This window comes from Lontra canadensis, unplaced genomic scaffold, assembly GCF_010015895.1.
Source record: "Lontra canadensis isolate GAN:19392208 unplaced genomic scaffold, GSC_riverotter_1.0 scaffold168, whole genome shotgun sequence".
In the NCBI taxonomy this organism is placed as follows: domain Eukaryota; kingdom Metazoa; phylum Chordata; class Mammalia; order Carnivora; family Mustelidae; genus Lontra; species Lontra canadensis.
Genome location: NW_022631162.1, coordinates 1,843,128 through 1,979,249, shown reverse-complemented (window position 1 = coordinate 1,979,249; position 136,122 = coordinate 1,843,128). Strand labels below are relative to the sequence as shown.

The following is a 136,122-nucleotide window of genomic DNA, read 5'->3' as shown; positions in this document are numbered from 1 at the left end:
CCTCTACACTGTTCTGCAATAAAGAAGTCTCTTTCTCAGGTGCTTTGGCTAAACGTCCGCTATATACAACAGGTTTGGGTTAACAGTGCTTAGGTGCATGAAGGAATAGTGTCATGTCCAGGGTAGCACTAAGTGATGGTGAAAGAATAAAATTGTCGTGAGAGGTGAGTTCAGGGCAAAAACTATGGATCAGTGAAATGCAGGAGTCACAGCAAGAGACAGGTCCCTGGGAGAAGTATAAAGTCCTCGGAGAATCTCATTTACCTGGATGCTGTTCTGTTTGAATTAAAGAGAAAGGTAATTCAGGAAGCCTGAATGACTCAGACGTCCTGGTGGCAGAAATCTGGGCTACAGCTGTACTTCATTACCTTATTGTGTTATTGGTTTTCATTTCTTTTTTGGCCAATATTAAAAGATTAAATATGCAAATGAACAACAGTCACATCATAAGTGACCCACATCCTTGGCAGCGACCAACCAAGGAAGTCAAACCAGGACCTCTGGAGGGATCAGCTCAGGAATTGAGGACTCGCTCGGTGACAGCCAGCTGCCCCAGTTTCTACCCCTGATTCCAACTCAACACCAACCAGAGAAAACCAAAGATGCTCCCAAACCAAACCCATAGGATGCACCTCATGAGCCTTCCCCCAGCCTCCTCACGCCAGCAGCCTCCAATTTGAGCATATGGACGCTTTCCCATTTCCGCTTTAAAGCCTCCCCATCCCTGACCTGCCTTTGAGTTTCCACAAAGCGAGGGAAGATGGTTAACTCCCCTGAGATAGCCAGCTCTGATCAAATAGCCTCTGTTTTCATTTGGGTGGGCTTCTTTACTTCCACAACATTCTTGGGTTTTTAACAGACAGGCAATCGTATGAAAGGCGATGAAGACTTCCTCCTTTCTGACAGCTGTACATTTGCGTCTTTTCCTGTCTTATTGCGTGGGGTTGAAACCACCACCACAGTGTCACCTGATGAGGGCATTAGCAATCATGATTTCTTACTCTTTTTATTGTATTGGGAATGTCTCTAAAGTTTTGCCTATTTTTTAAAAAATTTTATTTATTTATTTGAGAGACAGAGTGCATGTGCATGCAGCAGGGAGGGGCAGAGGGAGAAGGGGAGAGAATCTCAAGCGGACTTTCTGATGAGCACAGAGTCCAACAAGGGGACTGATCCCACCACCCATGAGATCGTGACCTGAGCAGAGATCATGACATTCAACTGACTGAGCCATCCAGGCGCCCCTAAAGTTTTGCCTTAAGTCCGACATTGCCCATTGGTTTAAAATGAATATTCCTTTTCCTATTAATAAGTGTATTTTCAGCTCGAGTTTACTTTCTTTTTTAATATCAGAAAGCAATGATTATAGTGTCTGTTGAGTTAATCTTTTAATTTTTCTCTTTATGGGCAATAACATATTAATAGATGTTCTAATTTTGGTCCTTACTATATTCCTATAAAAATAAACCTACACTATCACAGTGTGTTATTCTCTTAACACAGTGCTGCATTTAATTGGCTAATATTTTATTCAGAATTTTTGTGTCTATATTCATGAGTCAGGTTGGCCTGTAATTTTCTCTTTTTGGTGCTATTTTAGTCAGACTTGGACTGGAAATCTATCTCTTTCACCATTAATATTGTAGAGTCTCCTTACTCTTTCTGCTAGCATTAACAACCGGCTGTTGGTTTGAACTATCTATTTCTCATCATGTTAAGGGACTATATCTAGACCTGCCATATGGGGAAGATGCAGTTCTTCAGCAATGATTTACAATTTATCCCATGCTTCGTAGTTTTTTCAGACCTACATTCTTTTGAGTCAATTTTGATCCTTGTATTTTCCCATAAATTTGCCATTTTGTTAAGATTTTCAAATAATCTGGCTTAAAGTTTTATATAGAATTTTAAAAAATTTGCTCCCTATATGTGTGATTATAACCTTTAGTGTTTTTTTTTAAAGATTTTATTTATTTATTTGACACAGAGAGATCACAAGTAGGCAGAAAGACAGGCAGAGAGAGAGGAAGGGAAGCAGGCTCCCTGCTGAGCAGAGAGCCCAATGTGGGACTTGATCCCAGGACCCTGAGATCATGATCTGAGCCGACGGCAGCGGCTTAACTCACTGAGCCACCCAGGTGCCCCTATAACCTTTAGTTTTAATCTGTGGCTATTACCTCTAATTTGGTTCATTTTGGTTTTCTTTTTCTTTTCTTCCCCTATAGGTGCAGAGTTTTGTTTGTTTGTTTTAGATATTTATTTGGTGTATAGTTAGGGTTTTCCCAAGACAAGTGTTTGAGTTCAAGTGGGTTCTGTTCTTTTCTTTGCTTTCCTTTCTTTCTTGCTCTCTTTCTCTTTCTTTTTTTTAATTTAACTAAACTCTATGCCCAGGATGGGGCTTGAACTCCCGACCCTGAGAATGATGCTCTTTGAGTCACATGCTTTATGGACTGAGCAGCTACCAGGCGCCCCTGAGTTCAAGTAGTTTGTTTGGTTGGTGTAGGGAAACACTGGGCGAGGGGGGGGCAGCAGGGAGGTGACCCTGGGGAAGGAAAGCAGCCAAAAAAAGGATGAATTGTTCAGCCATCCACCACCGTAGGGAGGGACTGGAATGTGATCCTGGGGACTCTGGGGGGTAGAAGCATGTCTCAGAGGCTTCCCACTGGAGGGATGGTGGAGTACAGTGATTTACACACAGCTCCAACAGTTGTTGGTTGAGGGCTCCTGTGCGTGGAGGTGGGATGTGTTGGGGGGGCTTAGGCATCTGCAGAAAGGCCTCCCACAATCTCAGAAAAAGCTGTCGTGTCTTGCAAAGGGATGCAGGTCCTGGCACTGAGATTTCTCCCGAAGACCCCGAGGGATCGAGCCCTCAATGTACCAGGAGCCGCTTCTCCCCATGCCCTGGGGCTGATTTACCACTTCCGCTCTTTCACGGGTTTCCAATTAATTCCATCTCTTAGCTTTTTAATTTATTTCTTCTCCTTTTTTTTTTTGTTGTTAAGCTTTAATGTTCCTCTTTTTAACCTCTTCAATTGCATGCTTGTTTCATATTTTTTACTCTCAGTTTGAGAGAAGCCTGGAAACTTCAGCCCCTCCTGCCCCCTTTCCAACCTACAGGGAGTTGGGGTGGGGGCTGGAGATTGAGTCAATCACCAGTGGCCAATGACTGAGCAATCATGCCTTCATAGAAAACCCCATAAAGACCCTAAATGATGGGATTCGGGCAGCTTCTGGGTTGGCAAACACACCGCGTGCTGGGCAGGTGGCTCCAGGCCACCCCACGGGGACACAGGCTCACAGATGCGGGACTTCTCAGGACCTTGCCCTCTGGCCGTTTCATTGGCTTGTTCACTTGTGAGCTTTATGATAAACGAGAATCTGAAGCATATTAAAACTCCGAAGAGCTTATTTGAGCAAACATGGTTTGGAAGCGGCGAGACGCGCTCTGCTGAAGACACGGCAGGGACAGAAGCAAGCAAGGAAGCATCGGCCGGCTGCAGCTTCAAGCTCGTGGGCGGTTTGTGTCGGTGTTTGTCCTTGGGCTTTGGCTTCCTAACCTGGAGGCATTTATGAGCTTAGATCTGGGTTCGCTCTCTAGGCGGTCAGGGAGTTGGAACTACCTCAGTCTAACGGCCTCCTTGTCTAATTAATAGAACCGTAATAAATCACAATTGCAAATATAGAATTTTCCGGATTCTGGGAGTTTTCCAGCAAATTATGGGACCTGGTTGGGGGTGGATTGGTGGGAATCCCTGATTTTGTAGCAATGTTGGGCAGAAGTGCGAGTGAGCCGGGACCTGATTCTGAAGGGAGGGCAGCGGAATGGGACAGAGCCCGGCCATCTGTGGGTCCGGTGCTAGCTCACGCCCCCATCTATGCACCTAGTGTTGGAATCGAAGTGAAGGGCGGACACCCTACTGGTGCCAGACGAGCAGAGAACAAGACAAAACCCTCATGCTTGGCAATGATGGAATTTGCTTGTAATGCATGTGTGAGCTTGCAATTAAGAAACACTCGTCATTTAGGCTGTAGACCCGTCCCTGCCCGGCCTCATGGCTGGTGGGGCCTGTGTTCCTCCTTTGCTGCTGCTGCTGGGCCTCCTGCTTGGCTCCTCGGGAAGCCCGCCATCTCACCGGACCCCATCTGCACCCTTCCTGGCTCCTCCCGGGGGCCTCCCCTTGCATTGGCCCCTGTCTGTGCAAGAGCAGGGGAAGATGCAGAGCGTGGGGTGGCAGGGAGGGACGGTTGTGCTTCCTTGCTTCCTCGAGGAAGAGGAAGAGAGGTGAAAACCACCCTGTAGTCTTTCTCCAGGCTTGTCCCACCTGAGCTTGTCTCAGGGAGATGCACCGATGTTTCTGGCACGTGTTTGCTGTCTTCTTTGGACGTTGGTTAAAGCATAGTTTTCAAACAGATGAAAGCCCTATTCTCATGCAACTATAAAATAAACCATGTCAAAAATTGTATTCGGGGGGCGCCTGGGTGGCTCAGTGGGTTAAGCCGCTGCCTTCGGCTCAGGTCATGATCTCAGAATCCTGGGATCGAGCCCCGCATCGGGCTCTCTGCTCAGCAGGGAGCCTGCTTCCTCCTCTCTCTCTGCCTGCCTCTCTGCCTGCTTGTGATCGCTCTGTCAAATAAATAAATAAAATCTTAAAAAAAAATGTTTAAAAAAAATTGTATTCGGCCAACTCACGAATTAATATGGGAACCAGTAAGGTGTTCAAACGGGCTCAGACCGTGTGCAAGAACTAGATATACATACATAGATAGAGTTAGGCAATTTACTTTTTTAAAAGATTTTATTTATTTATTTGACAGAGAAAGAGAGAGAGAGAGAGAACACAAGCAGGGGGAGAGGGAGAAGCAGGCTTTCGTCTGAGCAGGGAGCCCGAGGCGGGACTTAATCCCAGGACCCTGGGATCTTGACCTGAGCCGAAGGCAGACGCTTAGCCGACTGAGCCACCCAAGAGCCCCAACAGATATGCAATTTAATAAAGAAGTGTTAAGTTGAGATTGCTTGATTAGATTCAGAACCCCTTTACGGTTCTGTGCCCCACCTGGCGATAGATTATCTACTGGATGGCGAGCTTCACGTGAGCTTCCTCAGTCTTGCGAAGTGACCCCGATGATAGGCATCGAGCCCAGCGCTGCTCTGGGAGACACTTAGAAATCTCTTTAGCCTGAGTTACAGATCGTTTTTGTGACAGACATGCCATTTTCCACTTTTCACTAATTATTTCCGGCCTGGGTGGAGGTAGGGGACTTGCCCTCGACCTTAAATATTCGTGCTGTGCTGGGGCGACCTCCTGGGAGACTTTCTCATTTCTCTTACTGATGGATTATCGGCAGCTCCGTATGGTCTTGGCTAAACGAGGTGTCTTCGATTATGAAAGCAGCTTCTCCGACATTTATTACAAATGTCTTATTCATTTAAAAAATGCAAACACCCGAGCTCAAATACAGGAGAATTGCAGGATATACTTGTTTAAGGAGTAAATCCGGGAACATACTAAGCCAGAGAGCACGTTGCATAAGAAAGGAGGCCGCGCTTGTCCCGGTCGGTGCCTTTGCCGACCGGGAAGGGGATGAGAGGAGACCCAGCTCTGCTCGCGCCGTTAATCTCAGCTTTCTTGTGTGAGTATCTCAGCATGCTGAGTGTGAGCGTGGTGTTGAAAACACATACATTTTTGAGCCACATGGTCTCTAAATGAAAGCCACCTACTTCAACTCATAGCATAAGCTCCAGTCTAGAAGGGAGAAACCTAGCTCTCACGTCGGCTTTCTTCAGGGATTTTCTCGGGTAATTTTAACGCTGAATTTCCTCTGCCTCGCGCAACGTCGGCAGATGCTGTATGACTTGTTTTCTTGCTGCGTAACTAACTGCCACAGGTTTAGCTGCTTGAAAAACACACACACTCATCAGCTCACAGTGTCGGAGGGTCAGGAGCCCGGGCGTGGCTTGGCAGAGTCCTCTGCCAGGGTCTCCCCAGACGGCAGTCGGGGTTTTAGCGGGGTTGTGCTTTCATCTGGCAGCTCGACTGCAGGCACGTCTGCTTCTGAGCCCATTGTGGTCACTGGCAGCATCAGTTCCCTTGAGGTCACAGGCTCTGCTCGGTTCTCTGCTGTGTGGACTTCCGAATGGCTCTTACTTCATCAGGTCACCAAGGAGAGCCCTCTGACCTCGGGCAGGACCTAGTCCTTCACTTAAGGACTTCCACCTGATTAAGTCAGGCCCACCCCAGACCACCTCTCTTTTTACTAACACAAAGTCAAATGCTCTGGGGCCTTAATTACGGCTGCAGAATTCCTTCCCCTCTGCTGTGCTCGGTGGTTGGAAGCAGGTCACAGGTCCTGCGCATGCTCAACGGGACAGCCTAACCGAGCCTGCACGCCAGGGGCCAGGAATCCTGGGGTCACTCTAAGGGTCTATATGCCACAGACCTTAACCCCCACTGCAGTCAGGGTCTGGCCAGAAAAAACAACCAGCACACTAGGCAGGTTAGCAGAAAATAGTTAATGGAAGCAATTGGTTAAATAGTTATTGGAGGACTAAAAACACAAACAAACGTGAGGTAGGGAGGTAACAAGGGAAACAGGTGCAGGAAGCAGCTGCCCTCCGGGGCTGGGGCACAAGGGCTGAGGTCAGGGTTCTGGGCTGTGAGCTTGGAGAGCTGCTGCTGCCACTGTCGGGCCTCTCTGCGAGGAGGAGCAAGCCTGGAGAGGAACCTCGCTCCGTCCTCCTGCCTCTGGCCTCTGCCTGGCATCCTTGCCGGCGGAGCCCAGCAGTCTCAAGCCGGCAGAGGGGAGACATAATTTGCAGAGCCAAGCAGGGAAGGGCACACTTGGAACCTCCAGACGATAGCTTCCTAAGCAGTGTACACCGTCCTAAGGTAAGCTTGCCCAAACCTAGGCGTGGGAAAACTGCACTTGGCCTTCTGGTCTAATACGGGCAGTGCTGGGATTTGAGGTGGTCATGGGCTAATGCCTCTCTGTCCTGGGCTTGACTTCGAGCCAGCCCCGGGAGCATCCGTGGTTAGAAGAAGGAGATACCGATCTCGGCTTTATCGCCACCAGGCTCGGGTGTCAGGTGTGAGGCCCGCAGTGCTCGCCAGCGTCCCAGGGGCGGGACTTAGAGCCGCGGCCTGCGGGCTCCCTTGGTTGGTCCTGTGGCGCATGCGCTCTGGAGGCCCAAGGACAGGCGGGGAAGCGTGGGAGCGAAGCCCACCAGGCCCGGGGGTGAGAGAGGCCTGGAGGGTCTCCGGTGGGGGCTCCTCCACGCCGGAAAGGGAGGGGCACGCGAGGAGTGTTTCAGACTTGGGGATCTGTTTGGTCACAACCTGGCTCTGGTTAGAGTTCTAGAAACTCAGATTTTTTCCCCCTAAGTTGGAGGCACTTCTTGTTTTAGATCGTGGTAAAATAGCCGTAACATAAAGTTTACCGTTTTAACCATTTTTAAGTGTACCACGCAGTGGCGTGAGGTACGTTGACACTGATGCACGACCCTCTCCACCACGACCCCCAGGACATCGTCGTCCCAGACCACAGCTCTGCACCGTTAATCAGGGATCCGCCTCCGCCTTCGCCGTCTGCCTGGAACCTGGAATCTGCTTTCCGTCCTAGGCGCGGGGCTCCTCTCCCGACCTCACCTGGTGGGTCCCACAGTAGTTGCCGTTTTGCATCAGGCTTGTTGCACGGCGCACGGAGTCCTTGAGGTTCATCCCTGCGCGCAGCATCTGTCCAAACGCTCTCTTTTTAGGGCGGGATGCTGTTCCACCGCGTGGGTGGACCCCATTTTGTTCCCCCCCCATGGACCCTTGGGTAGCTCCCACATTTGGCGACCGTGAATAACACTGTCTTGCAAACACTGTGAACATGGGCGTCCTAATGTCTGTCTGGAGGGGCTGCCTTCGGTTCTTCGGGGTCTATACCCAGAAGGAGGATGGCTGGATCTGTGCTAATTCTCTTGTTTCGTAGGAACACAGACCTTCATGGGGATGGTGAGGGGTGTCTCGAGGGAGGTAGGAGCAGGGAGTGAAGTGGGCATCACCCAGGCCTACTAGCGGGGAGTGGGCTCCGCAGACACCGGAGCCTGCAGCCCTCACCTTCTGGCGCGTGGTGGTGAGTCCCACCCTGAGCATCTGGGCAGGGTCTGACGCCTGCTTCAGTGCCACACTTGGGACTGGTCACAAGAGCCGAGTGGGACCTGTTTGCCCAGCCCTGTCCTCTGTGGGTTGCCCCCATCTTGAGGGGCAGCAGAGCGGCAGGCACGGGGCTGTGTGCGCGTTTCCAGGGACAAAGTGGACGCGGGGCTGGGAGGTTCTGGTCACAGGCTGCTCTGGAGCCAGAGGAGCAAGGAAAGCGTGTGGAGGCCGATGGTTCTGGAGGCTCACCGGTTGTCAGTCCCATCCTCCACCTCCAGACGGGGTTAAAGGTCCTCTTCATAAGCATCGCCCAAACCCCGAACGGTTGCATGGAGCTGGCTGGCGAGTAAACGTGATGGCAGATGGCAGCGATTAAAAGGACAGTCCAGCACGGGGCGGGGGTCCTGGCACCTGCTGAAGCCCGCGTAAGGATGTGCTCCTGGCTCACCGTGAGTCTCAAAGGCAAAGAGGCAGTTCCCCATCGCCGCGGCCCTGGGGCTGGGATGCACGCTGTGTCTGAGGCCAGCCGGACTTGCAGTCCTGGTCTAGTCGTACTGGGCAGTCACAACGAAGGGTGCTCCCCAGGACATCCTGGGGTCAGCATCATGGATGTGCTGAGAGAAGGAGAAGGTGAGCCCCGGAGCGGGGGCCGCTTCCCCGCATGCGTCCAGCTTTCCTCTGTACCTTGGCCAGCATGTGCCAGAGATGCCAAGGACGCTGCCCAGTGGAAAGACAGTGGGAGCCACAGTCAGAAACCTACATGTTCTAATAGTTACTTTACCATGAGACTAATGGCAAGGGGACAGGAAACAGGTGACGTTAATGTTAATAATTTTGTTATGTATCCAATACATCTAGAATATGATCATTTTGATGTGTACTCCATAGAGGAATGATTGGGCCGTGTTTTCCTCAGCATTGAGTATTTAACATTTGGATGTATTTTGCTTGTGGCATCCCTCAATCCAGACGGGCCACGTTTCCGGTGCTCAGTAGTTCCCCGTGGCTTGTGGCACCCTTGCCGCCTGTAGTGCAAAGTCACTACTGTGACGGGGATTAATCACTTAACCCTCATTGACTCCCGGGTAGCAACGCTTCGAGGTGGCTGCTGTCCCCTAAGGACCACAGGTGCGTTGGTTTGCGGACCCCTTCTTCTATCTTTAAAGAGTCTGTCCCATAGCATCTTCTGTCGCCGCTAGTGCTTCCCTCTGCATCGGTCATCACCTGGCCGCCTTTGATGGTGACCTCTCCAGAGTCCGTTTTCTAAGGACCCCATGGGGACATCAGGTCTTTCCAGATCATCCGGGATCATGTCCCCATTGCAAAATCCTTATTTAAATTATATCTGCAAAGTCTCTTTTTGTCATAGAGTGTAACGGTGATAGGTTCGGGGATTAGGGCTTGGAAACATCTTGAGGGGATGTGATGCAGGCTGCCTGGAGGGAGGGGGCCTCCCTTTTCATAATCACAGCAGGGGGATGCTGAGCCTAGGCCACTTTCCCCTCCCACTTCTCACCCTCCGTGTTGTCAGAGCTCCCTGCTCTGAGCCAGGGGCCACCACCTTTGCTCCAGACCTGAAGAAGCACCGCTGTTGCTGGGGGAAGTATGGCCACTCCCGTCCCTCCCCCGTCCTGGGGGCTTGCAGCTGAGAGTGACCCTGTCTGGATTTACATGCCTCCCTCCTCCTAGGGAGCTGGAGATGTGTGAGGAGTCCTTATTGCTGCTTTTTTGCTTCTCATTTTGGCGGGGAGAAGAGGGAGGAGACTGGCCAGCATAATGGACTAGAAGAGGCACCTCTGTCCTCCTAAAAGGGACCTCAAATGTCATGCAACCTGACCCCCCAGCCCTGCCCTGCCACCACCCTGCTCTGCTGTGTCCTTGCTGACCCTGACTTACAACTGAAGCTTAACCTCTCGAGCAAGTCCTTTCCTTTCTAACAAAGGTCTTTCAAATGAGTTCATTAAAGTCCCTTAGTAGCAAGTAATACAAACGGACATGAATTAACTCATGCCAAAAAAAAAAAAAATGTGGCCAGGAAACGTCTTCTTGGGGAGATCTGATCTCTTGCTTTTCTGGTAACTTGGGGACCCCTTCTCTAGAAAGGAAAGCCTCCCTGTCCACCTCTGAACCCCAGCACACACTCACGCCTGGGATACTTCAGGCTGCGGTTCCTCAAATACTCACCTGTCCTATGCGCCTGGCTGCACTCAAAGGGACAGAGCCTCGCAGACCTGTGGTTGTCCTGAGGCAGGTGCTGAGGGCAGGGTACGTCCTGAGAGAGGAGCCTGGGCTGGGTGCCTGCCGCCCGAGCAGGACGGCAGGACGTAAGCGGCACCTTCAGGGTTGTTCTGTGTGGGTATCTTGGGTGGGAGGGGCACAGGGGAAGGGAGGAGAAATGTCCCAGGAAGAAAGGATTACGTGTCCCTTCCGGCGAGCACGCCTGGCATCACCCTTCTCGAGGGCGGTTTGGGGACGAGTTCTCAGCAGCAGCAGCAGGAGAAACATGGAGAAACAGCAGACGTGTTGCTGACTGGCCCCAACCCCCTTGGCCTTGGTCTTGCTCCCAGGGTCCCAATCTTCAGTCCCACCCTTACTTTCTCTTGAGTCCCTGCTCCTGCCCCATGCCCCATCCAGACCCGACCATGGACGTTTCCTAAAGCATCTTGTGACTTCCCCCCTCTGTGTCTCCTTCCTGTCACCGCCTTCACAGGCAACGCATCCCACTTCGGGCTGCTGGCAAATCCCTTCCAGATGCCGGCAGAGCCCTCCGACTGGGTGGGCTGCCTCCCTCTTCCAGCTCTCCTGCTCCCCCCGCCTCGGCTTTGTGTGTCTGTGTGTTTGGTCTTGCGTGGCCAGGCCGCCTGGGAATGCGGCCGCCGTATGCCATTTTGTCCCCATTTCCAGCCAGCACAGTGCCTTCCTTGTGGCAGCATTAAAGAGATCTTTGTTGAGTTGAACTGGAGTAGAAGAAGATGTTATTTTGTCTGTGTCATTCACGGCAAAGAGACCCACGAGGGGCTCTTCCAGTCAAGAAGGTATCTTTTTGGCGACCGTCCTTTGACTCTTAACTCCTGCCCTTTGAAGCTTAGAGTGATTTAAAGCCCTTTGCTTCAAGTGTTTAAGCACATTTACTGAAATGAGCACACGGCCTCGTCTAAGCCTGCGGCTCAGGGAGATTTACATTCTCCGCGCACATTTACAAACGTACTAGAAGGGTTTCTAAGCAGATATGATGTGGTTTCCTCTTATCGTCCTCGCACTGTTTGCATATGAAAAGAAGAACTTGCGGAACATAGTGACCAGAAAGAAATCAGCGAAATTTCGTGTGTGGGGCGGGGTGGATGCCAGAGACATGGGATTGGAGGGGTTTCTGTGAAACCACTCGGAGGACATCAGCCCGCAGCTTCCACTTCCCCTGCTCTGTAACCCCTGTGACCACTCCCCCTACCCATCCCACTTCTGCAAGCGTTCCTTCTGGCAGCTGTGCCCAGCAAGCCACAAGAGGACAAGGGGAACTGAACGTGGCCAGTCACAAGGTCAAGGGACAGAAAGCTGCAGCCTCACGGGACCCACGTGTTAACATCCGGGGTTCGGGGGTGCCTCGCCGTGAGCAAGCACAGATGAATTCCCTGCACCACAAAACCCAAAGCAGCCTGTCTTTCCACACAGTCTAATGGAGTGCTTTCTGGGAGTGGTTTGGAGAGAAGATGGAGTGAGAGAAACCCCCTTCCCGCAGGAGGAGAGAGCCGGGTGCTGCTTGGTCTATGTGTTTGCAGGGAAACGTTGCCTTCTTAGATAGGACCAGAATTCAGGGCTTAGCCAAGTTGGGCCTGGAACACATTTCTCTGGTTTGGGCGGAGGGGCAGTTGGACCCCAGAGACCCGACATTTTCCCCATCCCTGAGGCTCGCCTTCTCTCAGAGGCTCTCCGTGGTTCACTGCCAATGCCCCCTGTGCTGGGCTTTGGGGGAACCTGTTTCCCCTCTACCACGTGGCTGACCCCTTCAGACAAGTACGTAGTAAAGACTGGGGTAAGCAAAAGAGAAACTTGAGGGGAAAACAAGAGTCCCAAGAATCTGTCTTCCCAGACGTGATTTGGGCATCTTCAGCTGCCTCCTTCCTGAGCTCCGGGCATGTCTGAGTGCCATCCCAGTGTCGGTCACCCAGGTGACTCCAAATTGGAGCCAGGCTCCCGAGGGATTGGGAGTCCTTTCCGCCTGCCGGACGCACCTCATCGGACCGGTGTCCTGCGTGAAGAGCTGCTCTTCCCGCAAATCCGACACTGGAGTCAAGCTCTCCTTTGCAAACTGCCCCACTCCGACCCCAGGGATTGTCCTGCCTGCTGCTGCTTAGAGGATGAGGTGGCTGTCCTTGGCCTCCTTTCCATGTGCCTCCTGAGGCAGGGAGGACAGAGAGTGGGGAGGGCTATGCCCTGGGGCTGCTCCACAGAGGCCCTGAAGCCAGCGTGGCTGGATGCTGTGTGGGAAGGTTCCTGGGGTGCTTATAGGGAGCTACGACCTGGAGGGGCCCTGTCCCGATCTGTGCAGGAGGAGGAAGTCAGGGGCTCGCTTACCCTCCTGTGCCCGCTGTTCCCACGTAGACCCACTCTGTGTGCTGGATGGAACGCTTCACGCGTCCTGAATTTCATGTTCCTGCTGTTCCTGGGTGTTTGCTGGTGTTCACATCCATGCTGACCACCCCGGCTGTTTGGAAATGTCTGTCTGAGGGGACACGTGTCTGGCTGAAGACTGCATTGCCCTTGACTCTCGACTGGGCAGTGGGCAGGCTTTACCTTACAGAGTTCAGGCTTTGGTGCCCGTGCAGCGGCATATCCCAGATCTGGAGGTGGGGAAGGCGGCCTGGGACTGGGAAGGTGGCCTTCATCACACCCCAGGGCACACAAAAGTCAGAGACGACCATGATTCAAGTCCAAGGTGAGTCACCAGCTTCCAGGGATTGGGAGTGCTGCTCAGGGATCTGGTCCCTAGAGGTCAGCAGCTCTGCCTCTGGCTGCCTCAAATGCTGGGCCAACCACAGAGACCTGAGATGTCCACCATGCTGTCCAAATGCCCACCCCCCATGGGACACACCTGTAGCCCGGGGGAGGAGGGGGTTGCTGAAGCTGTGGAAGCACCCTGAACCAGCCCAGCCACTCAGTCCCAGAGACCCTGGGCCAGACCCTGCCCTCTGGGGACGAGGTGACCAACAAGACCCTCTGGACTCTGGTTCAGGCAGTGTGGGTCACAGCTGAGAGATGGGTCCTGGGGGACAAGGACAGGGTCTCCCATGGGGCATGGAGCTGTGGCCTGGGATGTGTTCCACCTTACACCCTGCCCCTGGGGACTCAGGATTCAGGAGTCCCCGCTGAGCCTGGGCCTGCTTCTCCCCAGAGCTGTTCCCACCTCCAGTGCTGCGCGCCATCCCTTGTTCCGAGCTCCTTGAGGAGAGCCCGCCGACCCTGAGATGCCAGACGGAGCTGCACCCTCAGAGGTCGGCCTCAGGACTCCTCCTTTCACAAAGATGGTCGTACCTTGCAGAACCAGGGTCCCCACTCAGAGCTCTGCCTCCCAGAAACCTGGGAGGGAGCCTCTGGGCTTTACAGGTGCCAGGCCACCGCAGAGGGTAGCAGGTCCAGAAACAGAGCCCCCAGCTGGAGGTGAGGATGGGGGTGAGTGGCAAAGGCCACTCTGCAGAGAGGCCCAAGGAGAGGGCACTGCAGACCTGGGGTGGCGATGGGGGGTGGGGGGAATATAGTCGGGCAGCAGGGCTTCCTGGGGTCTCTGGGTCCCCCGAGCCCCCCACCCGCCGCACACAGAGCTCCAGTTCCCGCCTCTCCCTGCTCATGTCTTGTCCAGTATGTGCCTCCGTGGGGCTCCCCCTCCCCGCATTTCTGTGTCACAGACGCTGTCTTCCTCGTCTTCGGCTCAGCTGCCATCCCGCAACACCACAGACCGGGGGGCGGTTGTCCAACAATGAAAATTTGTCCTTTCATGGTTCTAGATGCCAGAAGTCTGCTATCCAGATGTCAGCACCCTCCGTCTCATTCAGGGCACTCTTCTTTTGGCCTGGGGGTGGGAGGGGGAATGGGGTAAAGGGAGGGAACACTCTGGTACCTCTTCTTATCGGGATGCTAAGCCCACTGTGGGGTCCCCACCCTCATGATCTCCTCTAACCCCGATTACCTCCCAGAGGCCACATCTCCAAATACCATCTCAAGGGCGGGGGGTGGGGGCGAGGCTTCAACAGACCAGTTTGGGGACACAAACTTTTAGGACCTAACACGCTCCATGGCCTGTGTGCGGGAGAGAAGGCGCCACTGGACACTGGTGAGAATGAGTCTGAGTGTCTGGACCCTGGGCTCCAGCTGTGACCTTGACTCACCATACCTTCCCACCACTCTGCAAAGCCACCAGGGCTCCCCTCACCCCTCGTACTGCTGTGTGCCCACAGCCCCGACTCCGCCTGGGAACCCCTCAGCTGGTACAGATGGGATGGGACGAGGCCTCATCTGGCTCTGTGTGTGTCAGCATGGCCGTGCCTTCCTTGCTGTCTGAGGACACCCAGAGATGTCCCCCACCCCATCCAGGACTGAACACAGCCAGCTCGAGGAGGGGCTCAGAGGCCGTGGGCACGGTGTCCCTGCTGGAGATCCTGTCTCTGCATTGCTCCCCAGGACGCTTGTCGTCGGGAGTCTAGTCGTGCCCAGATGGAGGCAGTGTGAGTGTTTGGCTCATCTCATCTTTCCTTTACCCCCACCTTGTCTGAAAAATGAACGTGACACTTTGTGGAGGGAAGGATTAACTTTACCTGAAGAGAGGTTGGGCCTTTGCCGGTTGGGTTGATCTTTTGGAATGTCATGTTGGATGGGAGAGTCTCTGCGTGGGGACCTTGGCCACCAGACGGTCTATGACTGATGCAGGTTGAGGGCTCTGGGCCATGTGGTGTCATGTCTGGACACGAGCCCAGTGTTTGGAGGGGCCGGACTCTGATGGAGCTCCAACAGCAGTGGGAACCAAAGCCGGCGTGAGCTCTTCCACGCGTGTTGTCACGTGGACACCAGGTGTGTAACTCGGGGAGAGGGTGCGCTCGGCTCTTTTCCTGGGCCGACGGACTCCCCCACTGGGCTGAGTTCAATCTGTCGCCTTTCCCTGTAATAAACCACAGCAGTGAATGTAAAAGCTTCCAGCATGTTCTAGGAATCCTTCTAGCAGAGCACTGAAGCCCCGGTGGTTCTGGGAACCCCTGGAACTTGCACTTGGTGGGCCGTGTTCTCTAACTGCACCTGCGGCTAGCCTCGTGCGTGTGGTCTGCGAAAGGCACGCAGGACAAGCCACCAGTCCATCGGGGGAAATGAGCCAAAGCAGCAGGATGGGAAGAGGAGCCAGAGCCAGGAACGAATCAGGATCCAAAGGGCACACGTCAGCGCTCTGTCCTGGCAGTGGCCGGGCCGCTGGTGTGGCTGTCCCCTGACGGCAGGACTCTGGGATGGCAGCGAGGTCTATGGCATCACAGGACAGGTCTATGCCCATCTCAGGGCAATGGCAAACAGTGTCTTTAGCTGCGTCTTGTCCATGACCCCCCGACTGTTCCTGCTTCACGCCGCCCCACACAGGCTCTGGACCCTGCGGCCAATTGCTTGGGAAGGGCCAGTGGGCAGGGTGCCTGCGGGATGTGGTTTGGCTTTCCGCCGTAACCGGGCTGGTGATTCTCCAGGGCCGGGGCAAACTCCCCGCACCCCAACTGTGACGACCTTGACGACCTTGGCAGGAGCCGACCATGCTCAGAGCGGGGTAAGGTATTCTCTTGCGATTTGAGAGCTACAAAGTTGGTAAACAACAACAACAACAACAACAAAACAAAACAAAACACCAACACACTATTTTAAAGAATTTCTAGTATAATGGGGGATGGTTTTTTAAAGGCAAGTTCTCCCCTGCCCCCCCAAGAAATCTTTTCATAAGCCCAACATGTGGGTAGGAGGAAGGAGGCCTGGAAGCCCCTTTCCCTGCTGTCCTGTCCGTAAGTCCCCAGCGGGCTCCCCAGGGGACCCTGAGGGCCCCGGTCACTGCCGTGGGGTTTACGATGAGAAGGGCTTCACCCTCCAGCTCCCACCAGAAAAGTCCACTTATGTTTCACAAACTGGGTTTCTCTTAATACTTCCTTTGAGGAAGCGGCTGTGTGGATATTTCTGAACATTGAGAACCCCCCCTTCTGAAGGTAGGACTGGACGGCACAGACTTCGGGTCACACGGCACCAGGCGAGCTTTTGCAAAGCATCAAGTTTGGACTCAGCCCCTTGTCCCTGCTGCGTACCCTCCCAGCGCGCAGTCGGCCTGCCTGGCCGTCCCCAGCTCCAGGAGCTGTCCATCCTGGGACCACTCTCCCCATCTCTTCTGCCCCCTCCCACAGAGCAGCCTGCTGGGAGCCTCTAATTCTCCACTTTTCCTTATGACCTTCCAGTTCCTCTTCTAGTAGATTGGGGTCCCCGAGGCCTTCCCCACTCCTTATGCATTTCCACAGATTGAGGGGAAATGGCTCATTGTTGGTATTCTGTTATCAGGCTGCTGCCCCCTCGGAGAAGAGTAACCTCTCAGTTCCAGGAGATGGCCTAGCCCCCAGGCCACCTTCGGTGCTCTGGCTCAGGGCCCCAGAGAGCCCCTCTCTTGTCTAGGAGGAAAGATTTGACCCAGAGGGCAGACTGAACCCACTGGGTGTCATGAAACCTCTCTAGGGAATCTGCTCTTTGGGGAACTGGACGGGGAAGAAGAAACCGTTTTTCATCTGAGATGAGGACCCACAGCATTTCTCAAGGAAAGTATTTAGTGTGTGTTGGGGGGCGGTGAGGGGGGTGGGGGGAGGACCAGGTAGCCCTGGAGAAGGGGAAATTGAGGTCACCTTCTGAGTCCCAAATCAGTACATTGACCAATTAGTGGATCCGGGATGAGATTTACAAATTATCCCAAAAGAAACAAATGATCCAACGGAAGTATCTGCCTTATTAGAACAACAAGACGGGGTGCTTGTGGATGCATTGCAAGGACAGTCACAGAGGTGACTCTGACGGCGGCTTCTGGCTTCTGTCTGGGACTCTGATAGTCAACCCGTGGCAGCCTGGTGGCCTGGCAGAAGGAGCACCACGGAAATGGACACGGCAGGTTGTCACCAAATTGTTGAACCCCGACCGCCTCTGTGCCCCGAGTCCCATACTCCCGGCAGCCTTCTGTTGATAGTCCCTCAAACTGACGGTTCATGTGGGACACGTAGGGGCAGGAGGGCTACTGCTGGTGTACGGGATCCCAGCGCCCTCAGCCACGTGGATTTCTGGCCCCCGTCCCGGGTCATAACTTTGTCCGGCTCAGTTCTCACTTTATTACCTAATGTCATGTATTTGTTTGCTTCTCGTCTATTGCCGATCTCCCCCAGCCCCACTCCGTGATGGGGCCTCCATGTTTTCCTGCTCACGGCTGCTGTCCCCGTCCTGGGCGGCTTCTGGCACTCACCTGGAGCTCCGTCAATACCTGTAGGACGAGGGGGTACTTGTATACATCGGTTCATGACAGCTCCGATGGCATCAGGCAGCATCCCAGGTTCTGGTCGATTCTGGGACATGGAAGAGCTGGAGTTCTGAGCCTGCGGTGCAAGAGCCGGGGTCTGACCCAGGGCAGGTTCCGTGAGAAAAACAGCATCAGGTACAGACCTGCGTGGGCTGCCCGCCACAGCTTTCTTTCTTTCTTTTTTTTTCTTTTAAAAATTTATTTAAATTCAATTAGCCAACTCGCAGTACATCATTAGTTTCAGAGGTAGCGTTGAATAATTTGTCAGTTTCATATAACTCAGCCCAGGGCTCATCCCATCGAGTGCCCTCCTCCACGCCCCTCCTCCACGCCCCTCCTCCACGCCCCTCCTCCACGCCCCTCCTCCACGCCCCTCCTCCACACCCCTCCTCCACGCCCAGTTACCCCACCCCAACCCAGGCCCCAGCTTTTCTCTGCTCCCTCCTCTTTGAGCCTCGAGTCTTGAATACAACGAGCAAAAGAATACAAACTAATACAAACTAATAATTCCACCAACAGTGACAACATTTACTGAGGATTTTCTGTGCACTGGGACATCACCGGACACAGGTCTGTTACCTGCAGAATTACTCCAGTCCGGTCCGGCCAGCAAGACACCAGGTGACCCGGGACTGGGCTCAGCTTTGCCTTGTGCGACCTCAGACCTCTGATGCCAGGCCCTCTGGTTTTTGTTTTTGCCTTTTGTGGTTTTGATTTGTAAAATAAGGGGCTGGACAAGACCAGTAGATTCTAAACTCTTTTTCTTTTGGCAACAGCGCCCTCGTGTCCAACAAGTTCTGCTTCATCACCCCCATGTCAACGGATAAAGCAGACGGGTCAGGTGCAAGTTCCCAGGCCTCACACCTGTTTCCTACCTCCTGGGAGATGGTGCTCCCAAATTCCCGGGGGGCCCCCCAGGAGGACAGACTGAAAGCCCCAGAGCCCCTCTCATGTTCTAGGAAACCCAGCCCAAGAAGGTGGCAGTCTCACTGCCCTACTCATAGGGAGGGAAAGCTTTTGTGACAGAAGACAAAGAGGCTGGGGAACTTCCTCTCGGTTTCAGTGAAACACAAGAACAGGCAGAGTGTGGTGTTCTCGAACTTTAGCGCAGGCTGGAACCCCCAGGGGGCCTTGAGCAGCAGGTGGATTTGCGGCCCCTCCCCCCACAGCCTCCCCCTGATTCCTTGGGGCTGGAGTGGAGCCAAAGGAACCAGCCCTCTGACCAGCCCTCCCTGGCACTGCTTGTGGCTTTGCCTGCACGTGCTCCAAACTGCGTTCTGAGAACCAGAGCCCCCGAGAGAGAAGTGGAAGGGCGGGGGTGTGGGAACCCAGTGTGGGATCCGGGATGCACGAGAGAAGACAAGGAAGGAGTTCCCTGCCGGAGCATGCAAGGGGCCCCGCCTGGCCCTTGTCTCTGCTGACATGCTGGGCTGACCCAGTGGGGTCTGGGGGTGCACGGCAACCCCCAGCTGGGCTGAGCCTCCCCCAGCAATGCCCACTGCCTCCCAGACCGGGGCTGACTGGTCCTGCCAGTGAACGTTCTTGAATAACCCGTTCATGTCCTATATCGCAGACTTCCTGTGTGTTCTCCATAGTCGCAGACCCTGGCCAACGACACGGGGGCTCCGGGTCCTCCTGGCACCAAAGCCCTTGATCTCTCTGCTTTACCCGCGGTCAGCGATAGGCACAGCTCGCAGGCACGGACCCTCCCGGTGCTCCAGGCTCATTTCATTCATCGTCTCATTTCGTTCCCTGCTGCCCCGAGGAGCAGGTGTGGTGAGCAGCTCGCTCCAGGCCGCGGATCTGTGGGTCATCCTCTTACCCCCGGCCCCCCTGCCACCTGCCAGATCTGCGGGGCACTTCTTTGGCCAGATAAGCTAAGGGTGGCCCTGGACTCAAAGCTTAGCCAGCTCATGGAGTAAGACTTCCCTCCTGTTCTAGAGTAAACACATAATGTATCCTGCAAACAGGACCCTTTCTGAGAGTGAAAAGGGGCATTACAGGTAATTAGGCGGGGACAACAGGCTTAAACTGGGACAGCCCCCAGACACCTGGACCCAGAGTCACCTCATCTGTTTCAAAGCCTGTCCTTTCTCCTAAAACACCAACCTTGGTTTCAGCCAATAATGTGGCCTTCACTTTGCAGGGGAAATGGAAACCGCTAGACAGGGCTCCCCTTGACTTGCCGCAGACGCACCGCCCTTCATCTCCGGCCGGCTTACTCTACTAAAGACCACCTTGCAACCTAAGGTTGGGTATTCCTGCTGGGCTCTGAATCTGAGCTCCCTCCCTTCCTCTGGGGGCCAGTGGGGCCTCACTTCGTCCCCTGGCTCCTTTATGTCCTGCTTCCCCATCCTCACTCCGTGCTTGTTTCTCTTCTCAACATTTAAATATGTTCAGATCTCTCCCATCTTAAAAAAAACCAACAGCGATACAACTTTCCCTCTACCCCACACTCTGCTTTCTCCTCCCTGCTGTATTTCTTCTGCCTCTGAAAGGCGAATGCTGGCGAGAGGGGGGCGTTATAAACCCAAGCTGCCCGTGAGGCTCAGGGAGCTGACTCCTGCCCCTCTCCCGGCAGCCCCCGCCGCCCCCCTTCCCGCTTCTGCTCAGCTCCTCCAACCCAGTCTCTCGGCCCTACCAGGCAGATCCGTGAGCTTCCGTGGGTGTGCGCTGTTCTCTCCCACCTTGGAGACCCCGTGAGGGCCGGTCCCTCCTCCGCAGGGAGAGCTACTCTCACCTCTGTCTCCAGTGGCCCCTCTGGGTACACCTTCCTGGTGAGGCTGAGAAACCCACCTTTTAACCCTGACACTTACAAAAGAAGGCAGACTAGGCAGATGGAATAAAATAGAAGACATGCACGTCTCCACTGGCTTTGCTTTGAGAGGGAGGTGACTTGTTGGGGACTTACCTGTTGATGGCTCCTCCAGGGTCACGGTTTGCTGTGTGGGTCCTCGTCTTTCCAGACCCAAAGAAAAGCCAAGGAGAGAGTCTGATGAAGCGTTTGACCTTTTGTCGCCCCCCAGCCCTCCATCAGAGCAGGACTTGCTTCTCCTGGTTCCTCTTTCCCAGGGTTGTTATGGCAGGAGAACTGGGGTGGGGGCTTATTCCTTCTCAGTGACGTATCTGCCCCTAAAAATCCAGGGCATCTAAATTTTACTGGCTCAACTACCTTATCATGTACTGTTGTGCCATAATCTAGGTCTCTCCCAGAGCAGGGCCTTGGACATGGACTCGGGCAGAGGACGTCTTTGTGGGAGGTGAGCTCGGAAGCCACCCGGAAAGGATGAGGAACACACGCCTGGAACCGGGAACAGGAGGAAAACGAACGAAGGGTGTGTCGATGGCTGGGCGTGCTCTGGGGTATGCACTCTCCCCACACGGCCCAAGGCACCGCGCCTGGGCTGAGTGGCCTTCCGCTCCTTCCCTGAAAGCCCCAAAGCGGAGCAGCAGAGGTGCGCACATAGGGGGCGGAGGGGAGCCCTCACGCAGCTGTCACGCAGCTGTCCGCTGGGCCCCAGGCTGCAGGAAGGGAACCCCCGCAGGATGTTAGCTGGAAGCCTCCCTTCAGGGTCCCACCATGGGGCTATGGGACAGGGGTCAGCAGATCAGCAGGAACGAAGGGGAGCCTGTGTCACTGCTCTGGGTCCCTTCACCCGGGGTAGGGAGCTCAGAGCAGGAGACTGGGAAGAGATTTCTGTGGAAACAGCTGTTACTTCCTTGTGAGTCCTCACCACTTCCAGTGGTGGGGTAGAGGGACGTGGGCCAAGTGAGAGAGTGTGAAGGACAGGACTGGGGAGGTTTGTCATGCGGGCCCCGCAGGGATGGGGGACCACGGGACAGGGGTCGACACCAGGCCCGGGAGAGTGGAAACCATCGTGCACTGAGATCGGGGTCCTCGCAGACAGACAGCGGATCTTGGTGTCAGGGGAGGAATATGGCAGGCCACCGAGCATTGGCAGGGAGACACAGCCTGCTTGGTGTCTGGTGCCACTCAGTGGGGACAGCTGGCCAGTTGTCCAGGGGCTGTGGGGGGACCTTCAAAGGACCACCCAGAATAGAGATGCAGCAACCCAGGGTCAAGGGTAGGAGAGGTGGGACCAGTGGAAACTCTTAGGAACTGACAAAACTCTTCCTCGGAGGAAGAGACCATCGTATCCATCTGCCAGACCCCCAGACAGCAAAGCCACTCGGCCCGGTGAGAACGATTCCATCACTTCCCCTTCGTGCCCGCCCTCCTGGAGAGGTGGGAGACAGCTTGGGGGAAGGGAGTTCAGGGCGGCAGAAGTGCCAGGGTAAGTTGGGAGTGAGGAGAGAGGGTCTTTCCCATCCCCCACTGTCAGCCTCCAACCTGAGACAGAGCCAAGCCAGGGGAAGGGGAGATTGCTTTGAATTTTAGTTTGAAATTTTGTGTATTTCATGAGACAGGAAGTTCTCATCTCTGAATTGAGATAGAAGCCAAGACCAGAGTTCTCATTTGGGGCAGGAGAAGACCACCCCACTGAATAAAAGTGACAGGGTGGGGGGCGCCTGGCTGGCTCAGTTGGTGGAGTATGTGGGACTCTTGATCTCAGGGTTTTGAGTTTGAGGCCCAAGTTGGGTGTAGAGATTAATGTAAGTTAATTAAATAATAAGTTAAATATTTATTATTTAATAATTAATGATTAAATAATTAATATAAATTAAATTAATAAAACATCTGGGGCACCTGGGTGTTGGTGAAGCCTCTGACTTTCCCACAGGTCATGATCTCAGGATCCTGAGATCAAGGGTCCAGGCTATGCACTCAGTGGGGAGCCTGCTTCCCCTTCTCCCTCTGCACCTCTCCCGCTCGTGCTCTTGCTCTTTCTCTCTCAAATAAATAAATAATTAAAAAAAAATAGAATCTTAAAAAAAAAAGTGAAGGGGCAATGAAACACAGAAATGGAGTTGAGTTTGGATCCTAATCTATGAGCCAGAATGAAAATCAGATTTTCAGAACAGTTGAAAATCGTCTTCGGAGAAGTCCTTTCTCCACAGTGAACTGGGAGGCTATGTGTGTGTGTGTGTGTGTGTGTGTGTGTGTGTGAATTACCTCCCCTCTACTCAATAAGCACACGCACTGTTTGTTCTTGTTGGTGGAGACGGTCTAACCCATCTGAACACAGCTCCTGTTGGTGGATCCCCGTGGAGCTGCCGTGGGGCGTCCCTGGGTCTCCTTTCCGGAGAGAGCTTGTCTTCAGCTGCAGGGTTGCAGCTGGATCCCCGCTCCTCCGGGGCAGGTTCAGCCAGAGAGCACAGCAGGGTCGGGGGTCGGATCTTGGCCCCAGAGCCCCCACCAACTTAGCAACTTGCCCTGGCAGAGACTGGGCTGATCTCCTTTGCATGACAGGGACGTGGGCTCCCCCTGCCCCACTCTGCTTCCTTCCCTTTTATCTTTTATAGGGCGGGCGTTCCCCTCCACCCACAGGAAACCTCCTTCACACCCAAAGCCCACTGGCACCGGCCTCGCAGAGACCCCAACGGATAGACTCACCTTTTAAACTCGGTATTACACACGTGAACTTGTTTCCTTAGTTTTTAAATTTTGCTTTAAAATTTTTTAAATAGGAAGACTGCATAAGAACGTTTTCATCTGCATTTTCAAAAAAACCACAGTCTCTCAGGTTTGATGCTTCCAAATTGAACTTCCAGAACTGCCCACCCCCTTCCCTTCTCCACTTAGCAGATCCTAGTACCTTCATGTCATTTCTCCTGGAGGGCTTTCTCTGACCTCCTGAATTCAGATTTGTTAAACCCCTTGTCCTGAGCAACACAGACGAGTCCGAGTCCGTGGGTGAAACTCACCCAACTCGCTTAGTTGTCCTTGGTCAGATCTCAGCCCCTGAGAAGTCGAGATCTGAAGCTCTTGGTCACGGCTAATTGCTCAGAACATAGGACCCGGGCCACGCAGCTGCTCAGAAAGTATCTGACAAGGGCTGAATCTGACGCCGCGAACGCCTGGGGGGCTTCCAGCTGCCTCCGCCGTGGCCTCAGTCTTAGGCCATCATTCCTGCTTCCTGATAACCGCACAGACCTGTAAGACTGGGCACTCGAAAAACGTAAAAGTTCTCCTGTCTGAGTACCCAGCGAGAGAGTCTGTAGTCACCCACCGACCCAAGACTGTCCCCTGTGAGCTTGAACACCAGCGACGGAGACTCCTCCCGAGGCTACCTCGGCGTCCTGAGCAGCTCCGCCTGTCCGACCTCTTCTAGCTTTGGTGCGCGTCACAGCCTCACAGGACACGTTAGTCTTTCCATAATATTAACCTAGATGGGCTCTCAGGCCCAAAGTGTGCTTTTTTTTTTTTTAAAGAGTTTAAATTTTTCTTCCTCTTGATAGTCTCTCAAGTGGGAACCTGGCAAGCTTGAAATATGGAATGCTTCATTTGTTCGTCCGTTCCAGAAATATCAGCTGGGTGCTGCGTGTGTCTAGCATGGGACATAGAGGTGTCCCAGAAGACGGGGTCCATCTGGGGAGACAAAAACGCTTATAAGGTCAATGCATGACAGCAACATAGGAACCGCCAAGCGAGAGCTGACCCAGGGTACGCTCAGGGCCAAGAGCTCCGGACAGGTGGGGGAGGGGGCTGCCTGGGAACACAGGGGCAGGGCGTCTAGGAAGGTTTCTCTTAGGAAGTGGGATCTGAGTGGGGTGTGATAGACAGGAAGCACGGGCCAGTGGGTGAACCAGCCGGGCAATCAGACTCTGAGAGAGAACTTCCCAAGATGGACAGGGAGGGGCTTAGTGGGGATGAAGGAAGTTGGAGGCTGCTGGGGGGGTGGTGGTGAGAAGCATTTCCCCTCCGAGACACTGTCAGTCAGTCACTCCGTCTCCAGCAGCCTCCTGACCTAGCAGCTGGTCTTCTTCATCAGCTCGGGGGCCAGGAGGCCAGTCTGCTGGCGGGCGGGGCTGCTGTCATGGGGGCCCTTCCGCGGCTTCTCCTACTCTTGCTGGTCCAGACAGGTGAGAGAGGAGAGACTGCAGTCCTGGGATGGGAGCATCTCCCTCCCTCTGCTCTCCTGTCCCGCTGGGGTTTGGGCTGGCGAGGCTCGGGGCTGGATACTTCAGCTCTCCAGGAGTAAAGAGGAAGAGGGTGTGGCTGCGGTTTAGGACCAAGAGGTGGGGAAGCCTGCAATGCAGAAGGGGGCCAGCCCACCGCAGCAAATGGCCAAGGTGAAATTTGGAGGAGGAGGGCCCAGACAGAAGCCAAGGCCTGGGAGGTGCTCAGGTCAGGTGCAGCGGGAGCTAGAGCCAGAGAGGGTTGGGACGGAGCCGGGGGCCACGGAAGCCACACGTGGGAGACAGGTACATGCCCATCACTGCCCCGGTCCCAGGCGCAGCAGCCCAGACACACCACCTGGGCTGCTCCCGTCTTTTCTTCCTTTTTCTGCAGCGGAAGGGTATTCTGGAGATGATGGGGATACAGAGGACGTCGTTGCAGTCCTTCAGGAGTCCGTCAGACTCCCCCTGGAAGTTCCAGCCGATGAAGAGGTTGAGAATATCGTCTGGTCCTCTCATGTAAGGCTTGCCACCGTGGTCCCTGGGAAAGAGGGGCAGCCGGCCACCGTTGAGGTGACCAACCCTCGATACAAGGGCCGAGCGAGCTTTCCCGACCCCAGCTACTCCCTGCACATCAGCAATCTCAGCTGGGAGGACTCAGGGCCGTACCAGGCTCAGGTCAACCTGAGGACGTCGCAGATCTCCATCGTGCAGCGTTACCATCTACGTGTGTACCGTGAGTGTCAGCTGCGAGCTCCAGCGCTGCTTGTCCGGGGCTCTCCCCAGCTTTGCATGCGAAGGAGCAGTGGTCTCGGGACTCAGAGTTACGGTTGGAGGGGCGGGGATGGGAGGGTGGGCTGTCTCCTGTGCGCCCAAGCCCGGTGTCTGAGCTGCGGAGTGACCGGAGCGGCGAGGCCCTGGGCACACAGGCTGTTCCCCTGGACCTTCCGCGTGCAGTGACAGGGGTCTGGAGCTTTGTGTGCGGACGTCCGGGGGCCCTTCTCTCCCACTGAGATCCTGCATCCTGGGAATGGATGCGGCCTCTAGGCCTGAGTGCTCAATCCCCCTGTCCCCTGTGAGGGCTGCTAATCAATGTCTCCTCCCCCCTGAACCAAGTTTCTCAGTGCCGGTGACACTGACTGATACTCCACCTCGAATCTTGCAGAGACACTGATTAAACTATCAATGCCCCCAGGAGGTGTGACAATATTTTCTGGGATCAACGAGGTAGAATGGGTTTGGAAGAAGGTGGGGTGTGCAGGGGACGGAGAGAAGGTGAGGCCATGTTGGGGGGCACGTAGAAAATGCCAAAGGCAGCCCTATCTACCTTAGCAGTTGCCTGGGGGACCCTGGAACCAGATTTTATGGCAGCTGTATTAGTTTCTGGACAGGCACCCCTGTCCCCTCAGGATTGAGGACCTTAAGGAACAGCCCCGACCCCTGATTACTTAAGAGGGTCTTTGTGTCCCTCCTTCATCTAGGCCGGCTGTCAGAGCCTCGTGTCACCGTGAACTTTGAGATCTCTCAGGAAGAAGGCTGTAATATATCTCTGACCTGCTCTGTGGAGAAGGCAGGCCTGGACATGACCTATAGCTGGCTATCCAGGGAGGATGGAGTGGACACAGTGCACGAGAGCTCTGCCCTCAGCACATCCTGGCGGCCTGGGGACAATGCCCCCTCTTACACCTGCAGGGCCAGCAACCCCGTCAGCAGCATCACTTCCCGCCCCATCCCTGCCGGGTCCTTCTGTTCAGGTACCAGGCCCCTGGGGACAGCCCCGAGCTACTGCAGGGCTCTCAGCTACCACCGCCCTCCCTCCGTTTTTCCCAGGAGAGTACCTGGTACCCAGAACCGCACTCCTCCCCATGGGACCTGGTCCCCTGGGCTGGGGACGGGGCCGGCGCTCCCAACTCCCAAAGGTTCTCAAGTCTCTCGCTCAGCTTGAGATCATTCCCTGCATCTCAGCTCCTGACTTCTGTGATCAGAACACACATGTCCAGGGACCCGTGCCAAGGAACAGCAATTGGCTGTGAACTTGAGACCCCTCTGTGGGATCTGGGCTGGATGTCCGCCTCTGGATCTGGACCACCACCCCCCACCCTGCCCTGGCGAGCCCCTCTCTCCTTGCCTCCTTCTGCCCCAGATCCCGGCTGTCCTTCGGAGAAGTCCACTCACCCCTGCGTCTTGACCAAGGGGCTGCTGCTCCTTGCGCTCCTTGTGGTTCTGGCTGCGGGGCTGTGGCTCACCGGAGCCCCAACACGGGGCCGGACACCAAGGAAGAGGAAGCTCGAGAGAAACAGACTCAGACTGAAAAAGAAGGAGAAGCCCCACCCCAGCCTGGCCTGAGCGACCCTGGGACCACAGTCCTGAGCGCTGTTTCTCCCCTAGCCCCCGGGGGCCTCTCCTCCCAGGGGGCCAAGGGCTGGGCGCTGTAAGGGCCATACTCCGCAGGGGGTGGGGGAGAGGATGATTATCCCGCAATAAAGTCGAATTAGGTGACCACCGCTCTGGGGGGTGACATTGGGTCCTCGGCCCCGCCACTCCCCAGACCTGCTTCCCGGGCTTTCCTTGCGATCTGGGCGTCCTCCCCAACCCGCTCCACGCGCACCCATCCCTGGCCAAGCCCTTACGCTGATCCCAGCAACCTGAACCCCTCACCCAAGGCTGCTGAGCCCTTTGTCCAGCAGACACCCATTCAGGCTCCATCCCTTTCCTGGGGCTGAGGCGGCACAGGAAGCCTGGCTGGTACCCCTGGGGGGGATCTCTGAAGTAGAGTGAGGGACCAGGGCTGGGCCGTGTGGCAGAAACTGTCTGACGTTCCTCCTGCTTGCCTTCCCCTCTCTCAGTGAGAAGGATGCTGGACTCCAAAATGACTTCCAAGGGGCGTGGGATGCGTAGGGGAATCGTGGGGACCAAGGACACTGCTTTTGGGAAGACAGGGCAGGTGGGCCAGGCACTAGGACACCCAGGAGGAGGGAAATGAAGCCAGGGAAATGATCAGCTGGTAGCATTTCGCCCTTGGCAGAGTTTGCCTGCCCTTTGACACAGATGGAAGCAAACGGGGGCAGGAGCGGCTTGGGGCGGAGGAGGGAGGGCAGTATTTAGGGATCCACTAAGAGTCAGGCACTGGGCTAGCACTGGGGAGGCAGGAAAGACCTGGCCTGCCCTCAAGGAAGTCTTCCTGCAGTCTGTGAAGACCATAATTAACGAGGTGTGACAAGGGCCATGGGTGAAGGTGAGGGCACAGCGGGAGGAGGGGTCCCTGCCCCCAAGGGAAGAGGAGAGCACAGTTTCTGACCCCAGATTAGCCGGGAGTCCAAGGAAGGGACATTCTCACCTCAAAGAAGACGAATGGGAAGACACTGGTTTGTGGCAGAGCACAGTGACTTCTAGGGACTTTGAGACCACACCAGGCAGGGGACAAAGGGAGAGGTAAGAAGCGGGTCTGAAGAGGAAGCCAGGACCCTCTGATAGACTCAGCGTTGTGGGACATTCAAGCAGGAACACCCTCCTGGACCTACGGCCTCACGGGCACAGAAGGTAGGGATGCCCGTGGCGAGGGGACAGTCTGTGAGAGACCACACCAGGTGATAGGGCTAGTGCTCCCAGGGCTCAGTGGCATCCGTGGAACTGACCACGACGACTGATCTTCTTCTCAGCAAGTTGAAAATATGTGGGCCGGCTGATACTTGGGTTACATAAAATCCTGGTGGGTTGAACACCGTTTCCCAGAGAGTAACAATCACAGAACGTGGGGGACCCAGAATAAAATCTTAATTTTGAGACTCAGGGACTATTTTTAATTAACTTTCACTTCTGGCACAGGGAGGGAACAAGTTTCGGAGCTAGGTTCCTGTTCTTGCCCAAAAGCCCACAAGATACTTCAGAATCAGAGCAAAATGACAATAATAATACAATTCACAAAATAAGGATTCGGGGGGGAAATGACCAGACCATCAACTTTTTAAAAATGGAAAGTTATTTTAAATCCCAAGATCACAAAAAGTTATTTTACAACCAAATGAAATTAGCTCTTCCTCAAGAAAACCCTGGAAACAGGGGCGCCTGGGTGGTTCAGTCAGTTGTCTGTCTGTCTTTGGCTCAGGTCGTGATCCCAGGGTCCTGGGATCAAGTCCCGCACTGGGCTCTCTGCTCGGCAGGGAACCTGCTTCTCCTTCTTCCTCTGCTTGTTCCCCCTTTGTGCGCTCTCTATGTCACATAAATAAACAAAATTAAGAAAAATAGAAAGAAAACATTGGAAACAGCAGATACGAACTTTTGGATCAGAGGGGGAGGGAGATCTTCTCTGCTGGCTAGTGAGGGACCACGGGGTAGAGAAGGCTGGGTGCGGACATCTGTTTGAAGCCCTCTCTTGGCTTTCACACGGCGTCCACTAACCTGTGCTCTGAGTGGCCTCATGAAGTCTGGTACCATGTAGAGGAAGGTGGAAAGCTGCCACCTGGAGAGACTCTGCCTGGAAGGGTGGTGGGAAATAACCCACCACCTCTCCTGCCTCCCCTCCTCCTCCCCCTCCACTCGCCACATTTTCCTCTCAGGCTGTCACAAGGAGCCCACCGATGTTTACACCTGGAAGAACTTTCCAGCAGTCTGTCCCTAAGGATGGAACAGATTACTGGGGGGATGGCGAGCTTCCTGGCCCAGGATGTGGGCCCGTGGGGCCAGAGACCACCTGGAAGGAGAATGTGGCTGGGGTCCTGGTGGGAGTGGTTCAGTGTGTCCTGCAGGGTCTCTTCTGGTAGACCTGGAGGCCATGAATCCATGAATGGGATGCGTGGAAGGCTCTACGGGCGTCACGGAGTTCAGACTGGGGGGAAGCAGTGAACGTGAAGGACCTGCAGAGGTATGGCTGCTAAAGCCTGCTGGAGAAGGCATGTTGACCCTAGATCCCTAAGGGGGCCCCCAGGTCACCAAGGAGAAAGCTCTGAGGGGCAGCAGTGCCAGACATCTTTTGGCCTGAAGTCTCTAACGAGGTAGGTTTCACGAAGTCCAGGCTGGGAGTGCGCTCAGCCCTGCGCTGATCGCGATGGGAAGTCTGGGGCAAGTCCTAGTTTTCTCATGAGTCAAAGCAGAGCCATGCCTCCTCCCCAGGTTCTTGGCCCAGGGGGCCTAAGGGCTGCAAAGCCCGTAGTCCAGGGTCTGGCCCCCTGCAGAGTTCAGGAGGCGATCTTTCCATGCCCCTGTCCAGATGCCTCCCGTCCTGCCCGCCACCCCCCCTCCCCGGGACTGTTTCGCGGCGTCACGGGCGCTGCGAGCTGCCGCGGGGGCGACCTGGCAGCCTCGGCCCGGGCGCACGGTCCCCTGGTCACCCTGTGGGAGGCGCCGGGGCAGGACCTGGGAGTTCGCCAGCGCAGACAGGTATTTCCAGTCGGGCCGGAGCAGAAGCGGGTGGGTGCCCAGGCCCCACCCCCACCCCCCACCGCGCGGGTCCCCCGGGGGTCCTGTTCCCGGCCGAGCGCGGACGGCGGGGCTCGCGGGCGGCTGGCCCGGGACGGGGGCGGGCCGGCTCCGGTCGGCCGGGGCCTGGGTCCTGGCGGCGGCTGCCCCGGGTGGCGCCCGGCGCGCGGAGCTCCGCCAGGGGGCGGCCCGAGCCCGCGGCCACGCGTCCCGCGCCACCGAAACTACAACTCCCAGGCCGCTCGGGGGTCGCGGCCGCCCCGCCCCGCCGGTCGGCCCCCTCGGCGGCGGGCGGGGCGCGGCGGTCTCCAGGGCGACGCGGGCGCTGGGGCGCGGGGCGGGAGGCGGGCCCGCCCCCTATTGTGTGGCTGCGGGAGCCTGGCCGCGCGGCGCCGGGCAGGTGAGGGCGGGGGCGCGCCGGGGGCAGGGACGGCCGCCCGCGCGGCTCGCGAGTCCGGGGGGCGCGGAGCACGCGGGGGCGCTGGGGCGCCGTGGGATTCTTTGGGGAGCAGAACTAGAGTTCTGGGGAGTGAAGTGGGCTTTTTGGTGGGCGGGTGGGGGGTTCCCCGAGACCCGGAGGCGTCTGGAGGTAACGCGCGCGCGCGCGTGTGTGGGTGTGTGGGTGTGCGCGCGCGTCTGTGCAGGGGCTGGGTCCGGGGGTTCCGAAAGGGAGAGTTCTGGGGTCCGGAGCGGGCGAAGGAGCGGGGAACTGGGGGTGGGGCATCAGAAGAGTATTGTGGGCTGAGGCTGGAGAATATGGGGAGGGAGATTCCAGGGCAGAGGATGGGAGAAGTGGGGGGGGGGTGGATCCTGGAGGAGACAGGAGGGGAGTTCCTTGAAGCGCGGAGAACCTGGTGCAGTTGGAGATCAGGGGTGGAAGATGGGTACTGGGGGCGGGGGGGTGCGGTGAGAAGTAGGGATAGCTGGAATCGGAACAGTTGGTGGGGAGACCCGAGAGGTGAGGACGTGGTTGGGGGGTGGGTGGGCAGAGGAGTAGGAAGATGTAGGAAAAACAGAGGAATTCGGGGGAAACCCGGGAGGGAACTGGGGTTCCTATCCACTTGGAAAATGATCTGTCAGGGAAGAATGGGAGAGCTGGCTGGGGGCAGGGGGAAGCAAGCGGAATGTTTGCTGGTGAGTTGTCGGGGCCGCTGGCCGCTAAGTAGAATCCCGGGTCAGGCTGCGGGGCGTGGAAGACATTTTACAACCAGTCCAGAAGTGGGAGGCCAAGAGTGGGGTGGAGGCCACAGTGCAGAGCCTGGTTGGCTTTCTGGGGCCGACGGCAGCCGTGCCCCTGACCCCAGCCCGCTGTGATTACCCTAGATGCTCTGGGGCTGGGGCCGTTCTACCCAGGGCTCACTCTGTACGCCCTAAGGACTCGCAGGCTCTCTAGCTTCTCCTGGGTCTGGCCTCTAGGGTTGGGGAAGGGAAAGCCTGGCAAACCCTGGGCCCCAAGGACAGTGAATGGGGAGCCCTGGGGTGAGGCACCTGGGTCAGGGCTGAGGGCTGCCTGGCAGCATCACGGAGGGAAAGGTGCCAGCGGCCTGCCAGGGGACCTGCCCAGACCTGGAGGATGCCGGGGGCGGGAGCCTTCCACCAGGTGGGGGAGGCCGCCCCTCCTCTCCCAGTGCCTGACTCACTTGCTGCCCGAGCCGTGTTGGGAGGCTGAGTGGAGAGAAAGGTGTAAGATCTCCAGTTTCTAGCGTTCACAGAGGCTGGGGAAATGGGCAAGGAATCGTGTGTGGGGGTTCCCTGGGAGCCGCTTTGTGTGATTCTGATACAGGTTTTGCCCTTCACTGGCTCCGTGCCCCTGAGCAAGCCTGTCTGGGATCCCGGGGGTCCCTGCTTGTCACTGTGGGGTGCAAGCCTTGTGATCTCGTTACTAGCCTCAGGGCTAAGGAAGGAGAACAGAGGAGGCTGAGCCGTGGGGCCTCTTTCTCTCCCATTTTCCTGACATCTTTTTCCAAGTGGATAGGAGCCCCAGTTCCCTCCCAGCTCAGCCTTCTGAGCACTTACGGAACCCCTGCTTTCCCTGGAAGCCCTCCGTCTTCCTTAAGATCTTCCCACTGCTCTGCCCCACCCTCCCTGTGCCCTCACCTGTCGGGTCTCCCCACCCAGTGCTCCCACCCTGGCCCTGGAGGGCCCTGATTCCCCAGGGCGACAGGATCTCTGGTCTCTGGGCCCCTCCCCTACTTATCTTCTCTCCTCTCTCTTCCTTTGCTCTCGTCCTGGCCTTTCTCTAACTGTGGGGTTTCTTCCGGTCCCAAGGATTGGCCAACTCTGTGTGTTGCTGTGCATTTTGCGTTTAGGTCTAGTGCTCCGGAAGCGACTTCAGCAGGTGTTATGTGAGCCAAACCCCGATCGTCCAGAAGAGTAAGCGCTGAAAGCTGCCATCCACTCAGAAGGCGCTGTGGGGCTTGCTGGGCTGTGGACACCCCCAGGCCCCTCCACCTGGGCCCCTGTGGATAGGAGGGGCCGGGCACGCAGGCCGTGGGCTATGGTTTGGTGCCTCGGTGTGACCATCCTCAGCCTGATCATCAGCCAGGGGGCTGACGGTGAGCCAGACTCCCGGGGCTCAGGCGCTCCCCGCTGGCCTTGGTGTGGGGGGCAGTCCCCGGGGAGGGGAGTGGGGGCGGGGGGGGTGGTGGTAGGGCGGGTCCTGGAGACGTTGCGGAGTCTCTCAATCACCCCGCCACTCCGGGGGAGCCCTCAGAGCTACCGAGGAGCGCCCTCTCCCAGCCCTGACCAGGGTCCCTGCTGTGGGCCTGCCCCACCTCACAGGTCGAGGGAAGCCTGAGGTGGTGTCCGTGGTGGGCCGCGCCGGCGAGACTGCAGTGCTGGGCTGTGACCTGCTGCCCCCCACCGGCCGCCCACCCCTGCATGTCATTGAGTGGCTGCGTTTTGGATTCCTGCTTCCCATCTTCATCCAGTTTGGCCTCTACTCTCCCCGCATCGACCCTGATTACGTGGGTAAGACTGGTCCTCATGTGGGAAGCTGGGAGGTGCTACCAACACACCAAGGATGGTGGGTGGGGGGCGGTGGAGGGCAGGACTTCTCTACTGCTCTGCCTCCCCTCCCCCACTCTCTCAAGTGCCACTTAGGAGGTTCAAGGTCTCTGGGGGTGGGCGGATGGGCAGCAGGGTGGGTGGGTCTGTGACCCACCTGCTGCTCCAGTGGGGGCCCAGTCTGGTCTGAGTACAGAAGACGTGTGCGTGAGTCTGGTGGGGGGCTGGCCAGGGCCAGGTTCTCTAAGGACTAGGGAATGAATGGGGCCAGGCCGAGTTCCTGCTTCTGGTGGCTCCTGTCAGGATTTCCACTAGTACATTGGCCTCCCAGGGGCCGCCTCCTCCACCTTCTGCACCCCTACTCCCTCACTGGCTCCCTCAGAGGGCTTGGCTTCCTTCTAATCCCAGATGGATCCTTAATCTGAGCGGTTTCCTGAAGGCCTCAGAGAGCAGTGTGTGGGAGGGCCCAAGGTGGGGGCTGGGGCTCCCCGGTTAGACCGTCTTCCTGCCTTTCTCTGCCTGGGGGGATCCGGGAAAGGCCACCTGGGCAGACGTTGGTGGGGGAAGAGACCCCCACCTTTTCCCTCTTGAGTTTGAATCCCGAGATCGGCCCTGGGATTGGCTGAGGTCTTCCTGAGGGGCAGGCTGAGCTCAGGCAGGTGCTGCTGAAGGAAGAGTTTATTTTCAAACTGGGGACAGTTGTTGGCAAATAGCCTGGTGGGAGCGTATGTGTCTCCACAGGCCCTGTGAGGGCTGAGGAAAGCAGGCCCCAGTGACAGTGGGGGGAAACGGCTGTACCGACCAGCCCTCCCTCCCTGCCTCTGTGGGGTCTGGCAGGAGGGGTTTGGGCCCCGGGGCTGAGGCTGGGCTGTTAGAGAGAGTTCCCTTCGGGAGGACGGGGCAGGTGCGGGTGGGGCTGTGGAGGGAGAGGGCTTTTCCTGGGGGCCGCCCTCCGCCCTGATTTGGGATCCCTTGGACCGACAAGCCACTGTGTGGCTGGCAACTTTGTGACCCGTTGGTTTCCGTTCTTTGTTGCCCCTTGGAGCTGCAAGGACCGGGAGAAGTCACCACCGGGGCTCTTCCCACCCTGCCCTTTCTGTCCACCCCTGCCCCTCCTCTGGAGCTCCTAGTCTGGCCTGCGCTGGTCTGGGGAGTCAGGGCCCTGGGGGGGAGGCCCCCGTGCCCATTAACTCTCTTACTGCCTCCCAGTGTGGAAGGGGCCTCTCTCCCTTTGTGTAGGGGACTCGGGACTGTGGTTGCTAGGCAACAGGAGGTGGAGGTTGCTAAGGACAATGGTGTCCTGTCATAAGCTCTCTGGGCAAGTGAAGGAGAGATGGTCCGGGACTGTGTGTGAGGCCGATGGCCTAGAGTGTGGGAGGGACTGTGCCCGAGACCAAAGCAGCCCCTCTTGGAGTACTCCAGAACCCATCTGGCGGAGTCACCGGGCATTACAGACTAGCACAGAGTAGGGGAGAGCAGTAGGGACCAGGCTGGGGCTGCATCCAGGAGGAAGGCAGTGACTGTCCATCCAGCGCCCAGCATGGAGCCTGTGCAGGGCGCCTTTGTGGTCCCGGTGTCCAGAGGGATGGCAGCCTCGGATTACTCATGCTACGCCTCCTCGCCGGGGACGGGGTTGTCTCAGACCTGCCCTTCTAATCCACAAAACAGTTCTGGTCTTTGACTTTCATGGTGTCTTTCTTGGGTGTTTGAAGGTAGCCCGTGTGGCAGGGAGGCACGGATTTTCTCTCTGCCCTGAGCTGTGGGGTTCAAAGCAGTTCTCTCCTTCTGTTCAGAACTCCCGCTCTCTCCTGTCATCTCCCCTTGCTACTCTCCGGTGGTCTCTGAAAGTGCTCGGTAGTCCTCTCGCTTGGCGGTCCTTGGACTGTCTGGACACACCAAACACCATTTCTTGAACTGTGTGTATGTGAACTTGTACATGTACGTGAGTGTGGGTTCTCTGCCTTCCAAGAGTGGAGAGCAGAGTCTGTGTCTCCTGCTCCCTTTACACACCCCTGTGCGCAGGAGGTCTAGAGCCCACCAGGCTCCGGCCCTTCCGGTCCTTTCCTCTAAGTGAAATCTTGGGAGGATTAAATATGGTTTGGTGGTCCAGGTTCAGGGCTCAGTCTCCCTTTTCTCTTCTTCCTCCCTTGTAGAACTCGAGGGTCACCATCGTGAAAAGTTGCTATCCTACGGCACTTAGGAGAGGCCGCACACTGGAATCTGCGGGGCTCCGTGGCCAGGCCAGTTAGGGTGCTGGAGGAATCCCAGAGCAGGGTGGAGGGTGTGATTATGTCAAATATTTACCTGCAAAGTGTAGGCTTATCTCCTGGGTGGGGAATTCAACTGCCAGCCTGTGAAGCAGGTCCCCACCCAGAGAGTCCACACCTCTGGACCTCATCCTCGGAAGAAAAAAGCCCTGGCCTTACTAAGATCACCACCCCAGCCTGAAGGCGATCATTCTCCTCTTCCCTGACAACACTAGGGGCACTGCAGGCTTCAATTATATTTTGGAAACATCACCCTGGAGGTAGAAGGGAAGCCGACGCACAGCGTCAGAATTTCTGGTATTAGAACGGCCGAATAGGGGCGATGCCTGGTCCGTGGGTGCAGGCAGGTGTGAAAGGACTTGTCTTAAGAGTGGCAGTGGTTTTGTGTAACCCCAAAGATTGAGAAAGTCTCATCCATCCCTATCAAAGGCCAAGGTGTGGTGGGCTGATGCATGTGACGGAAGGTGGGTGCGAGGCAGGGAGACGAGCTGGTGGGCCGTGGAGGAGTGCAGGGGAGAGGTGCTACGGGACCACACCACGGTGAGGCTCCTGGAGAAGAAACATACCGAGGAGGCAGAATTTCGAAGATGTACTGAAAACGCAGGTGTGGGAGGTAACGGACAGGAGTTAAGGCGATCCCAGGTTTCTGGTAGGGCAGCTTGGTGCGTGCTGGGGCTGGCCATTGCTCGGGCTGGAGGAGAGGATGTGTAACCAGGCAAGAGGCAGGGTCAAGTTCAAGTCCAGCTTCTGATTTCAAATCTTGTGCTCGTTCGTTTGTTCAACAGTACGTGAGCCCAGTGTTCCCCATACCCCACCCGGCCAGGTTTGCCTTCCCTCTCTTACAGGTGACACTGAAGTCGGCTGACTTGTCCAAGGGAGTCTCTCTGGCTCCCGAGGGCAGGCCTCTGTCACTAGGCCGCCCCGCCAGGGACACCCGAGGCTGTGTGGGGAGGGTGCTGAGGGATCTGCGGGGGCGGCATCCGTCTGAACCTGCTGGTGTGCCAGATGCCAACTGAGGGTGCACCAGGGTGTCTGCCTGGGCTGTGGCTCTGTGGCTTTGTGGAGCTCCACATGGCCAGCTGGCGGAGGGGGGGTGGGGCATGGGGGGATGGGGTGAGGAGGCTGCTGACCTTGCTGCCTGGCTGGGCTGGACTCTGGCCACCCTAAGGCGCTTAGGCCGTTGATAATAGCCCTGGGGGATTAGGGGCTTTGGGAGGCGAGACCTGGGTCCCTGCTCAGGCCCCAAACACTGCTGAGGTTTCCAGGGACTGTCCTCTGGCAGGAGGAGTACTCGGGGAGCCAGACCTTGCCCCTATAAAGAGCTGTGGGGTGGGATAGGTCCTGTAAGAGTCACAGGGAGACTAAGTGTGGCTCTTAACCCCCCACCCCCATCCCCCAACGACCTTTGCAGCCCCTGCGGTTCAGGAGAGTGTGTCGTCCACCTGCTGCCGCTCGGGGTTCTCTTGGTCTAGACAGGGTCGCAGCTGCTGAAAGGCAGGGGTGATCCAGGGCTGAGTGGAGGGACCTGCCCTCAGTGACCCAGCCCCACCTGTGTCTCTCTGGGCCGGGCCCCACTTGATCAGGGTAACTGGAGGAGACTGGGCCCATTCTTGAGCTCTGAGAACCACCAGTGTGACCAAGGCTTTGGGGCTCCTCTCCCAGGGCGAGTCCGGCTGCAGAAAGGGGCATCTCTCCAGATTGAGGGGCTCCGAGCGGAAGACCAGGGCTGGTACGAGTGCCGCGTGCTCTTCCTGGACCAGCACAGCCCTGAGGACGACTCTGCTAACGGCTCCTGGGTGCACCTCACAGTCAATTGTATGAAGCCGGGAGCAGGTGGTGGCGAAGGGAGGAGAGCAGCATGATGGCCTGTGGCTGGGGGGTGGCAGGGGTTCCCGTGCCCCACCCTTGTTGACACCCCTTGTTTGCTGGCTCACAGTCTGCATCCCCCCCGCCCACTGCTGGCACGTCCTCTTCTTCAGCCGGGGTCCCAGCTGCCTGCAAGGCCCTGTTGGAACTTGAGTCTTACCTGTTCCTGCTGCTCTGGCGGGGAGAGGGGGACGCGACGGGGACTGTGGAGTCCCGAGTGACACATAGCTCACGACATACTCAGCGAGTTTTTTTTTCCCCAAACACCTTTTGACGCAGCACCTCATGAACTCTCTCAGCCCCTAGCAGGGAGGGAAGTCCTAATTGTTCCCATTTCACTGTGGAGACGGGATGATGCCACTGATGAGGGGCAAAGCGGGTCTCCTGGAGCAGCATCAGAGGCCACTGGCTCTCCCGCAGCCCCCAGCCGTGTGCAGCCCCGTGGCCAGCTCTACAGGCCAGTGTGGGGATAGGCTGACACATTCCTCACTGGGCCCGGAGGGCGGCAGACAGGGTGGCCCTGGCCTGGTGGGCTGAGGGCTGCAGCCCTGACCTGCCTTCCTGGCCCTCAGACACTGCTCTGTGGACTGATATCTGGCGCCCCCATGCGTCTCTGCAGCATCCCCTCGGTTCCTGGAGACGCCTCCCCAGGTGCTGGAAGTTCGGGAACTCGAGCCTGTGACCCTGCGTTGTGTGGCCTGGGGCAGCCCGCAGCCTCATGTGACCTGGAAGCTCCGAGGACAGGACCTTGGCCAGGGCCAGGGTCAGGTGCAAGTGAGTACTGGGGCTGGGCAAGGAGGGTAGATAGAGCCGGAGAGGCAGGTGGAGGCCTGGGAGGGGGGCTGGAGGACCGGGCAAAGGCCATGCTCCCACAGGAGGGGCTGTGTGTTGGCTTCCTGAGCCCGGTGTGCTGCCTCCCTCTGCCGGCCAGCCTCGGGAGTGCAGGGTTGGAGGCCGGTGGGAGGGCAGGGGGAGGCACAGGGGACCCTCCTCATCCCCTCCTATGCTAGGTGCAGAATGGGACGCTGTGGATCCGACGGGTGGAGCGAGGCAGCTCCGGAGTCTACACCTGCCAAGCCTCCAGCACCGAGGGCAGCACCTCCCACGCCACCCAGCTGCTGGTGCTAGGTGCTCTCGGGGGGGAGGGCCATGACCTGCGGCTGGGGTGCACACAGCAGAAGTGGGGAGGTGTGTGGAGAGAGAGGGAGCTCCCAGTTCAGGCTGGTCCTCCAAAACCAGCATCTTAATTTTTAAAGGATCAGTGAATGGACAAGTAGACATTTAATGCCCAGCAGTTTAGTGTGTGACCCCCCCCGATGCCCAGTTTCCTCGTCTACATATAAGGAGGTTCATATTTGCATCTTAGCACTATTACAAGAACTTAACCGAGCACAGCGATCAGCACTTAGTAATTCCTGTCCAAACCCCTTTGAGGAAAGTGAGCAACGGGGCCCGGACTCAGCCTGCCATCCCTCCTCCGCAGGGAAGTCAGAGGAACCAGCGTCCTGCCGCTCTCCTTGGTCCTGAGGGCGTGCGTGCGTGGAACTGCTAGGGGCCAAGTTCACCGGTGGCGGGAAGGCCCGGATGAGGCTTGCCTGCCCTGTTAACCTGGGGCAGCTCTCCTCACTTTTCTGCCTCTGAGCCTCCATTTCCTCATCTGTGGAGGGGAGACAGTAACTCCTCCCACAGAAGGCACTTGTGAGGACTTGTGAAGAGTCGTGCGGTGACGTGCTTATGGGAGCGGCCGGTGTGCCGGTGGTGTTCTCTATGCTAGCTTGGATCATTACCTCTTAGGACTGACCACTGGCGCAGCAGAGCCCAGGGAGGGGCGAGGGCGGTGAGCAGCCGACCAGACTGCGTGGCCTGGCCCGACTCCGTGGGAAGAGCGTTCCAGATGGGGTTCGGAGCAAAGGCAGGGCAGTGGGAATGAGGCGCAGAGCCGGCTGCCCCTAGTGACCTGAGTCTGTAACGTTGGCCAGGCTGGGAGCCGTTGGATCATGAGGGCCCATGAGGCTAGATCAAGAAATTTGAGCTTAACGTGGTAGGAGCCAGGAGTTGTGAGTTCTGGGGCAGAAGTGTCCTGGGGCCAAAGGGAGGCATTTCTACATGAATGGCTTTCGGAGGGGCAGAGAGGGGGAGCCGGGGTCAGAGGTTGCTGCAGTATCCTGGGGTAAGGTACTGGGTATCCGCAGTAGGGTAAGACACACAGAGGTGACTTCAGGTGAGACAGAAGAGGGATGTAAAGGGTAAATAGGCAACTAATAAAACCGATTTCCCAACCCCCCACACACGCACACGCACACACACAGCTTCTAGGCTGGGGAATCTGGGTGAATGGTGGTGTTCCTGGAGGGAAGGGGAACTGGTCTGGGGGAGAGAAGGAACTTTTTTCACGTACAGGGTCAGAGCCCATTTCGGCTCCCCGAGGCCCTGTAGCAGCCCCTTCTGTATTCCAGAATGCAGATCCGGAAGATCTGCTGAAGGGACCTCAGGGTTCTGGGCAGACTGTGGGCTGATGCTGGTCCCTCCCCTTGTGCTCCCCCAACAGGTCCCCCAGTCATCGTGGTACCCCCCAGGAACAGCACGGTCAATGCCTCCCAGGATGTTTCCCTGGCCTGCCGGGCTGAGGCGTACCCCACTAACCTCACCTATAGCTGGTTCCAGGACAGCACCAACGTGTTTCACATCAGGTAGGGCTTGGGGGTGGGTGAGGGGCCGGTAGGCAGCCTTCGAGGAAAAAGCCTGGAACCCGGCCCACACATGCCATCTTGCAGACGGCTGCAGCCCCGCGTGCGGATCCTGGTGGACGGGAGTCTGCGACTGCAGGCTGCCCAGCCTGATGACGCGGGCCGCTACACCTGCGTGGCCAGCAACGGCCTCCCGCGCCCGCCCTCGGCCTCTGCCTACCTCACGGTGCTCTGTAAGCCTGACCCCGTTCCCTCCCCAGTCTGCTCCCCTCCCCTGGGCCAGGCTGAGCTCCTGCCCTCCAACCTGCCACTGCTCCCCTCCACCAGACCCAGCCCAGGTGACAGCGATGCCTCCGGAGACACCCCTGCCTGTGGGCATGCGGGGGGTGATCCAGTGCCCGGTCCGGGCTAACCCCCCGCTGCTCTTTGTCAGCTGGACCAAGGATGGGCAGGCCCTGCAGCTGGATAAGGTAGGGGCCTCGGCCTCAGGGGAAGGAAGGGCTCAGCTTAGTGTTCTCCTAGTCAGGGTAGCTGGGCTGGAGGGAGCTCCACTGAATTCAGGTTGGTGGCTGGGGTACACTTCTTCCCCGGGGCTGTGTGGGGTGTTTGGGGAACAGGAATGCCACAACTGTCCTTAAAAGCACAGCCCTGGAGGGGCTAGGGCAGCACACACGCTGGAAGGCTGGGGCTGGTTGAGGAGAGCTCAGCAGCTGCTTCTGGGACTTTGGTGATGGGCCTTGGGGAGGCACAGACATTCCAAGTGGAAGCCAGGGCCCTGGGGCAGGGAACCGTGCAGTGTGTGTAGGGTATGGTGAATCCCAGGGTCGGGGCGGGGGGCTGGTGGGAGTCACAGTGCCTGTGGGGACGTGATTCTACCGAGAAAGCTCAAGGGATAGGTTGGGGCCAGAAGGAAGCTCTGTGGATACCGAGTGACTGTTCCATTGTTCCCTGGCCATCTTCGCAAAGGGAATACAACCCATGGGGGGCTGCCCCCGTGTCTTTGGATCCCAGGGTCCCCGGGGCTTCTGCAATTAGGACTCAGTACATTTTTGTTGAATGTTACCAAAAAAGCCTGCAGGCAGTTGGAGCCTGTGAAGTTGTCTGAGCAGAGGTGTGACAGCTTCGGAGCTCTGAACAAGAGCTGAGTCCGTCAGTGAGTGGAGGACAGAGTGGACGCAGGGACAGGGGTTCAGAGGCTGTTGAGACGGTCCAGGGGAGAGGTGAGGAGGTCATGGCAGTGGACGGGCTTGACGCCTAGACAAAGGCCTTCTCAGAGGACAGAGCTGGTGAGCATTCGGATGGGGGAGTGAGGAGTCTGGGGTTAGTAGGGACAGTGGGGCCCTTAACAAAGAAATAGGGAAGCCAGGGAAAGGAAGGGATTTGGGATGGAAAATGCTGACTTTCATCGTGGAATGATGGGAAGACAGGTGGGGGACACCCTGGCAGGCAGGGAGCTCAGCTCCAGGGGGCGCCCCTGGGGAAGAGAAGTGAAAGACCAGTTCAGAGAGGTCTGGAGGAGGAGTCCTCTGCAGGGAGGCGGCTTTCTCCTCCCTCTCCCACCCCTGCCCTGCTGCTGGGACTGGTGGCCACCTCCTCTCTCCTCTCCCCTCCAGCTCCCTGGCTGGTCCCAGGGCCCGGAGGGCTCACTGATCATTGCCCTGGGGAACGAGGACGCTCTGGGAGAGTACTCCTGCACGCCCTACAACAGTCTTGGTACCGCTGGGCCCTCCCCGGTGACCCGCGTGCTGCTCAAGGTGAGCCTGTGGACGGGCAGCCGCACCGGGCCAGGTGGCTGAGGATGCACCCTGGCCTTGATGCTGGAGGACCAGGGGGTGGGGCAGTCATGCGTGGGGAGGGGCTTCCCGTCTTTCCCATGGTGGGCACAGCCGTAGCTGTCAGGCACCACCCCAGAGGTTTCTGCAGAGTCGGTGCTGGGGAGGTGGGATGGAAGGCCCGCACACCCCCAAAGTAAGATACCCTGCCAGGCCAACTTACTAACCTTGGCCTCTCTGGAGAAGGAGTGGGCAGCAGAAGGGAGGGTGAAAGGGCGTTCTGTGGAGGTGTATACATCCCCAGAGAGGCTTCCCAGCCCCCCAGTCCTTGTGCAGCCCCCCAATTCCCTGCAGCCCCTCCAGGGAGCAGAGACTACAGGGAGGGAGATGGGGCCTGAGAATGGAGTATGACTGGAGACCCAGAGAGGGGAGCGGCCCTTAGCTAGCAGGGTGAGAGGCCCCTCCCGATGCCAGATCTGGCTTGCAGGCTCCCCCAGCTTTTCTAGAACGGCCCAAGGAAGAATATTTTCAAGAAGTAGGGCGGGAGCTACTCATCCCCTGCTCTGCTCAAGGAGACCCCCCTCCTGCTATCTCTTGGGCCAAGGTAAGGCTCCTGAGTCCGCTCTGCCTGGGCTCCCGCCCACTACACCCCTGCCTCTCCTTGACCTGCTCATCCAGTGGGAAGGAGGGGGCCCTTCAGGGCCTGGGTGGGGAGGACACTGGAGCTGCCCTCAGTGAGGGGTGGCTGCGTGTGTCCTCAGGGCTGACCAGTGGTTCTGTAGGTGGGCCGGGGGCTGCAGGCCCAGGCCCAGGTGGACAACAGCAGCAGCCTCATCCTGCGGCCACTGACCAAGGAGGCCCATGGGCGCTGGGAGTGCACCGCCAGCAACGCTGTGGCCCGAGTGGCCACCTCCACACATGTCTACGTGCTGGGTTAGTGGCTGGAGGGCCGGCCAGGAGCTGGAGGAAACTGTGTGGGACAGGAGACGGCGCCCGGAGAGGGGGATTATTTTTGGAAGTCTACATGGGTTGGGGAGGGGCGGGGATGCCTGGGATGATATACAGAGGTGAGAGGCCCTGGGACTCCCCTTAGTTCTTCACCTTCCCCAGAGCCCTGACCATTGTCCCTCCCTCAATTCCCCCTCCCCAGGCACCAGCCCTCACGTTGTCACCAATGTGTCCGTGGTGCCTTTGCCCAAGGGTGCCAATGTCTCCTGGGAGCCTGGCTTTGATGGCGGCTATCTGCAGAGGTTCAGTGTCTGGTATACCCCGCTGTAAGTGACCTACCCCTGCCATTCCTGTCTGTCCCCCTAACCCCCATTCCATCGGACCCTCTGCCCTTTCCCCCACCCCTCCAGTCCAGCCCTGCCCGAAATCTGCCCTATTTCCAGAGGATCTTAGGTGTTCAGGCCCCGTGTCTTGAGACCCCGGATGGCTGAGAAGGGACAGGTCGGATCTCTATACTCCAAAAGCTTCCTGGGCCTCCTAGTTCATGAGGTTTCCTCATTTCCTCATGTCCTCCAGGGCCAAGCGTCCTGACCGAACCCACCATGACTGGGTGTCCCTGGCAGTGCCTGTGGGGGCTGCTTACCTCCTCGTGCCGGGGCTGCAGCCCCAAACCCAGTACCAGTTCAGCGTCCTAGCACAGAACAAGCTGGGGAGTGGGCCCTTCAGCGAGATTGTCTTGTCTGCCCCGGAAGGTGAGAAGCCTCTGCCCCGGAGAGCAGCCGACGGGGTGGGAAAGGACTGGTAGGGAGAACCCGGACATGTGACCGCCTGGGTGGGAGGGGACAGAGATGCTGGGCAGCTGCTTGGGGTCCGCAGGGGTTTGTGGTACATGATTCAGGCTTGTCTTTGGGGCTCTGGGAGAATGGGTACAGAGGTGGGGGCAGGGGTGGTGGTGAGAGGTGGGTTGGAGGGGCAGGCGTGTGGTGGAAGGGGCAGGGGATAGGGGAAGGGCACTGGGAGCCTAACCCTATCTGTCCTATTCAGGGCTTCCCACCACGCCGGCGGCCCCCAGGCTTCCGCCTACTGAGATGCCTCAGCTCCTCTCACCTCCCCGAGGCTTGGTGGCAGTGAGGACACCCCGGGGGGTGCTCCTGCATTGGGATCCCCCAGAACTGGTCCCTGAGACGCTGGACGGCTATGTCCTGGAGGGACGGCAGGGCTCCCAGGGCTGGGAGGTGCTGGACCGCGTCGCGGCAGGCACGGAAACGCAGCTGCTGGTGCCAGGGCTCATCAAGGTGTGTGGGAGGCAGGCACGGGGACGGTCCTCCCCTCGGCTGTCCCGGGCCCAGCTCCAGCCCAGGCCTCAGCCTCCCACCCTAACCTCCCAACTGCGGTCTTTCTGAATGGGGCTGCGGTGAGGGGAGCTGGGCCCTGACTCCGTCCTGGACCCCCACCCCCAGGACGTACTGTACGAGTTCCGGCTCGTGGCCCTGGCCGGTAGCTATGTCAGCGATCCCAGCAACACGGCCAACGTCTCCACTTCCGGTGAGAAGCCGGCGGGAGGGCAGGGCGCTGGGCCGGGGGGCTCCGAGCCTGCGGTCGCGGGCACCGACATCCCCCTCGTGGCCCCGCCCAGGCCTGGAAGTCTACCCCTCGCGCACACAGCTGCCGGGCCTCCTGCCGCAGCCGGTCCTGGCCGGCGTGGTGGGCGGGGTCTGCTTCCTGGGCGTGGCTGTCCTCGTGAGCATCCTGGCCGCCTGCCTGACCAACCGGCGCAGGGCAGCCCGTCGCCGCCGCAAGCGCCTCCGCCAAGGTAGGCCCCGCCCTCTCTAAGCCCCGCCTACGGGGGAATGGAAGCCCCTCCCCGCCGCCGCCACGCCCCGCCCCGCCGCTCGGGGGCCCAGGTGCGTCCTGTCCGCCAGCACAGTCCCGGGGCGGGAGGGGTTGCGGGCGGGCGATGGTTGAGGCTCAGCGCCTGGGGCCCTGGAGGCCCTGAGTTTTGCCGGTGTCCCCTCTGGTTCTCCTGCCCGAACAGATGCGCCTCTTATCTTCTCTCCTCCCGGGAAGTCAGCTCCACAGTAAGTCCCTCCACCTCTGCGGCCTCCTCCTGCCTGCCCTCTGCGCCCACTATCTCGGTTTCTGGGGTGGTGCTGTGGGGTGGGGTGGGAGGGGCGGAACGGAAGTGGGAAGGGGGTGAGGGTGGGAGTGCGGAGGCCCCGGCTTGGGGCCTGTCCACTGCTGCCTGTGCCTTCCCGCCGCTGCTCCACCACGGGGTGTCCTCGTCTCCCTTACTCTCCCCAGCTCCGCTCTGTGGTACACCAAACCTCTCAAGGCCCGAGGCTGGTTCCTGGGGGGAGGAGGGGGTTGGCCGGGGATAGGACGCCTGCCACAGAGCCTGATCTCCTGTCCTTCCCCAGCTCTGCCCCGGGCTCAGGCAGCCCTGATAGCGTGGCGAAGCTGAAGCTCCAGGGTTCCCCAGTCCCCAGCCTGCGCCAGAGTCTACTCTGGGGGGAGCCGGCTGGCCCCCCCAGCCCCCCTCCGGATCCTCCGCCTAGCCGGGGGCCCTTACCCCTGGAGCCCATCTCTCGGGGACCAGATGGCCGCTTTGTGATGGGACCCAATGTGGGAACCCCTGAAGAAAGGTCAGGCTCTGAACGAGCTGAACCTCGGACCCCGGCCCAGCGCCAGGCCAGGTCCTATGACTGCAGCAGCAGCCCCAGCGGGCAGCCCCAGCCGCTCTGCATTGCAGACATCAGCCCCGTGGGGCCCCCTCCCGCAGCACCACCTAGTCCTCGGCCTGCTCCGGGACCCTTGCTCCAGTACCTGAGCCTGCCCTTCTTCCGGGAGATGAACGTGGACGGGGACTGGCCCCCTTTTGAGGAGCCCGCGCCTGCTCCACCCCCAGATTACATGGATACCCGGCCCTGCCCCACCTCCTCTCTCCTTCATTCCCTGGACCCTGACACTGTGTCACCCGGGGCAGTGCTTCCCGGGTCTGCGATGGGGGCCGGGGCCGCCCCAGAGCCCCTGTACACAGCACTGGCTGACTGGACACTGAGGGACCGGCTGCTGCCAGGCCTCCTCCCTGCTGCCCCTCGGGGCAGCCTCACCAGCCAGAGCAGCGGGCGGGGCAGTGCCTCTTTCCTTCGGCCCCCCTCTACAGCCCCCTCTGCAGGAGGCAGCTACCTCAGCCCTGCTCCCGGAGACACCAGCAGCTGGGCCAGTGGCCCTGAGAGGTGGCCCCGGAGGGAGCATGTGGTGACAGTCAGCAAGAGGTGAGGACAGTCCCTGTCCATGCCTGTCCTGGCTCCCGTTCCTGCCCAGACTTCCCCTAATGCTCTGTGCCTTCAGGCTCCACTCCCACCCTGGGACCAGGAAAACTTGTCCCCTGTTAGAAGCTTTGGCTGAGGTCCCAAGGATCTGCAGGGAATGCATGGCCCCACCTCAGCTTGGGGACTCTGGGTTGGGGCTTTTGTGGTCACCCTCAAAACTCCACCCAGTGCTGGACATTTGTCCCTTTTAACAGGAGGAACACGTCTGTGGATGAGAACTACGAGTGGGACTCCGAATTCCCTGGGGACATGGAACTGCTGGAGACTCTGCACCTGGGCTTGGCTGGCCCTCGGCCCCGACCTGAAGCTGAGCCAGAGCTAGGTGTGCGAGCCCTCAGAGGGGCAGTGTGGCCCCACTGTTCCCCGTCTCCCCACTCTGTTCCCCATCTGGTCCCCATTGCCCCCATGCCCCCATGCCCCAGGCTTGCTGTTCCTGTTCCCGTGGCTCATCTGCACTGGCAGGACCCGGGGTCTTCATGGGGCCAGTGACCCTCAGACCTCTCCCTCCCCTTGTTCTGTTCTCCCCTTGCAGATGTGAAGACTCCGGTGGAGGGCAGCCTCCCTAGCATGGCCCGTGCTCCAGGCCCCGAGGCTCGGTGCGCTGCCCTCCGGGAGGAGTTCCTGGCTTTCCGGCGCCGCAGAGATGCCACTAGGGCCCGGTTACCAGTGTACAGACAGCCAGTCCCCCATCCTGAACAGGCCACCCTGCTGTGAAAGCTGGGTAAAGATGCACAGACTAGGCAGAGAAGGGCCCACGGAGTCCCAGCTCCAGCTGGAGCACAGCCCGGCCTGCCCCTTTGGTGCTCAGACATAGCCCTTATGGTGGGTTGGGAGGGCTTGGCAGGAGATGTCTGTGCTGGGCCCCTAGAGCCTGGGGACTGGAACAGGGATCTTAGGTCTGCCCGTGTGTGTGTGTGTGTGTGTGTGTGTGTGTGCCCGCGCGGTGATGGTGATGGTATTTGTGGTGTGGGTGAGGTTTTTTACATGTGAATAAAGAAATTCTGAAAAATGTTTGTGTATCTTCTGCCTTTGAATCTGAGAGAGAGGTAGAAAAATCCCTAAACCCTGAAAAAGGAGGAGACTCTTCCTGAATGAACAGAAGTGTATTCAACATATCTTTGCAGAAAGCATTTATTGGGTGCCTACTGAGGCCAGCTACTAAAGACAGCCATTGAGTTAGATGCTAAGAAAACAAAGCTTGTTAGGTTAAGCCTTTGCCCTTGGCGAGTTCTTTCCAGTCCGAGAAGCTGGCAGAGAAAGAGTTACAGTGTGATGTGATAAGTTCTGTGATAAAGCTCTGTGTTGCGTATTGTGGCTGCACAAAGGAAGGGGTCAACAATGAGTGTTTATAGCATGTGCTGGGACAGTGCTACCTCCGGCTGGGAGATCCTCCTGGAGTGGGAGTGATAGCAGTAGTGAGGGGCTGAGCCCCCACTGTGTGCCAGGCACGGCTCTAAGCTCCTTACATCATTTTCCACCACTCAGAAGGAGGAACCGTTCTTGGCTCCATTTTCTAGACTGTGAAACGGAAGCGTGGAGGCTGTAGGAATTTGTCCAAAGGTCACACAGCGGGTATGGAGTAGGGCAGGTCAGAAGTTGGTCAAGGGAGGGAAAGCATCCCAGGCAGAATGCACAGAGGAGTGAAAAACACCTGGTTTCCCAAGGGCTCACTTGACAGCGGGTTATAACATTGAGGCGGGGATGGAGCAGTGGAGGGAGGACACTGGTGGTCCTTGGATGTCCTTGGAAACCAGGCGAAACAGTAGCTTCTACCAAACAGGAAGGTCCCCACTGTTGGATGTAGGCAGGGACTCTACCAGAGGGGAAGAGAAGCCTCCGTAGAAGCCTGCAGAGGGGCGCTCCTTCAACCCTTAAACTATGCTCCCCTCCACCCTCAGACACAGAAGAACTGCCAGGCTCCTCCCCTGAGGCCTCCTCTTCTGATCCCTGGGGACCCTCCAGGATTAAGACATGCCAGGTCAGAGAGGAGGAACCGGAGGGGAGAGAAATCAGATCCCAACCCTGGGTCCCAAGGCGAAGAATGACCTCACTGTGGGTTCCTGCCCAGGCCTGAAGAAGGCGGAGAGCAGGAGTACTGTCCTGGCCTGCAGCCCCAGTACTGTCACATCCTAGTCACCTGGGGGATGGGGGTAGGGGTCTTCCTGTGCCTCCATTTACCTAACCACCCTTTTTAAGTCAAGAGGCTTCTTCCCACATAAACAAGCCCATAGTCTTGAGCTGACCTTCCAGGCAAAAAGCTTCCCACCAAGGCATAAGTTTAAGAGCTCCGGGGTGGAGGTCGAGGTTCTCACGGATGGCGACCGCTGCCGTGGCCCGCGTAGGCTCGGACTCCTCAGATCCTCTGGCCCAGCTTCCCGCCCACCGCCCCTCCCGCAGAAGCTCTGCCCTCCGCGTCCGCCATGCGGCGCCTTTAAAGCCAGGGGCGCTCGCCCCGCCCCGGGTCCGCCCCGTCCGAGGCGGGACCCCGCTGAAAACCCCCGGCCCCGGCCCCGCGCGCCACTCGGCCCGCAGCCCCTGCCAGAAGTGTACCGCGGCAACCGGCCAACGGTGAGCAGGGGCCGGGGGGCGCGCCCCGGGAAGCGGGAGGCCGGTGCTTGCTCCCGGGACTACGACGAGGGTCCGACGACCGCTCTGCCGCCCCGTGCTGTCGGGTCCTGTCCCCAAGCCCCGACCCCGCATTGCTGGGCGATGAGGTCAGCCCCGGTTGCGGGTGCACAGACAGGGCGTCCGTCCGGAGCGGGGGCACCCGGCCCTCGGGGGAGAGGAGCGGCGGGCGCCGGGGCTTGACCCGCGTGCCCCGAGGGCGGGCGCGCCGGAGCTTCCCCGCGACCCTCAGTGCCGGGTTCCAGGAGCACGTGTGGGAGCTGCCCGCGCTCCGCGGCCCCGAGGCCGCCCTTTCCGTTCCTCTTCCCGCCCGCCGTCCTGCTGGCGAGTCGGGGTCTCGGGCTGGCGCGGACAGCCCCCCGACCTCGGGCTCCGGGGCTGCAGCCCGCGCGGGCGGGCGCTGTGGGGAGGGGGTTGGTTGCGGGCGCTCCTGCCCCCGCGCCCGCCGGGGCCCCCACCCGCGCCCCCTGCTGCTGGGAAAGCCGGCGGGGGCTTCGGGCGGGCGCGCGGGCGGGCTGCCCAGACCACTGCGTCACCCCGGCGGTGGGCGGTGGGTGACTCATCCGGCCTTAACGGCCCAGGGCGTGGCGCGGCGAGGCGGCGGGGCCGGACCTGCAGGACCGGAAGTGGACGGCCGCCTTCCCGCCCCTGCGGGCCCCCCGGAGCCTGCTGGAGCCCGGGCCCGGGGAGTTCTGGGGCAGCCTGGCGTCTGGGAGCAGAAGGGAGCGTGGCGGGAGTGAGGGTGGGTGGGGGGGAGGTCCCGGGGACGGCTAGGCTGGGCTCTCCCGAGTGCTGACTCCAGAGCACCAGGCGCGGGGACAGCTCCCCTCCCCAGCGCCCCTCCCTATGTCTCCTTCCTCGTTCCCCCGGGAGACCTGCAGCTGCAGGGGGGCCAAGGTAGGGTGGGGCGGCGGGGCCCTGCCCTGCGGGGGGCAACCGGTGGTCTTTGTCCGGCTGCAGCCCCCCTCCAGCGCCCCAGCCCTCTGCTGCTCCTGGATTGGCCTGGGATCCTTCCTCTGCCCCAGCCCTTCTCTCTCCGGGATTTCCAGGGAGCGGACTTGCCTTCGGAGCCCAGAGCATTGCTTCTGAACTATTCCTTGAGTCCGCTTCTCTGTCCCCCGACGTGTAACTTCCCACGCCTCCAACCCCCACCCCCGCCTCTGCCGCTGACCTACGCCCCCCCACCCCCGCCCCACAAGGGATCCCTCCCACCTGCCTGCACCTGGGAACTGCCGGGGGGTGGGGTGGGGGGGGCTTTTCCACAGAGGCCGCGTCTAGCCCCCGTGCGCGGAGCCTCCTCTCCACTGCATGGGTGTTGCATGCGTGTTTCTGCCCGGCGCCCCCGCCCTGCGGGGTTCCTGTGTTTGGTACACAGAAGCCATGGCAACGGCCCCACCTCACCCCTCCGCCCGCTAGCCTTGCGGCTTCCTGTTTGTGCGGCTTCGGCTTTCTCTTCTGCTCTTCTGCTCTGCTCGCTGACTTGATGGGGAGGGGCTGTCCCCCGTGGGGCGCTCCTCGGTCCCAGGTGTCCACCACCCTTGCCTCTGCCTGCTTCCTCTGCGCTTCCCTCTGGGGCCGGGCGCCCCCCCCATCTGGTCCTTTCGGAATAGCCCTAAGCCCCATTCTGACTTGGGAAGTTCCCCTGCGACCTGTGTGCACAATGAGAGGAGAGTCTCTTTCTTTGTCTTCCCCCGTGAGACACCCCAGCCACGGACCTTTGGCATCTGCGTGGGGTGGGGTGAGGTGAGAGGCCTGCCCCTCCCCCTTCTGGGAACACTGAAGTCTTGTGGGTGGGGGTGAGGGCTGTTCCCCCTGCTGTAGGCAGCTGTAGGCCCCTCTGGCTTATGTTACTCACCAGGGGGCCGACCCCGAAGTGGCTCAGATCTTGTCTCCTCTTTGGCTCCCCAGCCCTGGGGCTACACCGCTCCCCACCCCAGCAGCCACCTGGCTGTCTTCCGTTCTGTTGAGGCAGGACTGCAGAAGGTCCCCTGGGTGTCACTCGGCTGGGCACACCAGCTGGGGCCCATCAGCGTGAGCCTGCCCAGTGGGGCGGGGACGAGCAACAGCTGGGGGCAGGCTGGCTGGGCCACCCCTTCCTGGAGCTCTGCCCCAGGGCTCCTCACCTACCAGGCTCCAGGACAGTGGCCCCTGTGGGGACCCAAGACACTGTGGCTGGAGGCTGTGACAGGCCCAGCTGTGTCCAGGCTCCGGAGTGGGGAAGGGGCCCTCAGCATCCTCTCGGAGCCCCGGGGCGGGGAGGAGGGGTGGGCGGCTGGGAGGCCAAGTCTGTTTTGCCCTTGTGGGAGGACACCGGAAGGGTAGGGCGTCAGGACTGCTCTCCCCTCTTAACTCGGTGCCTGGGTTAATGATTCTTCTGCCCTTTTTCTCCCTGGGCCACTGTGATCTCTTGGCCTCAGGCCACTTGGCTGCAAGGAGACAACCCTTAGGCCCAGGGGACCCTGGTGAAGCTGCTCCAGAAGAGAGATCCGGACGTTGAAAAGGGGCTTACAGGTGGCCGCAGCCCCGACCCCCCTTTCCCCCAGGTCTCCTAGCCATGCCCCTGTGTGTCACGGACCCCAGGCTGAGCTGCTGGGGCCGGGCTGGGAGGAGACAGTCTTGTCGCCTTGCTTCTGAGCTGCTCTCTGCTTGCCCTCCCCCAGCCCAGAGTATGTGTGCCTGGTGGTGTGGGTCAAGGCCCAGACCAGCATTTATCTGCGCCAGCCTTCAGGCTGGAGGAAGTGAGGGTGGGTTGCTCTTAATGAGGTATAAAAATAACTGATTTATGGGGAGGATCGCGGCGGAAATGTGCTGCTGGATAAGCTGGAGTAGAGGGGAGCCGCCAGGCTGGAGTGTGGGGGAGGGGACCGGCCTGAGACCCAGGGGCTGAGAGCAGGAGGGGTTTGGGGCGGCTCTGCCCCTGGGCCTGGCTCCACCGCTGAGCCCTGAGGCCCCTGGGGGGGGAGGTGGTGGCAGGATAGTTGAACCTGGGGTGTGTGGGAGGGAGGGAGACAGTGACTTCATCCCTTCAGTCTGACCTGGCCTGGAGCCAAATGTGGGGAGTAGGAGTGGCTTCCTTTCCTGTCCTTGGGCACAGGTGCCTGTGCCTGGGGGTCCCCCCCTCCCCCACTGTGTGGGCCACAGCTGGATCTCACAGTGGAAGGGGAAGAAAGGGAAGCTCATTCACAGAGGGATGGGGACAGGGAGTGAGGTCCTGTCCCCACTTTGGTCCTGCCCCCCCCCCACCATGGGTAGCATTCCTGGGACTTGCTCCCCAGGGTCCTGGGGCTGGGACCTAGGCAGTGAGGTAGGAGGTGGGGACAGACTGCCCCTGGGCCTGAGGTCTGGAAACCACCCAGTTCTTCCTGATAAAGGTTCTCAACCGAAGTTCAAGTGTGTTTCCCCAAGTCTCCCTTCCCTCCAAAGTTTCCCTAAAAATACCACCCACCTCCCAGGTTAGTTCCCTATTCCTGCTGTAACAGATGAGTGCAAATTCAGTGACTTAAAGCCACACCCGTTTCACGTGGGGCAGTTCAGAGACCTCAGCAGAGGTTCAAATCGAAGTGTCAGCAGGGCTGCCTTTCTTCTTGGGGAGTTCAGGGGAGAACCCCTTTCCTTGCCTTTTCCAGCCTCTGGGAGCCCCTGTCTGCCTGACTCCAGCTTCTCGCTTCTCCCGCTCTGACTTGTCTGCCTCCCTCCCTCGCTTGTAAGGCCCCTGCTGTGTGTATAAAGCCCCTTGCTGTGAGGACACTGGGCCGTCTTGGATGATCCAGCACACCGTGGTTCCCATGTCAGGACCCACCTGCAAAGGCCCTTTTTGCCACGTAACATTCGCAGGCTCTGGAGGTTAGGATGTAGACACCTTTGGGCGGCACCGTTATTCTGCCCACCACAGCTTGTCAAGGGGAGGTGGGATTGGTTTTGATTGCCTGGTTTCTCATGGGAAGTTCCTTTTGCCTCCTGAAATCTTTTTTTTTTTTTTTAAGATTTTATTTATTTATTTGACAGAGATCACAAATAGGCAGAGAAGCAGGCAGAGAGAGTGGAGGAAGCAGGGGATGCGGGTTAGGACCTGAGCTGAAGGCAGAGGCTTAACCCACTGAACCACTCCGGCCCCCCCTGCTGAAATCTTTTAAGGGACTACTCAGACCTACTCTTCCAGGAAGGCTTCTGGACTGCTTCTGCCCACACTCTTCTCGACGTTTCTGTCACATAGGGTCTGATTTGTACAGTCTCATCCCGCACAAGCCTTCCGCTTTCCTGGGTGCTCTCTTTGTCTCTCTGTTGGCTTTCCAGGACCAAGAACTTCCACCGCTTCCACAGTCGCGGGCACGGATTGGGGGGTGCTCCGTTAAGCCCAGAGGCTGGTGGTGAGGGTGGGTGTGTCCGCTTCTCTGGCTCCTGGAAGAAGTTCCTTAGCCATGTCTTCCTCTCCCCAAATCCTCCTCTTCCCCATGGCTGCGGTTCTAATGACTGGTTTGCCTTTGCCAAAGCAGACCACCCTGAACGAGGGGCCTTGTTTACCCCGAATTCTACTCCAGTGGGTTTTCTGTTTCATTCTAGTGGTGGGGCTGTTCGAATGAAGTCTAATGGCAGCACTCAGCGAAGTCTGCCTGCCGTGGGGGTGGGGAGCCCAGACATGGCCTGCACGGGCCCTTACCCCAGAGCTCTGAGCGGTGTTGTTTTGGCCCCTGTGCCAGAGTCGGGGTGAGTCCCCGTTTGACCGTGGTTCTCACCTCTGGGCCCACCCTGGGGATACAGGGTGTGTCCCTGCAGGCTCAGAGTCCTGACTGCGGGCCCCACTGTGTCCTCTCTCCAGCACCCCACAGCCACCACTGCCCTAGGGAATGGCCAACAGGGGACCTGCCTACGGCCTGAGCCGGGAGGTGCAGCAGAAGATCGAGAAGCAGTACGATGTGGACCTGGAACAGATCCTGGTCCAGTGGATCACCACCCAGTGCCGCAAGGACGTGGGCCGGCCCCAGCCCGGGCGCGAGAACTTCCAGAACTGGCTTAAGGATGGCACGGTGAGAGCTGAGCCCTTCTGACTGGAAGTACCAGGAGCGCTGGGGGGGCCGGGGGAGCCTGGGGGGCCTGGGTTTGTTCCACTTCCTCCTGAGCCTGGGTCTTTACCTCGCAGAGGACCCACGGAGTGAAAGGGGATGCCCTGGGGGACTGAGGGAAGAGGTGCTCCAGGGAGAGGACCACGGGAGGGTGTGTTCCGGTGGGACAGGAACCCCGGGGGCACGCCGGCTGTCTCCCGGCCAGCGGGCTCTCACCTCCGCACACCTTCTGTCCTCACCCAGGTGCTGTGTGAGCTCATCAATGGGCTATACCCCGAGGGACAGGCCCCAGTGAAGAAGATCCAGGCCTCCACCATGGCCTTCAAGCAGATGGAGCAGATCTCCCAGTTCCTGCAGGCGGCCGAGCGCTACGGCATCAACACCACTGACATCTTCCAGACCGTGGACCTCTGGGAAGGTGGGTCGGGGCCAGGGGACTGTCTCCCAGAAGAAAACCAGACACCTGGCAGGGCCAGATAGCGCCGGAAGACGGTGTGGGTTTCTGGCACCCTGAAGACAAAGGCTGTGTGTGTGTGTGTGTGTGTGTGTGTGTGTGTGTGTGTGTATGTGTATTTCATGGTAGAATGGGCCATGTGGGAGGCTGGGGTGGAGGAGGGTGTGGGGACAAAGGGAATCAAGAAGCCATTAGGTGCATTAGGGAATTAGATGCTGGCCTAAGTGGTCGGGGTGGAAGGCTGGCCCCCAGGACCCCAGCGCCGCTGAGGCCAACACAGCCCCTTCCCCTTCCCAGGAAAGAATATGGCCTGTGTGCAGCGGACGCTGATGAACCTGGGCGGGCTGGCCGTAGCCCGGGACGATGGGCTGTTCTCTGGGGATCCCAACTGGTTTCCCAAGTGAGTATGGCAAGGTGGCCCAGGCCTGTCCCTGTCGCTAGCGAAGGGTCTGGCACAAAGCCCTTTCCTGTCCCTCGCAACTCTCCAGGGATGGCAAGGGACTGTCCCCTTTGAGACACGAGGCGGTGGCTTGAGAGAGCTCGGGCCTCTCAGACGGGGTGGACGCTGGCTCCCGAGCTCCCCGCGAAGCCTCAGCCTGTCCAAGGGCAGACGTGCGCTGGGGCAGCCTACGGGCTCGACCTCACCGGCCTTCCTTTCCACCCAGGAAGTCCAAGGAGAACCCTCGGAACTTCTCGGACAACCAGCTGCAGGAGGGCAAGAACGTCATCGGGCTGCAGATGGGCACCAACCGCGGGGCGTCCCAGGCCGGCATGACTGGCTACGGGATGCCGCGCCAGATCCTCTGACCCCGCCCCAGCCCTGTGCCCGCCTTCCCATGGATGGTTAATATATATATATATTTTTTAGCAGTGACATTCCCTGAGAGCCCCTGGGACTCTCATACTCCCTTAGCCAGGGTGGGGGCCCGGCCTGCCTCCTCTGGGGTGCCTGGTGGCAGGTCCCCCCCCATCCCGTGCTTACTAATACATTCCCTTCTTCAAACCCACCAAAACTGGACCAACTGGCCTCCTTCCACCTGGGACCAAAAGTGGGGGGCCTTGCCACCCTGCAGCCCCATACCTCTTCTCTTTCCCTTTGGCTTCTTTCCACCCTGAGCTCTGCCCTCAATCTGTTCCTTGGCTGGGAGTCCGAGACCCTGCCTTCTGGCCTTCCTTCCACAAGTACGCCTCGCCCCTTAGCTGGGGCTGCAGGGACTTAATTTATAGGGAGAGGCCTGTGGTGGTGGCCACCGGCTGGGCTGCCGTCACCACACAGGGAGGCGGTCTGCCCCTGGCAGCGGCCTTCTCTCTCAGCTTCCCCTTTTCCATTCCCCGTGCTGTGGCTACGGGGTGGGGGTGAGGGGACAGGGACAGGACTGCGACCATGGGCTAGGGCTCGAAAAATCTGAATTTGCTGATTTCAATAAATATCTCTTGTCTTTTTTGGGTGGTCTCTGGCTGTGTCTGGGGCCCTGAGCCCTCCACGGGGAAGGGAGGAATGTGGGGGCAGTACCATGACTTTGACAGGGGAGAGGGCTTTGAGATGAAAGGCTACAGTCCTCACCCCAATCTTCTGATTTCCTTCCCTGGCACCTTCGTCCCCAGGTTTAAGGGAGGGGATGTTGGGTTGAGGACCGCGGCCCTTGGGCCCGGAGATGTGGGCGGTGTGCACATGCCAGCCTAGGAATTGGGCATCCATCCTGGTGCTCCGGTTGGGCCCCTCGCCCAGCCCAAGTGGCTTCTTTGCTGCCGCAGGAGGGTGGGGCTGGCTGCTGGCCCTGCCCGGAGTCCTGGCAAGTCTGGGGGCGGGAGGCCCCTCAGGCAGGCCTGGGGTAAGGCGGCCTCTGTGGGAGTTGGCCAGACCAGCTTGGGGGCCTGGGGCAAGGGCGGCAGTGCTGGGGAGGAATGGCCCGGCTGTGAGCGAGCTGGAGGGAAGAGGCCCTGCAGACGGCTCCCGTGCACTTGGGGAGCTATGTGCTTGGGAGAGCCGAGAACTTTCCTTCCGGGCACTGGCCTGGTACCGGGTTGTCTGGAGCTTGCCCTGACGGAGGCATGAATGTCCCGCACCCCCACCCCCGTTTCCAACTCCTTGGTGTCACCGTGACCCCAAGGCCTCCCCATCAGACCCTGGGACTTTCTAGGGAGAACTGGACAGAGCCTGGGCCAGCCCCCCACACCAAGTTCCCCTACCCTCTTTCTACTTCAGCAGGAGGGCAGAGCCCCAGCACCGTGCCAGGGCGTGACAGATGAGGAGGAGGTTGCTAACCAGAGGGCTTTATGTCTCTCTTCTCCCTCTGCCTCACTGGCTCCCTCTGCCAAGGAGCACCTGCCGCGTGCTAGGCTCAGGCTCAGCCCCCATCTGGAGGGTCCCCGGGATGTGACCCGGCGGCGTGAGGGATGGAATTTGCTGCACTTTGCAGGGGCTGAGGCTCAGATGCAAACTCCCAGGGATTAGCTGCCATTCTGTCCCTTTACCTCTGGCTCTGGAAGGCTTTCTCCCAGGACTACAGGGAGGGAGAGTGACATCATTGCAGAGAAAACCTTGAATTCACTAATTGTTACACTGAAACACTGACCTACTCGCACCCTTCCCTGATTTAACTGTTTACAGCTTCCCATCCTTGGCTGGGCGCTTCCTAACATTCTGAGACACTCCGCTTGATCCAGGGCTGAGACAAGACCCCCCGCCTTCCCCCGGTGGCTTCCCACAGTAGCCTGCGAGGTGCATATCACTGTGTTCCTTCCCCCGTTTTGGCCCCACATGAGCCCACTGGGTCCCAGGGCATCCATGGCCAAAGACTAAAGGGGGGATGTGGGTTCAATGCCAGGTAAACCTGGCTGTGATCTCGTGCCCTTGGAGGCTCAGGAAGAAGGGGGCCATGGAGGAACAGGGGGACGAAGGGGATGTGGGGGTGGTGGGTGCCCCTCCTCTGAAAACTGGAGGTACTGGCTCCCTCCTCCTGTTGCTGTAGGGGTTTTGCCAGCCTGGGCAGCAAGTGCGGTCCTTGGCCCAGCAAAGGCTCCAGAGACAGATGTGCAGGTGCTGCAGCGTCTGTGTGGATGCCTCGCGGGGGCAGAAGTGCTGCCCGGCTGGGCTCCGAGATGCTTCAGGCAACAGCCAGGCCCCCCATCCCAGAGCAACTGACTTCCAGTCAGACACGGAGGGGATGGGGGAAGTGCTTGGTTAAGGGGCGCGTCCCCCTTCTGGCTGTGACCGCCACCCCCACAGGCCCTGTGAGCCATCTCTACCGCCGCTGCCCGCAATCCACCTGGCCACAGCTCCAGCAAATGCCTTCTGGAAATGGCCTGCACCGATGCCACAAAATCTGGTGCGTGTTTTGTCGCATGGGAGGCCACAGTTTTGTGCCGAATCTGGCCTGTTCCACCTCTCCTGACCTCTCCCCCTTTGGGGTCCCAGACCTAGGGGAGGGGGGCAGCATCTCCTCTGTGTGGCACTTCCTTCTCCAGGGCTCCCTACCCTGATGTCTCCTGACGTCCCACCTGCGGGACTGTCCCCACTGCTGCTAGGACCCCTGTCCCCTCCAGGTCTTACCAGGGCTTGTCCTTCAAGTCTTTGTTCAAAGTTTACCTTCCAAGTGCAGCCTTCCCTGGCCGGCCTACTTTGTGCATTCCTCCCTCGGCCTCCCCCCAGCTTTCTCCTATCACCACCTCCGGGTGTATTTTACTTTCTGTCTCCACCCACAGAATGTACACTCTTTAAGGGCAGGTTTGTGTTGGTTTTGTGGATGTGGAGAGGTGCCTGGCCCTTTGTCGGTGCTGGATAAATATTTGTTGAACAAACGAATAACTATCACCCCACTCTCCCGTTCCTCAAACCCCTGGCCCAGTGACATGGCGCCCCAGTCAGGCCAGGGTCTCAGCAGGCCAGCCTGCCCTTGGGTCTGAGATGGAAACAGCGCCTCTGTCCGCTTCCTTCCAAAGCTCCCCCATGGTTCATTTCCAGAAGGTGGAAAACCCGAGACTGTGGGGCTCCAGAAGGCTGGAAGTGGGGCTGGGAGGGAGGGGAGAGCCCTGTGTGGTCTGTGCAAATGGAAGGCTCACTGAGGATTTGCGGGAAGACAGGGCGTGCGTGCAAGCAGGGCAGGAAGAGGTAGGAGCCGACTTAGGTTCGGGTTCATTGACTCCTTGCCTGCAGATCTGAAATGCAGAATCCCTGAGGAGGTGGGGAGAAGGCAGGTTCGGCTCCTCGTGGCCCAATGGAAAGAACTCAGTAGGAAGGCAGGGAGAGGCAGCGGGAGGCAGAGTGGGGAGGAGGAAGAGGAAGTGGGCTCCCAGGGCTCAGCCTAGCTTGGCTCACCCTTGGGGAAAAAGCACAGGTCTCTGTGGTCCCTTCCGGTGCGTGTGTGTCCAGGTGGGTGAAAATTTGCAGGGCTGGGGCTCAGGGGCGCAGGTGGGAGCAGAGGAGTCTGTTACCGCGCGTGGAGGCCGCCTACAAGCGTGTCTGCCAAGGAGCGGAGGGAATGGGTGTGGAGAGGTGTGTGTCCTGCGTGCATAGGCAGAAGGTAAGCATCTGTGAGTTTGCGCATGGGTCCTTGCAGAACAGTATGTCCCATTCCTGCCTTTCAGCTGGGGGAGGCCTTGGAGAGCTTGGCAAAAAGCCCAAGGAGCGGCAGAACGGGGAAAAGGCTGGGCAATAGGGCCCTGGGGAGGGAACTATAAAGGGTCTGGGATTAAATTTGTTGGAGAGAAGCCCAGAGAGTAAGTTAGTAACTGTCTCCATGCAAAGCAATGAGTTTTAGTCCCAGTGGCCATAGAGGTGGATTAGAAGAAAATGCACTGAAGTCGTTTCTAGAGAAATTTAGGCTGAGCAAGGAAAAAAGATGCCCTGGCTCTGAAGGTTATTAGCCTCTGGCCTCTCTTACAGATCAAGAGGCATGTTTTCAAGTAATAGGATGGATCCCGTCTGGGGTGGAAAACGGGCAGTCTGCTTGGGAATGCATATACGTACACCCATTTTTAAAATTCAGGCGTTCATTCAACATTTATTGGGGTTCTCTATGTCAGGCCTTATGGGGGAGATGAAGATTATTAATACGTGATCTCTTTGCTCAAAGAGCGCAGAGTCCTGCAGGGGAGATAAAACACGGATATGAGCCAAGCCACGATCATTGGGGAAGCCAGCGCTCCGTGCCTTTGGAGAAAAGCAAACAGCAATATTTGGGCGGGTCACTCGCCAACCTCCCGCAGCCCTGGGTCGCTTCTGCAGTGGAGGGGGGTGACATCACAGGGAGCTGAGACTGCATATCTCAGGGATCAGCTGGGGGGAGCGGGGCTGCAGGCTGGGGGCTGGGGGGGCTCCTCCAGGAAAAGGAGCAGTCCTTGCTCTGTGGTCGGAGGTCAACTTTCAGCGCTGGTGGAGGGGGGCTGTTCCCTTCCATCCTGGAGTGGGGGGTGGGCAAAGAGGCCTGAGTTGGGGTGAGCACCAGGGACTGGGTGGGGAGAGATCAGCATCCCAGGCGGGCTGCGAGGAGAACATGAAAGAACTCAGACACTTCACCCTGCGCCCAGCAGACCCTGAGTTCTTTTTTTTTTTTTTTTAAGATTTTATTTATTTATTTGACAGGCAGATCACAAGCAGGCAGAGAAGCAGGCAGAGAGACAGGGAGGAAGTAAGCTCCCTGCTGAGTGGGGAGCCTGATGCGGGGCTCGATCCCAGGACTCTGAGATCACGACCCCAGTGGGTCCGACACTTAACCGACGGAGCCACCCAGGCGCCCCTCAACAAATAGTTCTCGAGCACCCATTTAGGGCAAGGTAGTTGCTGAGTGCTGGGGTTACAGCATCAGCAAGACGAGTAGAGTTTTTGCCCTCCTGGGAGGAGCTAGGGAAAGCAAAGAGCAGGTCATAATGGGATATGGGGGGTGGAAAGGGGAGCGAGCGTAGCTGCCAAAGGACCCCGCAGCAGGGGACTCAACCCAGCTTTGCAGGGGTGGGGTGGGCAGGGGATCCGTGAGAATCTCTGGAAGATGCTGGAGTCTGAGCTGGGGATTTAAGGACGACAAGAAGCACGAAGGCGGGGCCCGTGCTGGTGGGGAGAATGTTCCAGGCAGGGGTGCAGCATGGGCATGGCCTGGAGGTGAGAATGTGCATAGCTGGACAGTAGAGGGCTGGTTCATGGGCTGAGAATGCAGCTGAAAAGGGAAGAAGGGCCCAGCTCTTCCAAGGAGCGTCAAAGTCAAATGAAAGATTTTGGATATTTCATTAAGGACTTGGGGGTACCCCTGAGAAATTTTAAGCAGGGGGCTGCAGAGATGAGAGTTGTGTCTTATTTAGAAAGCTTCCCTCCGTTGTAGGGCAGAGAAAGGCCTGGGGTTGGGAAAACTCTGGAGGCAGGCCAGCCTTAAGAGGCTACTGCACCGGTCCAGGCTGGAGAAGAGCCCGGGGCCTAGGGGGCTTGGCAGGCGTGAGAAGGGGAAAATGGATTTCCAGATTGGCTTGTGCTCTGTGGAGAGTGAAGAGGGTTTCAGCAACCAGGTGAGTGCTGCCGTGGTCTCCGGGATGCGAAATCCGGGAGCAGGGGCTCCACAACACGACGGATTCTTCTCCTCTTCTCTCCCATATTCCAGGTAAGGAAACTGAGGCTAAGGGCAAAAGTTACTTCAGAACCCAGCTGGTGGCTGAACTGGGATTTGAACTGAGGAGCAAAGCAGTTCAAGCTTATCGCTTGCCCCATCGGGGCCCGCGAGCGGGCTGACCCGGGGAAGGGTTTGGCTGGCCGCCAAAGTGAACTGTGCTGTTTCTGTGGGCGAAGGCGGGGCTGCAGTGAGGAAGCGGGAGGTCAGGCCTCAGAAGCCGGGCAGGAAGTTCAGCTCGGAGGCAGCTACCCCTCCAAGGCCGTTGCCGATCTGGCAGCTTCAGAAAGAGGCTAATGGAGAGACCCCGAGGCCCAGCCCCTGGATCTTGCAACTCGGGGTTCCTGTCCTCAAGGCTCTCTGACTTTCTGGGGCTTTCTGACTGCTCAGCTTACCCCGGCAACAAAGGCTGTTGCGACCACGAGGACTTGGAAGGCACTCCCGTGTCTAGGAAAGGCTTTAGTATTCCTTTATCCTTTGCAGAAAACAGAAAAACACACCTGAACACTGTTAAGTGGCGTGCTCTAGGCCCCAGCGTCCTCGAACCCCTGGTCTATCTGCCTTGGCTTCTGGCGCTCAGCCCAGTAGCTCCTGGCCCACCAGCTGGCTCACGGGGAGTTGGTGGTTTTGCACTGGCTCTGCATGTTCTAAGATCCAGATCTCTGGACTCCTGGTCACTCCCTGGACACTGAAGATACCTAAAGGGAAGCATCAACAGGCCTGGGGCCGGTGGCAGGCGCCAGCAGACACAGCAGGGTTGGGCTACTCTAGGTCCCCTCCCGTATCTCCCCCAGTCCCCCACAAGGAGCCTCAGCTTGCTCAGGTGTGTTCTGTTGTCCGAGTGACATCTGTCCTCACGGTGCCAATACTGAAGTCACCCTGGGCGCTGGTTTGAGATTAGAAACACAGATTCCAGTTTGTCCTCTTAGAACCCCCCACCCCCCAGTTCACCGGGGGGTGGGGGGTGCTCTCTGGAATTTGGTTTTAAACGGGTCTCCCCCATAATTCTTAGGCAGCCCTGTCCTCGGAGATGCAGAGAGAAGTTTCTCTGAGCAGAAAACTGAGGTCTGGGAGGGCCCTGGCCGGAGGCCTTGCCTGGGAGTCGTCCCTCCCCCGCACCCTGCACTGTTTGGCGACTGTGGCTGGGTTGCCAGGGGAAACAGGCTCTGTAACTTCCGGGCTTTGGTGGCTTTTCCCTCCTTGGCCTTATCTCAACATCCTCAGGCGGTCCCCGGTCTGTGCTCGTCACGTAGGAGGGGAAGCTGGTGCCAGGAGTGGGGAGGCGTGGGGGCACCGGGGACCTGGGGCAGGCCGTTGGGTGGATATGTGGTTTGGAAGAGGGGCGGAGGCTGTGGTTTCCTCTAAGGGCTTTCTCCTTGGCCTGGGGGCTCTCTGCCCTGCCGTGCTGGGGCCAGGTAGAGGGTGGGCCATGTGACCTGCAGGGCTCTGTCAGCGCTCTGGAGGTCCAGCACCCCATTCCCCACCGTCCCACCCCACCCCCCAGGCCTGAGGGGGGAGGGTGACAGTGCTTCCTTGGCCAGTTCCCCTCACCCCTTCCCTGCTTCCTCCCTCTGGACCCAGGGCCCTGGAGGCCTCCTGCCACACCCTCCTCTCTCTCCCCTAGCCCTCTGTCCCCTGCCCTTTCCCGGGTGCTTCCCGACTTTCCCCATGGTCCTCCAGCTCTCTCCGCACTCCCTGCCCCATGCCCCGTCTCCTGACTGTAGCAGGGAGGCCCACAGTTTCTAAGGATGGGGAGGAGAGTTGTGAAGCAAGAGGGAAGGCCATGAATACTTTGAGGAGAACAATCCATGCTTTTGAGTGTGTGTTCATGTGTTCGGCTCCACTTTGCTTTGGGAAGAACCGAAGGCTGTTTTGAGAGTTCCAGCGCTCCAGGAAGAAGGGGGTGGTGAGATAGGCTTTCAGGCATCTGTGCAACTGAGAGGACTGGCAGCCCGATTCCTGACCACATTTGTACCACACCGAGGACGAAGATGTCCCCCGCCTCCGTGGCCCGCACGCCCCCTGCTCTGGCGGGGAGGAAAAGGAAGAGTAACCGCGAGGCACGGTGCAAATTGTTTTTCGAGCCTGGTCGGCACAGTGCCTTTTGGGGCGATTACCCTGTGTCAGATGAAGACGCAAGGCCCAGTGGCTGGGCAGGTGGCCCAAGGGCTCTCTCCTGTGAGCGGCTAGGTCAGGGCTCCAACCCTGCTTGTCTGGTTCAAAAATTAGTCACCGCTTTCCTTCTTCACGCTGCTGCCCCGCGAGCACAGATTCAGAGACCACATGAGCGGCCAAGGCCCAGAGGGAGAGCTCCTTCCCGGCTGGATGGACTTCCTGGCCACCAGGCAGCCAAGGAGCAGCGTGTTTGCCTGAGAACCGAGTGCGCATCGGCAATTCCCTTCAGGGACAGCTGGTCACCACGGCCTTGAGCAGAAGCTGGTAGGCCGAGGGAGTCAGGTCCAGAGGAAGGAGGTGGTGCCCCTATGTTGGAGAACTCCCAAGACCCGTGCATCAAAGGCGTCCAGAGACCACAGGAGCGAGAGGGGAGAACTCACGGCGACCAACACAAACTCTTGGAAGCCTCTGGCTGCCGGCCATTCTCTCCGTGTGGCCCAGCTACCCCCCAGCCGCTTACAGGACCCTGGGCCTCGCGGGTCCCTGGCCTGCAAGACGCAGGTTCCTCAATGCTTTTCAAGCACGGAGAGAGAAAGAGAGAGAGAGATCGAAAGAGATAGAAGGGAATCAGCTTCTCTTCTTGCCTTAGGAGACGCGCTCCAGAGAGCGGCCAGACTTGTTTTAACCACGGGCTCCTCCGGGTCTTTTCTCCCCGGCTCCTCCCATTTAAATGTGCTTATTCATCAGGGTCCAGATTCTTACCCCTCTGGCCTGAGCCAGTGTGGGGAGCGCGTCGGGACGCCTGCAGGGTGCGGCGGAGGCCCGGGAGGGCTCCAAGGCCCCGTGGGGCGAGAAGGAGCTGCGGGGGTGCCCAGTGCACCCCGAGGACCGCGAGGTGGCTTCTCTGGGAGTGGCGACGCGGTAGGGACGGTCAGGGGAGCCGGGGGTGGGATTCGGGCAGGGCCGGGAGTCGGGACCGCCTTCTTCCTCGGGCTCTCCAGCCTCTCCAGCCTCTCCCGCCCCGGACTGCTCTCCCTGGGCTGGCGGGGCCGCGGGGACGCTGCGAAGGGGCGGGGCGGAGGACGCGAGGGAACCGGGAGCCTGGGGATGGGGCCGCGGGAAGCGGACGTCCGAGTCGCACCGCCAGGAGGAGGGGCGAGAGGGAGGGCAGCGCGCAGGGGAGGAGGTGGGAGAGGGCGGTGGGAGAGGGCGGTGGGAGGAGTGGACGGAGCCGGCGGAGGCTGGGAGGGGAGAGCGAGGGCGGCCCACCCCGGCCCCGCCGGATGCGGCCGCACTTGGGAGCCAACGCTAAGGGGAAGGTTGCCTCCCTGCTTATCCGCGGGGAACCAGGCTCGGTGAGGCCGAAGCGCGTGCAGTCTGGGAAGCCCCATCGGAGGGCGACAAGGCCGCATTATGAATGCGCTGTTAATGGCGAGACTGAACGTTTATTTAGTGTAATACATCGTGACAGATTGGGAATGTTTCAAAATCTGGCAAATACTGTAAACATCATAACATCTGGAATTCACGGCCTGAGACAAGCCCGAAATAGCTTTCACCCTTCCCTTTTTTGGGCTGTTTATTCTTTGTGTCCAAATGACAGTGATTTTATTGATATTATTTTATATAGAGAATAGAGTGATAATTCATTCCTTCTGGTATGGGTTGATTGACACTTTTATTATTATTAATAGATTAAGGGGGCGCCTGGGTGGCTCAGTGGGTTAAGCCTCTGCCTTCGGCTCTGGTCATGATCCCAGAGTCCTGGGATCGAGCCCCACATGGGGCTCTCTGCTCAGGAGGGAGCCTCCTCCTCCTCTCTCTCTCTGCCTGCCTCTCTGCCTACTTGTGATCTGTGTCTGTCAAATAAATAAATAAATAAATAAATAAATAAAATCTTTAAAAAGAAATAGATTAGGATGTTTCTTTTATTTCAGTTTGCTGTTGGTAAAATCATATCAGTTTTTGTAATTGTCAAATTTGGGGAAATCTGTGCTAAATTCCTTACCTGGGCTGTAGAATTTCAGGACATTGTTCAGTAATTACATGTTCTTTGAATTGATGGCACTCATGAACCAACTTGTCATCAGTTCTGATTCTAGCGTTTTATGCTGAGTTTTATGCAAGCTCTGTCAATGTCAGTATTTTATGTCAGATCAACAGGAAATCTGATACACTCCTGATGTGTTCATAGGATTTTCTTCTCCTTGTTAATTGGATTATTCAACAATCCAAGGGCCTATTTATTCAAAATTTGTCTATTTCTCTTATTGAATTATGCTGTTGATAGAGTCTGAACATTTTTGCTACAGTTTAGTTTTCAATTTCATAATAATTTGTACTGATTTCATGGTTCATTTTTATCACTTTGGTTTCATAAACCTACTGAGTTCTTTTATTGAGATATAATTGACACATAACACTATATTAGCTTCAGGTGTGCAACAGAATGATACAGTGTTTGTATAAACTGAGAAATGATCACCACGAGAAGTCGAGTTAGTGTCTGTCACCATACATGGTGACACATTTTTTTTTCTTATGATGGGAGATGTTAAGGTCTATCCCTTAGCGTCTTCCAAATATACAATACGGTATTATTAACTACAGTCGTCCCAGTTATCAAATAAGTAAGTCACAAGGATGAATGTGACTTCATCCCTGTGACTTACTTATTTGATAACTGGGAGTTTGTGTCTTGGGTGGGAGCCAGACGAGTGGATCTTCCACTTGCCCCCCCAAAATCTTAAAAGTTTACAGAGAGGCCTTAGCTGGGTCCAGTCACATATACTGGCCAAATGGTCTCAGTGCCACATCATTCTCTCAAGGCTTGTGTTCTTGGAGCAGCCTCTGGGAGTGGCAAAGCCAAGTGGAACCCATATTCCAAGGTCAGTGTGGGGCTCAGGAGCCTCTGATTGCCTGGGTCCAGCTCATGGGTCAACCAGTGGTCAGGTCTTTGATGACCTCCCCCAATAGCGGGATCATACCATTTGTCTTTTCCTGTCTGACTCATTTCACTTAGCAAAATGCCCTCGAGATGTATCCATGTTATCACAGATGGTAGGATTTCATTCTTTATGGCTGATTAGTATTCCATTATATATAACATATATATCACATTTTCTGTATTCATTCATTCATCGGTGGACACTTGGGTTGTTTTCATGTCTTGGCTATTGTAAATAATGCTGCAAGGAACACAGAAGCGTGTATATTTTTTTGATCTAAGTGTTTTTGTTTTGTTTGGATAAATACCCAGAAGTTGGTTGCTGGATCGTACAGCAGTTCTCTTTCTAGTTGTGTGCGGAACACTGTTTTCCACAGTGGCTGCACTAATTTACATTGCCACCAGCAATGCACAAGGTTCCTTTTCCCCACACCCTTGTCAACACTTGTCACTTCTTGTCTTTTTGAAACTAGCCATTCTGACAGGTGTGAGTTAATATCTCGTTGTGGTTTGGATTTGCATTGCCCCGATGATCAGTGATGTTGAGCCCCTTTTCATGTACCTGTTGGCCATTTGTATGCCTTTTTTTTTTTTTTTTTAAGACTTTATTTATTTATTTATTTATTTGAGAGAGGTAGACAGAGCACGGGCAGGGGCGAGGGGTAGAGGAAGAGGGAGAAACAGACTCCCCGCTGAGCAGGGACCGCCCCCCCATCCCAGGCTTGATCCCAGGACCCTGAGATCATGATGACCCCAGCCAAAGGCAGACGCTTAACGCTTAACCTGAGCCACCCAGGTGCCCCCACTTTTATATCTTCTTTGGAAAAAATGTCTACTCAGAACATCTACCCATTTTTTCATCGGATCTTTCTTTCTTTCTTTCTTTCTTTCTTTCTTTCTTTCTTTCTTTCTTTCTTTTTTTTTTTTTTTGCTGTTGTAGGAGTTGTAGGAGTTGTAGGAGTTCTTTATATATTTTGGATATTAACCCCTTATCAGATACACGATTGGTAAATATTTTCTCTCATTCAATAGATTGCCTTTTCATTTTGTTGATTGTTTTCCTTTCTTGTGCAGAATAAACTCATCAATTTTAAAGTAACTTTTCTGTTCTTTAACACATACATTTAAAGTTGATGAAAGAAAGGAATGTGCTCTTTTTAAAAAATTAAAAAAAAATTTTTTTTAAGTAAACTCTGTGCCCAACATGGGGCTCAAACTCACGACCCGGAGATCAGGAGTGGCACGCTCTCCTGACTGAGTCAGCCAGGTGCCCCGAAGAGGATGTCCTCTGGACATAGGTCCACGTCTGTTCAATGTCACATTATTTAAATCTTCAGAGTGACTTTCCAAGATCAGTTTAGAAAGGCATGTTCAAGTTGTATCAACTTTTTGAATAAATAGTTTTGCATTTCGTTTTTTGTATTTCTCCCCCCAACCTTTGAAAATATGTTACAGATCCTTAAAAGGTCCATGTTAGCGAGCAATGTGTGGTAGGCACAATAAGGCACCACCTCCCCTCCAAGTACCTACCTCTTAATCCCCACGCCTCTAAATATTTACCTTACGCGGTAAAAGGACTTTGCAGGTATGAGTAAGTTAAGGATCCTGACATGGGGAGATTCTCTTGGATTATCGTGGTGGGCTCAACCTAATCAGGAGTCCCTAAAGTGAGAGCAATTTCCCCAGTAGAAGGAAGGATGACTTGTTAAGAGTTGCTCAGCTGCGTGATGTGACAGGCTTTAAATACGGGAGCAGGGGCCCATGAGCCCAGGAATATCGTGGCCTTCAGAAACTGGGTAAAGGATTCACCTTAGAGCCTCCGTAAGGAACACAATCCTGCTGACACCTCAGTTTTTAGGCCAGTGGGAACTCCAGGACCATGAGAAAATACATCTGTGCTCTTTTAAGCAACTAAATTTGGGGTAATTTGCTAGAGCAGCGGTAGAAAACTAATATACAAGGCTTGAACAGTTTTTAAACGGAAAGACTGTCTCACTATACTCAGAAGACTTCAAGTGGGTGTGCGGGTTTGAAATTATCTATGAGAAGAATGCAAAAAAGAAAAACTGTCTATCATTGTTGGCAAAAACAGAAGTCGTCAACATGTTTAGGCCCTCTGGAGGCAGTTTCTTCTCTGGTGAGATGTGTAATGTGTTTATAATCATATATGATGTATTACTAGGTCTCTTCCTGGCCAGCGAGAACTTCCGTTTTGGCCCAGCAGTGATAAGAACAGAATCTCCACTTACAATTTTACACAGTAGGAGGGTTAACATTGATTCACGGACTGGCTTCTGGCTTCTGAAAAAATTTCAAACTTTGTTTTTCTTCCACTTTGCAAATCTTTCTGGTGTCGGGCACCACAGCCCCTCTTTCTCACGGAGAATGTGGCCAGCACTTTCCTGTCCGGACCTCAGGTGAGGTGGCAGGGTAGAGGGGTGGGGGGAGTGTCGCAGTCGGCCTCACCTACAGCCTGCCCGGGAGGCAGTAACGCAACTATAGAGGTGATGGGGAACCAACACAAACGGGTTTCACCCAGCCAAAATACATGGATCCCTAACCCCGCTTCCTTTTGCAAACTCCAAGGAAACACACAGCAAAGAGCCCTGAAGGCCCAGAAGCATTTTGGACTTCCAGGTCAATGCGAACAAAGCTGGGCGTGGGGTTCCTGACCCTGTGCGATGTCCTGCTCTCCTTCCTGCCTCAGCCGTAACCTGGCCTTCAGAGATCACCTGGGTTGAGAAAAGAACACCAAGTTTTGAGTTTGGACGGTGGTCCCTCTGGGCCTGTCTCTTCTCTGGGGATGGGGATGGTTACACAGAGATGTGGCTGTGAAGATTCAGTGGGACACTCAGGGGAAGCGCCCCATCCAGGGCAGGCTGCTCACGTCCTCATCCCGTCCCTTCTCTCCATGCTGCTGGGAAGAGGCTGGGAGGAACCCAAAAGCCCTCCTCTCACTCCCAAGCCCAGAGGGTTGTGCTCCCCCTTCACGCCTGCCGGGTGGGGTCGCTGCTCTCCCCTCCAGGTCTGATCCCACCTCCCACACTGTGGCCTCCCTCAGTCCCGCCCCCGTGTTCTTTTGAGGATCCCAAAGGAGATAAGGCTGAGAAATCTGGAGAAGGTATGTGAGGTCTGCGGGAGTTAAGTCCTTTTAAGAAGAACTGGAGGTGACCCCGGCTGCCTTCCTCCATTCCCCTGGGGCTGTGGACAGCCCTCGGGCCCCTGGCTCTGCGGACGTCCAGCCCGGAGTGTGTCCCGGATGCAGCGGGGGGCTTGGAAGCAAAAAGTCAAGCTGGAGGGAGCTTCAGAAAGGCGGGCTGTGAGGGCGTGGGGAGAGGTTCGCCAGTGGGAGGCGGTTCCCAGGATCACGGCGTCATTGCGGCCTTCTGGCGGGAGTTCAGCTCGTCGGGGCTGGAGGGGAAACGTGCCTGGTGCATGCAGAGGCTCCGTGGGGCTTGGGGTCAGCAGGCCGAGGCCTCAGCTCAGTTCCATCCCTGCAGGCTGGGAGGCGTGAGGGCAAGCCAAACTGGGAGAATCCTAGAGCTCCTAAAACCTCTTCCAGAACAGTCCACACAAACGTTAAAAGGCAGATTTCCTAAGGCCAGTTCCGTAGATTTCCATGCCGGTAGTCTTTGGGGCCTCCCCGGTGGCTGAGCTGGAGGGCCGAGGAACCGCTCCTGAAGCTACACGGGCGCACACGCACGCGCACCCACATGCACGCACGCGCACCCACACCCACACGCGCGCACGCGCACACACGCACGCACGCGCACACACACGTACTCACGGCGGGAAGTTCGTCCTGCGGTCTCACTAGGCTCCCTCCTGGTGTGCAACTTGTCTCTAATCCAGGGTTGCCTGGCATGTCCCAGGGGCCCTAGGGCAACAGTAACCATGGTAACCAGGGGGCGTCCGGGCCTGGCCCTTGCAGGAGTGCCTGCAGTTGGACATCCTCGGCCGGTGCCAGACCCTTGAGGTTTCGCGTTCTGACCCTACTGGACCCTACTGTCCAGCCAGAGCCAGTGAAGAGCCCGGCGCCCTGGCGGGGCTCAGGCTTTCGCGAGCGCGGTTCCCCGTCGAGGCGGGGGTTCGGGTCCCCGAAATCGCTGGACGCCTTGAGCGTCCGCCGGAGCCGAGGGGCGGGGCCAGGGGCGGGCCTGGGGGCGGGGCCGCGGCTCCCGCTCGCGCGCTCTCTTGTTGCTATGGTAACGCATCAACATCCAGCGCCAGCGGCAGTGCGGGCGGCAGAGGTGGCCGAGGCGCTGAGCCCGGGCGTGCCGCTGAGATGGTGAGGTCCCAGGAGGACCAGGGAGGGGGCCCTCGTGTGTCCTTCACTGGGTTGGGGTTCTGAGCGGGGAGCGCGGGGAGCTGGGGAGGGCAGAAGATGAGTCAGGGTCTGGGGTCCGGAAGGGCCAGGGGCAAAGAGGACACGCCTAGAAGAAGTAAGGGTGGTCCTGAGGAGAGTCCACTGGGGGAATTGGGGGTGGGGTCGACAGGGCTCGAAAACGTGGAGGGGTGCTAGCCCGAAAGTTGCCGAGAGAGAGGGACGCTCTCTTCCCTCTCCGGCAGCCTAGAGCCTCCACGGGCTGGGGACAGTGGGCGGTGATGTGGGACAACCGCTGCGAGGAGGCTACATGCAGGTTATAGGACCTGCTGGGCCACTGCTAGCAGAGTGACAATGCGTAAGTAACCTAATGTCCCTGAGCCTCAGGTTTCTCTTCTGTTGGTGGGACCTTTGTTCCTGCACTAGGGCTCACCAAGTACTTGTGCATGAATGAACAGGTGGATAGGTACCAGGTTTGAAAGGCCCTGGGGAGGGACCGGGTCTGCTCTAGCAGGCCTGGGCTTCCTTGGGGTGGGGAGGACCACGGAGTTGTGAGGGTTGACAAGGGCACTAGGCCCGGGAGGAGCTGTGAAGAGGCGTCCGGTTTCCAGTAAGGAATGTGTTGGTCCCTGAGGGATAAGGGAGTGAGACAGAAGGTAGGCACCGGAGCCTTGGTGTGTTGGAAGTAACGTAAGAACTTCTGGGGCACACCAGGGGGCAGAGATGGTGACCTGGGTATTCTGTGGACACATTTCATGCCTATAGGTCACGCTGCTTCTCTAGGACCAGTGGTTCCAATTCAGGGCCTCCAAGTAGGGATTTCCAAGAACTTTGCTAATTATACACAAACTAGTCTCCAACCAATGCATCTCTCAGTGTCTGACGACTCCTTGCGGTGTGGCAGTGAGGGCCCTTCACGGATCCGTTTTATCACATAGTTATCCCGGGCTCTCCCCAGGGCTTCCTAGGTGCAGGGTGTAATCTGTTTATCTGAGATGGCCTAGCGTCACCTCAGGCATCCCGGCTGGCATCTAAGGGAACCCAGTAACGGTTACTTCCTTTCTTTCCAGTTTAAAACAATTCATATTTTCCAGTGCAAATGAATCAGTTGCTCTTAGGCTGGACTTGTGGGAATTAGCAGATCGGGCTTCCCTGCCAAGGGCCACTCAGGGCAGGGGTCAGCCCACTGTCTGAGCACTTCTGAGATCCCCTGGACAGGACTGGGCCTGCAGGCACCTCTGAGAAGCAGTGGGTGGAGTTAGTAGTCTCCGCCTCCTGGCAGGCTGTGTGTGCACGTGTGCATGGGTGTGGCTACTGCTGACCAGCTTTTGAGTGTGTTTGGAAGGGTGGGGAGAGGTGCTGGCGGCAGGCCGTGGGGAAGGCAGGGGCCCAGGGAGGCGGAGTCCCAGGACTCTTACGGAAATGGCGAATAACACCATCCTCCAGAAGGAGGCTTGGGACCTCCGTACTGACTGGATGCCACCTTGTCTCCCATTTGAGGAAAGAGGTGCCCTAAGTGGATCACTCAGTAAAAGGCAGGAACTGCGTGCTGGGGCACCCTCACCTTCTGGGTAACCACAGCCCATGGAAAGGGAGATAGCGTCGGGCTGAGAGCTGGAAGCTTGCCTTTGCTGGCCCCTGATGAACCTATAGGCAAAAGGAGAACTGGGCGGCAGGGTGAAGAGGACGTCCGGGGAAGGACGCCAGAGGTCTTTGTTCAGTCGGCAGGTGTTACCATTACATCAGGGAAACTCACCAGCTGTCCACACCACCTGTCCCAACCCCTTCTCACCGGATTCGAGCTGAACGTACGGGATCGGGGACATCGAATGCTGCTGCTAAGGGCTACACCCTTCTGTTCAGAGTCAGGGACTAGCCCCAAGGCCAAGTCTGTTTTCAAATAAAAATACAGTGTGTTACCTACAAAAATAGTTACCGACTCAATGGCAGAAAATTATTCTCTATGGGAACAGATGGAAGTTAGTAATGCTCACCCCAAATTTCTGTTCAATGTTGTTTGGTGAACATTCTTTTAATACGCCCCTGGGGTGCATACCCTTCAAACAGACATTTTCGCAGGAAGTACTTTCATGGGTCTTCTCATCTGCTTTCTTCAGATCTTAATATGTTCTGGAGATTGTCCTGTATCAATGACCGTGAAAATCATCTGACTGACCCGCTCATCTTTTGGCATTGGAGTCTGTCTCCCCACATTCCTAGCAGTGGCCAAATTCCTGCGGTCCTGGGGTGGGAGGGTATTCGAAGGGAGGGAGTTAGCTGGGTCAGCAAGATGAGAACATCAAAGCAGAGCTGGCGTCTTTATCTGTGCCCCGTCCTCATCTTTGCCAGTGGAACTAGGAACTAGACGGGCTTGTCTCTGGGCGCTGCTCACCCTCTTGGGGACATTTATTTGGTGATCCAAGAAGTCACACCAGCCCCTCATTTCCTGAAAGAACCTTTTGGCTACCGTCTCTGGCCCAGAAGGATCTAACTTTTCATTTCTGCTTGGCTCTTCATTTTTTTCGAGTGCTGTTCCATAGTGACCTCCCTAATTCTTCTTGTTGCTCTTGGCCAAAGTGACCATTCTAACCGTGGTGCGTGGCTTGTGGCTTCAAAGTCAGCATTTCCTCAGTGAGGTTTCTCAGCCACCCAACCCTAGACAGCGCAGTGCCTCCCTCCGCCCTGCCCACTGGCCACTTCTCTGTGGTCATCTCTTTTCCTTCCTCTGTTCGGACTTCTAGGCTCTGGCGGTGGACCATCACTTGCGTGGCTTCCTCTTGAGCTGGGTGCCAAGGGTGCAGGAAAGAGGTAACTCGGTGTCAGCCCCGGAGGAGCCTGTCGCCCGGTGGGCACCCTAGTGAAGGGCAAACCTGCAGGAGCCCTTGGAAAGAAACAGGAGAACACATGAAAAACAGTAATAATACTTTCCATCTGCCTTTCAAAGCCCCGTCACTGTGTTATTTTCCACAGCGATTTGGAAGATGTGGGGTCGGGGAGGGGCCTGGAGTCAGGCGTGTTCTGGGGAAGCTCCCAGCTCAAGCTGGCCCGTGGCCCTCGAGGGGTCACCTTGCTTGGTTCCGTTCATTTGTGCTTCATCAAATGCGTGTCGAGCTCCTCTGACGTGCCAGGCACCCCGGCTTTTTCCATACTTAGAGACAGAACTCATCCCGTCCCTGCTGATCTGGTATCTTCCACCTCTCCTCCTCTCCCAGGGCTTCCCCTCAATCCCACCTACTGCTGGGTCTACTCGTTTCCTCTGATTCTATTTTTGGTGGAAAGGGGAGCAGTGGCTCACCACTAACCATGCAATAACCCTTCCGAGTCTGTTATTAGGCGTCCTCGGGGCTGTTATATTTACCTTTTAATAAACCCAAGCTTTCCTGCTCTGCTGTATTGGGGCTGCCTGGGGCTCTAAAGGGAGGCTCCCACCTTACTGGCCAAGAGCCAGTAAGCCTCTTGCTGGCTGGGGAGGCAGAGTGGGGCCAGGCACGCGCGGCAGTACTCAGCTGGAGAATAAACTGGTTTAGCGGTGGAGCAGGTGCTGGGGAGTCTGGTTGGTTAGGGAGGACGGGAGAGAGCTTTGGAAACACACTGTCCAGGGCATAGTGACCTGGAATGACAGGGTCCGTCTCCCTGTCTACACTGTCCCCTTGACGGCTGCTGATTCCCAGGCTCGGGAGACCCCGAGTGGGTAGCTCATGCTGCGGGATATCTTAGCTTAGAGACTGGGGGACAGGATGTCTCCTGCAAAGGGAGATTGGGATCAGCTTGAGAGTAAGGTGGGAGATGCCCTCAGTCCTTGCCGAAGTCACCTGCCGGAGACACACTCCTCTCAGGGCTGAGCTGGGTTGTGGGAGTGGAGGTTGCCTAGTGCTATTAGGTGCAGACAACAGAGCCAGAACTCTGGTTCAAGTACAAGGGCACACAGGGAAGGGGCTTTGGAGAGCTTGCTGGCTGGGAAACTGTGCTTGGAAAAATGGGGACAAAGGGAGGCCCTGCAACTGGAACCGGGGCCAAAAATCACAACCCAGACCGGGTCTGGCGAGGCCCCGGGATGCGCCGCAGACCGCCCAGCGCTGGTGGCTTCGTGGGGGTGCTGCCGTGCGTCCCTCTCAGCACGCCCCCCCCCCCCAGATCCCGGCTGCGGCTGCCGCGCTGCCTCCGCCAGAGCTTCTCTGGGCTCTCCGGGTGCCACCAGCTCCCCTCCATCTCCGGCTCTGGAGATCTGGTTGGTGAAGCCAAGGCCCTGTGCACAGGTTCCTACATATCAGGGCTTACCCGGTGCTTCCCCTCCGTGGTGTCCCCACATGCCCACCCGCTTCTCCCCAGCACGGGCTGGCGAAGTGTCTACCTTGCCCAGAGTCCTGCCGGCCTCTCCATACGGATGAGCCGACCTTTCTGCCTCTCCCTGCAGCCACTGAGCACCGCTGGCGTCCTGAGCTCCGCCTCCACCGCTTCCAACAGGTCGAGGAATAGGACGCGGTATCGGACCAAAGCCATGAGCTCCGAGGTGGATGAGAGCCTCTTTGGAGGGGTCAAGGTAACCGTCCCCCAGTCCCTCCTGGCAGCTGGCTCGTGGAGCAGGGGCGGACTGGCATTGCTCAGGATGAAGCCAGCCCTGGGCAGGCCGTCCCCTCCCCCGGCTGACTCTCAGAGGGAGACCGGAGCAGCAGGACCCTGGCACCTACTGGGGCCCTTGTGAACGGGGGCACCCGGCTCCCTCCACCCCTGCAGTCTTCACATCTGTCCTGGCTGTTGTGATGTCGGGGTTGGGGGGCTCTGCTGCAGAGAGCAGATCACGGGCCAGTGAGTGCCCCAGGAGGAAGGCGTGCGAGGGCCACGGATGGAGCTCGCAGACCCGGAGCTACGCATGGCCCCCCCACCCGAGACAGCGTTAGAGACAACCACAGACCCTCCTCTCCCAGTGCTCCAGTAGCAGGGCTCATCAGCTCTGGGAAACCCCGAGCAGGTCTTCAGGGGCCGGTGTGGTCCCCACTGAAAGGCCGACAGCTTCTTCCGTGCGGAGGAGGAGGAGAGCTGGCTAGAGCACGACTTGACTGTTCTCGGTGAGCAGGACGTGTGGCAGGTGAGAAGGAGGAGAGGCAAGGACGGAGGAGAACGCGACACGGAGAGAGGGCAGCGAGAGACAGAGAGACGGACAGAGCAAAGGACGGGAAAGATGCCAGCAGCTGTGTGACCACCAGCACGGACGCCTCTGCACGGGCAGGTGGCGGGAGGCGAGTGGATGTCTGTGCTCCTCGCTGTCCTCAGAGCCTAGAAGGACTCTCCGGGGGCATCTGGGTAGCTCAGCTGGCTGAGCGTGTGACTCCTGGTGTCGGCTCTGGTCTGATTTCGGGGGTGTGAGATCGAGCCCCCCACCCGCATGTCAGCTCGGTGGTGTGACCCGTGATCATGGGAGTCGGCTTGGGGAGTCCTCCCTCTGCCTCTGCCCCCCCCAACCCCTGGGTGCTCTCTTTCTCTCTCTCAAGTAAATAAATAAATCTTTAAACAAACAAACAAACAGAACTTTCCAGAGAGTTCAAGACGGGCACCTTTCTCCCTTTTTTTTTCTTATTGGTTTATTTATTTATTTGGGAGAAAGAGAGAGAGAGAGAGATGAGCGAGCACACGGAGGGAGAAGCAGGCTCCCCATTGAGCAGGGAGCCCGATGCGGGGCTCGATTGCAGCACCGGGGCCAAAGGCAGATGCTTAACAGACTGAGCCCCCTAAGTGCCCCGCTGTTCCCCATTTCGAAGACCCCCATCTGCGACAGTTTTCTATCGACGGGGAAGGAATCGAAGGAACACACCCTCGCTTACAGACAGGTTCTGATGTGGGCCCGTGAGGTGACGAGATGTTTTGGAAACGGCCAAGTTCTCCAGGTGTCCGCCGTGCAGCGGGCTCGCGGGAGGGGCCGTCGGAGAAACGCAGGTTCTGGCCCTTCCGCCTCCTTCCTGGGGGAGTCCGAGGTGTCTCAGGGGCAGCAGGGGGCAGGAGCGGTCTGTGGCGCCCCCGAGGCGCGCCCTCTTGGAAGCACATGGACAGCAGGTGGCAGCAGCGCTCTGGGGACGGTCTGTGCAAAGGGCGCTCAGGACCCGAAGGCCCTCCCCGCCCCCCAGGCCGGCCGCTGGCCTCCACGCAGGATCACGGTCACTGCATTCATGAGACAAAATTCTCTCCTGTGTCCAGAATTTTCCTGAAATAAGTGGTTTCATTTTCTTATTATCTGACTCCTTCATGGTCGGAATGTTTTGAAAAAAACAAAACAAAGCAAAACATGCATTTAATACGTATTCCCGCTAATTCTGACTCCCAGACATGCTCACCGCATTCCATTTGGACATTTCTAACGTCCTCCATATGATTTTTTTCGGGGGAACCAAAGTAAATTAATCATAAGGAAAGATTAAAAATTTCGAATATCATAGATCGGATGAATCCGTAACAAATTGTATTATCTCAAGCCACAATGTGGTCAGAGAGAGATCATTATTTCTTCTTTCCTAAATCATGGAGGGGGAGCAATGAGAGACCCCAGATTTTCATCCGTGATGGTTTTAGGTTAGGAATGGACACAAGCTAGCCACTCCCCTCCCCATCCATCCAGGACTATCTGCACAAGACACGGGAAGGCCCTGCTCTCAGATGGGCTGGTCAGGAGGAACGCACACAGTCATAGTCAAGGGCAAAGCCATGTGCTGCTTCCTCAGTGCCCTGGAGACTCTCGGTGGTCCTGAGGTCTGGGCCCCAGCCAGCCTTCTCTGCCACCGGATGGGCTGGAAGAAAGCGGGGAAGGCTGCCCTTGAGGAAGTTGGGATGGACCTGTAGGATGTGGGCTGACCAGCTTCTAAGCTGTCCTTCCTGACCCCACAGCCTCTGGCCCAGAGCAACAGCCCCATCGTGCTCCTCCGAGATAAGCATGCCATTAGGAAGACTCTCACGGCCCTGGACTTGGAGAACAAGCCGGAGACCATCCAGCTCATCACCCGGGACATGGTCCGGGAGCTCATGTGAGTACCCGGGGCACAGTGCCTGCCTTCCCATCCCGGCCTGCGTTTCTGCTGAGAACCTGAGCAGGGAGAGTGGCCATCTGGTCTCTTCCAGAGAGCCCAGCTCCGCTTCTGTCCTATTCATCTCCCCCGTTGGCTTCCTGGCTGTCCTTCCTCGGCATCCGGCCTCTCTCGTTTCTCTGCCTCTTGTATAGATTCGTGCCTTTGCCTTCGTTCCCCAGCTCCTTCCTCTTTCCTGTCTCCTGGCTGTGGAGGGACCCGTGGGACTGCGAGAGGCACCGTGCTTGGTGGGTCCCCGCTGAGCCCTCCTTAGTGCTCTTGGTAAAGGGAAACGGTCCAGATGAGTCAACCCCTTATGGCTGCACCAAGGATCTGAAGTAAAGGGAAACTGATCAGATGCTGATCGGCCCCCTGGCTTCTTCCCAGGCTCTGAGGCCGGAAGAGAAAGTTCCCGGGTCTCTTGGGTTCCTTCGGGATTGGCTTAGCCTGGCTTCCTGACTGGAGCTGCCCCCTTGCTTGGCACCCCTGTGGGTTATCAGCAGTGGGAACTGAGCTGTCGCTGGGCGCGGGTTGGTGGGGGGGGGGGGTGAGCTGCTATCTTGGAAACCGTCCTCCCAACTCTGGGTTCGCCCTCGGGGAATCTGAGCTCCCAGGAAGTGCCTTCTGTGTCACGAGCCCAGGGACATGGAGCGTGGTCTAGTCAGCCATGGTGGCAAATGGCCATTCATGGTCCGCACCGTCCTGCAGCCCCCTGTGGGGTGAAGCAAGTGTTCCTTCTTGGAATGGTCTAGTCCGGCAAGCGTGAGATCCGTCCTGGTCATTCTAGGTCCCGTGCCAAGCCCCAGATCCACTCACTCACTCATTCAGTCTTCCTCCTGGACTGCCCCCCAACACACACACACACACACACACACACACACACACACACACACACGTTTTACGAGATGAGGTTTCACTTCCTGCCTCAGACCGGCTGCGTCTCATTGCTGTGTCCCTGTTAAAGGGCCTCACCCAGAAGCAGCTTCGTTCCTGGCCCCTGCTGCTGCCGTGGCCTCCACCTCCAGTGCCTGTCGTTTGTTTGTAATCATTATAATTAGCTATTGGTTTGTTGAGTGTGCTGGGCGGCTCGGAGGAGAGGTACCCAGACATGCCTCTGACTATTGTTGATCAGAGATTTTAATTAATATTTAGGGTTCAAAGCTTCTCTCTGGGCCGGATGGACAAGCAGCTTGGATTTCTCATAGCATCCATTTCAAACTGGGCTGGCGTCCCCCCTGCCCTTTTTATGTCATCCTTGAGAAATAAGCTATTTTTAAAGTCTAGTTCACCAGCGCGGTTTTGAGGTCTCCCCCTGGGCTTGGTGCGGCGCCGGGGGGCTGTGCGGCCACTGTGGCCAGTAGAGGCTGCGTCCTTGGGGAGCACACGGGCCATGCCTGGGGGTGGGGGACACGGCCCAGTCCATGAGGGCAGAGCGTGGTGGCCTCTGAGGAGGTTGGCTCTCGGCCTGGCTGGGGGGACTGGCCTATGTGCACTTGGGGGGGAGGTTCTCTGATGGGTGCACAGAGAAAGTGACACACGTCCTAGGCCTTTTAGCGAAAGCCCTTAAAATGTCTCTGTTTGGCTCATCCCTCACCTGGGACCCTTTCTCCCCGGTGGGCCAGGGGTGCAGCGGGCGGTCTCTCCTGCCATTGGTGTGGCACTGTGGGACATGGGCCGTGATGGGGGAGGGGTGATGGGGGCCCGAGCACCAGCAACACTGTGCTGAGAGCTTCCCTGCGCCTCCCCACTGACTGCCATCCCCTGGGGCAGCGTTCCCGCCAAGGATCCCTCTGGGGAGTCCCTCATCATGAGCCCTGAGGAATTTGAGCGCATCAAGTCGGCATCCCACGTCCTGACCAGAGAAGAGCTCGAGGCCAGGGAGCAGGCCTTCAAGAAGGAGAAGGAGGCCATCGTGGTAGCTGCCCTCCCCCAGCCCTGATCCCTGCAGATGGGAGGGGGGAGCTGTGGTCTGGGGGCCCTGGAAGGAGGTGTGAGTGTATGCCTCGTGGAGACCAGAGATGTGGTAGAGTGGACACCAGGTGTGGGAAGAGCTGGGGGCCGGGGGTGGGGTGAGGAGGAAGCCAGGCTGGGAAACTTCTGGGTTCTGCTAGCAGGACGGGCGAAGCCACATTGGGGGGGGGGGTCCCACTGCGTGGCCTGTGGTAGCTGGGCCAGCGCCCCTGGCAATCCCCCGCTGATCCAGACCGTCTCCTGTAGGACGCGGTGACTAAGCGCAAGAAGGTCATGAAGCAGAAGGAGATGGCACGGAGAAACACCGAGAAGCTCAGTGACCTGGAGGTGGTGGCCCAGGAGAGGGCCCGGAGCCTGCTGCAGAGAGCCAGCGTGCTGCGCATGGAGCAGGAGGAGGAGCTCAAGGACATGAGCAAGGTGGGGACGTCCGTCCTTCCCTCCTCCGAGGACTTGCGGCCACTCCCCCTCCCTCCTCTTGGGCTCTGACAGCCCGGCTCCAGATGGACCTGGGGCAGGAGGGGGGTGACGGGTGGGGAGGCTGGCGGAGGGGGGCTGTTGCCGCCGTGAGAGGGAGGACTGGCCCTGCCGCATGCTAGCTGTGTGATCTTCAGCCGGTCACTCACCCGCCCTGGGCCCCAATTTCTTCATGGGTCAGACCACTTAGCAGGGTGATTGGTGGGGAGAACTGAGCTTTGCCAAGTGGGGACCTGCCTTCTGTTTCTCTCCCATGGGCTCAGTCGTGGCTGCATGTGGGGGGCCTGGGAAACGGGCTTCTCCTCAGGAAGAGGAGAAACCAAACTAAATGAAGTCCTTCCTTTAGCGGAGAGCGAGAAGACCAGAGGCTGGGGTGGATATTTTGGTTCTCATTTGCATGTGGTTCACTTCCCAAGTAAATGAACCCCACTGACTCCCAACCCCGTCATCTACACCTTCTCTCCCAGGCCGATCTGTCCTCATGCCTCCTCTTGTTCTCTCGTTCTCATGGATGGCTGTCCCCCAACGTGTCATAGTCAGGCTCTTCCAGCTTAAAAATCTAGTGGCTGGCCTCTGCATGAGGATTTTAGTTTCCCTGAGAAGTAGAGCAGATGTTGGGGTTCGTGGGTCCCTAAGGGGGACCTTGAATCTCTGTAGTTTTATGGAAATTTCATGTGTATGTATACAAGTGAATCTTAAGGAGGACAGAGCCTATTGCTTCCCTCATACTCTCAAAAAAGTGGTCCATGGCCCCCCAAATACGAAGGCCTGACGCCCCAAAAGGTACTCCCGTGGCTTCTCCTTGCACGGACTAGTACTTTGCAGGAACCCAGTAAGTGCCAGCACAAAGCTATAGTCAGGGCACGGGAGCAGAAGAACGCTCTTGCTCTCACGGGCTTGTGCATGGCTACACATGTATCTAGCGCACCTTGCTCCCGTTTCCCCCCTCCAGCTCCCTCGCCCTGTGATGCGTCCCTTCCTATCTTCGTGCCTAGACCCGGTGCCACAGTGTCATTCCACCCCCCCCCCCAGATCATCCTTAATGCCAAGTGCCACGCCATCCGGGATGCCCAGATCCTGGAGAAGCAGCTGATTCAAAGAGAGCTGGATGCAGAGGAAAGGCGACTGGACCAGATGATGGAGGTGGAAAGGCAAAAATCTATTCAAAGGCAGGAGGAGCTGGACCGGAAGAGGAGGGAGGAGAGAATCCGGTAAAGGGGTGGTTTTGGCATCTCCCTCCCTGTCATTTTCATGCTTCTTTAGGTCCAGGTAGCCTTGTCAAGAGGGAAGAGAAGAGCAATGGTCATTGCCACCATCTATTATGATCTCAAAACCTTATGAAGAGATTCATAGAACCACAGACTTTCTTAAAGCTGGTTCCTAAGATCACAACAGGTGCTTCACAACCTGGCCCCAGTGCAGCCTCACTCCCCACCTTTCCCTGCCGTCCCCTTTGCACTCTCCTGTCCCCCAGCACACCTGGACTGCTCACGGTTTATGCTGTGGTCGTTCCTTCCGCTTTTAGTACACTTGTCTTTCCTTTTCCTCTGGAAAATGCTTTCTCTTCTTTTAGTATGTGGCTTTGCTGTCGCCTCCCCTGGAAAGTGCTATCCCCCCAGCAGGCAGGCTTGGGGGCTCCCTTCCCTGTGCCCTGCCACACCATATTTATACCCCAGCACATGGCTTCTTGCCCTGGGACTCTCTGGCCCTCACCGGAGGCCTGCGCGCACACAGAGGACAACATTCCTGGCTTGGTTCATTTCCGTAGCTCCTGGAACTAGCGCACTGTTTGGCCTGTGGCAGGTGCTTAACACACATTAGAGGGATACATTCAGTCCCCTTCCTTTTGCAGAAAAGGACAAGTAAATTTCCCTGAGCAGGTAAGTTATTTACCAAAACGACAAGTAGATTACCAGAACAGGTAAATTACAGAACCACAGGGTCCTGGGTCTAGAACGTCAACCATAGAACGCGAGCGTTACCTTGAACCACCCTGACTGGCTCTGCTCTCTCCCGCTCTGATTCTGTGCTCTTGAACCATTCATCTCTGTACCTCCAGTAGGTACCTGCTTGACTGTGGCAGGCTCCCTATAAATGTGGATTTAATGGCTAAGTGGCTCTTCATCTTCTGCATAAACATCTCCAATTAAAGAAAAATCTCTGCCTCATTAGGCCACTCTAATGATCTGAGCTGGTCCTTACACTGAGCCCCAGCCTGCTGCCATGTAACTCTTTTACTCATTCCTCCCACGTATTTCATCTGGAGTCATGAAGCCATTCAAGTGCTCCACCTGAACGGGCACCCCATTGTCCTTCCTCTTGATTCTTACCCTACCCTGTGTCTTCTCTCATTCTCCCAGCCTTTACTCATACCTCATGGGGTCTGGATGCTTCTAAGTTTATTGTCATCCAGCAACACCCAGGGAGTCACTGGCAGCAGCACTGATTGTAGACTCTGGGCTCTCTGCTTTTTACTGTTGAGCAAGGGCCTCGCTGAGTGGGGAGGCTTGTTCAGACCCAACCCTGTCCGCCCGCGGTGGGAGAACTGTGGCACGTGATAGCGAACGAAGTGGGTGTGGGAGGCGGGTGGGAGACAGGACACACTGGGTCTAGCAGAAGCCCCGGAGGAAGGAGAGGTCCTGGGCTTTCGAAGTCTGTGACGTTGGCAGAGGAAGCTAGCTCCCCACGGTTGCTCTGGGAGGGCTTGGGAGGTGGTAGGATTTCAGAAGCTCTTGACACACGGAAAGGCAGAAGGTATGTTGCTGAAGTGGGGTGCCCTCTTGGGCAAACAAACAAAGGAGGGGAGTCTCAAGACGGGCAGCTTGCGAGAGGAGAGGACAGCCCGTCGCGACACACGACACTTAAGGACTTTGGTCTGGGCTCACATGTAAGAGGCGCTTGTCCGATTGTCCCTGCGACACCTCCCATCTTGGTTATTTGGGCGGAGGTTGGAGCAGAGAAATGTGGGTGTGGGTTTCTAAGCCCCTGCGGTACTGTTCGCCCTAGAGGAAGATGGCACATCGTGGAGCAGATGCAAAAGAACCAGGAGGAGCGGTCGCTGCTCGCGGAGCAGCGGGAGCAGGAGAAGGAGCAGATGCTGGGATACATGGAACAGCTCCAGGAGGAGGATCTACGGGTAACGGGCCGGACAGATAATGCCAGATTCTACCAGCAAAAGTGACAGAGCTCTCCGGGATTTGGGGGTGTCAGGGGGTGGACCGATGTGTTGTCAGGCCCTTACTCACTTTGCAAAACCATCACTGTCAGCTTGTATGGCCATGTTGAATGTTCCTCTGGCTGTGGCACCATACTGGGGGTCGAGCCGGGATTTGGACAGCTACTGTCTGCCTCCCGAGGACTTGGGGTCTGAGACCAACGCATCCACGGGCACGGACACAGAAAGGAAATACACAGCTCTATGCACTGCACCAGTAAACATAGGGATGTTTCCTGGTCTTTCCGCAGCTGGTTAGAGATGTGATACATTTTGTAGATGTCTTAGCCCTCCCTGTCTTAGGCTCAGGCTCCCTGCTGTTCCCTCATATCAAGTACACAGCATCTGAGTGTGGTTAATTGTGTGAAGGAGCCAGCCCCCCCCCCACTAGTCTAGATAAGATTAGCAGGCATATCCATTGCAAAAGAAATGACGACATGCCTGCTCAGACCAAGTAGACTTGAAGAAACCCTCTTCTGTTTGCCTGCTCCGGTCCGTTTCAATACAGGGACCCCTCGCACGTGGGGGGCCGGGCGAGGCTTGGGGTGTTCATTCTTTCTGTCCCCCTCAGTTCTTTACCTTTGAAAATTTTTATACACACAGACACATTGAAAGAATTGTATCAGACCCGTCCACGCTTCACCTAGATTTCATGATGAAATGAAGGTGAATCTGCCTTCGTTGTTTGTCCCTTTTCGGGGCATTTATGTATTCTGTTACTGTTAAAGTCTTTGACAGTGAGTTGCGGACATCGTGAAACTTTGCTACTAAATGCTGCAGCTCTCATCTCTGACGGACAGAGATGTTCTCTTACTAGTTCTCTTACCATTACTGCTGTCCCATTCCCTCCTCCAAACATGGAATCCAATGGAATCCAGTATCATTTAATACTTAATTCACATTCAGATCTCCCCAATTGTTCTAAAAATGAATTTTTAGTTTTCTTTTTTTCCAGCCAGGATCCATTCAGGTTCCCTGCCTTGCATTCACCTACACCTCTTTCATCTGCTTTGACCTAAAGAATTCTCTCGTTCCTTCCTTCCTTCATTTTTGGGCACCCAGGCCAATTGGCTGGAAGAGTTTCCTCCATTCTGATCTGTCAGATGATTTCCTCTTGGTGTCATTTGATTAGTGGGACATGTATTCTTCAATTTTTCTCCTCTTTCCCCCCGTTAATGGACAATGGGGTTGTCATCTCCCAGTGATTTGATGTTGGTGTGGAACCAACAGAAACAACAACATGGAAAGTAAATAAATAGGCAAAGAAGTAAGTCAATACATGATGGGATATTTGTCCTAGATCAGCATTTGGCAGGTTTCCCAGTTGTGCTGGTCAGTGGGATTAAATAATGCGTGGGTACCAACGGCAGGACCGACTCTGGTGGGAAGCTGGGAGAAAGGAAAGGAAGAAAGGGAGAAGAGGGAAAAGGAGTGGAGAGTCACTGGGCCAGGTGGGGAAAGGTGGGGTGAGTGAGAAGTAGGCATGGGGAGAGTGAGGGAATGCTGGCTGCCATGAGTCACGCGCCAGCAGCCGGGTGGGAGGCAGGCAGCACCGTGCAGATCTGGTCCAGAAGGCTTTCCAGGAGGCCTGAACGTGGCTGTGAGTCAAGCTTGGGGAGAGCCAGCAGAGTTGTCTCCCGATGAGTCAGGGTAGAAGCTGGCCTGAGGAGGAGCTGGAAGCAGAGGGTGGGGCATAGCCTTTGAGGAATGGAGGGAGCTGGGAACAGTGTTGGGGAGTTGCTGGGTGGAAGAATTTGAAGGAGAGTTGGAGATTGGTGGGAGGTTATCGGTAGGCCAGCTGCCAAAAATTCTACACTGGGGCCTGAGAATGTGCTCTTCCGATCATCCGGGGCTTTGAAAGGCTCAGGATCCTTCCTTAGAAGGGATCTTGTCACTCAAGGTCACGCTGGTACACTGACCTCCATCATTCATTGTCTTTCTCTGTGCCTACTGTTTTTCCCCCCTTTTTTTTCACATGCCACTCATTTTGGTTAACCCTTTCCTTGTTTTAGTTTATTATTTATTGTTTTCCTCTCATCGGGCTATGCATGTTGCCAGGGAAGACAGGGAGTGTGACATGGTCCCCATCCTCTGGCTGGGACAGGATAAACACACAGGAAGGAATGGGGACCGACAAGGCAGTGCCTAACCAAATCCCAGGAGGTGTGGCACCGTCTTAAGTGCAGAGGGGATTCAGAAATGAAGAGAGAACTGGAAGCTGGGGCAACATTCCCGAGAAGATTGGAACTTTAATTTAGAAAGACCAGGTTTCAAAATTCTGGCTCTGGATTTTGCTAGCTGGATAGCCCTGGACAAGTAAATTTGGGGCCTCATTGTCTTCATCAGCACGAGAAAAATAACAGGTTCTACCTTTCAGGGCTTGGGGCTGTATCTGGGTTTCAGAGATAGGCTATGTAAAGTGCCCAGTGAATAGAAAATACTCATTTAGGGCAATACTTCATTATTTCATTCATCACTATTGAATAGAGACCAGAAGCCAGGGTTTGACTACGAGAGGGAAACTGAAGGCAGGAGAAAAGACCAGGAACAATGGGTAGAACTTCGCATGACATGTGGGAGACACTGGGGAGAATTTTAAGAGCCTCCACTTCCCTGCGAGTGTGTAGAAATCATCTGAGCCAGTTGCCACCAAGCCAGGTGGGTACAGACTGAGAAGAGGCCATTTGGCTGTGACGGGTCATTGATGACGCTTGAGAGAGCTGCTTTACCAGAGGCTAGTGGCAGCAGCTGGCTTGCAGATGTGCCCCTGCCCTTGTGTTTCTGTCCTCATGGGCCAGGGTCTCTGGGTCTTGTCCCCTTCTACTTGGAGGCTCTCTTCCTTCTGATGCCAGGACATGGAACGGAGGCACCAGCAAAAACTAAAGATGCAAGCTGAGATTAAGCGCATTAATGATGAAAACCAGAAACAGAAGGCAGAGCTACTGGCTCAGGAGAAGCTGGCGGATCAGATGGTGATGGAGTTCACCAAGAAGAAGATGGTAGGTTTCTGATGCCTGGGACTTCTGGCCATGGGGAGTGGCCGGCTGAGATCTAGGGGACTCACGACAGAAAGCCATGTGTCCGTTCCAGAATTCGTGTCCTTTGTTCAAGGGCCTGGCTCCTTCTTTTCTTCCTTTTGGCCAGTGGTTCATTAGGCTAGAAGGGACACCCAAATTAGGGCATTATATCCTCGTTAACACCTTTGATTAGAAGTTGAAAGAGGGTCAGTTATAGGCCCGGGAGAAGATGAAAACTATTAGGGAAAGTAAAGTTTTGTGGATTCCTCATGGAAAGCATAATTACATCCCCAGTAATCAGAGGTCACCCGCCCTATACATTTCTTGTGAAAATTCTGCTATTGGGCATCCTGTACTGCGGGCTAGACTTTGAGAGGAGAGCTTCTCCCACCTCGGCTGTGGGAGTTCTAAGCACAAATGCGGTGCGGGGCAGAGAGCGACGCCGCTCACAAGGACCCAGAGATGCTGCTCTGACTCAGGGGCCAGGCTGAGTAACGGAGTGACTGGGGGCAGTGAGGAGTGGAGGGCGAGAAAAGCTTCTAAGCCCGGTTTAGATGGAGTGACTATGGGGTTACATAGAAAGAGAAGGACTGAACGTGGCAGGAATGTTATTCGGTTCTTCATGTGTTGGTCCTGCCTCCCCTGCTAGTTTCGAGGCTCCATGGTGACAGAGAGCATATCATATTTTTCTCCGGTAGGGGTGACAGGCAGGGAGATGGGTGCACTCCGAAAAGGCGTGTTTGATATGGCCATATGCTCCGAACGCAAGCCTCAGAAAATGAAGCTCAACAAAGTGTATGTTTGGGCTTTGGCTTCGTATTGGATGCTGGGATGCGCAGGCAGCAGAGCAAGAACACAAGACAACACAAGACGGGACAAGGGTGGCTGGTGCCTAAGAATGATCACCCAACTGCCATTCCGTGAAGGTGAAGGCTGTGCCTGGTCTCTGTGCTAAGTGCTTTCCCTGTGGGTCTCGCCGAGCCGTTACAACCCCTTGTAAATGCTGTCACCGAGTGATTCAAAATATCCTCTATGCTTCCCTGTGTGTCCAGTAGGAGCCTGGGCTGGATAATGGTGAGGACTTTGGGCAGAGCTCAGCCACCGTTTCCTGAATGGGTGAAGGTGGTGTGATGAGCCAGTCACGTGCAGGCGCTGGGGAACAGGTTGGCTGGCGGCAGCAGACTTGGTGACGGTCATGGTCAGAGATGAGGTGGTGAGGAGGCAGGTTGCTGAGAGCAGTTGTTGGGGGATACCTTGAACCTTGAGCAGAGCTGGAAGCATGGAATGAGGAGGAGTCACCATAGATTTCTGAGAAGAGGGCCTGTCTTCATTTGTGGAAAGGACATTGGTGGGAGGAGCCACTGGACGGGCCAACCACTGCCAAAGGGTTGGGCACTTGGGCATGCCCACAGCCCGCCATAAGTACCAAGTATATCACAAATCCATCCCTGACCTCGCAGTGGTCTCTGTTCTTGTAGCCGGGGCTGCTGCTTTAAAGCTAGCGGCAGAGATTGGTTGTGGAAACCTCCAGAGCTCTGTGCCCTGCCGTCTACGGGGGAGGTGGAACAGAGACCAGCTTTGACACACAGCTCATCAGGCAACTCGCTGGGCTGCCCTGGAGCGTGGGCAGGTAGAACGATGGTTATGGAGCATTGTCTAGGGGAGGATCACATTTCCACTCAGCTCAAGCCGTTTGTCTTATGACTACCCAAGGATGGTGGTCGGGAGGCTGGGTTTGGGGAGGTTTTAGGGGTATGTCTGTTCTTTCAGAAAAGTGGCAAAGGGAGCTAATTTTGATGGTTCACTCCTTTCATATCTGCTAACTGCAGTGGGACTGCCCAAAGCGTCTTTGGCCATTCGCCCAGGGACTAATGAAATAACTTCCACCTGCTGCACTTTACAAGACAGGCAGGCTGCCACAGTTGTTACTTGTAGGAACGTGACCCAGTGGCCTTGAAACTTAGACATTGTCTGCAATGCAGTGGAAGGGACATGAAGGCTGGGCTTGGGATACCTGTGTTCAAATCCTTTTTGGTAGTTGACTAGCTACGGGATCTTGGGCAGGACCCGTGATCTATATGAATGTGTTTCCTCATCTATAAAACCTGTCCCACAAAATGTTGTAGGGGCCCTCTGGGATCATATAGGGGGAAGCATTTTGTAAACAATGAAGCATTTTGCAATGCTAATTGACCTTGTTCATGTATTGCTAGTTATTTTGCCCTACCTTAAAAAGAGTCAGGGAGTGATATGGGAGATACTAGACAGACTGTGGCAGGAACTATGTTTCTCTGCAAGGCTGGGGCAAGGGGAGCCGATCTACAAGGCCTTTTCTTCCTGGCAGGCTCGAGAAGCAGAGTTTGAGGCTGAGCAGGAGAGAATACGGAGGGAGAAAGAGAAGGAGATCACCCGTCTGAGGGCCATGCAGGAGAAGGCCCAGGATTACCAGGCAGAGCAGGTACCTTCTTAGTCTCAGCTTCCTTGGGCCTCTGCAACCCCTTAACTATTCCCTTGACAGCCTGCAAAACCTATCTGAAGGACAGAGATGTGGAAGAGGGGGTGCACGTTACCTAGACTTGAGTCATCTGAGGGCAAAGGGGTGGGCTGCCCCAGTGCCTGGCGCAGTGAGAACAGGGCAGGCAGGGTGTTATGTGCTGAAGGTTCAAGAGAAAACTTTTGGCTGCTATGTAAAGAACTTTCGACCTTAACTCTCACTGGAAAGTGTCACCAGAGGAACTGTGGTGTCTCCATCATTAGCAGTTTTTAAAATGAGAGGTGACTGCAGGATCGCCTGGAAGTGTTGGAGATATAGGAAAAGAACTGGGATCAGTGGTGGGAGAGGACAAGCCAAGACACCTCAGGGTATCTATCAACCAGAAAGTTCTACAAGAGTCCATGTGCTCTACCTTGCACTCCGCCTTGCTCTGTACTCTCCCTTGCACTCTCCCTTGCTCTGTGCTCTCCCTTGCTCTGTACTCTACCTTGTACTCTTACCTTGCTCTGTACGGTACCTTGTACCCTACCTTGCTCTGTACTCTACCTTGTTGCCAGGGAACTTAACAGCTCTCCTCAAAGGAGGCTGTGTCAGATCCTGCAGTTGGCATCTTCCTAAGGTGCCCCGTTGGTACCGAGGTCAGTTTGCACCCTCGCAGGTCTCCCCACCTTCTCCTTTCCCAGGACGCCCTGCGGGCCAAGCGCAACCAGGAGGTTGCAGACAGGGAGTGGCGCAGAAAGGAAAAGGAAAATGCACAGAAAAAGATGGAGACGGAGGCCAAACTACGCAGCAGCCGGCTGGAGCAGGTGGCTTTCAAGGAGCACAGTCTGGCCGTTCAGGTGCAACGGGACCGGGATGAGTTCGAGAGGATTCTTCGGTAGGTGGGGCTGGGCACCTTGGCTTCCTTTCCTCGTATTGTGGCAGGGATGGCCTCTACTGGGTGGAGAGGACCTTCCTGGCATGTCCGCAGATGGATGTGCGTTCATCTTGCCCGGGGTGGTGGAGTCATGCCAATGAGATAACCAGCTGAAATGTGCGAAGATGAAAATTGAAAGCCCAGAATTTTCTGATGAGAGATTTGGAAAACAGCACCTGGACATGTCTAAGGAACTGGGTATTACTGGTGTGAGTAAAAGTATGTACCTTGTCCCTCTGCCCTCCCCTGCTTCCACATCCCCCTGCAAGTTAGGGATGAAGCCGCAGCAGGGAAGTTGAGGAGAGACAGAGAGACGTTCCAACACCAAGGGTCTGGGTCACTGGAGAAGAGCCTGGTGTGGGGGCTGGGGTCTTTGCCATTCATTTGATAAATATGTATTAAGCACATAAATTCAAGACTCCGTGCTGGATTGTCTGGGAGGTATTGGAGGTGAGCAAAAGGCTGTCCTTGCCCAGTCTTGTGGGAGGAGGCAGAAGACTCATATTTGGAGGACCTCACCTATATTTATCCATCTAGCCCAGCTTGCCTACTCCTCATCCTTTTATTTTTGTTCTCTTTTGGCTCAGCGATAACCCCCACCCTTTCGTAAGTGGAGGTGAAGTGCTCACACCGGTCGCTCTCCCCGCCCCGCGTCCACCCCCAGAGCTGCCAGCAGCCACAGCTGCTCTGGGGTCCATCAGTCAGATCTGCCACCGCCAGACCCGGCCCCTGGGTGCTCCCCTGGCTCTGTTCTGGCCTAACTGGGAATGACTCCTTTCTTGCTCTGGTTCAAAATCTGTAAGATCAGAAACTTTCAAAGGAAACAAACAAAATCGGAAGGGGTAGGGTGTAGATGATACAAAATTAAAGAAATTCTGTTCAGGTGAGTGGAGATGTGATGGTTCAGCTTGGCTTTCTGGTCTACCCTCTCTCAGTCCTTGGCATTGTCCCAGGTACTTGCATGCCAGGCCAGCTCTGGGCCCCATCAGCCCCCCCACCCCCCCATCCAGGGCCCCCAGCTAGAGGCAGAGCCAACCTGTAGGAATCTCCATCCTTGCCAGAGCCAAGTTCCTGGTCTTTTACCAGGGCTCCTAGCCTGCGCCCACTAGCTGCGGCGCCCTTTGACTCTGTAGCTTTCCTGGTTGGTATGAGGCCCTCAAGGGTCGTGTCATGGTCTCTAGAAGCCTGCTAAAGGAGGCAGCTTCCTTGATGGCCCCACAGATTCCGCCCCTGGGCTCCAGACTGCCTTTCAGATGTCCACCATCACTGACCTCTATGCTCTTGGACACCCGTGTTGCCCTTAGCAGGGAGTAACAAGTATTAATGAAAAGGAATTAAAGGTCCTACTTTTGTCACTGACCCATTTGTCCCTTCTTCACTTTGTTTGCCCAAAGCATATGCACTAGCCAGTTAGTAAAGTGAGACCAGCCCTTTGGAGACATTCCGCTTCACCTGATCTTCTAGGTGAGTGTCTAGACCTGGTGTCCCTGGGGCCACGTGACCGCCAGCGCAACTGTCTTCAAGCGCTCCGAGCATCTCTGCCGTAGCCAGCAATCCAGGTTTTCCTATGTCAAAAACACGACCTTGTAGATGGCCTCTCTAGGGACTTCCTGCTTCTGGGGAGAGGGATGCCTTTGCCAGGCAGCCCACTGACTAAGCAGCGATAGCTGACCTACCCTACCCGGTGGCTCTTAGAGATGTCCGGGAGCTCCCATAGAGCCCTGAGTCCTGGGCTCCAACCCCACAGATTCTGATGTAACTGGTCTGGGGTGAGTCCCAGACAGCTGCAGGTTTTGGAAGCTCCCAGGTCCCTGTAAGGCAGCAGGCTCCAAGGTCATGGCCCTAATCCCATGAAGTGACCAGGCTTTTCCCCATTCAAATTTCTAACTGCCTGCCAGCCCAGGGGCTCCCTAGTGTGACACATGGACTTCCATTTCCAGCCTGTTTTGCTGCTCGTGAAATAACAGAACACTATTCTCTATATAGGAAAAGACAAGGGCAAGGCCAAGAGGTGGGGCTTCCTGTTATCACGGAGGTGTCTGAGCAGTTGGGGTTTGGAGTCTAAACAGAGAGGAGTGAGGAAGTCGGCCAGTGTCTCCTGGCAGACTGGGGGGGTCTCTGTGGCAGGTGCAGCACTGGGAGGTGGTCCTGGGCAGCTGAGCTCAGCGTTTCCCCTGAGATGTGAATACATTTCATTCGAGGTTTTTTGGAACCTGTCTGGCCCACATCAGCTGCTTTCTCCAGGGTATCAGGGCACGTGAAAACCCCCTTGGGAGGTTCCTCTGAAGGATCTGGAGAGCTGGAGGAGCAGGAGCACTGAGAGGTCCTGGGGCAGCTCCTTCCTCCTTCCAGCACTTCTGAGCATCCCCTTTGCAGTTTTGTTAATGCCGTTGCTATTATTTGTGGGAAGGGAGGAAGGGAGACTGAGAAAGAACGGTATCTTAGAACCAGCTAGAGCGGAGCTGTGCATTGTTGCAAAAGAGAAGAGCTGGAAACATAGTTTCTGGTGGGTGAGCCCCTGAGTACAGGCCAGCCACGTGATTTGCAGGGCGTGGGGGTTCCCTTGTTCAATAAGTGTTACCAATTTCAAAACAGTGATGGAAGAGCAGTAAAGCAATGTGGGGCCCTTCTAAGCATGGACATAGAGTCCTGCGCCCACAGCGCCAGGCCTGGCAGAGGCGAGGGGCCGCATGCCCGGAGGCAGCTCGGAGGCTGATGTCTGAGCCACAGAAGAGGGTGGGAGTGGGCAGGGCTCTGAAGCGCGTCCCCTGGAGAAGCCCTTCCGGAAGGCTTCCTCAGTGCCTCTCCTCACTGGGCCAGTCAGCCTAGTCCATTCGGCAACCCGTGTCCCTCCTCCAGGGCTCAGAGAGAGCAGATCGAGAAGGAGCGGCTAGAGCAGGAGAAAAAGGCCACAGGGCGCTTGCGGCACGCCGACGAGCTCAGGCGCCAGGTGCGCGAGAACCAGCAGAAGCAGGTGCAGGACCGCATTGCCACCTTCGAGGAGGGCCGGCGCCTCAAAGAGGAGGCCCAGAAGCGGCGTGAGCGCATCGATGACATCAAGAAGCAGAAGATCGAGGAGCTGAGGTGCACTGAAGTTCGCGCCGCCCACTGCCTCTCCCTGTCTCCCCCTCCACCCCAGGGCAGGGCATGTGGGAGTCAGGGGACCGAGGGGGTGACAGGTGCTCTGGGAGGGCCCTTTCTCCTGAAGGGAGCTGCGGCTGAACGCTCTGGGACGGGGGCTGCCTGGCTTTCTGGGAACTCCGAGGCGGGGGGCTGGAGCCTTGGGGGGAATGCGTTTGGGGGTGGATTGTGGGAGCAGGGGTGGGGGCAGTCCCCCAGGTTCTGTAAACCCCCCACAGGGCCTGCTTCCTGCGGCCCCCGTCACACCTGCCCTGTGTCCCCCCGCAGAGCCACCGGTCTCCCTGAGAAGTATTGCATCGAAGCGGAGCGCAAAGCAAACATCCTGCCAGCCACCTCTGTGAACTAGGGGAGCCTCGGAGTCCCTGGGGACGCCTGCGGGGACAGGCTCTGCCCAGCCTCTGGGCGTCCATAACTGCCACTAACCTAGACATTTTATAGTTACAGATTAAATTTATTCTACTTGATTAAGCTACAGCCCAGCTTTCTTGGGGGGCTGTGGCTGCCGGGGGTGGGGGGTCCTGCGCTGAGAGCCCAGTGGGCCGTGGGAGCGGGGGTCGTGAGTGGTGATGTTCTGGGGCGGGGGACGGAAGTGTGCTCTCTGCTGCTGGTCCCTCCTAGCCTCACAGGCCCTTTGCCTTGTGTCCTCTGACTTTTTGGGACCCTGGGGACATTGCCTTTATGTCCATCTTCAGCACAGCCTTGCTCTGGCTCTGTTTCGTGCCTGGTTCAGAGGTATTTCGGGGCGGGGGGCTGGGGCTGCTTTCTCAGGGAGGGGCAGGGTCAGGAGGGAGCAGGGCTTCAGACTCGGAGCTCTATGGGGCACCTGTAACTCAGGCCACACCTGTGGGGGGTGCATGTGCACCTGGGGCTTACCCTCTGGCTCTACCCTCCCCGCCAGAGTCCCACAGACACCTGCTGTCCCCTCAGGCACACCCAGGGCCCCACTCCTCACCCAGACCCGGCTGTCCCCTCACTCGAGGGGCCGGCCGGGGTCTTCTCGTTCCGCCTCACTCTGACGGGTGGGGCTTCCCACGGCCATTGTTGCCCTTGTTAGCCTGCCTCCTGTTTCCCCCAAACCCTCTCAGTCATTCGGTCCCTCACTCAAATGCTGCTTGGGTGTCTCCTTCGTGGGGTGCACGCTGGGCCCCCAGGGCAGCAGACCTGGGTCCACCATATGTCTTGTGCCTTTAGAATAGTCTCGGCTCCTTTGGAAGCAGCCTGATTCCCAGGCCCCTTGGAGGCTGCAGAGCTGTGGTCCAGATATAGAGCCATTTTTCCGTTTTGTGTGCCTGGGGTGTGGGGAAGGGCTTGCCTCCCAGCTCCCAGCCCTCAGGGCCACCCTGTCCCCTCAGTGCTCCGTTCTTCCAATCCAGAGGCCAGTCTTGCCTCCCTCGGTGGGGCCCGCACAGAGGAGGCAGAGAGCAGCAGCTGGGCGCGTCCTAAGTGTTTACAACGCCAGGTTATAAGGGCCTCGGGCAAGAGTCCTCTTTTCATAGGACCCAGGGAGAGTGGGCGGGCAAGCTGCTCCCTGGACTTCCTCCTGCTCAGAGAAACCTCTCCAGGCCCTCTCCACCTGCCCCGCCCCGACCAGGCTAGCTGCTGGGGAGGGCGGTGCTTACCCTCCTGCTCAGTGTCCCCAAGGACGCCCGTCCTACCTGGGGAAGCTGCTCCCTTCCTCCCAGAGGCTTTGGAAAGATGTGGTACTCCCCCAGGATGGGAGGGAGCCCCTGATCTCATGGCAGCACCACTGAGGGTCCTAGCATCTCCTGTGGCTGGCTGGCTGGCTCAGCCTCCGTGGGTGAAGCCTCTCGATGTTCATACCTGTAGGGACCGAGCCACGACCCCTTCCCTGTTCCAGGGGACCCTCCTGCCAGGACAGCCAGAAAAGGCCTTGGGTGCCTGGAGTTTGCCCAGATCCCTCCCTGAGTCACCCGTCTCAGGGCCGGGAGGAATGGGCGTCCTCGGAGTGAGGGTCAAGAACCAAGGCGTTCCAGGCCCAAGGCTAACTTGTGAGGCCATGTGGAGAGAAACTGGCGACGTTCAGAGGCTTAAAGCCAGGCTTGCATTTTGGCAGAATGGGTCCCCGTGAAGCCGCAGGTGTACGGGGCCTGGCGGAAGCCACAGCCTAAAACTGAGACCATCCTGACACGGCCTGGATAGGGGAGGGGCGCGCGGCTGTAGTTGAGTAAAAGCCTGGCTTCAGAGGCTGAGGGGCTGGGGCTGGGGGCGGGACACAGCTGCCTCCGAGCAGGGGAGGACAGTTTGGGGCAGAATCTCGCAGTTCTGCCCTCGGAGTCACCCCCTCTGGGAATTCTTGGAGTCGGCCTGTGATGCGGAAGGGAGGTTTGGTAGCTCCCCTTGGGATTCCTCAACAGCCCCGTGCTGGCTCCCGCAGGCTTCGGGACAGGCCTGAGTCATCCACAGGAACCCAGTTCCTGGAAACGGGACATTCCTGAGTGCCAGGCAGGCTGCTGGCATCTGAGGCGAGCAGGCGGCTTCAGGGCTGCATCTTTTATAAACACCCTCCCGCCCCCTTGCTGGGACCGCAGTGGGGATAATGACAGGAAAGAGGTCCGTGTTAGTGGGGCCAGTGGGGTCAGGCTGCAGGAGGGCGGCGGCAGAGCCCCGCTGACAGAGAGGGGGTGGGACACTCCGGGGCAAAGCGGAGAGACACATGGGATTCCTGCAGGACTTCGTGGGCCCCAAGCTCAGGAACAACCAGCCTAAGTCCTGCTGCTAGAGATGGGGCCTTTGGGTGGACGGTGTTTTCTCCTAGGGAGGGCTTTGTCTTTTCCTCCCCCTGCTCTGGGGTGGAAGTGTTGCAACCCATTGAGCCACCGAAACAGCTCGGGGTGTCCGGGAAGCTGCAGAGGGGAGAGCCGTGCTGGGGGAATCAGGGAGTGCTGTTCGGTGCGCTGTGTTGGTTGATGTAAAGATGTTAGAAATTTGTGGGGAAGAACAAGGCATGCCCAAGCTACTGACTTAGTTGTATGGGTACCCAAGGGGCTCCCCAGCTGCCTGTCCCCGGCTCCTTGGGTCTTCTGGTCCTGGTAGTGTCAGACCGGGCTGATGGGCGTCGTCTGGCAAATCCAGTGGTGGGGTTCCACCTCGGAGCCCTGGGTCAGGTCTCCAGGCAGCTGCCTCCCGCGCATGTGACCCCGGCTGCTGGCGGGCCCGGTGCCCCTACCTGCCCCTGTGTGCCTGTTGCCTGCGTCATGCTGTGGCTTGGGGGCAGTCTCCAACCTTTGCACCTGCCGGAGAAGCCGCTCCGGTTGAGTGTGACTCAGCAGCCTTCCCTGGTGGCCAAGCCAGGCTGCCCCTGACTCAGTGGGGCGCTGGGATGTCCTCAGCATCCCCATCTGGGACTGGGGTCACAGCCGGGCATTAATTGGTCTCAGTAAAAGCACTTTGATTAGGCTCGGATGAAAGGGGCTTAGAGAGTTCAAAGCCACACGGGGCTTTTGGGGTGAGAAAGGGTGGCAGCCGTCTAGGTGACAGTAGAGGGGAGACGCGGGAGTCTCAGACAAAAAGTCTGGGGGCGGAGGCCATGGAGCTCCTCACTGGTCTCCCTTTGCATCCAGGCTGATAGCTCCTTCTGCAGAGGGGGAGCCTGGGAGACAGCTGAGTGGGAGGATGTCTCCCCCTGCATCCTAGGCTGTTGCCAAGGTGACCTGCCCCTCCTCCACACTCTGGGAGGTATCCCCACAAAGCACCCACGTTCCCCCGGAAGAAGCTCATTTGCAACATCACAGAAAACCAGCGTCCCCTCCCTCTGCCAGGCTGTACATGGTTAGACCTTCCCTCTCTCGTAGCCTCCCTGGCTCAAGGTCTTCCTTTCCCCCTGTGTCCTCTTGGGAGAGGTGTGGTCGTCATCTCAGTGCCCATTGATGGCTTTGATGCTGGGATAGGAATAGGGTTGAGGGTTTGGGTGGCTTTCTCAGGAGGCTCCTGGGAAGAGGAGTCAAGGGGGTGGGTGAGAGTGGAGATCGCGAGGAAGCGGCCAGAGCTAATGAGCGTTTCTGTATGGCTCCTGGGGAGAGACCGTCCCCAGGCTAGTGGGGCGAGCCCCAAATCAGAAAATTTGAAGTCTGGAAGGGACTCACAACACCCTCTGGTGCTTGAGTCTCCTTTGTAACCTCTAATCAAACAGCTGGGCAGTTTGAACTTGCATACCCTGAGAGACAGGATGCTCATGACCTCATGAGGCAACCCAAGCGCTCTCAGAACAGCCCTGATGCTCAGAATGTTCCCCTGTACCCCCAGCTGCCGGTGGGGCCCTTTTTACACACGACACCCCTTCAGGTACCTCGTACCCTGGGTCCTGTGTCGTCCAGCTCCGTGTGGGCACGTGTTTGAAATTCTGGAAACACAGAACTCTTCTAAGCGTTTTGTGGGGTGGGGGCAGTTGTTGGAAGGAGGAAGCGGGGGAGGGAAGAAGCTGGGCATTTAGCCCTCCTGGCAGTGAACACTTCCGCTGTCCCGGCCAGGCTGGCAGGGCTGTGCTGCCCCTGAGCCCCACCCCACGGCACCGCCTCCCCTCCCCTCTCCCAGTGCCTGGGCAACAGGAAACAAACAAACACAAGGAGAGCCCAGGGAGGGCTGGCCGGGCGGCTTGGTGGAGCAGCATGAAGCCCACCCACACCGGGCCTGGATCTGCCCCTGCCAGTTTCCACACATCGGCCACTGCCAGGGCCACTGCCAGGGGCCGCCCTGGGCACCGAGGAGGACCACTGTGCTGCTCTGCAGTATGTGTTGGGGGATCCACATGGCACAATCAGAAGCAAATTTTATTTCTATAAATTCAAAGTCAGAGTCCCACTGGATGTGTGGAGTCACCCAGCCCAAGGTCTCCCCACAGACAGATGTGTGCAGGCGTCTGAGTCACTGATCCGTCCTGCAGGCCCAGCTCCAATCCCAGTGATCGCCCTGCTGGAGCGGGGAACAGCTCCCCAGCAGTCCGGGTCTCAAAGATCTCCCCCCTCAGTGCGAAAGCCAGCATCAGCTGACGCTCCCAGCCTCATCCTCTTCTCTGGTGGTTGGACACCTTCCTGGTTTATTTCCTGAGGGCCGACACACTCCTCTGGCCACTCTCTGTGCTCCCGGGGGCATCACGAGTGGTCCTCCAGAGCTGTTTGTACGCCCCTCCCACCAGGTCAGGGGCTGCCCGCCTAGCGCCATGGCTCGCGACCCCGTGAGCGAGGGGGCACCTCTTCCCTTGCTGATCTCCACCAAAGATGGGGCTCCAGGAGGACGGGGGGGGTTGTTCTGCTGGCCGCCTCCCCGGGGCCCAGCCTTTTGTGGGATGCATGAGGGTCCCGCAGGATACAGCGGCCCTCTATGAGGAGAGCACAGCTCGGGTCTCCAGAGCCGCTCCGATCTCTGGGTTTGTCCCCAGGAATCCCCACACTGCTTCTAAACCAGTTCAGCTGGGGATGCTCAGCCCCTCGGCCCCAACCTGGTTCCCGAAACTGAGCCCACACATGCATGTTGGCCTTTGTCCATCACTGACCACCCCTTCCTCGTCCGAACTCGGCAGTCTCCCGCCACGCCTACGGTGCCCCCCCAACCCACTCTTCTCGTCCCCCCCACCCGTGGCCTCACCTGGTCACCCGCGCCGCGGCAGCCGTTGCTGAGAACAGCTGGAAAGGGCGGTCAGCCGCGGGCCTCTTCTCTTCTCTGTGACCCTGAACTCGGAAGCAGGTCTGCGCGCTCTGACCCCGCATGCTGGTGTCCCTCCCGTGGCCGTTCAGACGGCTGCTCCTGGACCCTGTCCTCCAGGGGCCCCTCCCGGGTCTGCTGCCCGCGCCCTGGGTGGGGTAGGGGTGAGCCTGGGTCTATACAGGGTCCTGAGAGAGGGGTTGAGGAGTCTGCTGTGAGCGTGTGCGTTTGAGAGTGTGTGTGTGTGTGTGTGTAGCTTCACGGGGGGCAGGCTGCAGACCCAGGGCCCTGGAAGCGGGGGTGGGAGCTCTAGCTTGAGCCTGCGGTCCCGGCGGCAAGGCTGGAGGCCGGGCCCAGCAGGCTGCGTGTGACTGCCGTGCGGGGCTTCAGAGGAAGAGGAGGTCGGCTGCGGCCTCTGTTGTCCTTCCTTCCCCAAGACGTCGTGGGGCTGCACTGCCCCTCGGCTCAGAGGCAGCCTCGGGCTCCTCTGGCTCCTGGGTCTGCCTCTTCCCTTCTTCTCGGTGTCTCTGTTCACTCCTTTCTATGTCTCTGTCTTGAGATTCTGCCTCTGTCTTAGAAAACAAGGAAATACAACCCACACCGGGCGGCCTGTACGGAGGAAGGGCCATCTCCCCCGGTGAACGACGGATTTCTTAGGAAATGTGGTGCTGCATCCTGAAATCCCGAATGGCAGCCTGGGCCTCTGCCGCCTCTGTCTCTCAGAGCCTCTGATGAGCCACCCGGATACCACTGCCCCTTCACGAGCCCCTGCTCTCCCAATCACCTTTGTCCCCCTGGGGTGCAGACAGACCTCCACAGTTCCCTGGATGTGGCCAGACCTTTCTGAGACCTGCAGAGAAAGTGGGTGGGGACATGGGATGTTTGGGGTGGAGGTTGCGCGGGGGAAAGGGAGAAGGAGGAGTTGGGGTCCGGGGCTCCCACGAGTGGCCTCTCTTCCTCTGCTGAGGAGCCCAGAGCGACACTCGGGCTGGGGGCCAGGTCTGTGCTGTGAAAACCAAGCTGATTCCCCAGGGCCCACCCTCCACCGCCTCCCCCCAAAACCCTGCAGGGCTCAGGGCACAAGGCAGGAAGGCTGGCAGCCTCATTTATGGGCCCCAAACTGTAAGGAGGTGGCAATTAGCCCTCAGTGGGTCAAAGGAGAACAACAATGTGCTTTGCCTTTTGAGGCTTTGAGGGGCTCCTGTGTGGAGCTCTCAAAAGTGGCTGTTCTTCTAGAAGCATCTAGGCCCTCAGTCTCTCCCAACATGCATCCCCAAGACTCCAAAACCAGCCTCGTCTGAGCCAGTAACACTGCCGCTGGCGGACCCTGTCTTCTGGTTCATTATGGTGTCTGCGCCCCACTCACTGCTGAGAGCTCCGGCACCCCACAGCCAGTCACCCGGGGAGCTGCACTGGGGGCAGGCTTAGGCTGTGAAGCGGAACTCCTGGGATTACAATTTAGGGGATTAGGTTGCTTTAGGTGGGCTCGTGCATACGTGGAACTCTCTCCCCAGCCCTGGGACCTCTGTTCACTCGCTGAGCTATGATGAGAGGACACTGGTGTTCTTCCAGAGCAAAGGGGTGAACATTCTTGCCAGTCTGGGATTTAGCAGGCGGACACTGAAGTCTTTCTGTCTCATAAATAAAACCTCACTTTGGATCCCCACACATCACCCTGCCCATAGAACAGCAACCCATGTCCTAAACGGAACCATCGTCCGTCCAAACTCAAGTCCTCTACTCAGATCGAACAAATTCTTATAGCAGGAGGCCCAGCCCGAGTCAGTGTCAGCCCGGCCTTCAGCTTCCCGAGCCAGGCTGTAAATGCAAGTGAGCCCCTGTTCATGCCTTGTCCTAACACGGACCCGGGCCGGGACCGGGTGCTGCAAGCCCCAGCCTCAGCTCCTGCTGTTACTCTAGCTTAATCTAGGCTTTGTTCCCCTCCTGGCCTCAAGGCTGACCTTGAGCTCATTGGTGATCCCAACTAACTGACCCAGGTTTCACCCTGATTCTGGCAGGAACCATCAGGACCCAATCTACCAACCCTATGCTCCAGTGTGTCCAATCTCCTTCTTCCTGCCCACGGTTCTCCCCCTGCCCATCCCTGACCTTCCGTGCTTTTCCCCTGCGTGTGGGTCTACGATCCCACAGGGCCACGGAGCCCTTTCCTGGGGCCACTCTGAGAGTCAGGATGCCTGGCTGTCCCCCACTCTGTCAGGCCCACAGCAGCCCCCGGAGTGTGTACCCCTGTCTGTGGGGTGGGGAATGATAATCCCTGTTCTGAGCGTGCAGGACAATCCCATAAACCTTGAAATAAACAAGGAAATAAGGATATTCGCTGGTACGTCAGAGCACCCTGTCATTGCTAGAGAGCGCAGTGGAGTGGTGCGGAGCGCGGAGACGCGTGGATCCCTCGTGCTTCCTGGTTGGGCTGCCGCTGAGCCCGGAGCTTTCCCCGAGACTCTCCCCCAACCCTTGCCAGGGAGGGGGAGGCCCTGGGCTCCTTTGAGGGAGCTGAGCCGCTGCAACTGGCCACTCAGGAACCCCCCATCGTGTGCGGGCAGCCCTGGGACACCCCGGCCCAGAGACCAGTAGTGGGGCTGGTGCTCTGCCTTGTGCCCTTCCCTGCCAGGACCTCCCCACCCAGCTCCAGCCTGCCCAGAGCTGCTGCTGGCCTTGTCACCCCAGTGAGCTGTCCAGGTCACAAGGGTCCTGCTCTGCCTTTCTGGGCAGAGAAGCAAGGACACCAAATGGTCCCTAAAATAAGTACACACAGCAGAGCTGTGGCTCATGTCGGGTGAGCAGGTGCACATGGGCTCGCCACCCCAGTCTCCCACTCTCCTGGGGCTGTTCCTGCCAGTCCCCTGGTGGCCCCGGTGGCCCGTGCTCTCCCCTCACCCCCTCCACACACGCTGGTTCCTCTCCTGCCAAGCCCCGCTGCAGTGGTGTTGGTTCTGCAGGGATGTGGGCTTGGTCCCCCAACAGCCCTGCCCCCAGGGATCCCCTGTGCTCAGGGCTGACCTCACCCAGGTATGGATGGGGGGCACGGCTCTGGAGGGAGGAAGACCCCCATGCCCAGACACCCTTTTCTCTCAGCTCTGGAGGCTTGACTCCCTTTGAAAGGCCAGAAGCCTCCCGGGGAAGGTGGGCTGGACATTCCCTGGTCCCTTTCATCTGCCTGGGCCTTCCCTCCAGCCTATGTCCCCTTCCCAGCAGGCCACTTCCCACAGACCTCCATGTAGGGGGGTCCCCCAGGGTCTGGATGCTGGAAGCAGGGACTTGGAATGCTGGAGCCTGCAGGGGAGGCTGGGTCAGGCCCCTGGGCTCAGTATTAACCCTCCAAGGCCTGGCCGCTCTTCCTCCCCAAGCCTGACTCTCCTTCCACTTCCCCATTTCCCCCAGGGAAGGAGGTGACAAATGAGTGGTGAGGGGAGCCCTGTGGACGCTGTGAAATGGGGTGACTGTTGTTACCCCGAGGATGGGGCCAGGAGGAAGTGGAGGTTTAACAGGAGCCTAATTACAAGACCCGCTGGCCGCCCTGCGCCACTCTCGGGATCGGGAAGAGCTTGGGTGAGGGCTGGGTAATGCCTGGGTAGGCCACTCTGTCACCCCGATAATTAGGGTTCCTGGGGCTCCTCCCCAAGGCGGGGACCAGGCCCCCTCCCTCCCATAGAAATAACTCCGGCCGCGGCTGGGCACTCATTGCACCTTCCTGCCACCCCGGGCAGTGTCTGGGCCCTCAGTCCCCCCTCCCTCCACCCGTCCCCACACGCCCACCACCACCACCGGCCCCGGGAAACCCAGCTCAGGCGGAGGAGACACGGAGCCTAGAGACATGGGAGTTCGAGGAGCACTCCGCCTTCTGCTCGTGTGCCTGACCCCAGGTATGCATTGGACATCGGGCAGGGACGCCCACACGACACCGGGGCCAAGGGGGCAGGTAGAGGGGCATCGAGGGCCCTGCAGAGGAGCCTGGGGGTGGTCAGAGATGCCTGCTGCCCGCCCGCGGTGCATACGGCCAAGGGGCCGTCCTCAGGAGAGCCCTGTGCCCAAGGGTTTGGGGCACGTGTCTGTGGGGCAGGAGTCCCCGATGGATCTCGGCTGTGCCTGTGAGCCAGGCGGGGCTCAGACACGCATGCACCTGTGCATGGGAGCCCAGGTCTGCCTGGGGGACTCAGGGCTCTGGGGGTGGGGCAGGGGGTCAGGTGAGCAGCAAAGCGGGAGGCGCCGAGGAGGAGCCGGGAAAGACCCCTCTCCTCGGCGTGTGCTGGTCCCAGAGTGTGGACCCCCCGGCCCCAGGCTAGTGTCAAGGGCCTGGAGGTGCTTGCCACGAGAAGGCAGAGCCTCGGCGTAGTCTGCGGGGGCAAGGACAGACCCTGCTCCAGGCCTCTGAGCTCTGAGAGGCCCTGGGGAGCGCCACACCCCTGGCATGAGGCCTGAGGAGGGCGAGGAGGGAGCTACCCAGAGCCCCCTCACCCCAGCGGGGCACACCTGAGAGCAGGGCTGGGGAGCAGATGCTGTGGCCGCCTGCCCGGGCTGGGGCAAGTCCCAGCATGGGCTGTTCTGTGTGGGCCTCGCTGGAAATGGCTCCGAGACCCTCAGGGGTTCTGGATTCGGCAAGAGGGGCTTTGTGGGAGGAACTCGGGAAGGGGAGCACATTTTCAGCCTTTGTTCATGTTCGTGTGTGTGCATGTGTGTACATGTGTGAGAGAGAGAGATTGAGAGAGAGAGACTGTGTTGTCAACAAGGTGCTTGCAGAGCCCCCGGGCCGCTGTGAGCAGGTCGGCAGAGCCCACTCGGGACGCGTCCATGTGTGTGGTGTGGGTGCAGGAGGGCCGACCCCATGCTCCAGTACTCTCTCCTAAGGGCTGCCCGTTGTCCCCTCCCCCACCTCCAGAGGGAGGGTGAGCAGCTGGGGAAGCAGCTTGAGTATTCATGGAGAGTTTACACGCTGAGAGCAGGAAGTGCAGCCCCCACCCTGTGCCCTTGTGGGGGACCATGCATCGCCACTGCCCCTGTCCTTCCGCCCTCTCTGTGCTGACCAGCTCTCTCTCCCACCCTGGCTTTCTTCCCTCTCTCCAATCTCTCTCTTCTCTCCCATTTCCTGGAATAGGTCCTTAGTGCCACAGCATGAGGGACCAAGGTGAGACAGCAGGAACGACTTCCTCAGGGTAGCGTGAAGGGGTGTGGAAAGGCTGGAGCCCTGGGTGGAGGTTGAGAGGCTGGTGAGGCTGGCCTGGGACCGCGGAGGGTGGAGGCACTCTCATTCAGCCTGTCCCTCCTTCCCAATGCCCCGACCCTCCTGCCCACTAGCCCCCAGGGATGGGGACAGCTGGTCCCCTGGGGATGGGGACAGGCCTCAGGGCTGTGGGTTGCTCCCAGAAGCTCTTCCTCAGGGCGGAGCCTCTGCTCTCGGCTGAGCCGGCCCATCCCTGGCGTGCCTCCTGCTGCCCAGGGAACTGGCAGTCAGCACTAGGATCCTTATCGCAGGAGAGCGGGTGTTCTCTTGGCCTGGGGCTGGAGGAGGCATCCCCGGATCCCGTTAGCGCCCAGTGGCCGGCCTGCCTGCTTCGGGTCCCTCTGGAAGCTATGGGGTTAGGGCTGCTGCCCCGCCAGGGTCCCCGGGGGCAAGCTCAGTGATTCTTGAGGGCTCCGGGGCTGTTGAGAGGGCCCCTGCTGGCTCTCTAGAACTGGGTTAAGCTTCTGAAGATGTGTCTAGTCTTGAAGGAATGCACACGGGGACTCAGGGAGTGTGCGGCGGGTGTGTCTTCCAGGTGAATGCAAGCTGGTGTCAGTGTGCGGGTGCGGGTCCGTCCAGGTCGGACAGTGTCTGGGTGGGCAGGGCGGTGGGACGGCACAGGCGCACAACTGCATCTGGACAGTTTGCCAAAGTGTGTTGCTGTGTGGTTGTGACCATGCATCACTGCATGTGTGTGTGCGACACACTCTCTACCAAGAACGCAGGCCCCAGAAAGATCAAGGGAAGGGCAGAGCCGAACGAGAGGCTGAGACCTGAGACCAGGGCTGGGGCTCCAGAGCATTTGCTGGCTGTCCTGAACATGGAAGGAGCGAGAGCCTGGCTGGGCCAGGGGCCTGGGAGGTGGAGCCCTCCTGCCCTGCTTGCCAAGGTTGGGGTCCTGGCACCCCCTCCCCCTTTGCCTTCCTCTCTGGGTCCAACCGGTTGGGGCTAGCGCTTGCCTGGGGCTTCAGGTTAGGGAGGGCAAAGAGCCCAGTCCTGAGCTTCCGGATCCTGGCCCCTCACAAGGGCTGACTCAGCCCAGCTCAGGCTGTTCGGAGTGGGAGGGCCCAAGTGGAGCGAGCAGGACAGGGTGCTACCCTGAGCCGTTCCGTGGTACAGGGAAGGACACAAGTCCACGATGCCACGTCACCACGCGAGGCTCTGATTGTGCTGCAGAGGCACGGGCCATATTCCAGACACCCAGCATGTGTCCCTCACCATCAGACAAAAACCATCAGACAGGAGCCTGGCTACCTCCTGTCGTGCACGGGCACAGACGATCGCTCAGGGCACTTATACAGCGGGGCACACGCAGCCACACCCAGGCTTGCGGCCACAGACACGCAGGGTCACACACAGAGACGCACACACAAGCATGACCAGCCTTCTGCTCCTTGGGACGGAAAGGGACCCTGGAGGCCGTGGTGCCCATCCTCCTAGAGCCGGTGTGCCTCGCTGGCCAGAGGAGACGTCTCTTCACAAGCCCGGCTTCTCCATCAGAGCATTTAACGACTCTGGTTGTTTCATGAGCTCAAACACACACACACACACACACACACACACACAGTCCTGTGTGTATAAGACACCCTGGTTATATGCAGGAGGATCCCTACAGTACACCTGACAGCCACAAATACTCATAAGCACACAATGTGTACACATACGCACACACAATCATACATGCACACACACAAGCACACGTAACAGGAATACACATGCGAACAGTGTTCGGATGCCATCCCACTCTAGTGTAGACTGTAGACACGTACACAAGTAGACACAGACATGCACAGACCAATCCCTGCCGCCTCTGTCTCTCTCTCTGTCACACACACGCGCGCGTGCGCACGCACACACACACACACACACGATGGGGGGCGGCCGCTCCTTCCCACTGGGAATGGTGGAGAGAGGGGCTGGAGCTCACGCCCCCACTTCCCTGTCTTCTCCACCCCCATCTGCCCCTCCCCCAGCGCTGCTGACTGCTGTGCGGATCAACGGGGATGGCCAGGAGGTCCTGTACCTGGCGGAAGGTGATAACGTGAGACTGGGCTGCCCCTACATCCTGGACCCCGAGGACTATGGCCCCAACGGACTGGACATCGAGTGGATGCAGCTCAATTCAGACCCCTCCCATCGGGAGAATGTGGTGAGTGTCTGGCTTTCCCCCTTACCCTGCGCTTCGTGGTGTCAACCTGTAGGGCTGCTGACACCCTCAGGGGAAAAGGGAGGGCAGAGAAGCAAATGAAGACCTTGAACTTCCCCCACGGCCTCTCGGGGGGGAAAAGGGGCTACGGGGGTGGGGCTCTGCCATCACAAGTCACACCTCACCTGCCTTCCCCACCTGCTGCAGAGGGCACTTGGGAGGCCTCAGGGCAGTCCCAGCCCGACCTTGCGCTTTCCAAAGCGCCTGATCTCATCTGCTCTCACGCACTCACCACGGGGTTAGGGTCGGGTTTCATGACTACCATCGCTACCCTCCACAGGGACTCCGCGAAGTTCAGCAAGGCTCCTGAGGACGCCGAGCCACGCGGGGCCCCTTGCTCTGTCTGTGTCACATGTCCGTGCTCTCCTCTTCCTCACAGTTCCTGAGCTACCAGGACAAGAGGATCAATCACGGCAACCTCCCCCACCTGCAGCAGAGGGTCCGCTTTGCCGCCTCGGACCCCAGCCAGTACGATGCCTCCATCAACCTCATGAACCTGCAGGTGTCGGACACAGCCACTTACGAGTGCAGGGTGAAGAAGACAACCATGGCCAGCCGGAAGGTCATCGTCACTGTCCAAGGTACCGCCGGGGGCCTCCGGGCGCCCCTGCCGCAGGCTGCGGCGCCTCTGGGCGGGGCCCTGGCTCACACCTGCCCCATTCTCCGCAGCTCGGCCCGCGGTGCCCATGTGCTGGTCCGAGGGCCACATGACCCATGGCAACGACGTGGTGCTGAAGTGTTTTGCCAACGGTGGCACCCCGCCGCTCTCCTACAAGTGGGCCAAGATCAGCGGAAACACCCGCCCCTACCGCGCCGGCTCCTACCACTCCCAGCACAGCTTCCACTCCGAGCTCTCCTACCAGGAGTCCTTCCACAGCTCCCTGAACCAAGGTGGGACTGGGCAAGCAGCGGGCCCCGGGGTGCAGAGGGCAGGGTCTGGGACAGATAGGTAAGAGCGAGGCTCGGCTCCTGGATGCACCACTGGTTGGCGGCAAGACTCAGGCAAGCGGCTGCACGTTGCTCTGCCTTGGCTTCCCTCCCGCAGAAAAGGAATAATAACATCTACCTTCCAGGGCCGTGTGAGGAGGAAATGGGGGAGACTGGGAGAAGCTGTGCACGACTCACAACCAGAGAGTATCAGGGCTGGAGGGGCCTTTACAAATTCTCGGGTCTAACCTTGTTCCCCCTGTACAAAGAAGGACACCAAGGCCTGGGGAGGGGATGCATTTCCCTAAGGTCACAGAGTGAACGAAGGGTGTCTCTGTGCTGGTGCTGGGAGAGGGGCCTGCCTTGCCTCTCTGTTTCAGCTGGGGGAAAGGGACTCACCTGGAGACTGGGGTGGGCCTCCGCCTTTCGGCCCCCGCAGCAGCCTAGGCCGGGGTGGCGCTCTCAGACACCCGGCCCCTGGGCCTCGCTCCAGCCCCCTGGCGCTCTTTAGTTTCAGGTCTGAACAACGGTGACCTGCTGCTGAAGGACATCTCCCGCGAGGACAACGGACTCTACCAGTGTACAGTGGCCAACCATGTGGGCTACAGTGTGTGTGTGGTGGAGGTGAAGGTCTCAGGTAGGTGCAGTGGCTGTGGCCCTGGGGGCCCGGGGACCAGAGGGCAGGGCTGAAGGAACCTGGGCTGTGTTTGGAGCCCCCCCCCCCCGCCCCCCGACCGGCTGTGCCAGCCCATTGCCATCAGTGCCTGAGGCTCTGCTGGGGGCTGCCTGGAAGCCCTGGGAGAAACATGCACTTAGCGGGGTCCCTTGCCTCTCCCCATCCTTCCTCACTGGGTGTCCCAGGGCCCTGAGATGGCCCGGGATCCTGGCTCTCCTTCCCACAGAGCGCCTGCCCCGGACTGTCCCGGTGAGCGGCTCCCGACCGTCTTACTTCTCTCCACAGACTCCCGGCGTGTCGGCATGATCATAGGCGCAGTGCTGGGCTCTCTGCTCATGCTGGGCTGTCTGCTGGTGGGCATCTGGGGGCTCATCTGCTGCTGCTGCGGGGGCCCGGGGGCCGGCGGCGCCCGCGGTGCCTTCGGCTACGGCAACGGCGTTGGCGGCGGGGTCGGCGGCGGCGGGGCCTGCGGCGACTTGGCTAGTGAGATCAGGTAAAACCTGATGCATGGTGCATGCTGCCAAGCGGCGGGGGACCGGCGCCCTGCCCTCCTCACCCCCGCCTGCCGCCCGCCGGCGGGACCCCCACCCCCACCCTGCCTGCCATCGCCAGGAGTGCTGGGACCGCAGCATGTCGACCTGCCACTCGTCTGGCTCCTTCCCCTCCCGCGCCGGTCTTCACCTCTACCCCCTGCCCTCCGTTTCCCTCCTGTCGGTGCACCTCTCTGTCCGTCTCGTCTAGACTGTAAGCTCCTGGAGGGCAGGGTCTGTATTTTTGCATGTTTCCCCTGTTTCGCGCCGGTGACAATTCTGGACATGCTTATTTAAGAAGAGTCAATAGTAAGAATAGTGCTAATAACATAGAAACCACCTAGTAATAAAAAGAGAACAAGACTAGTCGTGCTAATGGCTGCAGTGCCCTGGGGATGGAGGAAGGGATGGAGCAGGAGGTTGAGGGGCAGAGGTGTGGAGAAGAGAAAGCGAGAGGGCCAGGCTGGTGTTAGCTACGGAGAGAAGGACAGGTAAGGCCGCCCCTCCTGGGTCCCCGCGCCTCCCTTCCCGCGAAGGCGGACGGAGGTGCGCACGTCAGACGGGGCCGCAGGGCGCCTGGCGGGGCTGCCGGCGTGGAGACGGTGGCCCCGGGGTCGCCGACCCGGAGGAGGCAGAGGAGTGCAGGTGGAGGCCGAGGGAGAGGCGAGGCGCAGGCGGAGGGAGGCGCGGGGCCGAGAGGCTGCCGGCGCCCCCGGCTCCCGCCAGGCCGTGCCCACGCCGCGCCCGGAGGATCCCGCTCACCCGCCCGCCTGTTGTTTCCACAGAGAGGACGCCGAGGCGCCCGGGTGCAAGGCCAGCGGGCGCGGCCGCAGCGTCACCCACCTGCTGGGGTACCCGACGCAGACCGTCAGCCGCTCCCTGCGCCGCAAGTACGCGCCCCCGCCCTGCGGCGGCCCCGAGGATGTGGCCCTGGCGCCCTGCGCCGCCGCCGCCGCCGGCCCCTGCGAAGCGGGCCCCTCCCCGGTCTACGTCAAGGTCAAGAGCGCCGAGCCCGCCGACTGCGCCGAGGGGCCGCGGCAGCGCACCGACGGCCTCCTGGTGTGAGCGCGCCGCGGGGCCGCCCGCCCGCCGCTGGGCATGCGCTCGGCCCCGGGCCCGCCGCGCCCGCCCCGCGCCTCCGGGCCACGGGGGCCCGCGGCGCCTCCTCGGGGCCCGGGCGAGAGGGGCGCGGGGGCCGGGAGCGGGAGGGAGGGGGCGGCGCCGAGCGCGGTCGAGGCGAAGGCCCGGCGTCTCCAGCCCAGCCGGAGGGCCCCGGGACCGGGGAGGGGGCGCGGGTCCGGACTGGCTGGTGGCGCGGGAGAGCTGAGCTCCCCGGCGGCAGTGTTAGCACAATAAAGCACCTGTAAGACCTCAGACTGTGCCGGCTGTGGTTCCGCCGAGGGGCGACGCGGGCCGGGGACGCGGGCGGCTGCTCCCGGGCCGGGGCTGCCCTCCCGCCCTGCCTCCCTCCCACCTCTGGCAGGCGGCGGGCGGGCGGGAAGGGGTTGCGCGGGTCGGGGGTGGATGGGGCAACTGTACCCTACGTCCCGCTTTCCCTTCCCATTCCGGAAGGTAGAGGAGGGGAACCGGGGGCCTGGCCGAGTTGACCTCCCCGAAGGTTCCCAGCCATCCTCCGCACTCTCCATCCTCCTCCCACGTCTCTGTCCTCCTCCTTCCTCCTCTCTCCCGGGCGCGTATGCCTTCCTTCTCAACCGCCAGGAAGGGTTTCAGAGCCCCACTCTGGGGTAGAAGACCTCTGAGGGCCTCAAAAGTAACCTCTCCCCCCGCACGCCCCCCTTTAATGGAAAACGACGGACATTTTTTGAGAACCCACTAAGGGCCAGGTGCTTTCCAATATTTTTGTCTTCTTTAATCGTCCCTTTAGTCGTATGATGTCGTGCGCTGTCCCCTCGTGCGGACGAAGAAACCAGGGCTTGAGGGATAGGTATCTTGACCAAGGCCACAAAGGTAATGCAGGTGTTGAAGCAGGCTCTTTGGCTCTAGGTCCTCAGGCTGTCTCTCTGATATTTGAATTCCTGCTACAGCATTGCTGACAAAGGATGCTCCGACCTCTTGCGTACCTCCAGGGGCATCTTACTGTCTCCCAAATTCCCTTCAGCCTCTGACAGTCAGAGAGCTATTTCTTCTATTGAACCCAGTGTTTGTTCCCTAGAGCTTTTATCTCTTGGTCCACGTTCTCTCAGGGAGCCCTAAATGTCATATTTCCAAGTCCGCTTCCTCTAGGGGACCAAGGGGTTCGACTCTGTACAGAATGTCTGCAACAGGCAACAGCTGGAAATGTGTCTGGTCCAGGGGCGGAGGGGCTGAACACGGAGGGTAGAACACGGTTCTACCAGCTGCTGCCCAGCCGCCTGCCTGTTGAGAGCCCAGGCGTTCCCTTCTCTTTGCCTCTTTTTCCTGGTAGGCTTCCTAGTGCGCCCTGCTCCTACCCTGGGACTGCATGAAGTGTGGGGTATGAATGGACCTCAAAGTACCCGGGTTCCAAGTTTCTAAACTGGTAAAGCCCTGAACCCCTGCCTGGCTATACGCAGCTATGAAGCCCTGCCGGTTGGCTTGGGTATTTGCCAAGGGGCGAAGGCATGGCTGGCTCTGGCTTGCGTGAACTTGGGAAGAGCAAGGAGAGACAGTGGTGGGACTGAGGGAGCCAGGGACAAAAGTCATGGAGTGGGGTGGGTTCTCGGGGATGAGTGGGGTACAGAGGAAGAGGATCGAGTGGTTAGGGGCGTGGAGAACTGCAGGGATCGTGCACCTCTCATTGCCTTTGGACACATCCATGAGCATCCATAAGAGGACTTGCTTGCGGGGAGAGTTACACCTTGGGCCAGGCACTGCGCCTGGCACACTTTTCCCTAAGGCAGGCGCCTGCACAGGATGACTTGGGGAAGGCTCTCCCAGTCTGAGGAGCCTCCAGCTCAGCCTCCTGGAAGTCGGTGAGGGACGGACTGACGGCCAGCTTGCTGTTGAATGACATCCTCTTCCCCATTCCAGGAACCAGGGAGCCATGCTCAGACAGCCTTCATTTGAGGGGTGAGGACAGTGAGGTCTGGCAAGAAAAGCTCATTATAAAGCAGTAAGAGAGACTTTAGGGAGGCTCTGTAAACAACTTCCCATAGGGTGACCCAGTGTGCCCTGGGGAGGTTCGTAAAGCCCAGGTGGGCGCTCGCTCAGTCCCACTGCCCTCACCACTGTGGTGAGTGGGAGAGGAGTCTGCCCCCGGTACCCCTGGGTCTCTTCTCCGTCCGCACGAGCCCTTGTCAGTGCTGGGGGAGAAACCTTGTGGGGGTGAGTGTGTAATGGTGGCTTTGGGAGTGGAGGGGGGTGAGGGGCAGGGGAGCCCCGATTGGTAGCATGTGCCTTCTCTGAGATGTGCGCCCTGCCAGCGTGGACGTGGTGTCCCGGCGCGGAGTGGGAGCGGCATGCAGAAGGACGCCCCTGTAGGCTAGTTGCACGAACCAGGTTCCGTGGAAGCAAATGACCTCCGGCACCAAGACAGTACTGAGCCTTAGTAGGGGTGCCTGGATGGCTTGGTCAGGTAAGCGTCTGACTCTTGATTTTGGCTCAGGTCATGATCTCAGGGCTGTGAGATGGAGCCCCACAGCAGGCTCTGGGTGGATTCTTTCTCCTGCTCTCTCGTCCCCGCCCCCCGTCCCCCGCCCGCTGCACATGTGCTCTTTCTCCCTCTCTCTCAAAAAAAAAAAAAAAAGAAAAGAAAAGGAACCTTAGTAAGATAATTAGGCAGTGATGAGTTCTGAGTACTTACCTCTTTTGTTTTAATGTCATTTAATTGTAAACTTATAGAAATTAATTTTAATAATGGCTGCACTTAACAACGGGCTGGTAAATTTTAGGTGGGCTATGTCACCATGCAAGCAGACGGCTGTGCACCCAGATGCTGCCTCAGGAGAGGGAATCCCAAGAACAGTCCTGACTCTTCTCTGGTTTTCCGTGGAGACGCTAGTGGCACAAAGTCTCTCGTCTCCCTTCGGCTTCTTGTGCTGCTTTCTGTGTCTCTCCCCAGCCTTGCCAGAGTGGGAGTCCAGCTCCTCTGCTCACTGAAAAATGAGATCATTTATGTGTCCCTGGTCACCTTCAGGGTGACCACAGATTTCCTAGCTTGTCATCCACAGAATTCCCATGAATTCGTCTCCCAGGATACCCTGGGAAATCTATTCAGGAGACACCAGGTCCCTCCTGACCCATTTCCTCCCAAGTCTCTCCAGGTTTTAGGGAGTGATGCTCTAGTCATCCTCTTATAAGCCACCAAGTCTCAAGACCGGAGAGGCATGGAATCCCAGTGAGTTTTCTTCTCTGGGTTCCGATCAGAGTAAGTCTCAGCATCCTGCGGCCCAATGTCGTGGCGAGTGCTCTGGGCCCACAGACTCTGGTGGTGACTCTGGGAGGGACTGGTGGTTTTCCTGACTCCCTGGAAACCCAGGGGTTTTGAGAATTACACAGTCACAGTCTGGAGGCAGGGGACGGGTGCCCCGTGCTTCCCCGGAATACCTCTGGAAAGTCCTGCTTGCTGTCTGGACTCTGCCCCAACCGCTCTGCCTCGATCTCTCATTTATTCCTGGGGTGTGGACACAAAACCCGTTCCAGTCAGTTTCTTGCAGTCCGATCAGGAGGGACGTGCAGAAGGGACAGAATCTAGAGGGAAGTGGGACCTTGCAGGTGGGGTGGAACCACGCGGCTCTGGGTCAAGCTGGAGGAGCTCAGGCACTGCCGGCCAGTAAGGCTGGACAAGGCAGCCTGGTGCTGCCCATATGGCCTTCCTGCATGTGTTTTGGGAGGACAGGGTGGGACACCGCGTGCCAGGAGGGGAACTGGAGCCCTTGGCCAAGTCAGGAAACAGAGAGGAAGGGGATAGGGTGACTCGAGGGGCTGAGTCCCCCAGTGATGATGGACCCATGGTGGGTGTCTTGGGGAAAAAAGAAGAAAGGGGAGGGGAAGAAAACTTGTGATAAGTATGTGCGAGTTAGTCTTGTTCACACCTGCGAAGGAAAAGACCTCTGTTCTGCAGAGAGACCTGAGCTCACAGTTGTGTCATAAGCCCCCAAACCTCCTCTTCTTCCTCTGTAACATGAGACAGTAACAGGGCTGATGCGTGAGAATGCTTATCACAGAGCCTGGTACATTGCTGGGGCTCTGCAAATGGCTGGCCCGCGGGCCCCCAGCCCTCAGTATGGAATTTCATACTTATAAATTTGAAATTTCGTGGAATTTCAAGAAGGCAGGCTTGCAGGCAGACATCTAACCACACAGAGTGGGGGCTGGGCCTGTGGCAGGCCTGCAGGGAGGGAGATGGGAGGAATGAAGTCTTGGGGTCGAACTTGAAGGTGACTGACCATCTGGGGGAGGAGATGAGGATCCAGCAAGCAGCAAATAAGTAGGAGGAGAACCAGGAATCCACGTGCGTGTATTAGTATTGATGACAATGCTCATTAGGAATAACAATGCTAATAAGAACAGGAAGCACCAGAAACACAAGCTCAGCGGGGACCCAGAGTCAAGCCTGGGGCCACCACCCTGGGCGTGCCCTCCCGGGCTCTTTCTTGTCTCCCCCTGCTCTCAGCGGCCAGCACTCAGGCCTGCCGTGGCCCCTACCCCCAGCACTGACCTCCACGCACCTCCCAGGGGTGCAGTCTCTGCTGAGGGGTCCCCACGCCCCTCCCGAAGCTGAGGAGGGACCCTCCCAGGAGGGGCCGTAGAGATTTTCTTTAGCATTTTGGGGAGAATCAGTTCAGTCTTGGAACTAAGCTCCTTCAGCTCAGGACAGGTCCCAGCTCCTGCCGGTCTCCACCTGGCATCCCTGGTCCCGAGCTCCGCCCCCTCTCCTGCTGGGAGGCCACCGGCCCCTCCCTGTCAGGACCTGCCTCCACAGGCTCCCGGACTCTGCAAACTCCCAATCCGCAGCCTCCACCTCCAGCCTCCACCCGGCCTCCGTGCTTCCCCAGCCACACTTCCTGCTCCCTCCTCCTTCCGCTTCCCCTCCCCCAGCCTCCTCTCCACTCCCCGTCCCCTCCTGCAGCCCACCCCTCTCCTCTCTCCTCTCCCCTTTCCCTTTCTCTTTCCTTCCCCCATTATCTCCCTACCTTCCCAATCTCTCTCTCCCCACCTCCTTCTCTCTCCTTCCCCTCTCCCCCCACCCCTTTCTCCTCTCTCTCCCCCTCGCCCCCCCTCTTTTTCTCAGACAGCATTGTCTTAGGAGACAGAATGACCATTTTTGGTTCTATTATCCCAGGCTCTACTGGGCTCCCAGAGAAGGGGAAATGGTGTCGACTTCGTTATCTTTGAGCTGTCCTGGACTGTCCTGCTACCCTCCCATCTCCGTGAGACCAGGCTCCCCCTGAGGGCAGAGCTGGGTCACCTCCTTTCTCAGTATCTACTCCCTTCAAGAGCCCACAGGTGCTCCAGGCTTCCCAGGCCAGGGCGCCGGGCCCAGCTCTCCCGGGCAGGTGGCCGGGCCCCGAGCTTTGGCCAGCAGGCTCTGTGGAAGCTGTTCCCTGTACGGCGGGGGCTTCTCATTCCCAGCTCGTGAAGGACTTGAGGAAACGGATGTTGACGATCATTGCCATCACAAACTTGCTTGGTCGGGATTGGAAACTGCTGTTGTAACTTTGCTCCTGGATTCCTTCCTTCCAACACCCAGGAGCCTTGCCAGGAGCACAGCGCAGGCGCAGAGAAAGTGAGCCGCGGGGGCGGGCACCACTTCCTCCCTAGCTCTCTACCTGCCCCTCTGAAGCCCATGTGACCATAGCACTCAGACTTGTCCACCGAGGCTGGACCTCCCTCCGACGCCCCCTCACTGCCTGCTTAGACCTTGAGCAGGCATCTCAAATTCAGCACGTCCCGACCCTGCCTCGCCCCCCCCCATCTGCTCCCAGCTGTCTTCCCCACTGCACCTGAGGGCAGCTCTGTACCCCGGCTCCACTCCCCCTGCACATCCATGTCCAGAAGTCCAGCTGGCCCCACCTTCAGAGTCCATCCAGGGTCCCACCCTCCTCTCCTCCCTCGCAGGCTCCCAGCCTGGGTTCCAGCAACAGTGCCAGGGCTGAGCCCCTGCTTCCTCTCTCGCCCACCTACACTTCGTTCTCAGCAGGGAAGCCAGCATCCTACTTAGACCATTCTTCTACTCAAAATGCTGAAACGGCTTCCCATTTGACTCAGAACCAAGGCCGAGGTCCTCACACTGGTCCTCCTGATCCTGCATGGTGCCTCAGGGACCTACCCTATGGCCCTCCTCCCCTCGGCTCTCCCCCACCCCATGCCCGAGCCATACTGGCCCTTGCTTCGTGAACAGCGCAGGGGCTCAGCCCACGAGGTCTCTTTGCCCAGAACGGCTTTGCTCCAGATTTCCCAACGGCTAACGCCTCACCTCTTTCAAGCCTGTTCAATGCTCTCACGGAGCCTTCATTGAGGTCGGAGGGCCTTCTGCCCACACTCCGGATGGCCCTACCCCCTCTCTATTTTTCTTTAGCCCTGAGAACGCATCCCCCCCCCCAAGATGCTCTCATGGTTTTACTAACTGACACCCCCGCCAGTCACCTCCGTGGGGGTGGGCATCTGTGTTTTACTCACTCGTGCACCTAAGATGCAAGAAAATTCCAGGCACGTAGGAGGCACGCCATGCACTTTGTTTCAAAGATTTCTGGAGGCTGGGGGGAGATAGGCAAGCTTCGGCAGGGGGTCCGCAAGGGGGTGGGAGGTGGTGGGAAGCAGCTTGTCTCGGCCAGAGGGGCTCTGAGCTCCCTCAGGCCCAGAAGGCCGTCTGAGCCCAGCCACGGGATGATGGCACCACGGGAAGGGTGCCATCCAGACAGAAAACCTCCCGACCTGAGACACCTGGCTTCCCCAGCGGAGGGGATGTCTGGAGAACAGCCCCTCACTGTCCGCCTGCACCACAGCCCACCCCCTGGGAAAATTCCAGAATAATGCTCATGACAGTCGATTTCGTTCCCTGCAAGGCTGGAATAGGGGTGCTCTGAGGTCAGTGGAGGGAAAGGTCCTGGGAATGGGGGTACCTGGGGTCGGCTTCAGAGCTTGGGTAGGAGAGCAGGGTGGATAAAGGGCCGGTATTCTCCCTGGGAGGGGCAGGAAGACCCTGGAGAAAGGGGAGGAGTGCGTGACAGGCTCAGGTTCAGGGGACAGCCGGCTACCTGGGATGGATGGTGTGGGTCTGGCTGCTGGTGGATGAGCCATTTCCACCATAAGGCCTTGCTGGGGAGAGGCTAGGCACGGTTCGTGTGTCATCTTGGATGCTGGTCAGAGAGGGGTAGGGGTGCGGGTGAGGAGGGTGTTTCCTCCTCCATCCTACAAGCTGAAGAACCTCATTTCTTCTGCTGAAAATCGTCCAGGGAGGCCTCATCCCTCCGGGACTGCAGCTTCCTCTCCACCTTCCCCTGCCTCCTGACCCGGTCAGCACAGGAGCCTTCCTCTTCTCGGTGGGGTGGCAGACCAGGAGGGAGGCGCCAACCTCATGGCCTGGCTGAGGCTCTGCTGGTCCCTCAGGCAAAGAGGCAACTTGGTGATGGGCTGTTTGCGTGTCCTTCAAACGGCGTGGTTGGACAGCCTCACGGGAGGCTGAGTGTGAGGGGTTAGGATGTCCACTAGGGCCAGTAGTGGCCAGGTGGCCACGGCTCCAAGGGATGGGCCACAGCAGACCGCCAGTCCCCTCCTCTGCCTGCCTAAGAACACCCGTACCCCAGAGCCCTGACTCCTGCACCCCTGACTCTCTGCCTTCCCCTCCCCTCCCTCCCCTCCCCCAGGCACTCATTGACCCCTCAGGAGAATCTGGGACATTTCCGGCCTGGAGTGGCCGTGTAACACAGATACTCCTGTGTCTCCCCACTCCAGTTTGTGGCTGAGAGCCCCAGGCGGGCAGTGGCTGGCCTCCATTCTGGGGGGCTGCACCCTCCCTCCCATTTGCCAAGGCACTCCAGGCCCTTCTCTCACCAGCCAGCCTGACCCTGAGGCAACTCCTCTCGGTGTGGGTGTCGGTGTCGGTGTTTGCTCCCCGCGCCTTGACCCGGCTAGGGCGGCTTAACCCACGCTGGACGGTTGCGGCATCTGACTGTCGCTTCCCGGAGGTGTCTGAGCGTGCCAGGGGCCCCTCGCCCAGGAAAACTCTCCAGAGCAGCCCCGGGGGCTCCACCTGGGCGGTCCACGTGGGACTCAGGGCGCCTCGGCCCTGGGTAGGGGAGAGAGTCTTCCCTGACCCCTCTCCGCAGCTAGGCCGCGCAGCCATTCTTCACGAGGCCACCCGAGGGAGCTTTTAAACATGCAAGTCTGGTCCTGTCCTTTCCCTTCTTAAAACTCTTCAGTGGCCTCCTTTCACGTTAGAATTAAATTTTAAATCTGACCGTGTCCTACCAGACCCTGCACGGGCTCGCCTCTGCCCTTGCCTCCTCCCTGCGTGCTCCTCCTCACTGCCCTCTGGCCGCGGGTGCGGGGGAGGGGGAGGAGGCTGGGGGGGGAGGAGGCTGGGGAGGGGGAGGCTGCAGACACCCCGCTAAGCCAGGAGCTTTCCAGAGGGCCTTCCAGGGGGCCCTGGTCCTCAGCGCAGCAGGCCTTCCCGCTCTGCTCGGTGACGCTCGGTGACTCCTGTCCCCGCAGGGCTCTGCGTGGGCCGGTCCTCGGAGACAGTTGTGTATCGCCCTGTGCCAGCACCAGCTTTCTCCCTTGTCATTCTTGCTTGACGTTTTCTCCTCTTCTCTGTGGAGCTTAACACAGTTTTAATTAAACGTTGTGTGTATTTGTATTTTTTAAAGATTTTACTTATGAGGGCACCTGTGTGGCTCGGTCAGTTGAACCTCTGCCTGCAGCTCAGGTCCTGGTCCCGCCCCAGGTAGGGCTCCTGGCTCGGGGAGAGAGCACCAGCTCCATGTCTGAGCTGCACACTGAGACCCAAGGCTCCTCCAAGAGCCCCCTTAGCCACCCTCAGACGTAGGGGTGCACCCACAGGTACTTTGGTCCATCTTTTGGAGGGCGAGTGCAGGAAAGGGGCTAGTACAAGTCCCAGATTCCCATCTGCCCAGGGAATTCCAGGATTCTGGATTCCTGGAGCATGTTCTAGAAAGGCAAGAGAGAGCTCCAGGTGGAGTGGGCTCGGCTCCATGCCCGTGGGGGAGCGTCCCTGCACTGCACACCCAGGGCAGTGACCCCCTTGCCTAGGTGCAAGGGGGTTACTCTCTGTGCTCACAGCCTCTGGGAACAACTGGACAGGGATGGGACTGGCAGACATCCTGCTCTACCTGTCCTTGTCACACACAAGCCGCAGAAGAGGGGACTCTCCAGGAACAGCTGCCCCAAGTTGGCTGGGGCTCTAGCGGCTGACTCCTGCCTTCCTTTGGTGTGCAGCTCCCTCTTGTGTGAGTCCTAGGTGAGCGCTCTACATCTCCTCGTCCCTTTTGTGTTCTGCCAGGAGGGGAGCCTAGGGATAGACACCTGCCAGCCTGGGAACACAGGGAGCCCACACCCTGATGCTGCTCTAGGACACCTGCCCAAGGAATCCCCCGGCCTTACCTTCTTCAATCCCTGCCCAGTGAAGCTTTGCTCCCAGCCAGAGTCTCTGTCCCTTTCTCGGCTTCCTTTGGGGACCTGCCTGGCCCTCCCTGGGGACAAAGTTCTCATAGGCCAGGAGATGACTTTGAGCACAGGCTGGAGGCCGTATTACCGTTGTTGGCACATTGCTTCCCCCATAGGCTGTGAGCTCTTTGGGGACGGGGGTGGGGATTCCACCATTCAGACTTCTTGGAAACCCAGTGAGTGCTGGGGCGCCGGGGGGCAGCGGGTGAGTGGACAACACTGACCGAATGGACACCTGCGCACATTTCCTCCCCTACCTATGCCAGTTCAAACTTTTATCCCGGATTTTGTTAGGCCAATACCCCTTCTGACAAGATGTTTTGCAACCCTCCTCCATCCCCTGGAGGGAGGATTCTTGACCCCAGCTAAGCTGATCAACCTAGATCTGCTTGTTGGGAATTTTAACCTCCAGGGAGCCATCGGGGAACAGCAACAGAACAGATTTATTCCATGGTGGCCCTGAGGAGGTTGTCCCAAAGCCACCTGGCTGTGTCCCGGTTCCTTGGTGTTTTCTTTGGTTCTCAAATGTTATGCACTGAATATTTGTGTCCCCCTCAAGTTCATAGGCTGAAAACTCGTTCCCAAAGTGATGGTATTTGGAGGTGGGAACTTTGGGAGGAGACGAGGTCCCAAGGTGGAGCCCCATGAGTGGGGGGAGTCCCCTTAGAAAAGAGACCCCAGAGAGCTCCCTCACCCCTTCTGCCCCATGAGGACATAGTGGGAAGCTGGGTGTCTGTCCATGAACCAGGAAACAGGCTCTCACCAGACACCGAGCCAGCCAGCGCCTTGACCTTAGACTTCCCAACCTCCAGAACCACGAGCAATAAATGTCTGTGGTGTCTAATTTGCCCAGACGACGGTACTCTTTTACAGCAGACTGAACTGACAGGGACCCTGAGCTACCTACAACTTTCTGAACATTTCCTTCTCCTGCTTTAGTTAAAACCAGAGCTGGTTTCTGTTCCTTGCATCTGAAGAACTCTGAGGCCAGGGTTTTCGCTTTATCCTTAGATATCCCGAAGAACAGGATCGTTCCAGCGGCCAACGGTGTGAGACTGACTTATTTGGCCAAAGTCGTGATGTTCGGTGCATCCTTGGCCGCGACCTTCCTCCTTTCTGCCGACCTCGCCTTCTTTTCAGCTCTGACGCCTCCCCCGAGCCGCACCCCGAGGGCAGGGCCGAGGAAAGGAGGCTGGAAGAAGTCTCGTTTGCAGGAAGCTGGCGTGTTTCCCACACACACGAGTCGACTCCGTTCATTGGCCTCCTTTATCCCATACTCCACTCATTCTTTCCATCCACATTTATAATTCGTTTGTGATGTGGGGAGGATCTTAGGGTTGTCTAGGGCAGGAATGGCTAATAGGCTTCGTCTTGACTCCCAACCTCAATTAATTGGCCCGAGTCACTTGCGCGTCGTGCTGCCTGCGGACTCCGTGGGAAGAATGTGTCATCATGACTGCCGCACGCCCGACAGGGTCCCGGAGGGCGGGAGTCTGTGTGCACGTACTGCACGTTTGTCATTCCCGAGCTAATGCAACTCCCCACCTGGTAGGAAGTCTCTCGTCTGCAAGGGCTCTGAGATGGTTTCAGCTTCAGCACGTTCTCTGAAGCCGCTCGCCGCACGTGGGGCTTCCTCCGCTTGTGGGAAGTCCTCCCTGGCGGCACAGGGTACAGGGGGCAGGGCTGGGTGGACGAGATGAACCTCCAGCTAACCCCGCTTCTGCCACCGACCAGTTACGTAATTCTGGGGAGGAACAGTTTCTCTGGGTCTCGGCTTCCTGCCTGAGAAATGAAGAACTTGAACTGAGAAACCACAAGATTCCCTTCCAGCCGTAAGATCCTATTACTCGTGTGAGTCATCGTCTGCCTCTCGGGGCCCCCTGCCAGGGGCCTCTGTTGTACATCCTGGCTGTGCGAGAGCCCTTCAGACCACGGGGGACCTTCCGAGTCCTTTGTCGTAGGCTCCGTACGACCGGTTTCTTTAATCGTTTTTTCACAGGATGAGGTCTCTAGACTTTTCTCCATGTGGGTCATTCTCTTCTCGACCCTTGAGCTTCCCAGTGGCCTGCGGTGCGGTGGGCGTATCCCTGCCACTTGCCAAGTGCTCGGCCTCCTGCCCCATCCCTGGCAGACGGGACCCATGAGGACCAGGGCACAGCCCGAGGGGAGGCACCCGCTGAAACCTTCCCGGGTCTGGGGGTGGGGGTGCGGCGCGGCTCTGGAGGCCTCCCCTCATGCTGCAGCAGCAAAGCTGTGGGGAGCCGCGGCGTCAGACCTGGAAGGAGACGGTGCTCGCCCTGAAGACCAGTTACTGACCAAGGGCTGATTAACCGAACAGGTGCTGCTTCTGAACAAAGATGGGAGGAAGGTTTCCCAGAGATGTCGTTTGCCAAAAAAATTTTTAAAAAGATTATTTATTTATTTGAGAGAGATTGTGTGAGCAGAAGCAGGGGGGAGGGGCCGAGGAAGAAGTCGACACCCCGCCGGGCAGGGAGCCCGAAGTGAGGCTCCATCCCAGGACCCTGAGATCATGACCTGAGCTGAAGGCAGACGTGTCACCAACTGAGTCACCCCGGTGTCCCTACGAAAAAAAAGTTTTTAAACAAGGCCCTGGGTATTCCTGTCTCTACTGATGAAAACAAACACGTCTGTCTCACCCTCGCCTTTTGCTATGCCCCCTCTCCATTCTCGCTGACGTCACGTCTCGTGACCCCGACACCCTAGCCGCTCTTGCTTTCATGCTTTGCACAGAAGGATAGGTACAAAGGCTCGTGTTCAAGGAAAATTTAACAAAAACAGAGAAAAGCAAAAACAGAGGGACAGGGTTCTGGTCTGACCATGAGCCAACTGGAAACAATGGTGGAAAGGTCGTCACGGGAGGAATCTGACTCCCAAACAGACAGGGGTGCTCCTGGCTACGCTAAGCCCAGGGACGTGTGCTGTGAAGACCCCAGGGTCCCACGTGCGGTGGCCCCAGGCCCCCACTCAGATCCTCCCCATTCCACTCTCCCCCACCATGCCCTCTCTGTTTTCACCCAGCCAGCCTGGCCTCCACTCTATTTTTTTTTTTTAATTTTTATTAAGATATAATGTATTATTAGCCGCAGGGGTACAGGTCCACTCTATTTTTTGAAAACACTAACCGCGCTCCCCCTCCGGGGCCTTCTCAACATCTGGTCTCCAGGCTAATCCCCCCACACCCCACGGTTCTCTCCACTCGCCTATCTGAGACGGGCTCCCTCTCCCCGACACATTATTCTCTAGACTTTTACCCTGCTTTCTCTCCTTACGAGAACCCATCAAAGCTGGCACATGCTTCCTTGCCTATTGCGTTTCCAGCATATAAACTCCATGAAGGAAGGACATTGCTTCACTCACTTCTGGTTCCCCAGGGCCTCAAGCTGGACCCAGCGCACGCCGAACCGCCCATCGATACTTGTTCTGTGCGAACTGTACACCGTCAGTCCCAGCGCTTGCCACACACACACTCTCTCTCAGAAGTCTTCTGAGTTTTCTGGCGGAGGGCGTTCATTAGTCTAGTACTTGACAAGTGAATCACGAGGGCTGGGAATATCAATGTATTCCAGCAGCACGGATCCGTTTAAAAAGCTCGGGTGTGCTGCCCCGTCAAACCACTTAATAAGGTCACTAAGAGGGAACTCGTGAAGGGAGAAATGTAGGCCCCATTCCATCCAGAACTGCTCTGATCTGAGGTGGGGCCCAGGAGACGAAGGGAAGGAAGGAAGGAAGGAGTTACCGTGTGTGTGATTCCCCACATAGTCACCACGGCTCCTTGCTGGATCCCCGGCTTTCTCTTTCACATCATTTTTAGGGACTGAGGACAGCTTTGCATAAGATGTCAGTGGCCACAGGGAAAGCCTCCAGGTGACAGGAGGAGGCAACACCAGTTGCCAGGTTGGGAGGTCCTGTGCATTGTACAGGAGGACTTGGGGGAAGGTGAGGGGACAGAGTGGGCACAGGTAAGGCAGGAGGAAAAGACGAAGCCTGGAGACCAGTTGTGGACCTCTGAGCAGAGCCAGAAGGTAGGGAAATTCCAGAATGAGTTGAGTGGATGAGTGGGGTTGTGAATCTAGAGGCCGATTGTCTGACCATTTGACGAAGGTGAAGTGACTGCCCAGCTCCTGGGGGAAGGAGGGGGGATCCTTGCACAGGACTGACCTCATGGGCGGAGCGATGGAAACTGTCCCGGGAATATACCTCATAGCCTGCCTCTGTTTCTTCAAGACCTCCTTCCTCTCTAGTACCAAGCCTTGAGGGAGGTCCCAGAAAAGAATCAGGTGGCACCTGGGTGGGAGTAACGGTGAACTCGCCAGCCACGAACCCCAAGTAGAAGTTTCCAATGGCGAAGTCCCAGAGTTTTCCCAGACAGAACCACTTATTGGCAGATGCTGTTTTCCAAAGTTGGCCACGTCACAGCTTCCATCCCACACGCTGTTCTGAGACAGTGACCTTGGCCGTCTTCACACTGAGTGGTGGAGCCTTTGTCTCTTCCCCTTGAGCACGAGGGCATCTTCTGCTCTTGCATCTGAAAATGAGTGTAGCAGATTCTACCAGGCCTCCGCCCCTGTTCCCTCCGCACTTGTTTTCTGCTCAGCTGTTCTGGCTCCTCACTCTCTTGGCCTCAGGCAGAGGCCCTCAGGCTGAGCTGCTTTTCTTGAACTGCCCCCTCTCTTGAAGGGGTGCAAGAGCTTTCTGTTGGCTGCGGAAAATTTAATACCTCTTTGGTGGTCACTGTGCTGGAGAGAGCAGAGAGAACCTCAGATCCTGCAGGAGGCATGGTGGTCGGCAGAGATGGTGAAAACATCATTTGCAAGGTGTTACCTGCAAAATGGCACCCACCCCAACCAGGCTATGTCAACCATCTCTTGATTGTCTCTACCTGTGAATTACCCTTGAGGGGCCACGATGTCAGACAACCTGACAGTCCTTCATGCTGGAAAGAGAATCCCTGTCCCCTGCCTCTCACCTTCACCTATTTCTAGATCTTTTCTTATGATAATGTCTCAGACATCAAGAAACATCAAGGTCTCAAACTACAGGGGCTGGGCTGGGCCCAGAGCTGGAAGTGGGGTGGTTCAGAGTTTCTCTGTTAGTTCAGATGTCTAGTGTCTTTCAGCGTCTGGGACCCAGACTGGAGGCAATCCTTTGGTGCCAATTAGTTAATACTTGCTTTGGTCCGCTGGGCTGCTCTAACAAGATGTCACAGAATGAGTGGCTTCAACAACAAAAATTTATTTTCTCATAGTCTTGGATGCTAAAAGCACAAGACCAAGGTGTTAACAGGTTAAGTTCCTTCTGAGGCCTCTCTTCTTGGCTTGTAGATGTCTTCCTTCTCTGTGTGTCCTTCCATGGCCTTTTCTTTGTGTGTGCATCCCTAGTGTCTCTTCCTGTTTTACAAGGACACCAGTCATAAGGGATTAGGGCCCATCCCAATGACCTCATGTAATTTTAATCTTCTCTTTGAAGTCCGATTTCCAAATACAGTCCTATTCTGAGAGATGGGGGATTAGGACTTCAACAAATGGACTTTGAGGAGACAACTTCTGCCTGCAACAGTATTTCATGAACCGTGGTGGGGGTGGTGAATGCCCGGGACCATCAACGTCGCTGTGGATCCTGGAGAACTTCAAGTGTCTTTGAGGGGATGGTCTGTTATCTTGCCCGAAGCAGAGCCAGGAGAGGGGTGGAAGCGGGGATGGGGTTGGGGGGCATGTGGAAGGTTGTGCTAGTGTTTTCTGTTGGGTAGCTCCCAGTGCAATAGCTGTCTAGGCTGCTCCCGGAGATGGGACAGAAGTCTCAGTGGAAGCACAAGGCCCATGGTGGTTTCCGGACACCAGCGTGTTCCAGAGCATCATGTGCTTGGGCAGTGGGCTTCCTGATGGTCCAGGCAACAGTTTATGTCCTCCTTCATCCAGACCCTACACAAGGGGGTTTTCTGTCTCTGGAGTCACTCTGTCATTACAGACGTCCTTCTGCTTTTTCCCTGGCAAAGAGATCAGAAAGTTACCCAATGATATCTGGACTCGTAGCATCCTTGGCTTGGCCTGAAGCCATCCCAGACAGCCTAGGGTAGACATCTCCACAAAGCCCAGGTCTGTGGGGTGTTTCTGTCAGGGGCAGCACATCCTGAGGTTGAGGGAAGGGCTAAGCAGGAGGGCCGGTTCAGAATCCAGCCACACCTCTGAGTTTCCCCTGCTCTCTTCTCCTTGAGAAGGAGGCCTCATTAACCCCTAGCCAGAAAGTTTCTTCCTTCAGAGGCATTTCCTAGGAATGGTAGGCAAGAGTGGGTTGGGATTCATCTAGACTTCCACTCAGCAAACCTTTATCTGTACCAGCGTTGTTCCAGGAACCATTGCTAGTTGCCTGGTGGGGTGTTAAGGCAGCCTTTAAGGGGCGGAGAATTCAGTGGAAGAGTAAGTGCAGTGAGCGCTGTGACTAGGGTAGGCAATGGAGATTAAAGGAAGAACACCCACTCTGCCCAGACCAGGGGAGGAGGTCAGGAAGGCTTCCTGGAGCTGGTGTCCCTTGGAGATTGTGGAGGAGATAGTCACATGAAGAGGGGGATTGGGTGGGAAACCATGGAAAGGGTGTTCCAGACAGAGATAATGGCATGTGCAAAAGCCTGAAGAAATACATAAGACAAGAGTTCATTTGAAGAACTGCAAATGAGGCTTCATGTAGATCAGTCTGATTGGACACCAGAGTATGAGTCAGGAAATGTGTTCGCAGAGGTAAGGAGGGCAGACCATCTGAAGCCTAAAATGGAGGAGGTCCAACCATGTTCTCCTCCTCCGCAGACCCCCCACCTCCACACACCTCTGGCACCTGCAGGACTCCTACCTGAGTAGCAGGAGTGCCAGGCAGAGAGGAAACCAGCCAGGGTCAAGAGCAGGGAGATGGGCACCACCACCAGCAGCACATCTTTGTAGGAGGAATTTCCTGGGGCTGGATATGGAGGGGGCGGGTCAGAGAGGGGCTTGATTCTTCACAATCCCTCCACCACTGACCCCAGGCCTTTGGCATACCTGCCTCATGATGGCAGCTCTCCCAAGGGGTGACAGTGGCCAAGTCCCAGCTGACAGGGTTAGACACAATGCAGGAATAGGTCGTGCTCTTGTCTCCTGGTCCCAGTGAAACCCTCAGCACCTGTCCATCCGTGAAGAGGTCGCTTGGCTCCATACCAAAGTCAATGGTCCCTTCCCGTCGCCAGCTATAGGTTATGTCACTGATGTTGGGGGCCCAACAGGACAGAAACACCTGGCAGGTCTTGGGTGGCTGAGCCTCTCCTGGTACAGCAATGAATACTTGTACCACGGGTCTGGGCACCACATCTAGACAAGAACAGTAGAGCGGGCATGGGTTACAGTGATGCTGGGAAGGGCATATCGTGCCAGTCCTGGGATCCATGCAGGGTTAGAGGTCACCTCTGACCAGCTTACTCTTGCTCCAGAACATAGTCTGGCTTCCCATTGCCCACAGGACAGAGGCTGAATTCCTTAGTCTGGTATTCAAAATCCTTCATGACATAGTTGATGTCAACCTCTGTAGCTGTAACCTCCTGCTGGTCTTACTCACCTACCCTGATTAATTTCCTGTTCTCCCAAGCACGCCATACTTTCCCATATCCTGGGCGCTTTCATCTGGCTCAGCTGTGCACATATGTCTTTGTCTTCTCTTCCTCCTAGGAAACTCTTACCAACCCTTCAAGACCCAGCTTGAGCACATAGCTTGCTTTTCTGATCATGAAGCCTTCCCTGACACCGCAGGCTTGGAAGACTCCAAAACTCTGTCTGTCCTTTGTCTTAGCACTTTCCTCATGACATATCAGGCAGACAGGTGATAGGCATCTATTAAATCAGGCAAGAAGACAAACACATTCCTGGATTATTAGAGCTTTCAGTTTGGTGAAGAAGACAGGTGCTGACAAGTGACTGAATAATTAAGGAAATAATTACAAGGGTGCAAACTGCGGGGGAGACCAGGGGGTGGGGGCTCTGTTTCGTTATGTTCATAACCCAGCTCTCTAGGTGCTCAGCCACCTGGACCGGTGAACAGATTGGAGTCTCAGCCTCCCCGGCAGAGGCTCGCCTTTTCTGTATAGGTTGATGAGTAAATCCCGAGTCTCTGTGGCAATGGGGGCCAGCGGGAGAGCATTCTGGTGACAACGGGAGGGCTCTGTCTCTGACAGCATTCCAGAGTCAAGCAGAGTAAAACCTCATTAATGCCAGCTCAAGCTGGTGGGATTTGTGATATAGAAAAGGAAAGATTTGCTGGGTACCCTAATAGTATAAACAAAGATTACCGTGTGTGTATGTGGGGGGGGATATTTACACTACTTAGGAGGACAAGCTGCTTCCAAACACTATCAGGCACAGTAGAAACACCCATTGACATTTCTAGCAACTGATCTGCTAATTCAAATCATTCTTATCTATTGTCAAAGCAGAGCTCCCAAGGACGGCTGCTGGCAGCGTCGTGCAATTAGTTCTAATCATGCTATGTATTTGGAAGCAATAAAACAGCAATTTCCTTAAAATCTGTAATTCAGACGCTGAGAACAAGGCATTTGAGAGCTTAGTGGTGTGGGTGCTGCGCGTGTTATCCCATTCAATGTCCTCATTTCACACGTGCAGCGGCTGAGACTCAGAGCAGGAAGAGGCTCCGGGGCTGCCTGTATGGTTGTGGAGGTTATTCACTACACAAGGGCCCTGGGCTAAGGGGATAACCAGTGAGGGTGGGGTTGCTGAAATCCAGCCAGCGCTCCGCCTGCCAAGCCGTGCAACTGGGTTCAGGGCTGCGTGCATCCAGGACACACGAATAATGGCAAGCTGGCATCCTGAGTGGCTCACAGACAACCCGCTAGCTGTCCCTGGGTTCGTGGTGGGGGTGGTTGGGGTCCTCTCTCCTTCCCCGTTTCCTTTCTCTCCCTCACTGTCTTCCTCTTCCTAGCTGTCACCCTACTTTTCATTCTTAACAGTGGACCTTTTTCTCCCCATTGCCCTACCAAATTTCTGAGGTTTTACTGAAATAGTGATTTGGGGTACCTCACATTCTTTTTCCAAGCCATTAGACAGATAAATGAGAGCTAACAGGCCATTTATTTTTCTTGATCAGCAACAAATATGGTGGAAGGGGAGGCAGTAGAGGCGGAGATAGAGGTGGTGATGGTGGAGGTGGTGGACATAGACGTGATGGTGGTGGAGGTGATGGTGGAGGTGAAGGTGGAGAAAGTGAAGGTTATGGTGAAGGTGGTGATGGAGGTGACGGTGGAGTTGGCGGTGATCGTGGAGAAGGTGGAGGTGTTGGTGAAGGTGGTGGAAGTGATGGAGAAGGTGGAGGTGATGGTAGTGTTGGAGGTGATAATGGAGAAGTTGGAGGTGATGGAGAAGGTGGAGGTGATGGAGAAGTTGGAAGTGATGGTGATGGAGGTAGAGCTGATGGTGGAGCTGATGGTGGAGGTGATGGTGGAGAAGGTAGAGCTGATGGTGATGGTGGAGGTGATGGTGAAGAAGGTGGAGGTGAAGGTGATGGTGGAGGAGGTGATGGTGGTGGAAGTGGAGGTGGTGGAGATGGAGGTGATGGTGGAGGTTATGGCGGTGGAGGTGATGGAGAAGGTGGAGATAATGGTGATGATGGTGGAGGTAATGGTGAAGAAGGTGAAGGTGAAGGTGATGATGGAGGAGGTGGAGATTGTGGAGGTGAAGTTGCTGGAAAAATTAGCTCGCCCAGTGGCCGGTGAAGCCAGCCACCCCAGCTGAGGTGTTGACTGGCTGCATGGACGAGTCTGGCAAACCACGGGGAGCAGAAGACCACCCCCACTGAGCCCCGCCACGCTGCAGGTGGTGAGAAATTAAAATAGCTGTTTTCAGGCAGTAAGTTTAGGGGTGGTTTGTTTTGCAACAATGAATAATTGAGACCCATGAATGTCATATAGTTAAAAGTCTCTACGTCTAAAGAACTCTTCAAAGCAATATGAAATAAACATTCCATGCTTCAATTATGTTTTAATTTTTAGTAAAAAAACATTGTGTCATAGTTTGGCAATATGTTTTTTCTTGTTAGTGTTTTGTCTAACGATGGCACATCTTATAACCGTAGCATTCTGGAGTGTAGGCCAGACCTCTGTCTTGGATGTGTTCCCAGATGCAGTGTATCCTGCCTTTGTGGGCAGCTACGTGTACTACCACTCACGACGCCCATTTGATCAATGAGAAAGGTGAATGCTCGGGAAGCTTTGCATCGTGTCCAAGGCCACGGAGCCTAGAAGGGACCCCGCTGGGATTCGGGCAAGGACAGTGGGGTGGCAAAGCCGGGCTGCCTCACACAAGAGGGCACCTGGGAGTCCCTGAGGAGCTTTCTCAGACGTGTCCCAAATCAGCTGCAAGGCCCAAGGCCAGAGGTCTCCCCAGCTTCCGGGACGCAGGACCCCTTTCCAGAACTTTCTTTGTGGGCAGCTGGAGAGCCAGTGTGGGGTGCACTCACCGTACACCTTGAGCTGCAGGACCTGGGTCCGGGACCGACCGCCCGTGTCCACCAGCAGCAGGGAGAAGTTGCCGCTGTCTCCAGACTCCAGCGGCTGGAGCTCCAGGCTGAGGTTGCTGTGCAGCTGGGCTCTGCCCAGGAAGCGGGAGCGGTACAGAGTCTCTGGGGTGCCCCGGAAAAATGTGGCCAGGAGCTCCTCGGAAGGCCAGAGAGATCTCCAGATGGCCTCTCGGACTTGGAAGCCGGCAGGGCGCTCTGCCACCAGCAGCACGGAGCCCCCAACCTGGCCGTGCACTTGGGCGCTGGAGGCTGCGGTGGGAAGAAATGCTGGAAGAACGGAGCCCCGTCGCTGCCTGGCCAAGGCTCCTCACCCCTCCCGGGCCACACTCAGGCACCCAGCTAAGCGGCTGCGAAGCACACTCCCTCCACCCGAGCAAGGTGCACTGTGCTGGGGGCTGGGAATAAAAGCACAAGGGACAGAAGCCTGCGTCTGTGCTCCGGGCGCTCACAGAGGAAGCCCGACTCTAAGCATATTAAGTTAGGTCCCACGATGGGGAAGAAGGGATGCCCTGGGAGAGCACAGGTGCGGCGACGGCCTTGGGGGCTCTGAGAAGTGGTTAAGCTGAGACCAGAAGGAGGAGAGGGGATCAGCCAGGTCGGGTGGAGGAGGGCTGTGTGGAGCAGGGATGGGGAAGTGTCGCGGACCAGGGAGGGAAGCCGGCCTGCAAGGGCCTGGAGGGCATCCGGAGCGCCTGGTTCTGGGAACTGAAAGCAGCTCTCTGCAGGGGAGGAAGACGCCTGCGGAGTGGGTGGGAGTCAGCTCCTGCAGCTTCGCACTAGAGCCCTGGGGGGCCTCGCACAGGGTCTAAGGTGAGGGAGTAAGAGGGCGAGACGCGGGTTAGAGGGCCGCACCAGCAGGGGTGTGGGGGCACTGGAGCAGGCCGGTCTTCTCCTGTTCCCCCGCCTGCGCCTGCGCAGTGATGGGGGCGGCTGAGATGGGGAGGAGTGGGAGGACTTGTGTAGCCAGGGCGTCTGGTCCTAGGTGTGGTCTGGGGAGTGACGGCGAAGGCCGTGGAGGGCACCAGGGACCCACAGAGCGCTGTTCTCCGTGGTCCGGAGCAGGAGGAGAAGCAGGCTGGAAGCCGGGGAGATGCTGAGTTTGAGGGCTCTGGGCGGTGCCTTTGCGGTAGGGAGGACTGACTCCTTCGCTGTCCAGTGCTGCTCATCGTTGAACACCGCCCCGCCCCCCCGCCTCCCTTGGCCTCCCCATCTCTCAGGGGCAGGAGGTCCGCACTGTTTCTCTGCGTGGCCCTGCAGCTGGGGGTGCTGGGTCCCTCTGCGGTGATTGCCTGTGGCTGCGGCAGGAGCTGCCACGCGGGACCACGGGTTCCTCTTGTCTTCTTCCTACCCCCACACCCACACCAGCAGGAGCATGGAGGAGACACTCAGCACATTGTACTGGATGAAAGACAGGAGTCCCCGAGGAGTCCCCGGGCGTGGCACGGAGGACGCAGGGGCAGAAAGCAGCACACAGCTCGTGTGGAACGCGCCCAGGTGCTGGGAGTGGGCTCGAAGAGCTGTGTGCTGGGGGTCACTCGGCCAGCCCCCCACCCGTCTCACTGCCCTCTGGGTCCAGCTGCAGCGGTTGCTTCGGGGGGAGACCTGGCCTACACAGAGGACAGAGCTGGATGCTGGTCAAGGCTCCTTGGTCTGTCTTGCCCTAAGTCTGCCGCAGACCTGCTCTGTGACCTCACCCCATGGCCCTGGTCCCTTCTGTGGTCTCAGCCCCGAAACAAGAGGGTGTAGCCAAACGGTGGGATGCATCTGGTTTACCGTTAAGGGGACTTTTTGCCTTCCACATCCCGGGATTTGAAAGATTTGTGCACCACACAGGTTCTTTCTCCTTTGTGAGGATTTCCCGCACATGCTTGGACAGGCCCAGGAGGGGGACACTGGCTGAAGTCATCTCCAAGTCCCTTGGAGTCCCTGGTGGGAATCTGGGCTCCTTTGACTCCTGCCCCCGGGCCGTGCAGCGCTGGTCCCTGTCACGTGTGCCGCTTGCTAACGGTGGGGGGGGGGGAGGTCAGGCAGCAGACGGGAAGGGGGTCGCGGGGGTCGCCCTTCCCACAGCACACCCTTCCCACCTGCCCAGTCCATGTGCTCTGTGTGGCTCGATCGCCTTCTCGCCCTCCCCAACACCCCACTCCTTCACACAGACCTGCGGGAGGCAGCCTTGGCTTCCCCCAGGCTGAGGGAAAGGCACCCATCCTTTTCTGAGCCTGCTCTGCCCTGCCCTCCTTCTTCCCAGACTGTAGTAGAATTCCTTCACCCTTCCCACAACCAAGCCTTTCCAAACCACTGGGACCACCAGCCTCAGTTTTGAACGGCCCGGGGCCACGGAACAGCTCATGTCCCATGGACGTGGACGCTGCTACGGCCACCACCGCCTTCCACCCAAGGAGCTGCAGAGCTTGGCTGGGTCCAGCTTCCAAGGTCACCGAGAACATGCTTCAGTCTTCCCTGCCCCTCCCCAGCCCCTGGGCTCTCGCTGGGGTTGGGGTTCCTGCCCAGACGGCAGGCAAAGGGCCCTGGGGAGAGGCACCCAACTCTCTGAGGACAGGCCACACACCGGCCCCCCTTACCTTCCCAGAGAAGCAGGCTCCACAGGGACCACAGGGCCATCCTTCTCCCGAGGGGCCAGCAGACTCCTTCAACAACCCAAATCCAGAACATCTGGGGTCAAGTGGGTGTGCGGAAGGAGGCTGTGGTCCTTCTGGAAAGTCCCATGTTCCGAAGGAGGAATCTTTGACTCAGAACTGGATGCCCCGAAAATGAAAGTCTCCAGAGGAAAGTGGAAGTTGGCCTGGCTGGGCTCTTTCAGGAGTGGATTCTTGTAAGTCAGCCTCTTCCATGTGCCTGTGGTTGGCCAAGGCCGTCGCCGGCAACAGGTGCCTCAACACAAGCCACATCCTCCGTTTGGATCCGCCAGCCTTCTCTGCATCCCGCCGGCCCCACGGCTGGCTGCTTTCCTGCCGTAGCCACAGAGAACCCTCTAGATTGCAATTCCCTGTGTTACTTCTTTAAAATTCTTCCGCACCTTCCACTGCAAAAGATAATACCCTCAGCTTGGTGTACAAGGCACTCCTAAGTTCAACTCCAGTCTGCTGGTCCGAGCTGGGCTTCCCGGCCTGCTCCCATGCGAAGGCAGGATGGCCCCTCCGGGGAGCCCCCACGACACCCCACGCTCTGTGCTCACTCTTCCGGCAGGTGCGCTGCTCCATCCGGTCCTCAGGACCAGGGTCCGGGCAAGCTGCGGCCGGCCAGCTCCCACTCAAGCCATCCCGAGCCCCATGCCGGCTGGCTCTCCGCCCTCGGCACACTGTCTCGTGGTGGTTTTCTGGTCTCCACGGACTGCTTGCCGGCAAGGTCTTCACCTACTTGTGCCTGTGTTCCCCTTGGTGCTCGGCATACCGTGGGTGTTTCCTAAACATTTGCAAACGAGAGTGTGAATTCTAGACTTCTTGAGGGTCTTACTGATTTGAACCCAGAGCGAGGTTTTCACCTTGCAGAGGTCATGAGCGAGAGCTGGGGTGGGAGACTCGCCCTGGGGAGCCTGGGCCACTTTGCCAGCGCTGCCCCTCCTCACCACGAGTCTCTTCTCACTTCCAGTTACAAGGGTTCGCTTGAGTCAGGGGAGACTCTGCAGGAAGACAAGGGGAACCCCCAAGAGACACGCCAGGCTCGTGGTGTCTCGTCCCGAGGAACTCCTGACCTCGGCTTGGGACCCGGCCAAGAGTGAGGCAGGCATGGTGGCAGGAGAGCCGGGGGACTCTGGGATCGGCTTCCTGCTCTCCAGGGCCTCACAGCCCAAGTGTAGAAACAGGATATGCCTGGAAGGAAGGTCCCCGGCAGACAAACACGGCTCTGGCAATGGGCAGCGGGGGCTTCTTGCTGCAGAGGGGGTAGGGGAGAGGACCCTGTGGATGCGGGCGGGGGGCACATCCCCCAAAGTGGGCTTTGAGCTGCACCTTGATGGTAGGCATGAATTGGACAGGCAGAGAAAAGGGGAGAGCCAGAGGCTGGGGCAGGTTCTGAGCATGAAGTAGAACCGAGTGGGTACAGCCAGATGGGGGGAGTCCCAGGTGGGCTCCTGGGATGATGAAGCGAGGGAAGGAGCCCCTTAGGGCTGCAGTGGGTAGGAATGGAAAGGGAGGTTGAGGGTCCGCTCACAGAGGCCTGGAATACTGGCTTAGGGACTAGGCTTTTGTTTTGGGGGAAGCAGCTCTCCACCTTGCGGGACTCAGCCTTGGAGACTCTGGTTCAGTGGGGCTGGGACAGGACCCGGGAATCTAGTCTGGCCCGTGTGCCGCTCCAGGTGACTCTGCAGCTGGTGGGCCGAGGGAAGGCTCTGAGAAGGTCTGCTCAAAGGGAGGGGTTGTGGCCCGCTGTGAGCTGAGCGTAGCTGGCTGGTGGAAGGACAGCGTGCAGGGCAGGTTGGCAGAGAGAGAAGAGGCAGGAAAGCCTGGGTAGCAGCTGTTGGGATGGTCTGACTGGAAGAGGAAGGAAATATTCAGAGTAGAGAGGAAGGGACAGGGCGGAGTCAGGGACAGAATTGGGAGCCATCTGGCTTCACAGTGAGAGGCCGGGGGGTGGGGGATCCCATCCATGACCCCGCTGTGAATTCTGTCCTTTTTGCATCAGGTGTTTATTGAGCATCTACTTCTGTGCCAGGGGCTGGGGACACAGAGATGAAAGGCATGGCCCTGCCCTCAGGGAGTCTGCAGTTTGGGTGAGGAGACGGGGGAGGTAACCTGCTAATTACAGTTCGTGGGGCAAGAGTGCAGGTAAGGGTTTACTTAGGATGGGGTCTGGCGCATAGTCAGCTTTTAAAAAACCCTTAACCATTGTGACTAACTGGCCAGGGAGGGAAGAGAGGAGGGCAGGTCCATGCAGAGCAAGGGGGCTCGGGTGTGAGCAGCCCCTCCCAGACTGGCCCAGACCGGAAGCTCGTGAGGGCACGTCTGCGCGCCGCCTGGAGCCAAGGACAGGCTTCCCAAGTGAGGGAGCCCTCCAAGCCCGTGGAGAGGCGGATGGTGTGATGCTGGGCTGCCAGGCCTGGGACCGGGAGGGTGTGGTGGCAGGAGCTGGGCCCTTGCGGGGGGAATGTGGGGAATACAGACGCGGAATTCCCGCAGAGAAGACAGTGGGTGGCCACACTCCCTCAGAGTGGACTGGACCTATGTAGGGGTCCGTCCAAGCAGGGGCAGAGTTGCCATTGTCCCAGCCTCACATCCCCACCTCACGCCCTTCTCCTGGAGGGGAATTTCAGGGACGCTGAGGAAGGGGGAGGAGGAGGTTGGTGAGGGTCAGCAGACTTTCTCCCTCCGCAAAGGGAAGAAGAACTCCACGCTGTGTGGCAACTGGAGAGAGACGAACAGGGGCAGCTCCGGATGGGCAAGTCTGTGGGGACAGGCTCCCCCCGCTGCCAATCACTGGTTCGGAGCAGGATAATTACCCCGCCACTGGGACGGTGCGCTGGAGTCACTGGGCTGGGAGTTCAAAGGCACCACTCCCACATTCCTTAATTAAGAGAGCAGCTGGCAGCTGGGCCCTTCTGGAAGCCAGGGAGTCGCCGTGGTTCAGGGCTCTGGCTCCCTTGGCCCCTCTCCCCTAGCCCACCTCCGCTGTGGGCAGGGGCGGGAGCACGTGTGCCCGGGGGTCACGTGTGCTGCCTGAGCTCCATTCGGGGCCAGTGGAATCGGGGTATCCTGCCCCCTCATGCTTGTCCTTGATTCTTGGACTGGCTTGGGGACAGGCTAGGGCCACAACAAAAGACAGGAGAGATGCAGGAGGGACAAAAAGTGAGACAGGAGAGAAGGGGGAGAGCGGGAAAGCAGGCAGAGCTTCAGATAGGAAGGGAGGGAACCCAGCAGGCTTTCTGGGAGGAAAGGGGGCACCTCTGAAGGGTGGTAAGGGATGGGGGCTGAGAGGCCAGGGGGAACCCCACCTAAGCCACATCTTTATGTCTACATTTATCTTCTTGGTTCACGCAGAGAGGACCACCTGTCTTCAAGGTCTGTTGGCAGACACCATGCCACCAGGCACCAGCTGGCCCCAGAGGCTGCCCTGGGTGCGGCAGCCCGTGCACACCACTTCCCCATCGGCCAGCTCTGCAGCAGAGGTAGCTCCGCACGCGTGAAAACAGGGAGCCCGACCTCCCCTGAGATGACATTCTCATGCCTGCACTCATGGCCCTGAGCCCAAGTGCCCACAGCACCTGCCGTGCCTGCCCTTGTCCTGGCCTTGCTGGGGATGCGGAGAGAGAGTGGAGTGCTTGATCTTTGATGCGTGAGACCAAGGTGCACCCAGCAGGAGAGGGGAAGCAGGAGACAAGAAACGGACCTGTAGAAGCTGGGTGGGATGGTCCGAGGCTTTGTAGGGTCTGCATTTGAGGCAAAGACATCCTTCCCCAGGGAGCCGAAGGCAGGCTGCATACAGGAGATAGACCACGACCACCGAGCCCCACAGAGGTAGGGAGGGAGGAGCTGGCGTTTCCCTCACTCGCTCAGCAAACCTCTGAGGAACCTGCCTCCTGGGCCCCTTAGGCTGCGAGCAGGTGTAGCATGGGAGGGGCCTGCTCAGCACGGGAAGCCCGGGAGCACAGCGGCGCCGGTCTGTGCCAGCAGTGCAGACGGCGATGGGAACCTGCGTTCAGGGTACAAGACATCCCGGTATTGGATGAGAAAGCCTGGGTCTTCCCTGTCCCGAGCATCTTGTCTGTGGTTCCTGTCCCCAAGGTCCATACCAGTGGATGCTGGTTTAGGTAAAAATGTCAAACACCTCATTTTCTAGCCAAATCTCAAATAAACCTGGAATGGAAAGAAATCCCAACCTCTGCAAACTGCCTGGTTCAGGGAAGGGGCATGGTCCATTTTTGTGGTGTCTCTCTGAGGTGTTGGGCGACACACAAAGCCAAGGACAGGTGTCCAAGGGCACCTCAGGATGCCGCTGTCCTCTGGATGGTCAGTTCCAGCAGAGGGCAGCTGTGAGCCCCCGATGTGAACCCCCTCTCCCCACAAGGGCAGCAGCTCGGCTCTCAACTCTGCACAGAGCCCTTTCTGTCCTGTTTACCCAGGAAGTGATGTGGACCCCCACAGCCCCGGTCCCTGTGTCCCTAGAGCAGGCAGACAACTGGGCGCTGCTGGAGGAGTGTCTACTTTTGCTCTGACTTGGAGAGGAACTAAGAGTGCGGAGCCTTTCGGGCGGTGGTGTCTGCAGGGTCTGTCCCTGGGGCCCCGGGAGAGTCTGTTCTCCTCACCACCAGCGTCCTAGCGTCCTCCAGGACCAGCAGTGGGTTCCTGCTCTGAGCACCGGCAAGGG

General features: G+C 57.7%; 6 protein-coding genes across 9 annotated transcripts; 5 read left to right on the top strand and 1 right to left on the bottom strand.

Annotated features, from left to right (window-relative positions):
- Positions 1-24,550: 24,550 nt before the first annotated feature.
- Positions 24,551-27,222, top strand: SLAMF9 (SLAM family member 9). Of its 2 annotated transcripts, XM_032845661.1 has the most exons (4): positions 24,551-24,675; positions 25,106-25,447; positions 26,193-26,465; positions 26,855-27,222. In XM_032845661.1, exons 1-4 carry the CDS (start codon positions 24,630-24,632, stop codon positions 27,055-27,057), a joined length of 864 nt encoding a protein of 287 aa, XP_032701552.1. In that variant the 5' UTR covers positions 24,551-24,629; the 3' UTR covers positions 27,058-27,222. The 2 variants fall into 2 exon arrangements, with proteins under 2 accessions (XP_032701552.1, XP_032701551.1); XM_032845660.1 differs by lacking the exons at positions 24,551-24,675; positions 26,855-27,222 and having other exon boundaries at positions 24,832-25,447; positions 26,193-26,784.
- A 5,241-nt stretch (positions 27,223-32,463) lies between these two features.
- Positions 32,464-46,759, top strand: IGSF9 (immunoglobulin superfamily member 9). The gene is made up of 20 exons (XM_032845724.1): positions 32,464-32,681; positions 32,908-33,096; positions 37,062-37,214; positions 37,885-38,039; positions 38,276-38,393; positions 39,814-39,955; positions 40,040-40,185; positions 40,280-40,422; positions 41,566-41,706; positions 42,212-42,328; positions 42,507-42,657; positions 42,875-42,998; positions 43,249-43,424; positions 43,717-43,967; positions 44,133-44,217; positions 44,309-44,485; positions 44,708-44,750; positions 45,090-45,947; positions 46,199-46,326; positions 46,537-46,759. Exons 1-20 carry the CDS (start codon positions 32,624-32,626, stop codon positions 46,716-46,718), a joined length of 3,537 nt encoding a protein of 1,178 aa, XP_032701615.1. The 5' UTR covers positions 32,464-32,623; the 3' UTR covers positions 46,719-46,759.
- Positions 46,760-48,464: 1,705 nt separating this feature from the next.
- Positions 48,465-55,400, top strand: TAGLN2 (transgelin 2). Of its 2 annotated transcripts, none has more exons than XM_032845725.1 (5): positions 48,465-48,572; positions 53,446-53,653; positions 53,933-54,107; positions 54,441-54,543; positions 54,809-55,400. In XM_032845725.1, exons 2-5 carry the CDS (start codon positions 53,474-53,476, stop codon positions 54,948-54,950), a joined length of 600 nt encoding a protein of 199 aa, XP_032701616.1. In that variant the 5' UTR covers positions 48,465-48,572; positions 53,446-53,473; the 3' UTR covers positions 54,951-55,400. The 2 variants fall into 2 exon arrangements, with proteins under 2 accessions (XP_032701616.1, XP_032701618.1); XM_032845727.1 differs by having other exon boundaries at positions 48,507-48,572; positions 53,456-53,653.
- A 14,600-nt stretch (positions 55,401-70,000) lies between these two features.
- On the top strand, positions 70,001-92,844 carry CFAP45 (cilia and flagella associated protein 45). Its single transcript, XM_032845665.1, has 12 exons — positions 70,001-70,086; positions 74,587-74,662; positions 76,996-77,132; positions 78,942-79,086; positions 79,389-79,559; positions 80,649-80,827; positions 82,623-82,752; positions 85,683-85,829; positions 88,192-88,305; positions 89,025-89,218; positions 92,117-92,341; positions 92,666-92,844. The coding sequence occupies exons 1-12, from the start codon at positions 70,001-70,003 to the stop codon at positions 92,742-92,744; spliced, it is 1,683 nt and encodes a 560-aa protein (XP_032701556.1). The 3' UTR covers positions 92,745-92,844.
- Positions 92,845-101,891: 9,047 nt separating this feature from the next.
- VSIG8 (V-set and immunoglobulin domain containing 8) lies at positions 101,892-108,793 on the top strand. Its single transcript, XM_032845723.1, has 7 exons — positions 101,892-101,940; positions 105,269-105,444; positions 105,881-106,082; positions 106,171-106,392; positions 106,946-107,065; positions 107,390-107,597; positions 108,420-108,793. Exons 1-7 carry the CDS (start codon positions 101,892-101,894, stop codon positions 108,697-108,699), a joined length of 1,257 nt encoding a protein of 418 aa, XP_032701614.1. The 3' UTR covers positions 108,700-108,793.
- Positions 108,794-123,426: 14,633 nt separating this feature from the next.
- Positions 123,427-131,600, bottom strand: SLAMF8 (SLAM family member 8). Of its 2 annotated transcripts, XM_032845628.1 has the most exons (5): positions 131,385-131,600; positions 128,743-129,051; positions 125,286-125,591; positions 125,101-125,205; positions 123,427-124,243 (listed from the first exon to the last, which is right to left on the bottom strand). In XM_032845628.1, exons 1-5 carry the CDS (start codon positions 131,473-131,475, stop codon positions 124,179-124,181), a joined length of 876 nt encoding a protein of 291 aa, XP_032701519.1. In that variant the 5' UTR covers positions 131,476-131,600; the 3' UTR covers positions 123,427-124,178. The 2 variants fall into 2 exon arrangements, with proteins under 2 accessions (XP_032701519.1, XP_032701520.1); XM_032845629.1 differs by lacking the exon at positions 123,427-124,243 and having other exon boundaries at positions 125,122-125,205; positions 125,290-125,591.
- Between the last annotated feature and the right edge of the window lie 4,522 nt (positions 131,601-136,122).

Excerpts from the sequence above, each read along its gene's own strand:
- SLAMF9 (XM_032845660.1), top strand. The coding sequence starts at position 24,847 with ATGCAGAAGGGGGCCAGCCCACCGCAGCAAATGGCCAAGGTGAAATTT. Across the intron at positions 25,448-26,192 it reads TTACCATCTACGTGTGTACC|GCCGGCTGTCAGAGCCTCGT; the intron begins GTGAGTGTCAGC and ends TCCTTCATCTAG.
- IGSF9 (XM_032845724.1), top strand. The coding sequence starts at position 32,624 with ATGGTTTGGTGCCTCGGTGTGACCATCCTCAGCCTGATCATCAGCCAG. Across the intron at positions 32,682-32,907 it reads CATCAGCCAGGGGGCTGACG|GTCGAGGGAAGCCTGAGGTG; the intron begins GTGAGCCAGACT and ends CCCACCTCACAG. Across the intron at positions 43,968-44,132 it reads TGGTGCCAGGGCTCATCAAG|GACGTACTGTACGAGTTCCG; the intron begins GTGTGTGGGAGG and ends CCCCACCCCCAG.
- TAGLN2 (XM_032845725.1), top strand. The coding sequence starts at position 53,474 with ATGGCCAACAGGGGACCTGCCTACGGCCTGAGCCGGGAGGTGCAGCAG. Across the intron at positions 53,654-53,932 it reads ACTGGCTTAAGGATGGCACG|GTGCTGTGTGAGCTCATCAA; the intron begins GTGAGAGCTGAG and ends GTCCTCACCCAG. Across the intron at positions 54,108-54,440 it reads GACCGTGGACCTCTGGGAAG|GAAAGAATATGGCCTGTGTG; the intron begins GTGGGTCGGGGC and ends TCCCCTTCCCAG.
- CFAP45 (XM_032845665.1), top strand. The coding sequence starts at position 70,001 with ATGGTAACGCATCAACATCCAGCGCCAGCGGCAGTGCGGGCGGCAGAG. Across the intron at positions 85,830-88,191 it reads AGTTCACCAAGAAGAAGATG|GCTCGAGAAGCAGAGTTTGA; the intron begins GTAGGTTTCTGA and ends TCTTCCTGGCAG. Across the intron at positions 92,342-92,665 it reads CAGAAGATCGAGGAGCTGAG|AGCCACCGGTCTCCCTGAGA; the intron begins GTGCACTGAAGT and ends GTCCCCCCGCAG.
- VSIG8 (XM_032845723.1), top strand. The coding sequence starts at position 101,892 with ATGGGAGTTCGAGGAGCACTCCGCCTTCTGCTCGTGTGCCTGACCCCA. Across the intron at positions 105,445-105,880 it reads CCTCCCATCGGGAGAATGTG|TTCCTGAGCTACCAGGACAA; the intron begins GTGAGTGTCTGG and ends TCTTCCTCACAG. Across the intron at positions 106,083-106,170 it reads GGTCATCGTCACTGTCCAAG|CTCGGCCCGCGGTGCCCATG; the intron begins GTACCGCCGGGG and ends CATTCTCCGCAG.
- SLAMF8 (XM_032845628.1), bottom strand. The coding sequence starts at position 131,475 with ATGTTCTGGATTTGGGTTGTTGAAGGAGTCTGCTGGCCCCTCGGGAGA. Across the intron at positions 129,052-131,384 it reads GAGCCTGCTTCTCTGGGAAG|CCTCCAGCGCCCAAGTGCAC; the intron begins GTAAGGGGGGCC and ends TTCCCACCGCAG. Across the intron at positions 125,206-125,285 it reads GAGCTGCCATCATGAGGCAG|CCCCAGGAAATTCCTCCTAC; the intron begins GTATGCCAAAGG and ends CTCCATATCCAG.